This window comes from Rhinoderma darwinii, chromosome 5, assembly GCF_050947455.1.
Source record: "Rhinoderma darwinii isolate aRhiDar2 chromosome 5, aRhiDar2.hap1, whole genome shotgun sequence".
Classification (NCBI taxonomy): Eukaryota; Metazoa; Chordata; class Amphibia; order Anura; family Rhinodermatidae; genus Rhinoderma; species Rhinoderma darwinii.
In genome coordinates, this window is record NC_134691.1 from 158601070 (window position 1) to 158745248 (window position 144179).

Below are 144179 nucleotides of genomic sequence, written 5' to 3' on the forward strand. Positions count from 1 at the left end.
ATACAGTATAATGCCCCTATAGCTGCCCCCATACAGTATGAGGCCCCTATTGCTGCCACGATACAGTATAATGCCTCTTTTGCTGCCACCATACAATATAATGCCCCCTTAGCTGCCCCTATACAGTATAATTCCCCATAGCTGCCCCATACAGTTTAATGCCACCTTAGATGCCACCATAGAGTATAATGGCCCCCATATATATATTGTGCCAGTGCCCACATAGTGCCATAGTGCCCATGTAGATAGTGCCACACACAGTGCCAATGTAGATAGCCCCAGTGTCCCTATAGATAGTGACCATATAGTGCCACAGTGCCCATGAAGATAGTGCCAACCCCCTTTGAAAATAGCGCCACCCCACCCGGTAGATAGCGCTACCCCCTGTAGACATCGCCATTGGGGCTCCCTCTATGAGCAGAATCCTCAGCCGGAGCATCGGCCATGCTGTGGCCGGGGATTCCGCTCCAGGAGCAGCCCCTGACGTTACTGTCCATATATGGACAGTGACGTCAGGGGCTCCCTCTAGGAGCGGAATCCCCCGACATAGCGTCGGCAATGCTCTGTCCTTGGATTCCTCCCCTGGAGGGAGTCCCTGAAGTCACTAAAGTGATGTCAGGGCTCCCTCTAGGAGCGCCATTCCACCCTGTAGACAGTGCCATCAGGACTCCTTTTAGGAGTGGAATCCCCAGCCAGAGCATTGGCCACGCTGTGGCCAGGGATTCAACACCTGGAGTAGCTCCTGACATCACAGTCCATATATGGACAGTGACATCAGGGGCTCCCTCTAGGAGCGTAATCCCTGGACAGAGCATCAGCAATGCTCTGGCAGGGGATTCCGCTGCAGGAGGAGCCCCTGACATCACTGTCCATATATGGACAGTGATGCTAGGGGCTTTGAGATGCCGGAATTCCCGGCCAAAGCGTCGGCAAGGCTCTGGCCGGGGATTCTGCCCCAGGAGGAGCCCCTGATGTTACAGTCCATATATAGACAGTGACGTCAAAGCTTTCCCCAGACAGCAGTCCCCCACCAGAGAGCTTGCATTGCTCCGGCCAGAGACTCCATAGTTGAAAGCCCGACATCACTGTCCATATATACTGTATTCACGGGCTTTCCCGGGCTCAGCACTTAAAGTAGCTCAAAGAGTTCTCAACAAGTGGACAGTAAATGCTGAAGCATGGAGCTGAAGGTTCCTTGCTTCAGCATTGGATTCAACTGTATCTGAGTCCTGAGGACATACTATATACACGGGGGATTGCTGTGTAGCATTATATACAGGGGGGAGCTGTGTGGCACTATTTACAAAGGGGCTATGTGGCACTGTATACAAGTGGTATTGCTGTGTAGCACTATATACAAGGAAAGACTGCTGTGTAGCACTATATACAAGGAGGGGAGCTGGATGGCACTATATACAAGTGAGGGGGCTGTGTGGCACTATATACATGGGGGATTGCTGTGTAGCCCTATATACAAGGGGGAGCTGTGTGGCACTATATACAAGAGAGGGGACTGTGTGGCACTAAATACAAGGGGGTCTGTTTGGCACTATATACAAGAGGGGGGCTGTGTAGCACTGTATACTAGGGGGGCTGTGTGGCAGTATATACAAGGGGGACTGTGTGGCAGTATATACAAGGGGAGATGTGTGGCACTATTTACAGAAAGGGGAGGGCTGTGTGGCGCTATCTACAGAGGGTCTGTGTATGGCGCTATCTACAGAGGGTCTGTGTGACGCTATCTACAGGGGGTCTGTGTGACGTTATATACAGAGGCTGTGTAGTGCTATCTCCAAGGGGCTGTGTGTGATGCTATCTACAGCGGGGCTGTGTCTGGCGCTATCTACAGGGGGATTGTGTGTGGCGCTATCTACAGTGGGGGTGGCGCTATCCACAGGGGGATGGCACACTCTACAGTGGGGGTTGTGTGAGGCTATCTATAGGTAGGGCTGTGTGTGATGATGTCAACAGGGGTATGTGTGTGGCGCTATCTATAGGGGGTGTGTGATGCTATCTACAGAAGCTGTGTGTGACACTATCTACAGAGGCTGTGTGTAGCGCTATCTACAGGGGGTGTTGCGCTATCTATAGGTGCTGTGTGTATGTGGTGCTTTACTTTACAGTGTTTGACACAATTATATTTAGAGGCACAGTGTGTGGCACCATGATAATATTATCTTTGTTTATAGGTGTGGAAACGTTGAAAAAGTGAGGAGCTAAAGACATCTGAGTGCCAAATTCTGCAGAAATGGGTCTTGGCTGGGAGAAGTCGTCATGAAGTCTGGACCAAATGGAGAAGAAAAGAGAAAAAAAACTACTAGAATCTGAGAAGTTGTCACCTTTGAGACACTGGATTTATAGAGAACCTCTCCTGACATGTTTATTATAGGAAATCCTTGTAGTTCACAAAAAGTATTTGTGCAGTCCACGACTGATAGACAAATGGGTGTTACCATTCCCCTTATCAGGAGCATGTGTCCCTGCAGTGTGATACTGTCATTATGTAGGGACACAGCTCTTTGACAAGGGGAATCGTAACACCCATTTGTTAATGCTTGCATAAAAAGGTAGTGGTAACAATAGTTATGACGCGGCAGGGCGGCGGTGGAAAAGGGGGCCCAAGTTTGGGTAACAGCCCAGGGCCTATGGTCTACTTAATCCACCACTGGGTGGAGGTAGCATTTTAATTTAAATTTGCATCTCTCCTCTGCTCCAACGGTGCTTTGGTAAGTATATTAAGATAACAGGCTATAGCTTCTTTATTTATTTTTATTTTTTGGTGCTACTTGTTCTACAGAATTTTTTCTCATTTGTTCCATTCGGTTGTTTTACTTCTCTCCGCATCAGATAATGTTTTTTTGGTGTTGCATCCTTGTCTATTTGCAATGGAGAAAAAGATGATGATTGACTTCTAGAGGAATAAGATGGTTCACTTTTATAGTTTTCCCCACTCGGGGGACAGTGGTGTAAGAGAGGGATTCTTTCATTGCCTATAATTGGTGTTTGTAATGGTCTATTTTACTGGTGTAATTGTAATATCAAATTTAATAAATGTAAAAAATGTCAAATAAATAATTGGAAAAAAACAATGTCCCCCCCCCCCATTTTTCATAACCAGCCAAATACAACATAGCAGCAGCAGCCTAGCATTACCAGGGTGGGAAGGCCTGCTGTTTTTGGGCTTTCCCAGCCTAATAATGCCAGCCTGCGGCCACCCCAGTGCCCGTCCATCACTGCAAATGGTTGGGTACTGGATCGTACCCGGCTCTTGATGGCTGTGGGCACCGGAGTAAGGGTATGTTCACACGATTAGCAAAAAACGTCTGAAAATAGGGAGCTGTTTTCAAGGGAATTTTCGCAGCGGTTTTTTACAGCCGTTTTTGGAGCTGTTTTCTATAGTCTATGAAAAACGCCTCCAAAAACGTCCCAAGAAGTGACCTGCACCTCTTTTTCACAGCCAATTTTCAAAACGGCCGCGTAAAAAAATGGCCCGTCGGAACAGAACGCCGTTTTTCCCATTGAAATCAATGGGCAGATGTTTGGAGTCATTCTGCTTCCGATTTTTCGGCCATTTTTCGGCCATTTTTCGGCCGTTTACGGTATAGTGGTTTCCGCTACATGTAGAGAGTCCCTCAGGGATTTTGATAATCCCATCATCCATGGCCTCCTGTAAAATCTGAAGTATCTCCAACCTGAAAGACAACAAAGAATTGAAGGTGAGCTTTCTATAGCAAGAAGTATTCCTTAACTGGCGATTAACTTCGTTGATATACATGTGACGTGGCCATAATACCACGTTACCCCCTTTATGAGCAGGTTTTATTACTACATCATCCCATGATCTAATTTTTGCTAAACTCTCTCCCTCAGATATGGTTAAATTATAATTTTTGATCTTGTTTGGTATGGTGTTCCATTCATCGGAAACCAATTTCACAAAGAGGTCCACCGCAGGACATGTGGACAACGGAGGAAATTTGTATCTCACCTTTAGGTATGGATTCATCCTGATTGTATAATTCTTCCAAAATTCTCAATGTCTCTCTTTCCTCTGCTGTTGTAAAAACATTATCTTCCTCCTTGAAATACCATTTTTTGAAAATCAATGATCTCCCAAATAAATGCAAATGTTTCACTGCCGGAAAAAAGATCAAAGGGGGAAGCAGGAGAAAATGTTAGACCCTTCTCCAACAGAGAAATATCACTGCTGGTCAAAAGGTGTTTAGACAAATTAATCACCTTCATGTCTTATTGTCCCAGGCCAGATCCACTATCCTGATATCTGGAGTCATGTTCAATTCCCTTATTGGTTCTTTTCTTAGGATATATCGAGTTATTATAATTTGCCTTCCGCTTTTGTCTAGTGGTGGCATACCTTGAGCCAGTGCTACGTAGAGTCATTTCATGATGATCGCTACTTGATGACATGGATGAAATAGAGGAGGAACGACTTATGTTGGTATGAGTTGTTTTCCGATTCCAACGATACATGTTTATTTGGGCATAATCATCATTATATCGGATGAGTTTTTTAGTCTTAGCAGGCTGAATCTCTTTTTCCCATATGGTACATTGTTGATCCAATTGCATATTAAAATTCTCAAGACTTTCTTTTGACATTTCTGTCTTGAGTCGTGATTGAATTATCTCCAAGCCGCTATCCATATTGTCAAGCGATTTGTTGTTTAAATCAATCAAAAATTCCATCATACGACGGGAGCAAGAGCTACAGTTATCCTCCCACAGAGATGTGAAATTATCATCATCTATGGGGGATGATGGGAAAACCTGAATACGTAATCCCCTAGGGATAAGATTGCATTGGAGATCATTTTGTAAAAATGCACGATTCCACCAAACTTTCATTCTTTTATGGATGAGATTTCTGAAGGCATTTTGAGTTTCTCTAGAATTTCTCTTCTGATTGCCAGCACCTGTGGCTATGGATTCATCCTTAAAAACATTGGAAATCTGTGAAAGCCATGACTGTTCTCTGGCACGAAAATCCATAATGGAATTGCTGACACTGTCTGTACTGAAACAGAAACAGAACAAATAACCTAACCGAAAAAGCAGCATGAATCAATATGGCCCAAACATATAAAGTATAAGAACTAGAATTATTATAATCTATATGGGCTGATTCAAGGGTGTATACCGAAAAGCATCAAAACTGAGTATATGTAACCTAAAAGAAATAGATGCTCGCAAAACACAAGAGATGATGAAAATAGAAAAATACTTTATTGAAATACATAAGAAACAATAAACAATAGATTAAAAATGAGGAATCCATAAACCACAGTTAAAAACGGGACAAAAGACTGTGTAACTACTGAATGGATACAGAGCACAAGTTTGTACCTATAGCAGACAATCAAGAAAGTGCAAATGCAGCCCAAAAGAGGGCATAAAGGTAATATAATGACCCTATATAAGTGCAGCAAAGTGCTGTATAAACACAATAAGTATATATGATACTATTAACCGCTTACCGCACCAGGACGCACCGGTACGTCCTGCATTGAAGTGCTTTAAAGCACCAGAGCGTACCGATGCGTCCTGGCTAAAAACTGTTACCCTGTCAAAAGACAAGGTGACAGAACTGTGCCGTCAACTGTTTATGACAGTTGATCGGCACAGTAAGACGGCAGGGGACCATTCACAGCGGTCTCCTGCCGGCGATCGCTGTGATTGGTCAGTCAAAGCAGACTGACCAATCACAGCTCCATGACGTAGTGTATGTGATGGCGCTGGCTCAGAAGCTAAGCCAGCGCTATCACCGCCGGGTATCGGCTGTGCAACACCCCGCTGTAACGGTCAGGACTGGAGCTAGGCTCTGATCCGGCCGATTAACCCCTTGGATGCATCGATCAACGCAATCGATGCATCGAAGTGTCTTGTAGCCTGTCGGCAAACACGATGGTTGCCACGGGCACGGGTGTCAGCTGTTTGTCACAGCTGACATCGTTCCCTAACGGCCAGGACCGGAGCTAGGCTCCGATCCGGCCGATTAACCCCTTAGATGCAGCTTTGGCTGCATCTAAGTGATTAGATCGTACCCTATGGTTGCTAATGACAACCATCGGCACCCGCGGGTGTTCCGATGGTTGCTATGGCAACTGTAGCCTAACAATCTCTTCCCAGTACGGAAGCCTACTAGGCCCCGCCGGGAGGCGAAGCCTAATAGGCTTGCTGTCAGTGAATAGCTGACAGCTCTAATACACTGCACTATGTAGGTAGTGCAGTGTATTAGAATAGCGATCAGGGCTTCATGCCTTCAAGTTCCCTAGTGGGACAAAAAAAAAGTTAAAACAAGTTAATAAAAATGTTGTAAAAAAGTTAAAAAAAAGTAAGTTTCATGTTAAAAAGCACTATAACAGCCTTTTTTCCTATAATAAGTCTTTTATTATAGGAAGAACCCAAAAACATAAAAAAAAGTACACATATGTGGTATCCCCGCGTCCGTAACGACCCAAACTATAAAAATATCATGCTATTTTACCTGTACGGTAAACACCATAAAAAATTTAAATAAAAAACTATTCCAGAATCGCTGTTTGTTAGTCACTACCCCTCGCAAAACAGAATTAAAAAAAGGATCTAAAAGTTGCATGTACCCCAAAATTATACAATTAAAAACTGCAGCCCGTCCCTCAAAAAACAAGCTCGCCCACCGCTTTTTTGACGGAAAAATAAAAAAGTTATGGCTCTCAGAATATGGTGACACCAAAAATAAATTATTTGAAACAAAAGTGATTTTATCGTGCAGACTCTGCAAAACATAAGAAAAACTATATATATATGGTATCGCCGTAATCGTACCGACCCGCAGAATAAATTAAAATTGTCATTAATAGCGCATGGCGAACGCCGTAAAAAAAAAAAATAAAAAACTTCAGAATTGCAGGCTTTTGGTCACCTTGCTTGCCAAAAAAATTAAATACAAAGTGATCAAAAAAATTGCATGTACCCCAAAATGGTACCAATGAAATCTACAGATTGTCCCGCAACAAATAAGCCCTCACCCAGCTCCGGTGGGGAAAAAATAAAGAAGTTTTGGCTCGCAGAATATGGCGATGCAAAATGTGCAGAGTGTCCAAAAGCAGATAAGATTGGGCATCATTTATCAGTGCGACACCGGCCACATATCTGTGGATAATTATTATACCCTCTTATTATACCCTGATGTTCTCCGCACAGATTATATATACCCCCACATCATAAACTGAAATACCAGTAATACCCCAAACAGAACAACTAGCGAGCAAAATCCACGCTCCAAAAGCCAAATGGCGCTCCCTCCCTTCTGAGCCCTGCAGCGTGCCCAAGCAGCAGTGTACGTCCACATATATGGCATCGCCATACCCGGGAGAACCCGCTTAACAGTTTGAGGTATTTGTCTTCAGTGGCACGAACTGGGCACAAAATATTGTGCACTAAAATGGCACATACCTGTGGAAATTTGCAATTTTCACTTTGCACCATCCACTGTGCATTCATTTCTAATAGAAAAAAAAAACCTGTGTGGTCAAAATGCCTTCAGGCACTGGCGTAGCTATAGGGGTCGCAGCGGTCGCAATTGCGACCGGGCCCCGAAGCCAGGGGGGCCGACGGTCCCCCGCACCACATCAATAAAAAGTTACTATAGTAACTCGGGCCGCGGGCCCCTGTTACTATAGTAACATACTTTACTTACCTTCCTGGTTCTGGATGGCAGCGGAGGTCCTGACGTCAGGCGCTGTGCGCAGCGCATGACGTCACAGCGCTATGCGCCGCGCACAGCATCGAGACGACAGAACTCCCGCCGCGGCCGAAGAGGAAGGTAAGGTTAGCCCTGACTGGCGGGGTCCGACTCCCGGGACCCGCCAATCAGCTGTTTTGAAGGGGCCGCAGCACTCGTACGAGAGCTGCTCCCCTTCATTCCTGTCACTTCATTCCGGTCACACTGTGAATCCGTGTCGGCGATTCACAGTGTGAGCGAGTAGTGAAATGAAGGGGAAGCAGATCTCGTACGAGTGCTGCGGCCCCTTCAAAACAGCTGATTGGCGGGTCCCGGGAGACACATCAGCTATTGATGGCCTATCCTGTGGATAGGCCATCAATGTTTAGGGACTGCACAACCCCTAAGCCTACGATGTATCAGGCTTAGGGGGCCCATGAGACAGGATCACAGATTGTGTGATCCTGTCTGCTGGGCCCTGTATCTAAGCCAATCACATGGTAGGCTTAGATACATGGCCCATGTGTGATCCTGTCTGCTGGGCCCTGTATCTAAGGTAATCACATGGTAGGCTTAGATACATGGCCCATGTGTGATCCTGTCTGCTGGGCCCTGTATCTAAGCCAATCACATGGTAGGCTTAGATACATGGCCCATGGGTGATGCTGTCTGGTGGGCCCTGTATATAAGCCTACCACACTGTAGGCTTAGATACATGGCTCATGCGTGATCCTGTCTGCTGGGCCCTGTATCTAAGCCATTCACATGGTAGGCTTAGATACATGGCCCATGTGTGATCCTGTCTGCTGGGCCCTGTATCTAAGCCAATCACATGGTAGGCTTAGATACATGACCCATGTGTGATACTGTCTGTGGGACCCTGTATCTAAGCCTACCACACTGTAGGTTTAGATACAGGGCCCCAGCACACAGTAATCTTATACTGTATAAGATTACTGTCTGCTGGACCCTGTATCTAAGCCTACGTTGTGGTAGGCTTAGATACAGGGTCCCACAGACAGTATCACACATGGGCCCTGTATTTAAGCCTAACACACGTGTTACTAATGATTTTTTGTGTGTTTTCTTAAAGGTTCGGTCGTTGGACTACGTCGGATTCCAGGACTACTTCGATGACAGCTTTTTTTTTTATTATCAATAAAATGGTTAATGAGGGCTGTGTGTGGGTTTTTTTTAATTTCAATAAAATATTTTTTCTATGTCTTTGTGTTTTTTTTTAAACTATATTACTACCGCCTTAGTAATGGCCGCCGGCTGATTGACGACGTCCATTGCTAAGGCGGGGCTTAGTGTTAGCCGGTGCAGAGGCGAACACTAACCCCCTTTATTACCCCGGTACCCACCACCACCAGGGGTGCTGGGAAGAGCCGGGTACCATCCAGTACCTGACCATCTGTAGTGATGGTTGGCCACTGGGGTGGCCGCAGGCTGGTATTATCAGGAGGGGAAAGGCCAAAAACAGTGGCCCTTCCTACCCTGGTGATGCTAGGCTGCTGCTGCTTTATTGTATCTGGCTGGTTATGAAAAATGGGGGGACCCCACGTCATTTAAAAAAAATAAAATAAAAAATAATTGGAAAGAACGATGTGGGATCCCCCCCAATTTTCATAACCAGCCAGATGCAACACAGCAGCAGCAGCAGGCAGCATTACCAGGGTGGGAAGGGCCACTGTTTTTGGCCTTCCCCAGCCTAATACCAGCCTGCGACCACCCCGGTGCCTGCCCGTCACTACAGATGGTCGGGTACTGGTTCGTACCCGGCTCTTTCCAGTACCCCTGGTGGTGGTGGGTACCGGGGTAATAATGGGGGTTAGTGTTGGCCTCTGCATCGGCTAACATTAAGCCTCGCCTTAGTAATGGAGGTTGTCAATCAGCCGGCGGCCATTACTAAGGCGGTGATAATAAAGTTTAAAAAGATACAAGCACATAGAAAAAATATTTTATTGAAATAAAAAAACACAACCCTCATTAACCATTTTATTGAGAATAAAAAAAACTCCGTCATTGAAGTCCTCGAATCCGAAGTCCAACAACCGAACCTGTAAAAAAAACACAAACACACAAAAATAATCAGTAACACATAAAGAAGCAAAATTATTATTCTTACCTTTCCTGGGTCCAGCGCTGGAGCTGCAATGTCAGCGAGCTGGGCCCTGTATCTAATCTGATCATGTGTGATACTGTCTGCTGAGCTGTGTATCTAATCCAATCATGTGTGATACTGTCTGTGGGCCCTGTATCTAATCCAATCATGTGTGATACTGCCTGCTGAGCTGTGTATCTAATCCAATCATGTGTGATACTGTCTGCTGGGCCCTGTATCTAATCGTATCTTGTGTGATACTGTCTGCTGAGCTGTGTATCTAATCCTATCATGTGTGATACTGTCTGCTGAGCCACTGTATCTAATCGTATCATGTGTGATACTGCCTTCTGAGCCACTGTATCTAATCCTATCATGTGTGGTACTGTCTGCTGAGCCACTGTATCTAATCCTATCATGTGTGATACTGTCTGCTGAGCTGTGTATCTAATCCTATCATGTATGATACTGTCTGCTGAGCTGTGTATCTAATCCTATCATGTGTGATACTGTCTGCTGAACCACTGTATCTAATCCTATCATGTGTGATACGGTCTGCTCAGCCACTGTATCTAATCCTATCATGTGTGATACTGTCTGCTGGGCCACTGTATCTAATCCTATCATGTGTGATACTGCCTTCTGAGCCACTGTATCTAATCCTATCATGTGTGATACTGTCTGCTGAGCCACTGTATCTAATCCTAGCCATAGTTTATAGGGTCGTAGTGCTATAGATATGCTATGCTGTCTCCTATACACACACTTTTTTTTGGGCGGACACATATGTATTGGGGCTATTTCCCCTGACATTTTAAGCCCTGAGGGTATGTTCACACGGCAGCGTCTGTTACGGCTGAAATTACGGTGCTGTTTTCAGGAGAAAACAGCACCGTAATTTCAGCCGTAATGGCAAGAGCAGGCGTCTTTCGCTGCGTCCATTACGGACGTAATTGGAGCTGTTTTTCTATGGAGTCCATGGAAAACGGCTCCATTTACGTCTGAAGAAGTGACAGGCACTTCTTTGACGCGGGCGTCTTTTTTACGCGCCGCCTTTTGACAGCGGCGCGTAAAAAAAAATGACCGTCGGCACAGAACATCGTAAGACCCATTCAAATGAATGGGCAGATGTTTGCCAACGCTTTTGAGCCGCATTTTCGGACGTAATTCAATGCTAAAATGCCCGAATTACGGCCGTAAATAGTGTGTGTGAACCCAGCCTCAGTGACACCCCGGCTGCTAGTGCTGCATTGTTGGGTCACTTAGGAGACCCAGCGATGCAGCTGAAAGCTGCGGACCATCGGCCATGAGAAGTTTGCGGGGGGGGGGGGGGCCCAGTAAGAATTCTTGCATCGGGGCCCATGAGCCTTTAGCTACGCCCCTGCCTTCAGGGGTGCAGTTTCCAAAATGGGGGTCACTACTTGGGGGTTTGTTTTACTATTTGACCCCAGAGCTCTGCCATTGTGGGCTAATGCTGCGAAAATCACCAAAATAGGCCTCACATGCGCCTTTCACTCCTAAGCCCTGTCATATGTCCAGGCAAATGATCAATGCCTTGAGGGGTGTTGTTTACAAAATGCTGTCACTTCTCATGGTTTTACACTCTACTCTGGTACCTAAGAGCGCTCTGCAAATGCGACATGGCCAAACAACAGTTTATTACCACATATGGGGTATTGCTGTGCTCAGAAGAGTTTGCTTTCCAAATATTGTGGTGTTTTTTCTCCTTTATCTGTTGTAAAAATGAAAACATCTGAGCTAAAACGACATTTTATTAGAAAAAATTTAGATTTTCGGTACATTTCTTTTTGTTAAAGGTTTTTCACAGTTATACAAAAATAAACAAGACATTAACATTGGAAATATTGAAATGTTTTTTTACAAATTTATGAGATCGCAAAAAGCATAAAGATTTAAAGTTAATCTAATAGTCAGTATACACATACATGTATTAGAAACATACTGGGTACATAATAAGATAATCATAGTGTCATTAATTAATAATGTAACCAGAGTTGAACTTCCATAAGTTTAATTTTTTACTGTTTTACACCTTTCCAATGTAAAAATAAAACAAAAAACACAAAAAACATACAGACAAACATAAAGTCCCTGCTCTAGGATTTAGAATATACATAAGGACCCTAATACACTTTTATGAGGTCTTTCTATAAAGGAAGCTGTGAGCCATTAAAAGCAAGCCATTTAGACCATTTGTAAACAAATTCCTGTGTCTTATGTAGTCTTGTGGAAATTAAATGTTCCATAAAAAATTTAGATTTTCAATTTCACGGCATAATTCCCATAAATTCAGCAAAAACCGTGTAGGGCCAAAATGCTAACTATACCCCTAGAAAAATTCCTTGAGGGGTGTAGTTTCAAAAATGGGGTCACTTTTGGGGAGTTTCCACTGTTATGGTCCCTCCAGGGCTTTGCAAACACGACATGGCACCGAAAACCATTCCAGCAAAATCTGTGCTCCAAAATCCAAATAGCCCTCGTTCCCTTCTGAGCCCTGCCGTGGGTCCAAACAGCAGTTTATTACCACATATGGGGTATTGCCGTAATCGGGAGACATTGCTTTACAAATGTTGGGGTGCTTTTTCTCCTTTATTCCTTGTAAAAACTAAAACATCATATGTTTTTTCAGAAAAAAAGTAGATTTTCATTTTCACAGACCAGTTCCAATAAATTCATGTAAGTATAAGGGGATTGATTTGTTTAAGGGGTCTGTATTTAGGGGGTCTGGTGTGGGGTCTGTATTTAGGGGGCCTGGTTTGGAGACTGTATTTAGGAGGTTTGGTGTCTGTATTAGTTTAACGGGTCTGCATTTATAGGGTCTGGTATGGGGTCTGTATCAGTTTAAGGGGTTTAGGGTCTGTATAATTATGGGTCTGTATTAGTTTGAGGTCTGGGGTTGGTATTTAGGGGATCTGTATTAGTTTGAGGTCTGGGGTCTGTATTTAGGGGGTCTGGTCTGGGGTCTGTATTTAGGGGGTCTGGTCTGGGGTCTGTATTTAGGGGTCTGGTATGGGGTCTGTATTAGTTTATGTGGTCTGTATTTAGGGGTCTGTATTAGTTTAGGGGTCTTTATTTAGAGTTCTGTATTAGTTTAGGGGGTCTGGTCTGGGGTTTGTATTTAGGGGTCTGGTCTGAGGTCTGTATTTATTCAGGGTGCTTGTTTTGGGGTCTGTATTTGTTTAGGGGGCTCTGGTCTGGGGACTGCAATAGTTTAGAAGGTATGGGGTCTGTATGTATTCTATGATCTAGTCTGGGGTCCAAATGTATTAGTCTGAGCAAAAGGGGTTGTCCGGGCACATCGATAGGTCATTAGTATAAAAAAGGTCTGTGCCCAGACAATCCTTTTAATGTATGGTCCAGGGCCTTGGTGTCTAAATTTGTGTGTTTCTATAGAGGCTGGAAATGGCTCCAGAAGTGATGGGCAAAGATATCTCACCAGGAGAAGTCGCCATAACGGTCTGTGTCAGATGGAGAAGAAAAGAAAACTACTCCCATCAGAGAAGACATCACCTGTGAGTCACTGGATCTATAGGGGATCTGCCACCTCTCCTGACATGTCTGTTGCAGGTAATCCTTGTATTGTTCATATCTCTGTGTACCCAGGACTAATAGACAAATGTGTGTTACCATTCCCATTGTCAAGAGGAAGTGTCCCTACACAGTGTTATACTGTCAGCGATGGTTGGAGACTGTCAGTATGTAGGGCAGAGGCGTAGCTAAGTTCTCCAGCACCCGGGGCAAAGATTCAGTTTGGCGCCCCCCAACCTCTTTCCCGACATCTCCTTCCCCCTCGTCATGTTTGTTTTTTCTACCAATCAATGACGTGTAATTTTTTTTCCACATTTTTTTTAATGTAACTCGAGCATAAAAACATTTTTACATTTTACAAGCAATATAGTTCTATACACAACACCAGAACCAAGCTCATTACATATATACAGCACCAGAACAAAGCTCATTACATATATACAGCACCAGAACCAAGCTCAGTACACATATACAGCGCCAAAACAAAGCTCAGTACATATATACAACACCAGAACCAAGCTCATTACATATATACAGTGCCAGAACAAAGCTCATTATATATATACAGCACCAGAACCAAGCTCAGTACATGAATAAGATACAGCTGCTCTGTATACAGGATACAGAGCAGCTGTATGTTAAAAAGTAAAAAGACTTTTTAACAAAAACTAATTATAAAGTTGCACAAAACACACAGACTGACATTTAAAAAAAAATCCCTTTCAAAGGTGTACATAACCTTTAATGCAAACAATGAGATTGTAACAACCATTGTCCAGCAAAACACGCAGCACATGCAGTTTTACCAAAAGTCGGTGCAGTTTTTAAATGATTGTTAATGTCTGCAAAAAACTCCATGGACATTAACAATCATTTAAAAACTGCGCTGACTGGTGGGAATGCAGCATGTTGACGTGGTTTTCATCTGTATCGTTGTAAGACAGCAGCTACTATATGTATACACTGTACGGGTATGTTCACACAGGGCAGATACGCTGTGTAAAAGCACTGCCCTGTGGTGCAGTTTTTCGCCCAGGAATGGCCGCTGCGGAAAACTGAGCAGAAAAAAAAAATGGATACTTAGCGGAATCGCTGCATTTCCACCCCAAAAAAAACACAACATCTGCTATTTGTTGCGAGTTTTACTTCCCATTGAACTAAATGGGGAGAACCCGAAACAAATAAGCAGCATTTACGCAAATAAAATTAACATGCTGCGGATTAAAAAAACGGACCGCAGGTCAATTACTGAGCCTTTTTCCCGCTCGTCATGTGGGTGAGATTTGTTCAAATCTCACCCACTCTGTTGCTACTGCATTTGGCCTTGTCCACACGTAATGGAATTGCTGCGTATTTGAATATGCAGCAAAATACAGTAGCAGCAAAGGGGGTGATACTTATCAAATTCCATTCACACGCTGCGTAAAATTTCTGACCAGAAATTTGCCTGCGGTACGTATTTTTCGTACCACAGCAGGTCAATTCCTGCTGCGGAGAGTGGACTAAATTGCTGCATTTTTCAGAGATGTCACCATCCCCCAGCATTGTAAAAAACGCAGCAAAATCAGCAACATTTTATGCAGCAAAAAATGCAAGAAATGGTGCAGTTTTTCCACAGCAGAATTTCTGCTAGTTGCTGCAGAAATTTCGTTAGCAATTCCAATACGTGCGGAGAAGCCCTTATACTGCGGATTTAGGGTTTGAAAATTTCTGCAGCAATTCCGTTGAAAGTCATAGGCACACATGAACACGTACACATCACACACTATATATACACACACATGAACACATCACACACTATATATACACGCACACATGAACACATCACACACTATATATACACACACATGAACACATCACACACACTATATATACACACATGTACACATCACATACACTATATATACACATGTACACATCCCATACACACACACACACACACACACACACACACACACACACACACACACACGAGTACACATCACAAACATGCACATTACATGCACACATACACATATAAAGTACACATTGTAACCTCACATGCACTTACCTTTTATGTAGGATAATTGTAAAGGGAGTTCTGCAGCTTGATGGCCCGACACAGTGCCGCAGACAGTCTCCCCTCCCCCTCCCTCAAGTCCCAAATGATAACAGAAGCAGCCCAAGGAGAGGTGTAAAAGTAGGGAGGGGGCAGTTCTTAGCTGCTGTGCCCTGCGCCTGAGCCCAGAAACTCACCTAGAAGGCAGGCCGCCGACACTGATCGTTGGTGCCCCCCTCTAAGTTGTGCCCCGCCTGCCCCCTCTAGCTATGCCCCTGTGTAGAGACACAACCCTTTGACAAGGGGAATCGTAACAACCATTTGTCAATGCTCACACAGAATGGTGGTGTTCACTATAGACACGGAAGAGCGGCGGTGGGGAAAGGGGGCCCAAGATTGTGAAACAGCCCAGGGCCTATGGTCTATTTAATCCGCCACTGGTCACATGGCCTGCAACGTCATTCAGGGAGGCCGGGGCGGACGTCAGAGGAGGGGGTAAGTATGAACGTCTTCTTTCACAGTGGATATATCGTTTGAAAAACGGCACCACAATGTAGTGCGATTTTTTAGACAGAATGTACTGCGGGTTCCTGGTCGGACACGCTGCGTGATTTTTACGCAACGTATCCGCCCCGTGGGAACCTGGCCTAAATAAATCTGTTCCATCAATATGTATCACTGCGATCCGAAAGTAAATTACTTTTGCGGGATGTGCTGTAGTTTTTATTGATACCATTTTGGGGTGCATGCAATTTTTTTATTCACTTTTTAGTCCATTCTTTGGGAGGTGTGGAGACCTAGAAACAGCAATTCTAGCATTGTTTTTCAATAAAAAATTTATGGCGATCACCGCTTGGAATAAACGGCATGTTAATTTTATTCTGCGGGTCTATATGATTGCAGCAATAGCAAATTTATATCGTTTTTTCATGTTTTACTACTTTTACACAATGAAAACAGCCCGATATATATATATATATATATATATATATATATATATATATATATATATATATATATATATATATATTCAGATTTCTAACTATTCCTGGTGCTTTAAAAGAGAATGGGAAAATGAATGGACATGATGACTGAACAGGACATCTGTCTTTTCAAAGAAAATTGGCCTCCCCTTGTCTTAGAATCCTTGTAGGAAATGAGCTTGAGTACTTCCTCTGCACAAACAGATGCACGAGGAAGGAAATGTTTTCCTTTGTAAAGCCAAACAGGAAAAATATAAAACATTTCACAGACAACTGATTATCCTGATGTTATACATACATGCTATTAGTGAAAAAGACGTGCCATTGACCAACTGCTACAGATTAACTAAACAGCATGTGATCTGCAAATATTAATAATATCTGAACTTTTAAAAATGAGTCACTTGTGTTTAAAATAAGTTCTGAGGGTCCCATATGGACCCATTAAAAGTAAATCTTACCATATTGATTGTATCTGGAGGCAATAAAGCAGTTCTCATATAAAATGACAAGTGTAATATTATTTATTTTCTTCGGTTCAATCATTTTTATTGTTTTCCAAAATTATAGAACAAATGCGTAAGTTAACAATACAACTTTACAGCAACATTACACAAATAAAAAGAAAGAAAGAAAGAGAAACAGCAGCATAAAATAACATTTACACCAGATAATTTGTCATTGTAAAACATGCTTACCCCTTAGCAAATATTTCTCACAAAGCTATATTTTATTGCATAGAGAACTCTCCGACCACCCCTTCCATACTTCCGTGAATTTGTGGAAAGAGAAATTACCGTAAGCTATTATTTTTTCAAAAGCATAGGAGGTATTTACTAGTGCTATTAATTCGTCTAGGGTAGGTGATTCTACACTCTTCCAATGCCTGGTCAGTACTAGCTTTGCCATAGCTAAAATTTTACAGGCTAATGTTCTGAATTTGGAAGAGATAACCTCTATTTGAAGGAGAAGTAGAGCTAGCTGAGGGGAGGGAGGAATTCGGGTACCAATCAATGACTCCATCAAATCAAACACATTGTTCCAGTAGCTAGTAATCAAAGGGCAATGCCACAATATATGCATTAGTGTACCTTTCTGTCCACATCCTCTCCAACATTTATCCTGTACATTTGGAAACATTAGATGCAACCTATCAGGAGTATAATACCAGTGTAAATGCGTTTTAATTACTGCCTCTACCTGAGAGCAGCATTGTAAGGAACTGTGAATTAATTGATATGCTTTCTTCCATTCAGCTTCATGAAAGGTTGCGTCTAGGGATCTTTCCCATACTCGCATATTCCGAGTTTTATAAAATTCTGCGTTTATCGTTAATACATTAAGTATCCCTTTCAGAATTTTAGAAGATTTACCAAGCATGATAAACACTGTGAGGTTGCATATTGGCTGAACTTTTTGTAGAGTAGCAACATAATGTCTGATCTGTAGATATTTATAGAATTCTGACTGGGGGAGAGCAAAGGTATGCTTTAGATAGTCAAAGGAACTAAAGCCTGCGCTTCCATATAGTTGAGACAGCAGAGTAATTCCTCCCGACTTCCAAGTCATTAAATTTAAATCAGGTATAGCCAGCTCTAAAATGTCAATTGGAGTGTATGCGATTGGAAGAGGACGGCGTTCAGATACGTTTTTGTGAATATATGCCCAGCAATCCAAGGCCGCTTTAGTTAGGGGGGAGATATTAGATGGTAAGTTAATATCCCAAAGTTCTAAAAACAGAAGAGCTTTCAAACTTGAGGGGAGAACATAAGTCGATTCAATCTGAACCCAATGTGTAGAGAGTTCTTCTCTCCACCCCGGACTCATGAGTGCTACTAAAGTGGATGAATAGTAGTTATAAATGTCAGGGATCCCCAATCCTCCTAGCCTTTTATCCCTAATTAAGATATGAGAGGCGATACGTGGTTTACGATAGGACCAGACAAATTCTAGTATAGCCTTTTGAATACTTACGAAGAAAGTTTTAGGAACTGCAATTGGGACAGTTCGAAACAAGTATAAAAGCTTGGGCAGAAGGAGCATTTTAAAAGCCGCAATCCTGCCTATCCAAGACATTTCCGTTTTGTGTAATCTAGTCATTTCTGCTTGAACACTCTGTAGAAGGGGTTCATACTTAACTCGGTACAAAGATTTGTGTGATGGCGTCAAAGAGATGCCTAAATATTTAATATCTCTATCCTGCCAGTCAAGTGGGTATCTATTTTTAAGAAAGTGAAGCGTGGAAGTTGATAAGTTCAGTGGGAGTACTTGAGATTTCTGGGTATTGAGTTTGTATAAAGAGATTTGTCCAAAATTCCTAATACATTCCAAAGCCGCTTCTAGAGATTCTTCCGGGGAAGATAGCGAAAGAATGATATCGTCGGCGTATAAAGAAATGGTGTGGGTTCTATTACCTATGCGGATTCCCTGGACATTGGGCTTTGTTCTGAGGAGTTGAGCTAGAGGTTCCATTGATAAAATAAACACCAGAGGAGAGAGAGGACACCCTTGCCTCGTGCCATTTGTAATTTTAAAGCTATCCGAGAGAATCCCGTTAGTGAACACCTTAGCTGAAGGACTAGAATATAATGCTTTAATCGCCGCAAGGATACTTCCCCCAAATCCCATTTTCTCTAATGCGGAAAAGGCATATTCCCAGTGAATGCGGTCGAATGCTTTTTCAGCATCAAGCGCTAACATCACTGCAGGAATGTGTGTGTTCTCAATAGCATGCAACAAACCCAAGACTCTACGGGTATTGTCTGACCCCTGTCTTCCTTTTACAAATCCAACCTGATCTTCACCTATCAGCAATGGCAAAAGAGGGGATAATCTCATAGCCAGAATTTTGGCATAGATCTTTACATCTACATTCAGTAGAGAGATTGGGCGAAAATTTTTGGGCGTGTCTGTGGGTTTCCCCGGTTTTGGGATGGTAACTATTAATGCGGATTGATTCTCCGCTGGCATGGACCCAGAAATCATGGCTGCCTGATAAAATCTGCTCATAAACGGCAATAAAATGTCCTTCATTGATTTGTAATACATATTGGTCAGACCATCTGGTCCTGGAGACTTCCCCAGAGGCATCATCTGAATTTCAGCTATTATTTCCTTTTCCATTAACGGAGAATTTAAGGTATTCAGTTGGCTCTCAGATAGTTGTGGTAGGTGAATTTTACGGAGGAAGGACTGGATGTCCTCCTCCGACGGGTGGGGTGAGAAAGGGTCATTCTTTAAATTGTACAGAGACGAATAATACTCCTTAAATTGATTTGCTATGTCTGTAGGATGGATACTTTTGGCTTTGGTGTGAGGATCTATCAAGAATGGGATCCTTGCTTTTTGGTATTGCGCCTTAAGCCTACATGCTAAGAGCTTGCTTGCTTTATTATTCTGCGAGTAATATCTAGCCTGCGTTTTCTTAAGATTCTTTCCATACTCTGAGAGTAAGCTATGTCTAAGTTGTTGACGCAGAATAAAAAGCCTTTCTGCTTGTTGTGGGGTCTGAACTGTTTTATTTAGGGTTTCCAATTTATTAATTTCGGATTGGATAGAGGAAATGGCAGCCATCTTTTGTTTTTTAACTTTATGGCCTAACCGTATAAAAGTACCTCTGATGAACGCTTTATGGGCATTCCAAAGGGTAAAAGCATTTATTTGGGAGGTGTCGTTCTTTTGGAAGTATTCTCTCAGCTCGTTCGTTATAATTTGTTTGTGTTCAGAGTGAGATAATAGGAAGGGGTTGCACCTCCAAAGATATGTTGGGGTACTTGTGTTGTTGTCTTTAAAGATCAGTGTGATTGCCGCATGATCCGACCATTTAATGACCTCAATAGTTGAACTTCTAGCATTAAGGAGTAATTCTTTCTCTATAACTACCATATCTATACGGGAATAGCTGTTATGTACAGGGGAGTGATAGGAGTAATCTCTTTCCGCACTGTGTTGGGCGCACCAGACGTCATAGAATTCATGCTGCCATAGCAACGGACCCAGCTGTGAATGGCATTGGCAAACCGGATTTGTTGTATCTAAGGATGAATCAATTATAGAGTTGAAGTCTCCACATAGTATTACTTTACCCTTTCTTCATTTGTTTATAAGCCTAAAAATTTTGTGAAAGAAGCGATTTTGATGCCTATTGGGAGCATAGATATTAACCAAGGTATACGTTGCATTGTTAATAAGACATGTCAATATAAGAAATCTACCCTGTGGATCCGTGTGGGCTTGAATTAGCTGAAACGACACTGAATTTTTGACCGCAATCATAACCCCTCTTCATTTGCTAACATAATGTGACTGGAATATGTGTGGGAAAGCCTGATGATGAATACGCATCGCATCTTTGGACAGTAAGTGCGTTTCCTGTATACAGAAGATGTCACAAGCTAGGGTTTATGACTCCTGCCACATATGGGCCCGTTTATGTGGGCTGTTGAGGCCGTTAACATTTAATGATGCTAATTTTAAAGCCATCTTATTATTTCTGGAGTAGCTGTTGACAGCAACCCTACCCGGAGTACATGGTTACTTTCAATTAACCTTTTGTAAAAGTAAGCTACATTATACAAGCCTGTGTGAAGCATGGTATATCTGTTGTTACTGCTGCTGAAATATAAAGAAAAAGAAAAACAACACAGTAAACAAAAGTACTGCACAATACAAGAACAGATCAGACTGTTCAACTTATTGGGGGAGAAGAAAGTCTCAATCAGCTTGAAGTCAAACCGAGACACCACTACTGCACCAAAGTAGTTTTGCCTCCGTGTTTATCTTTTGGTGGGCCTGCATCTGTCGTGAAGGACGTGAAACAGGTGTACTGGAACGGAGAAAATAAGGAACAAAATACGGAACAGAAGGAAAGGACCTCTCATCTTCTTCTTTGTTTGCGCTGTTTGACCTGTTGCCAATCCTCCTGCATTCTTGCGGGATGATGAGTGGGAGGTTGCTCCTGGAAATGAACTTGAATGTTCCATTCTTTTAATAAAGCCACTCCATCATGAAGGTTTCGGATTATGTGAAGGGAATCGTTGCGATGGATGAGCAAGCGAACCGGGAAACCCCATCGATATAAGATCTTGTTGTCTCTTAATGCGCCAGTGATTGGGGCCAGTTGTCTTCTTAGTTGCAGCGTGATAGCTGATAGGTCCGCAAAAACAGAGATATTCTTGTATGAAGATGGAATTGCCTCCTTCTTCCTGAGGGAGATCATCAACTGCTCTTTAATATGATAAAAGTGAATTCGCGCTATCACATCACGCGGTATCTCATCTGCCAGATGTTTAGGCCGTGGGATTCTGTGCACCCTATCTATGATAATATCTCTTGGCGAACACTTCGGGATCATGGTCTTGATAAAATCTTGAACGTACGTGGGCAAATCTTTAGCGACAACGTCCTCAGGAATCCCTCTAAATTTTATGTTATTCCTGCGAGATCTGTCTTCAAGATCCGCCATCTTAGCCTTCATTTGTGAGACCTCATCTTCTAACTCATAATGGGCATCAATTAATTCATTATTTGATGCGACAAATTCACTTATTTTTTCCTCCGTATGATGTACTCTTTGCTCTACCTCTTGAACTGCTACAGATAAGGGGTGAAGTAGTTTAGCGAACCCACTCTGTAAGGAAGCACTGAGGGCTTGTAGCATTAACTTCATAGAAAGTTCTGTAACAGGGGAGTCTGAGGAGGGTAGAGTATTCAGCTCCATTCCTATTTCTAAAGCAGGGGATTCATGGGGTATAGTCTCCCCTACCTGGTCAGTTGTTGTGTCCCTGGAGGACCTTCGTCGTCTCTGCCGCTCCGGGCTCTTAGATCCCAGCGATGTCGGCGAGGGGGATGCAGTTTCTGGTCCTGTAGACCCCGAGGAGCGCCCACGTGTTCCTGCTCTTTGGCTCCGGCCGAGTACCTCACTCTCTTCTCGGGTGGCTGTGAGCAGAGGATCTAGCACCGGGACCGAGGCACTTCGTCGAGGGTTCGACGCTGCATATGAGGACTGAGTCGGTGAGTGCGCTGCAGGCTCTGATGACAGTGATCCCCTCTGCGATCTTGTCCATCCGCCATCTTGTCTTCCTCCTGCATGTCGCGGCGGGTAGAAGTCAGTGAGCCGGGCCGGCCTTGTTACCGTCTTTTTGCGTCTCGGCATCTTGAGTGTTTCCTTGTCACTTGGGCTAAGGGTCGGTGTGTGGCAGACCGATTTCGGAGGCTTACGATGCTTCTTTAGTGAGGATGGTGCCGGAGCTCAAGTCTCACGTGGCCATTCGGTTTCACAGCCAAGCCACGCCCCATTATTTATTTTCTTGATATTTCACCTATTAGTGTCATTATTTTACCATGGTGAACAAATTTTAGGTGTCTTGAAGGAAATCAGTCCGATTGTTGAAGGTCAGTATAAAAAGGTATGATTATAACACCTTAAAAAAAAAACATGTCCGGTATTTGAAATGTACATATTTGTGCCTTCTAACTTTAATGGCCCATATGTAACAATATAGAATATAATATTTAGAAAAAGAAAATTGAGATGTCGAAACATGTTAACACCATTTTCTGTAAACAGTATTTGTTTGCTAATACAAAATCAAAAAGTCCAAAATTGAATATGTCTAGTAATCATGAGTAAGTCCGGAGGACTATTAAAGAAAGCTTCTTTATCAGTAATAATAAGAACTATATATCAGTTCATTTTTGGAATGGGTTTTTATAGAAGATTAAAAGCTAATATAAGAATAAGAAACATATGTGATATAGTGTTCTTTAGCCCTCAGAACCATGTGCAGGAGGTTATACGAGGGTACATGGCGTCTATAGTTTCCATATATTACGACTCCATAGAATTTTGAGGTTATATGAAGCGTAATATGGCCATGTACATGGGACCTTAACTGAATGTAGATAATAAAATGTAGGGTTAAAGGGGTTTTCTGGGAATTTTATATTGCTGGCCTATCCTAAAGTTGGGTGTGCTGCCAACAACGATGATTTTATAGGTTGCATAAAAGATTTGATCAACCGACAAACGAACTGATCGCTGATACAGTTAGATAGGCCAATCATAGGGAACAAGCTCGTTTGTCGGATCATTGGCCTGCGTAAATGGACCTTTAGTATAAGCCAGTAATATGCGGGTCCGACTATCCCCATCGAACAGCTGACTGAAGGGACCCCTTAATTTTTTTACCAGGCACTTGGTAGTGGCTGGCCCTGGTATGCAGCTCAGTCCTATTCACTTGAATGGGAATGAGCTTTTGTGCCAGACATAGCTGCTACGAAATGTATGTCAATGTGCCTGGTAAACAATGAAAGGGATGCAATACTGACTGGAGTGCCCCTTCACTTAGCAGATCGGTGGGGTTGCTGGGAGTTGGACACCCACTGATCTGATATTGTAATATTCATCACCTAAATGTCAATGGCTGGAATACCCTTTTAACTGCTTTCTTTTACCGCAGATATCATAACTTTTTGTTATTTTTTAGTGATTACACATTGCTATTGTATGTAACGTTTTACAGCAGATATCAGGACCATTTTACCTTCCCACACACACTTTTTTCTTTTACACATATTGCTTTACCTTAATTTTGGTGCTTAGCCTTTGGGACTTTATCATGGGCTTAAAAAAAGCTCTATGGAAAAGCTGAAACGTTGCATTGGACTTATGGATATATAAATTACCCCACTTTTTTTCCTCATTTTTTTGGAGTGCTGCCTGAATTTTGATTATAATTTAGATATATGCTAATTGGACTGTGAATATTAAATTGTTTGTCTAATATGGACAACCTCTTATTAAAAAACAACCACCCTCCCCAGCAATCAGAAGCTGTGGCCTACCACACATTTCTGTATAGGACATCTATTAAACTGCAGACATTCTCTGCTCTGGCTAACCACGGGGGACAATTATGTCTTTATGCCCTAAAGGGGCGTAAGGAAAGAAGTTGTCAAGAACCCCTTTAAGACTAGTAGATTATTTTTCAAATACGCATGAAAAAATCTAATTACAATCTTCAAAAGCTCTCTTTCAGTTCATATACAAGGATTTGATGAATAAACTGAAAAGACTGGAGGACGTAGCACATTTAGTGTAACAGACTTGGGTTTTGTTGAGTAAAGAAACTGGCAGAGATCACAGTGACACATTCCACAGCTGTACGGAAGCAGTAAAAATAGGACCTTTCCTAAAGGGATTATCTTTTTTCGTAAAGCACCTCCAGCATTGTCCCTCAAAATAAACTCATTATTTCTTTGTGATAAAAAGAGCTAGAATATTTTCTTCTTCTTTGATAATTGCCATGAACTACTTAGACACAATGAAGTACTTGAGCAGAGTCTATTGAAACTACTATAAATAAATGTCACATAAGAGTTGTATGTGTTTTATTTGTGTATATGTGTTTGCAGGGTATGTTAAAAGGTATATATCATGAAATACTCCAAACATATACCTGGGATGGAAACCTCCGATGTATGCCACTATAAACGCCACAGTTTCCCAACATTTTCCAGCTCGAGACACCCCTGGAAAAAACAAAAATCCTCAGGGCACCCCTACCAAAATTGTTTACAAAAAGACAAAAAAAAAACAGCTAAAAACTAGCCCTACACTCTTAGGGTATGTTCACATGGTGTTTTTTGTTAAGTAGAAAAAAATCTGAAGAAATTTCGAGGCAGATTTTGAATTAACAACATTGTTTGACGCTTTTTTGCTGTGTTTTTTGCCCTTGTTTTTTTTAAGCTGTTGAAGCTAATGCAAAAACTGAAGGCAAAAAAGCACACCAAACGAGCGCCGCAGGTTTTTACTGCCTCCCATTAATTTCAATGGGAGGTCAGAGGCGGAAACCACTCAAAGACCATCAGCCCCCACTCACAGCAAAATGACCATCAGCCCCCACTCACAGTAAAATGACCATCAACCCCCTACTCACAGTAAAATGACCATCATCCCCCATTAACAGTAAAATGACCATCAGCCCCCATTCACAGTAAAATGACCATCAGCCCCTACTCACAGTAAAATGTCCATCAACCCCCTACTCACAGTAAAATGACCATTGGCCCCCATTAACAGTAAAATGACCATCAGCACCCATTCACAGTAAAATGACCATCAGCCCCCACTCACAGAAAAGTGACCATCAGCCACCACTCACAGTAAAATGTGACCATCAACCCCCACTAACAGAAAAATGATCATCAGCCACCCACTCACAGTAAAATGACGATCAGCCCCCCACTCACAGTAAAATTACCATCAGCCCCCACTCACAGTAAAATGACCATCATCCCCCACTCACAGTAAAATGACCATCAGCCCCCACTCACAGTAAAATGACCATCATCCCCCACTCACAGAAAAATAATCATCAGTCCCAACCACTAAAATGACCATCAGCCCCCACTCACAGAAAAATAATCATCAGTCCCCTCCAGTAAAATTACCATCATCCCCCACTCACAGAAAACTGACCATCAGCACCCCACTCACAGAAAAATGACGATCAGCCCCCACTCACAGAAAAATGACCATCACCCCCCCCCCACTCACAGAAAAATAACCATCAGCCCCCCACTCACAACAAAGTGACCATGAGCCACCCACTCACAGCAAAAGGACCATCAGCACCCCATTCACAGCAAAATGACCATCAGCCCCCCACTCACAGCAAAATGACCATCAGCCCCCCACTCACAGCAAAATGACCATCAGCCCCCACTCACAGAAAAATGACCATCAGCTCCCACTCACAGAAAAATGACCATCAGTCCCCCACTCAGAGACAGATGACCATCAGCCCCCCAGTAAAGTGACCATCACAGACATGAATGGCAGAATGAATGCTTACGCTGCCCCGGACCGCAGCATTAGGGCATGACCACACGTGGCGGATTTCCTCCGCAACTGTCCGCATCAATGCCGCACAGAATCTGCGTTGCAGATTCTGCTGCGGATCTGCACAAAATGTGCAGTAAATTGATGCGGACTAGCTGCTGCGGACTGCGGTAAAAGTACTTCCCTTCTCCCTATCAGTGCAGGATAGAGAGAAGGGACAGCACTTTCCCTTGTGAAAGTCAAAGAAATTCATACTTACCGCCCGTTGTCTTGGTGACGCGTCCCTCCTTCGGCATCCAGCCCGATCTCCCTGGATGACGCGGCAGTCCATGTGACCGCTGCAGCCTGTTATTAGCCTGTGATTGGCTGCAGCCGTCACTTAGACTGAAACGTCATCCTGGGAAGCCGGACTGGAGACAGAAGCAGGGAGTTCTCGGTAAGTATGAACTTCATTTTTTTTTACAGATACATGTATATTGGGATCGGTAGTCACTGTCCCGGGTGCAGAAACAGTTACTGCCGATCGCTCAACTCTTTCAGCACCCTGGACAGTGACTATTTACAGACGTCTCCTAGCAACGCTCCCGTCATTACGGGAGCCCCATTGACTTCCTCAGTCTGGCTGTAGACCTAGAAATACATAGGTCCAGCCAGAATGAAGAAATGTCAAGTTAAAAAAGCAAGACGGATCCGCAGCACACATAACATGTGCATGACAGCTGCGGACTTCATTGCGGAAATTAGAATCTCCATTGAAGTCAATGGAGAAATTCCGCCATGAGTCCGCCACTGCTCCGCAACAGACAGAGCATGCTGCGGACACCAAATTCCGCTCCGCAGCCTATGCTCCGCAGCGGAATTTTACGCATCGTCTAAACGAACACTGTTAAATTAAAGTGTAAGTCAATGGACAAACGGCTCCGCTGCGGATTAACGCTGCGGAGTGTCCGCAGCGGAATTTAAGTGAAATTCCGCCACGTGTGAACCCAGCCTTAATAGCTCGTCTCTGTCATGCTCTTCTGGCGGGAAGTGGTGGGTGATACATTTAGCAGACATGCGTGCGTCACGTTTGCTACGAGCATAGTTGCAGAAGTAAGTGTCGGGGGTGGAACTTGTTGCAGACGTGCGTGCCTCACGTCTGCTACAAGGAAAATGATTTTTTTGTTCAGGGCAGTGGATGAGCAGAGTTCACGACACCCCTGGACGGATCTCATGGCACCCCAGGATGCTGTGGCACCCCGATTGGGAACCACTGATATAAGCATACAGTTACCCATGGCTCCGATTATTTAAAAAAAAAACACAATATTTAGCGGGATGCTTCTGTATTTAATGCCATTCCATGCAGTAAAAAAAAGGTATGCTAACGCATACCACCCCACATGGTGTTTTTTGTTAAGCAGAAAAAAATCTGAAGGAATTTCGAGGCAGATTTTGAATTAACAACATTGTTTGACGCTTTTTTGCGGGTTTTTTTGCCCTTGTTTTTTTTAAGCTGTTGAAGCTAATGCAAAAACTGAAGGCAAAAAAGCACACCAAACGAGCGCCGCAGGTTTTTACTGCCTCCCATTAATTTCAATGGGAGGTCAGAGGCGGAAACCACTCAAAGACCATCAGCCCCCACTCACAGCAAAATGACCATCAGCCCCCACTCACAGCAAAATGACCATCAACCCCCTACTCACAGTAAAATGACCATCAGCCCCCATTCACAGTAAAATGACCATCAGCCCCCACTCACAGTAAAATGTCCATCAACCCCCTACTCACAGTAAAATGACCATCAGCCCCTTTAACAGTAAAATGACCATCAACCCCCTACTCACAGAAAAGTGACCATCAGCCACCACTCACAGTAAAATGACCATCAGCCCCCCACTCACAGTAAAATGACCATCATCCCCCACTCACAGTAAAATGACCATCAGCCCCCACTCATAATCATCAGTCCCAACCAGTAAAATGACCTTCAGACTCCCACTCACAGTAAAATGACCATCAGAACCCCACTCACAGAAAAATAATCATCAGTCCCCTCCAGTAAAATTACCATCATCCCCCACTCACAGAAAACTGACCATCAGCACCCCACTCACAGAAAAATGACGATCAGCCCCCACTCACAGAAAAATGACCATCAGCCCCCCACTCACAGCAAAATGACCATCAGCCCCCCACTCACAGAAAAATGACCATCAGCTCCCACTCACAGAAAAATGACCATCAGTCCCCCACTCAGAGAAAGATGACCATCAGCCCCCCCAGTAAAGTGACCATCACAGACATGAATGTCAGAATGAATGCTTACGCTGCCCAGGACCGCAGCATTAATAGCACCTCTCTGTCAGGCTCTTCTGGTGGGAAGTGGTGGATGGTACATTTAGCAGACATGCGTGCGTCACGTTTGCTATGAGCATAGTTGCAGAAGTAAGTGTCGGGGGTGGAACTTGTTGCAGACGTGCGTGCCTCACGTCTGCTACAAGTAAAATGATTTTTTTGTTCAGGGCAGTGGATGAGCAGAGTTCGCGACACCCCTGGACGGGTCTCATGGCACCCCAGGATGCTGTGGCACCCCGATTGGGAACCACTGATATAAGCATACAGTTACCCATGGGCTCCGATTATAAAAAAAAACAACACAATATTTAGCGGGATGCTTCTGTATTTAATGCTATTCCATGCAGTAAAAAAAAGGTATGCTAACGCATACCACCCCAATGTATGTAAACAGGATATTCATTTAGCATAGGCAGATCAATGGGGCCCTATGGATACATTCGGTGTATGCGCCAGGAGCTTTCCGGATGGATAAACAGAATGTAGAGGGAAAACGTTATGTGAACAGATCCTAAGAACAATTGATGTCAAGGTTTAACATTAATACAAACAAAAAGCGTTGTGCATTAATAGGAATGTGTTACGACAGAGCTCTTGTTAAAGAGGCTCTGTCACCAGATTTTGCAACCCCTTTCTCCTATTGCAGCAGATCGGCGCTGCAATGTAGATAAGAGTAACGTTTTTTTTTTTTTTTTAAACGAGCATTTTTGGCCAAGTTATGACCATTTTTATATTTATGCAAATGAGGCTTTCTAAAGTACAACTGGGCGTGTTTAAAGTTATGTACAACTGGGCGTGTATTGTGTATGTACATCTGGGCGTTTTTACTTCTTTTACTAGCTGGGCGTTCTGACGAGAAGTATCATCCACTTCTCTTCACAACGCCCAGCTTCTGGCAGTGCACAGACACACAGCGTGTTCTCGAGAGATCACGCTGTGACGTCACTTCCTGCCCCAGGTCCTGCATCGTGTCGGACGAGCGAGGACACATCGGCACCAGAGGCTACATTTGATTCTGCAGAAGCATCGGCGTTTGCAGGTAAGTCGATGTAGCTACTTACCTGCAAACGCTGATGCAGAATCAACAGTAGCCTCTGGTGCCGATGTGTCCTCGCTCGTCCGACACGATGCAGGACCTGGGGCAGGAAGTGAGTGACGTCACAGCGTGATCTCTCGAGAACACGCTGTGTCTGTGCACTGCCAAAAGCTGGGTGTTAACGAAGAGAAGTGGATGATGCTGATTCGTCAGCATCATCCACTTCTATTTACAACGCCCAGCTAGTAAAAGAAGTAAAAACGCCCAGATGTACGCACACAATACTCGCCCAGTTGTACATAACTTTAAACACGCCCAGTTGTACTTTAGAAAGCCTTATTTGCATAAATATAAAAATGGTCATAACTTGGCCAAAAATGCTCGTTTTAAAAAAAAACAAAAAACGTTACTCTTATCTACATTGCAGCGCCGATCTGCTGCAATAGGAGATAGGGGTTGCAAAATCTGGTGACAGAGCCTCTTTAAGTTGTCCTTAGAAGAGCAGAACTGTGGTTTATTCTATACCCATCATACAGCACCCTGATCTTGATTTCATTTAGTGTTAGATGGAAATTATCCATACCAAGGTAAAATAAAATTGACCATGAGGGCTTGTGTGGCACTAACTTCCATCTGAATAAACTTTGAAACTTTGAGAAATTTAATTTGTCCACACAGGTAGAAGTTTTCAGCACATGAATCCTCTAGGTGCCTATGAATGAATGACATTACAGTCCAGGGTAATTTATATACAGGGTGCAAAATATATGCCTCTACCAACACCCCCCTCTTCCAACACGAACTGTAGGATTGGGACTCTCGAAACGGATTTGCGTAGCACATATCTGTTGCCTTACAAGAATGGTTCTGACTGCTGAAGTGTGTCCATGATTATATTTATAATATTTACTTGAAATGTGCCCACCTTTGTTTTAATAGCTGCCCTGAATCTGATATATGCTATAATAGGTGGCATCAATATCGGCAAGTGAGTGACTATTTTAACTGTCCCCATCCCGAGGAACACAACATTAATGGGACCAATGTTATGTGCAGCAAATGCCCAATTCTGTGTTTCACAATCATGAGTGCTGGTATGTGGCACAGCTATTATTGGGCTATATGTGAACAGTATTCTATATGACACTTCAGTTTAGGTACTTTTGTGTCACTCTTATGTGGACATTACTATACATTACTGTGCGATAGTATGCTACTTGGTACTACAACAGGATGGAAACAAAATGTTATGTAAATTCTTGGTGTGTTGGGACATTTTGCTGCATGGGAACTATTGTGTGTTCTCAATTGCATAGTTTTGTATAGAAATCCATCTGTTGGTTTGGGCACATAGATGGAACAGGAAAATTTAAATAATAAAATAGTATTCTCACATTCTAGAGTAAAGTTTAATACTCTGCAAAAGTAAAAACCCATAATCTTTTCCTGGATCACATATGTATACAGGGCCAGCCTTAATGGTGTGCGACCTGTGCGAGTGCACTGCACCCTCCCAGCATGTAGGTGGCACCACTTGGCTCTGCCTCTGCTCTGTCGTGTGCTCTTAGTTACACACATGGAGGAAACAAGAGCCGAGGGAGAGGTTCGGAGGAAGCTCCACCCACAGAAACCTGTGAGCCTGTCAGCAAGGAGAGTACAGTATATATGTTCCAGTATGTCGGTGTCTATATATGTGGTTAATTTTTGGTTTGTAGAGGGCAGTAATAGAGAGTCCCGCACAGGGCGCCATCCAACCTATGGCCGGCCCTGTATGTATACTCATTGATACAAAGTCTTTCTACCTATGTAATACAGTGATTTACTTAAAACAGTTATTTTGTGAAACAAGATAATATTGTGTCTACAAAAAAGGAACTACGGGGATTTTGACTATGACATTTTCCATTTTCATAATTTGTTGATATTTGTGTATATTACAGGCCGGACCCGGCAGAAGGCCATAGGGGGAGGCCACTATGAGCAGGGATGTTGGCAGGGAAGGAGTTAAAGAGGTAGTGGGGGCGGAGGTAGTGGGGGCGGAGGTTAGGAGGTAGTGGGGACGGAGGTTAGTGGGGCAAGGTTAAGTGTACTTAAGGGTGGGGAGAGAGGAAAGACGCCATTACTGAGCAGAACAGTGAAGCATGTCCCGCCCTCCCTTCCTCCCTCCCTGAGAAAATGTTTGTTGGTTTTGTATATTGGCAAGTCTGTGATTTCGCTTTCTTGCTCGTTGCTTTTGTTTTTTTCGCAGGTCCCTGAGGATACTGAGGAGCGGTTTGCAATGTCGCAACAGTAGCGGGGCGGATTGGGGGTCCTTGGAGTTGGTGGTAAATTGCTGTGGGGGGGCATTCACCAGGGGTATGGTCCCTCCCTAATTTATTATGGTTCTGTGGTCTGCTCAATTTGGGCTCCTGCTTGGTGGTGTCCCGGGGAGTGGTTGCGGTTTAGGTCAGCCAACTGTAGGTATGACGGTGCCCCTGAGCCTATAGGGTGACGGCTCGGAGAAAAATACGATGCAGGTGGGCTGTTTTTGTTGACAGACTTTTGTGACTCCAAGGACTCCCTTTCCATTGTTATGTTTATATTTAACCCCTTAATGACCAGCCTGTTTTAGACCTTAATGACCAGGCTATTTTTTACGTTTTTCCATCGTCGCATTCCAAGAGCTATAACTTTTTTCTTTTTGCGTCGACAAGGTCTTGTTTTTTGCGGGACAAGTTGTATTTTTTAATAGCACCATTTTGAGGTACATATTATGTATTGATTAACTTTTCTTAACTTTTTTGGGGGGGGGATAGAAAAAAATCTGAAATTTCGCCACTCTTCTTTGCGTCCTAAATCTACGCCGTTTACCGTGTGGTATAAATAACACAATAAGTTTATTCAGCGGGTTGTTACGATTGCAACGATATCAAATTTGTATCGTTTTTGTATGTTTTACTACTTTTACACAGTAAAAACGCTTTTTTTTCAAAATTATTTGTTTTTGTGTCTCCAAATTTAACGTTTTTATTTTTTAGCCGAGGCAGTTGTATGGGGGCTTTTTTTTGCGGGAAGACTGGTAGTTTTTATTGGTACCATTTTGGAGTAGATGCGACTTTTTGATCACTTTTTAATCACATTTTTTTAAAGTCAGGATTCACAGAAAACAGCAACTACTATCTACTAATAATAAATACTGATATCGATCTCACCTGGCAGAGCAGGGACGCTCCCAGCCCTCAGCTGCCTCTGGCAGCTGAGAGCAGGGAGATTTGACGGCTCCCTGCTCTGTTTACTTATTCCGATGCAGCGACGTAAAAAGTCTATGGCAGCGGAATAAGGCCCGTTAGTGACCGACGTAAAAAGACTATGGGCCGGTCACTAATGTGTTAAATTGTTGTTTCAATTATGTATGTTTGTAAATAAAATGGCTGCTGTGGCCAAATTTATCCAACCCAAGTTGTCAGAGTTTTTCCTTATAGGCGAAGGGTGGTGGTAAGTGGTATGGCCACTAAAAGGGGGTGAGGTAGTAGACATAATAACCAGTGGCGTAGCAATAGGGGTCGCAGCGGTCGCAATTGCGACCGGGCCCAGAAGCCAGGGGGCCCGCAGCCCCCCGCACCACATCAATGAAAAGTTACTATAGTAACTGGGGCCTATGTGATAAACTATACGGGCCCCTGTTACTATAGTAACTGACAGTACTTACCCTCCTCTTCCTGGAGCGCATCAGAGGTTCTGACGTCACAGCGCTATGCGCAGCGCATAACGTCACGATGCTATGCGCTGCGCACAGCATCCCGACACTTGATGGAGTGAGGACCTGCGGCCGAAGAAGAGGTAAGTTTCATTTTAGTGTCTTGCTGATGGGTTGGGGTCAGACACCCGGGGCCCCGCCAATCAGCTGTTTTGAAGGGGTTGCAGCCGCTCGTACGAGCGCTACTTCCCCTTCATTCCGGTCACTTTCTCACACTGAATCGCCGACACGGACGTGTCAGCGATTCACAGTGTGAGCAAGTGAGGGAAATGAAGGGCAAGCAGCGCTTGTACGAGCGGCTGCAACCCTTCAAAATAGCTGGTTGGCCGGGGGTCCCGGGAGTCTTACCACGACACATCAGCTATTGATGGCCTATACTGAAGATAGGCCATCAATGTTTAGGGACTGGACAACCTTTAAAGCCTACCGTGTGTTAGGCTTAGATACAGGGCCCAAGCTTATACTGCATAAGATTACTGTCTGCTGGACCCTGTATCTAAGCCTACATTAGGCTTAGATACAGGGTCCAACAAACAGTGTCACACATGCACATGGGCCACGGTATCAAGGGCCCTTTATCTAAGGCCCTCTTCACATTACCGCTGCCCTTCCGTTGAGGGGTTTCATCTGGTTAACCCCTCAACGTAAAGGCAAACGGAAACCTTATCTTCTGTTTGCATCACTATTGATCTCAATGGTGATGGAAACTTTGCTAATGGTTTCCGTTTGTCACCGTTGTGAACGGGTTCAGTTGTTTTGGCGGAATCAGTAGCGCAGTCGACAATGCAAAACAACGGAACCCTGCCGCAACGGTGACAAACGGAAATCTTTAGCAACGTTTCCGTCACCATTGAGATCAATGGTGAGGGAAACTGAAGTGGAGGTTTCATTTTGCCTTTCTGTTGATGGGTTAACGGAAAGGCAGCGGTGATGTGAACAGGCCCTTACTAATGTTTTTTTTTTGTGTTATTTTATAGGTTCGGTTGTTGGACTACGTCGGGTTTGAGGACTACTTAGATGACGGCTTTTTTATTCTCAATAAAATGGTTAATGAGGGTTGTGTGGGGGTGTTTTATTTCAATAAATCTATTTTTTCTATGTCTTTGTATTTTTTTTTTAACTTTATCGCTGCCAACTTACTAATGGCCACTGACAGATTGACAGCATCCATTACTTATTGTTAGCTGGTGAAAAGGCTAACACTAACCCCCATTATTACCCCGGTACCCACCGCCACGAGGAGTGCCAAGAAGAGCCGGGTATGATCCAGTACCCGACCATCTGTAGTGATGGTCGGGCACTGGGGTGACTACGGGCTGGTATTATTAGGCTGGGAAAGGCCAAAAACAGCGGCCCTTCCCACCCTGGTAGTGCTAGCCTGCTGCTGCTGTGTTGTATCTGGCTGGTTATGAAAAATGGGGGGGACCCCACATCATTTTTTTAAAATAAATAATTGGACAGCACGATGTGGGGTTCCCCCATTTTTATAACCAGCCAGATACAACATAGCAGCAGCAGCCTAGCATTACCAGGGTGGGAAGGGTCACAGTTTTTGGCCTTTCCCAGTCTAATAATACCAGACTGCGGCCACCCCAGTGCCCCTCCGTCCCTACAGATGGTCGGGTACTAGATCATACCCGGCTCTTCCTGGTGGCGCTGGGTACCAGGGTAATAATGGGGATTAGTGTTAACCTCTTCATGTCTAACATTAAGTCGTCCCCCCCCTTAGTAATGGACGTTGTGAATCAGCCAGCGACAATTACTAGGGCGGTAATTACAAAGTTTAAACAAATACAAAGACAGAGATAAAATATTTTATTGAAATAAAAATTCCACACAACCCTCGTTATCCATTTTATTGAGAATAAAAAAAAAACGCAGTTATCGAAGTAGTCCTCGCAATCCAACAACCGAACTTGTAAAAAAACAAACACACAAAAATAATTAGTATCACGTCAAAAAGGAAAATAATTATTACTCTTACCTTTTCTGGGTCCAGCGCTGGAGCTGCAATGTCAGCGAGCTGAGCCCTATATCTAATCCAATCATGTATGATAATGTCTGCTGAGCCACTGTATCTAATCCTATCATGTGTGATACTGTCTGTTGAGTCACTGTATCTAATCCTATCATGTGTGATACTGTCTGCAGGGCCCTATATCTAATCCTATCATGTGTGATACTGTCTGCTGGGCCCTATATCTAATCCTATCATGTGTGATAGTGTCTGCTGAGCCACTGTATCTAATCCTATCATGTGTGATACTGTCTGCTGAGCCACTGTGTCTGATCCTATCATGTGTGATACTGTTTGTTGAGCCACTGTATCTAATCCTATAATGTGTGCTACTGTCTGCTAAGGCACTGCATCTAATCTTATCCATAGGTTTAGGGTCGTAGTGCTATAGATATGCTGTCTCATATATATATATATATATATATATATATATATATATATATATGCACATATTCATAAACGCACACATTTTTTTTGGGGGGGGGGGGGCACATATGTATTCGGGCTATTCCCCCTGATGTTTTAAGTCCTTAGTGACCCCCCTGGCTGCTAGTGCTGCATTGTTGGATCACTTAGGAGACCCAGCGATGCAGCTGAAAGCTGCGGGCCATCGGCCCTGAGAAGTTTGGGGGGGCCAAGAAGAATCTTTGCCTCGGGCCCATGTGCCTTTAGCTACGCCCATTATAATAACATTACTCTTATGAGAGTGAACGCACTCTACAGTCCCCTGATCATGGGAATCTAGAGAAATACCCATTTGCCCCCATATGTTTGTAAGTCATTGCAGGATTGCTAGTGTCATGTATGCATAACTATGTATTTTACAGAAGAAAAAACATCTAGAATTTCCATTAAAGCCATAATAATGTAATTGGAAGAACATTTCTAATTTACAATAATAGTCCCAGATTCTATTATAAATATAGAATTTTAATGATTGGAGTGTGAGAACTTCAACAAATATGATACAGATGGAATTAGTATTTAGACACAGGATGTCAGTGAGTCATGACACTGATATTAATAAAACTGTATTGTAGAGGAATCTGGAGTAATAGGCTATGATGATGACAAAAACAGATCTTTAAAGCGTAGCTAAACGTTCAACAAACTTCTGACATGTCATAGAGCCATGTCAGAAGTTTGGATTGGTGGGGGTCCGAGCACGGAGACCCCCAATAATCGCTAGAACGAAGCAGCTGAAGTGTTCGTGTGTTCGCTCAGCTGCTTCGTGTCTGTTCGGCTATTTCCGGAAATAAATGTATCGGTGTACGGACTTAATAGAAAGTCTATGAGCCCGTACTCCGATACATCGACTTTCCGGAAAAAGCCTAACAGACACGAGTGCTTCAGCTGCTTCGTTATAGCGATTGGTGGGGGTCTCCGTGCTCGGACCCCCATCAATCCAAACTTCTGACATGTCTCTATGACATGTCAGAAGTTTGTCGAACGTTTAGCTACACTTTAAGGGCAGATTTAAAAAAAATATTAAATATTAAAATAAGGACATTGGTATGACATCCTAATAGAGTAGATACAATTACACCCACTCAACCCAAAGTGCCGAACAGGGGTGCTAAAAATAAAGCACTTCGTGGTTTTGAGGAAAGCACATGGTGTATCACATGACCCTTCTCAGCTAAGGCCATGTTCACACGACATATTTTCAGGTGTTTTTTCAGGGAGTAAAAATCTCGTCTTACGCTCCAAAATACACTTGAAATACGCCTGCAAAAAGCTTCCTGTTGATTTCAATGGGAAATACGCTGTGTAGTTCATACTAAGCATATTTTTACACTGTCGAGTTGAAAAAACGCGTCGTAAAAATGCACTTTGTGATAAAGAAGTTAGGTCCCATTCACATCACATTATTGCCCTACGTTTACATGGTACATAGGGAAAGTTCCATTATCCCGACTGAGACCAAAAGAGTGTCCTTTTGATCTGCTATTCTACGCTATTCCATCCTAAGGGATCCCAGAAAAAAAAATTATACCACACATTATACGTTTTTTAAAATAGGAGACTATGTGTGACGGATGCCACTATATGACATCTGCTGGAATCCCGGGACAGAGCGCTGCCTGATGCTCTGCCCGGGACTCCAGCGCTAGGGGAACCCCTAAAATCACTATCCACATATGGATAGTGACGTCAGGAGCTTCCAGGACACTGGAGTCCCTGGACAGAGCACTAGTAGGTGCTCTGTTCCGGAATTCCGGGCCCTGGGAAAGCTCCAGACATCAGGAATTTTCTATCTCTGTAGTCCCAGAGCAGAGCATCAGGTAGCGCTCTGCCCGGGGACTCCAGGACTGCTCCTGAGGTCACTGTCCATATATGGACAGTGACTTCAGGAGTTTTCCCAAGGCCAGTCCCCGGGCGAAGTATCCCACTGTATTACATAAAATCATTAAAATTGTATATTTCTAATAGAATCTCGGACTATTATTGTAAATTAGAAATGTTCTTCCAATTACATTATTATGTATTTCACGTCCGTGTTACGCGTTAAAACAACGGACATCACATGGACCTATGCAATTCAATGGGGCCATTCAGACATTCAGTGTATTTCACGCAGCGTGTGTCTGCTGTGTGAAACTCACTGTATGTTCTATACTTGTGCGTTTTTTGTGCCATATAATGTACTAGAAAACGGGAAAAAATTATTTGTGGGGTAGAAAATGAAAAAAACAGCGATTCCTCCATGATTTTTTTGCGCTTCAATTTTACCGAATTCACTGTGCAATTAAAACAACATGTTAACTTTATTCTGTGGGTCAATACGATTACGGTGACACCAAATATATAATTTTTTCTATATTTTACTAGTGTAAAATGTTAAATTAATTTTGTGTCGCCAAATTCTGAGAGCCACAACTTTTTTATTTTTCCCTCGATGAAGTGGTATGAGGGCTTATTTTTTGCGGGATAATGATACCATTTTGGGGTACATGCAACGTTTTGATCACTTTTTATTTATTTTTTTGTAGGAGATGAGGTGACCAAAAAATAGAGATTCTGGCGTTTTGTATTTTTTTTTTATGGCGTTCACCGTGCGGGTTAAATAATGATATATTGTAATAGTTCAGACTTTTACGAATGTGGCGATACCAATTATGTATATTAATTTAGTTTTTTTTAATATGCTCTAGGGGGAAAATGGAAAAAGGTTTTTTTTTTAAACGTAATTTTTTTTTTATTATTTTTTTTTTTTACATAAATAACAACTTTATTTTACTAATTTTTACTTTTTTTATTAGTCCACTTAGGGGACTTCAACCAGCTATCGTTATATCGTTAGATCGCTTGCACTATATACTGCAATACTAATGTAGGGCTTAATAGGAGCACAAAGATGGCGGACCTGCGGGCCTTCATAGGCCCCCAGGCAGCCATAGAAACGATCGACACCCCGCGATTGCATTGCGGGGGCGTGATGAGTTGTTAGAGGGGGTCGCCCCCTCTTTCTAACGATTTAAATGCTGCGGTCGCTATTGACCACAGCATTTAACAAGCTAAACGAGCGGGCTCGTGCTTGTGCGCGATCCCGCTCGTTACTCTGAAGTGTCGGCTGTAACAAACAGCCGACCCCGGCATCATATGGAGCGGGTTCACTCCGTGAGCCTGTTCCATACTTCCCCTACCCGACTTTAGCGTATGGCTACGTCAAATGTCGGGAAGGGGTTAAACACTCTTTGGCTTCTGAGCCCAAGGAGGGATCCTCTGGAGGAGTGCGGCTGGAGCATATGTCAGACTCTACATCATCAGGTAAAAGCTATAGGGATTTAACACACTGTCTGTATCTGTGTAAAGGATCTGCCAGACACAGCTTCTGTGTCGACACCCGTGGTTAATCAGTCTGCATCTGCTCCTAGGTCTGATAGAGTGACTCGAGCTGCTACCACTCAGGCTGGTAAGCTGAGGAGTGGGAGAACCTATCACAGCCTGGCCAGATGGTTCTAGATGGTTCCAGATGGTTCTAGCTCCCGCCCTCGGTCTATGTATACCTTCATTTGCTTCTTGTCTTTGCCTGTGATTCTCTCTTGTTTCCTGGCTCTGCTGTTCCTGCTAATACTACTGACCTCTGCTTCTGACCTCTGCTTCATATCGACCCTGGCTTTGCTGACTACACTCCTGCTCTGCGTTTGGTACCTCGTACACTCCTGGTTTGACTCGGCTTGTTCACTACTCTTGTTGCTCACGGTGTTGCCATGGGCAACTGCCCCATTTCCCTTAGCTTCTGTGTACCCTTGTCTGTTTGTCTGCACATATTGAGCATAGGGACTGTCGCCCAGTTGTACGCCGTTGCCTAGGACGGGCCATGCAAGTAGGCAGGGACTGAGTGGCGGGTAGATTAGGGCTCACCTGTCTGTCTCCCTACCCCGACATTACATAATCACAGGCCCATATACCTTTTCTACCCTGGTTCCTACACTACTATGGACCCCCTTGAGACCCTGGCTCAGCAAATGCAGGGTCTTTCCCTACAGGTCCAAGCCCTGGCTCAGAGGTGCGACCAGCGTGATGCTAACCAGGTAGTGCACTCCACCTCACCTCTTGAACCCCACCACAAGTTGCCTGACCGGTTCTCAGGGGACAGGAAGACTTTTTTCTCCTTTCGGGAGAGTTGTAGGCTCTATTTTCGTCTAAGGCCCTACTCCTCAGGTTCTGAGAGCCAGCAAGTGGGTATAATTATGTCCCGGCTCCAGGATGGCCCTCAAGAATGGGCCTTCTCCTTGGCTTCTGACGCCCCTGAACTTTCCTCTGTTGACTTTTTTTTTTCTGCTCTCGGGCTCATCTATGACGAGACTGACAAGACTGCCTTTGCCGAGAGTCAGCTGGTGACCTTACGTCAGGGTAAGAGACCCGTTGAGGAGTACTGTTCTGACTTTAGGAAGTGGTGTGTAGCTTCTCGGTGGAATGACCCTGCCTTGAGGTGCCAGTTTAGATTGGGTCTGTCGAACGCCCTGAAAGACCTATTAGTTAGCTATCCCTCTTCTGACTCTCTAGATCAGGTTATGGCTTTAGCAGTACGTCTTGACCGACGTCTCAGGGAACGACAACTTGAACGTTTTTGTGCCTTGCTCCTCTGGCTCCCCCATGATGGCTCCCGAGGTTCCGTTGCTTCGTTATTCCACGGAAAACTCAGATGAACCAATGCAACTCGGGGCCTCCGTGTCTCCCCAACAACGTAGAGAGCTCCGCAGGAAGAATGGTCTCTGCTTCTACTGTGGGGATGATAAACATCAAGTGAACAACTGTCCTAGACGTAAGAATAAGCAGCCGGAAAACTTCCGCGCCTAAGTGACCATCGTTGAGGTCGCTTGGTCGCACAGGTATTTCCCGTAAATATGAAACCTAATAAGATCTTGCTTCCCTTTCAGGTCTCTTTTGAAGGTAGGTCTGCCACTGGCAGTGCCTTCGTGGATTCAGGGTCTTCTGCTAATATCATGTCTGTGGAATTTGCTATGTCTCTAGCTATGCCATTGATTGATTTGCCTAAACCTGTCCCGGTAGTGGGTATCGACTCCACTCCACTTCCTAATGGTTATTTTACGCAGCATACCCCTGTTTTTGAACTCATTGTTGGCTCCATTCATTTGGAGCAGTGCTCTGTACTGGTGATGCAGAGATTATCGTCCGATTTGGTTTTAGGCCTTCCCTGGTTGCAGATGCATAATCCCACTTTTAACTGGAATACTGGGGATCTTACTAAATGGGGTAATGAATGCATGACGTCCTGTTTTTCTGTTAATTTTATTTCTCTCCCTGAGGAGGTGAACACTCTACCTGAGTTTATTCAGGATTTCGCTGATGTTTTTTCTAAAAAGGCCTCCGAAAGTGTTACCTCCTCATAGAGAATACGATTGCGCAATCGATTTGGTACCAGGAGCTAAGCTCCCTAAGGGTAGGATATTTAATCTCTCTTGTCCCGAACGTGTTGCCATGAGAGAATATATCCAGGAAAGCCTGGCCAATGGTTATATTCGCCCCTCTACTTCTCCGGTAGGTGCTGGCTTCTTCTTCGTAGGGAAGATGGATGGTGGTCTTAGGCCGTGCATCGATTACCGAAACTTTAATAAGGTCACTGTAAGGAACCAGTATCCCCTTCCTTTTATTCCTGATCTCTTCAATCAGGTTCAGGGGGCCCAATGGTTCTCTAAGTTTGATCTTCGGGGGGCTTATAACCTTATACGAGTCAGAGAAGGGGATGAGTGGAAGACTGCGTTTAACACGCCCGAAGGTCATTTCGAATACCTAGTCATGCCCTTTGAGTTATGTAATGCTCCCGTGGTCTTCCAGAATTTCATAAATAAGACACTACTTGGGGGTATTTCTTGTAGTGTACTTTGATGACATACTTGTGTTTTCCAAGGACTGGACCTCCCACATTGAGCATGTCAGAAAGGTGCTCCAGGCCCTTCGGGAAAACAAACTCTTTGCTAAATCCGAAAAATGTGTGTTTGGGGTGCAGGAGATACCATTTTTGGGTCAAATCCTCACTCCTAATGAATTCCGCATGGACCCGGCCAAGGTTCAGGCTGTGACTGAATGGGTCCAACCTGCCTCCCTGAAGGCGTTACAGTGCTTCCTGGGGTTTGCTAATCATTACAGGAGATTTATTGCTAACTTCTCGGTCATCATTAAGCGTCTTACGGATCTTACTCGCAAAGATGCTGATCTCCTCCACTGGCCTCCGGAGGCGGTCCAGGCTTTTGAGATCCTTAAGAAGTGCTTTATCTCTGCCCCAGTGCTGACTAACCAAATGGAGTCATTCATCGTTAAGGTTGACGCCTCCGAGGTGGGAGTGGGTGCTGTCTTGTCCCAGGGTACCAGGTCCCTCACCCATCTCCGTCCCTGTGCCTACTTCTCCAGGAAGTTCTCGCCCACTGAGAGTAACTATGACGTGGGCAACCGCGAACTCTTAGCCATTAAATGGGCATTTGAAGAGTGGCGCCACTTCTTGGAGAGGGCTAGGCACCAGGTAATGGTCCTTACCGACCACAAGAATCTGGTTTTCCTAGAATCTGCCCGGAGGCTAAACCCGAGACAAGCTCGATGGGCGTTGTTTTTTACTAGATTCAACTTTGTGGTCACCTATAGGGCTGGGTCTAAAAATATTAAAGCTGATGCACTGTCGCGTAGCTTCATGGCCAGCCCTCCTCCAGAGGTGGATCCTGCTTGTGTTTTGCCCCCAGGTATAATCATATCCTCTGTTGATTCTGACCTAGTCTCCGAAATTGCGGCTGATCAAGGTTCAGCTCCCGAGAACCTTCCTGAGAACAAGCTGTTTGTTCCCCTGCAATTCCGGCTAAGGGTACTCAGGGAAAATCATGACTCTGCACTATCTGGCCATCCAGGCATCCTGGGTACCAAGCACCTCATTGCTAGAAACTATTGGTGGCCTGGGTTGCCTAAAGATGTTAAGGCCTACGTCGCCGCTTGTGAAATTTGTGCTAGGTCCAAGACTCCCAGGTCCCGACCAGCGGGCTTACTATGTTCTTTGCCCATTCCCCAGAGACCTTGGACCCATATATCCATGGATTTTATCACCGATCTGCCTCCATCTCAAGGCAAGTCGGTGGTGTGGGTGGTAGTAGACCGCTTCAGTAAGATGTGCCACTTTGTGCCCCTCAAGAAACTACCCAATGCCAAGACGTTAGCTACCTTGTTTGTCAAACACATCCTGCGTCTCCATGGGGTTCCTGTCAATATTGTTTCTAACAGAGGGGTACAATTTGTTTCATTGTTTTGTAGAGCTTTCTGTAAAAAGTTGGAGATTGATCTGTCCTTCTCCTCGGCCTTCCATCCTGAAACTAATGGCCAAACTGAGAGGTTTTATCTCTGACTGTCAATATGATTGGGTCTCCTTCATTCCCCTTGCCGAATTTTCCCTTAATAACCGGGTCAGTAACTCGTCAGGGGTCTCCAACTTTTTCTGTAATTTTGGGTTTAATCCACGGTTCTCCTCCGTTTCTCCTAATGGCTCCAACAATCCCGAGGTAGATGTTGTTCATCGGGAACTGTGCACAGTCTGGGCCCAGGTTCAGAAGAACCTAGAGGCATCCCAGAGCATACAAAAAACTCAGGCAGATAGAAGACGTTCTACTAACCCCTTGTTTGTGGTCGGGGATCTGGTGTGGCTCTCTTCAAAAAATTTGCGCCTTAAGGTTCCGTCCCAAAAATTTGCTCCCCGGTATATAGGGCCATACAAGGTCATTGATGTCCTTAACCCTGTCTCCTTCCGGTTGCAGTTACCCACGTCTTTTCAAATACACAACGTGTTTCATGCCTCCCTCCTTAAACGCTGCTCCCCGTCCTTGGTTACCTCGAGGAAACCTCCGGTCCCTGTTCTCACCCCTGAAGGGGTAGAATTCGAGGTGGCCAGGATTGTGGACAGCAGGATGGTCCAAGGCTACCTCCAGTACCTGGTCCATTGGAGAGGATACAGGCCTGAGGAGAGGACTTGGGTACCCGCCCCGGATGTTCACGCTGGGGTATTGCTCAGGAGGTTCCATCTTCGGTTCCCCAATAAGCCAGGTCCACCTAGGAAGGGTCCAGTGGCCCCTCATAAAAGGGGGTGTACTGTAAAGGATCTGCCAGACACAGCTTCTGTGTCGACGCCCGTGGTTAATCAGTCTGCATCTGCTCCTAGGTCTGATAGAGTGACTCGAGCTGCTACCACTCAGGCTGGTAAGCTGAGGAGTGGGAGAACCTATCACAGCCTGGCCAGACGGTTCTAGCTCCCGCCCTCGGTCTATGTATACCTTCATTTGCTTCTTGTCTTTGCCTGTGAGTCTCTCTTGTTTCCTGGCTCTGCTGTTCCTGCTAATACTACTGACCTCTGCTTCATATCGACCCTGGCTTTGCTGACTACGCTCCTGCTCTGCGTTTGGTACCTCGTACACTCCTGGTTTGACTCGGCTCGTTCACTACTCTTGTTGCTCACGGTGTTGCCGTGGGCAACTGCCCCATTTCCCTTAGCTTCTGTGTACCCTTGTCTGTTTGTCTGTCGTGCACATATTGAGCGTAGGGACCGTCGCCCAGTTGTACGCCGTCGCCTAGGATGAGCCGTGCAAGTAGGCAGGGACTGAGTGGCGGGTAGATTAGGGCTCATCTGTCTGTCTCCCTACCCCGCCATTACAGTCTGCTTTTACGTTTTATTTTACCACTAGAGAGGCTGGACAACTAAAAGAAACATATAGGAAATATTTAGGTATGCTATCATGGTTTACAAAAGCTCTACATATAAAAAGCGCATCAGTCAGAGGTCTAGGGTAGAAAACGCTTACCTTAACTGCTTTAAAGAGTGGCTGCCCGGCAATGTACTGCACTGACATCTCACACTGGTGCCCTTTTATCCAGGAAGGTAACGCGAAACTTCAAGAGGCTCTGTCACCAGATTTTGCAACCCCTATCTGCTATTGCAGCAGATAGGCGCTGCAATGTAGATTACAGTAACGTTTTTATTTTTTAAAAACGAGCATTTTTGGCCAAGTTATGACCATTTTTGTAGTTATGCAAATGAGGCTTGCAAAAGTCCAAGTGGGTGTGTTTAAAGTAAAAGTCCAAGTGGGCGTGTATTATGTGCGTACATCGGGGCGTTTTTAATACTTTTACTAGCTGGGCGCTCTGATGAGAAGTATCATCCACTTCTCTTCAGAACGCCCAGCTTCTGGCAGTGCAGACACAGCGTGTTCTCGAGAGATCACGCTGTGACGTCACTCACAGGTCCTGCATCGTGTCAGACGAGCGAGGACACCGGCACCAGAGGCTTCAGTTGATTCTGCAGCAGCATCGGCGTTAGCAGGTAAGTCGATGTAGCTACTTACCTGCAAACGCTGATGCTGCTGCAGAATCAACTGTAGCCTCTGGTGCCGGTGTCCTCGCTCGTCTGACACAATGCAGGACCTGTGAGTGACGTCACAGCGTGATCTCTCGAGAACACGCTGTGTCTGCACTGCCAGAAGCTGGGCGTTCAGAAGAGAAGTGGATGATACTTCTCATCAGAGCGCCCAGCTAGTAAAAGTATTAAAAACGCCCCGATGTACGCACTTAATACACGCCCACTTGGACTTTTACTTTTAAACACACCCACTTGGACTTTTGCAAGCCTCATTTGCATAACTACAAAAATGGTCATAACTTGGCCAAAAATGCTCGTTTTTTAAAAATAAAAACGTTACTGTAATCTACATTGCAGCGCCTATCTGCTGCAATAGCAGATAGGGGTTGCAAAATCTGGTGACAGAGCCTCTTTCACAAATATCGTGCATGCTCAGAACGGCCTTCATGTCATTGGATAGAGCTAGCTGCTCGTCATACCCGTATAGCAATAGAAGCGTAGGGAGACGAGACTCCACCCCCAAACGGGCAGACGCCTTGAACACACTTGGATAAATAAGATGAACACCCTCAGAGTATCCATAGGTGATAAACCTCGGCTTAAAAGCCAGGAAGCAGAAGGTATAATCCATGTAACGAATAAAACAGTGTCCTGTAGGACAGAAGAAAAAAACACAAGTGGTTAGTGGCTCAGCCTTTCCTATATACCCTAGTTATGCTGGTTAATTGTACTGATTAATTGATTAACCACTCATGTGTTTTTTTTTCTTCTGTCCTAGTAGCCTAGTGTCCTAGTAGCCAGGAGGCATGACTAACCCATTTGTATTGTGCTGCCGAGGATGATAAGGAATTTGTGTATATATATATATATATATATATATATATATAAAAGTATATCTATATATATATACACACACACTGTACCTGAATGTATTATATATAAATACATACAGGTATAATATACTGTATATCCATATATAGTGCACACAGGTACAGAATATACCTATAAATAAGACGCACAGGTACAGTACTGTGTGCATTATACATAGGTTTATACTATCTGTGCGCATTATATATAGTAATATACCGTCCCTGTTTTTATTATACATGGATATATATTGTACTTGTGTGTATTTATATATAATACACACAGGTACCAATTGTATATATATATATATATATATATATATATATATATATATATACACACATACAGTACTGTGCAAATTTTTAGGCAGCTTGGGAAAAATGTTGCAAAGTAAGAATGCTTTAAAAAATGGAGGTGTTAAAAGTTTTTTTATATCAATTAACAAAATACAATGTGAATGAACAGAAGAAAAATCTAAATAAAATCCATATTTGGGGTGACCACTCTTTGCCTTCAAAACAGCATAAATTCTCCTAGGCACACTTGCAATCTAAATAATGGATTTTGTTGGATTACAGTCAGGTGTATGATTAACTAATTATACCAAACAAGTGATAATCATCATTTGCAGGTTGAAACACAGTCATTAACTGGAAGGGTATGTTCACACGGGCAATTTTCAGCTGTTTTTCGGGCCGTAAACTTTGTGAAAAACGCGAGCTTGATTAAAAAACTGCATAAATTTAGGAGCTGTTTTCGCTTGAAAACAGCTCCGTATTTTCAGCCGTATTTTCTTAACCGTGTGAACATACCTTAACAGAAACAGTTGTGTAGGAGGCTTAAAACTGGATGAGGAACTGCCAATCTCTGCTACAAAGGTGAGGTTGTGGAAGACCGTTTCATGTCCCAGGTCCTCCAAGAGTGAGCACAGCAACAAGGCACAAGGTAGTTATACTGCATCAGCGAGGTCTCTCCCAGGCAAACATTTCAATGCAGACTGGGGTTTCAAGATGTGCTGTTCAAGCTCTTTTTAAGAAGCACAAAAGAAACGGGTAATGTTGAGGACCGTAGATGCAGTGGTCGGCTAAGAAAACTTTTTGCAGCAGATCAAAGACCCATCATGCTTACATCCCTTTGAAATCGATATATGTCTAGCAGTGCCATCATCTCAGAAATAGCAGAAACCAGTGGGACCCAGGTACTCCCATCTAACATTCGGAGAAGTCTGGCCAGAAGTGGTCTTCATGAAAGAATTGTGGCCAAAAAGCCATACCTTCAATCTAAAACCAAAGCCAAGCGACTCAACTAGGCACGAAAGAAAAAATAGGAACTGGGGTGCAGAAAAATGAGACATTTGAGAAATATCCACAGAAGATCTATGGTTAGTTCTCCGAGATGTTTGGAACAACCTCCCTGCCGAGTTAATTCAGAAACTGTGGGCAAGTGTACCTAGAGGATTGATGCTGTTTTGAAGGCAAAGGGTGGTCACACCAAATTGATTTGATTTAGATTTCTCTTCTGTTCATTCACTTTGCATTTTGTTAATTGATAAAAAAAAAATATTAACACTTCTATTTTTTTAAAGCATTCTTAATTTGAAGCATTTTTCCACAACTGCCTAAAACTTTTGCACAGTACTGTATATATAATACAGGTATATAATAGACAATAGAGTTTCACTTTAATAGCTAACATCACCTTTAACCAGGATGCAGTTGAATATCATAGTGGGGCAGGGAGCAGTCAGTTCCCTACTTCACCATTTACTCTCATAGGCAACAGGCCAGGATGAATGATGACAGTGAGGCACCTCTCCCGCTTACCCTCAGAGTACTGCAGCGCCCGGGAAACTTTCCCTAGTGTAACCACTACCACTAGAGTGGGAAAGTGGCTGGGGCGGGTCGTTAACATAGCCAGTGACACTGTCACTGCTCACCGCTATCCTCCTTCCCTGCACAACTCACTGCCCACTGATCAGCACTGAAGAACACTTCACTGCCTAAGGGGGCACCATTACTGAGTGGGGGCTCTATGAGGTCACTATTACTGAATAGGGGCATTAAAGAAACACCATTATTAGGTGGAGGGCACAATCCCTTTGTGGAGGGCACTAAGTTTGCACCAATACTGGGGGGCACTTTTACTGTGTGTGTGAGGGCACCGTTACTTTGTGCAGGAACTAAGGAGTTTTACTTTGTATGGGGCACACAAGGGCACCATTACTGTGTAGGGCACTATTACTGTGTGGGACACAAAAAGGGGCACTAAGGAGCCAGTAGTATTGTGTGGGGCACTAAGGGAGGCACTATTACCGTGTGGAGCACTAAAGCAAACTCTGCCAAGACGAAGATTGGCCGGTAGAAGTTGTCATGTCAGCCTGGGGCAGATAGAGAAGAAAAAGGAAAGTGAACGACTCCAATCAGAGAAGACGTGATGTCACTGGAATTATTTGTATTCACAGCATGATTATACTTTGCCCAGCACCAGTGTAGAACTGGTATGTGATTACTGTATTGGCACTGTATGGTGATATTATTAGTTGTATTAGTCTTTGTAGTAGATAAATGTAGTAATGGTGTAAAGGTATTATTTGGCCCTTGTATAGTAGTATTATTTGGTAGGTGAATAACTGTAGTATTTAGAGATATGCTATTTTATATACATTAGTGTTTATGAAGGGGCAAATTATTTGGGGGCATGGCTAATGTATGTATGGGTACAATTTTCTTTATAAAGTAATATCCAGGGACAGTGTACTGCTGTGGCTGTGTATGTAAGCCTATCATGTTCTAAAATTTATTTCATAGCTATGCTGTCTTCTATATATTTTTAGGGGGTGGTTGCAAACCATATACCTTGTGGCTCGTGCCTCTGATCTTTTTAGGTGCCCCTGCCTTTTACATTATTACATATTATTTCTGCCATCCACTGCAATTACACCGTTTTACTGCAAGCTGGTAGTAGAAAAAAAACCTACCAAACTGCATCTCGTCACCTTTTATTATGTTTCATAATTCAACCAAATTCAGTCGGTTTCCATTGACTTTACATAAACATGAAGACGTATAATATTTTCTCTTTACACATTGGTCCTTTTATCTAAGCATGCTGATATACAGTGAAGTCTGAAAGTCTTCAGACCCTTAAATTTTTTTCACATTTTGTTATATTGAGGCCTTGTGCTAAAATAAAATAAAAATTCAAGTTTGTCCCCATCATTCTGCACTCAATACCCCATAATGAGAAAGTGATAAAAAAATGTTTGAAATTTTTGCAAATTTATTAAGAATGAAAAACTCTCATTTTGCATGGACATAAATATTAAGACCCTTTGCTATGACATTTGAAATTTAGCTCTGGGGGCCTCTAATTTCTCTAGATCATCTTTGAAATGTTTCTACACCATGATTGGAGTCCAGCTTTGGTAAATTCATTAGATTTGGAAAGAAACACTCCTGTCCATATAAGGTCTTACAGCTGACAATGCATATCAGAGCAAAAACCAAGCCATGAGGATGTAAGAACTGCCTGTAGAGTGCAGAGACAGGATTGTGTGGAGGCACAGATATGGAGAAGGGTACAAAAAAAATTCTGCTGCACTGAAAGTTCCCAAGAGCACAGTAACCTCCATAATTCTTAAATGGAAGAAGTTTGGAACAACCAGGACTCTTCCTATAGTTGGCCACCCTACCAAACGAAGTAATCGGGGGAGAAGGGCCTTGGTAAGGCCAAGAACCCAATGGTCACTCTGGCTAAGCTCCAAAGATCCTGTGTGGGAGAAACTTCCAGAAGGTCAAACATCACTGTAGCACCCCACCAATCTGGGCTTTATGGCAGAGTGGCCAGAGAAAAGCCTCTCCTCAGTAAAAAACACATGGAACCCCACCTGGAGTTTGCAAAAAAAGCACCTAAAGGACTCTGACTGTGGTCTGATGAAAACAAGATTGAACTTTTTGGCGTCAATTCCAAGCGTCATGTCTGTAGGAAATCAGGCACAGCTCATCACCTGCCCAATATTTTCCCAAAAGTGAAGCATGGTGGTGGCAGCATCATGCTGTGGGGGTGTTTATCAGTGGCTGGGACAGGGAGACTGGTCAGGGTTGAGGGAAAGATGCATGAAGCACAGAGATATTCTTAATGAAACCCTGATCCAAAGTGCTCTGGACCAATGACTATGCCAAAGGTTCACCTTCAAACAAGACAATGACCCTAAGCACACAGCCAAGACAACACAGGAGTGGCTTAGGGACAACTCTGTGAATGTCCTTGAGAGGCCCAGACAGAGCCCTGACTTGAACCCATGACTTGAACATCTCTGGAGAAACCTGAAAATGGCTGTCCACCGACTGTCCCCATCCAACCTGACAGAGCTTGAGAGGATCTGCAGAGAAGAATGGCAGAAAATCCCCAAATCCAGGTGTATAAACCTTGTGGCATCATCCACAAAAAGACTGGAGGCTGTTATTGCTGCCAAAGGGGCTTCAACTAAGTACTGAGTAAGGGTATGTTCACACGGCAGCGTCTAATACGCCTGAAATTACAGAGCTGTTTTCAGGCGAAAACAGCTCCTGAATTTCAGACGTAATTGCTCGTACTCGCGTTTTTCGCGGCGTCAATTACGGACGTAATTGGAGCTGTTTTTCAATGGAATCAAAGAAAAACGGCTCCAATTACGTCTCAAGAAGTGACATGCACTTATTTGACGCGGGCAGATGTTTGCCGGCGGTTTGGAGCCGTATTTTCGGATGTAATAAGAGGCGTAAAACGCCCGAATTACGTCCGTAAATAGGGCGTGTGAACATACCCTAAATGGTCTGAATACTTACAGTGAAGGAAATAAGTATTTCATCCCTTGCTGATTTTGTAAGTTTGCCCACTGTCAAAGTCATGAACAGTCTAGATTTTTTAGGCTAGGTTAATTTTACCAGTGAGAGATAGATTATATTTAAAAAAAACAACAGAAAATCACATAGTCAAAATTATATATATTTATTTGCATTGTGCACAGAGAAATAAGTATTTGATCCCCTACTAACCATTAAGAGTTCAGCCTCCTCCAGACCAGTTACACGCTCCAAATCAACTTGGTGCCTGCATTAAAGACCGCTGTCTTAAATGGTCACCTGTATAAAAGACTCCTGTCCACAGACTCAATTAATCAGTCTGACTCTAACCTCTACAACATGGGCAAGACCAAAGAGCTTTCTAAGGATGTCAGGGACAAGATAATAGATCTGCACAAGGCTGGAATGGGCTACAAAACCATAAGTAAGACGCTGGGTGAGAAGGAGACAACTGTTGGTGCAATAGTAAGAAAATGGAAGACATACAAAATGACTGTCAATCGACATCGCTCTGGGGCTCCATGCAAAATCTCACCTCGTGGGGTATCCTTGATCCTGAGGAAGGTGAGAGCTCAGCCGAAAACTACACGGGGGGAACTTGTTAATGATCTCAAGGCAGCTGGGACCACAGTCACCAAGAAAACCATTGGTAACACATTACGCCGTAATGGATTAAAATCCTGCAGTGCCGGCAAGGTCCCCCTGCTCAAGAAGGCACATGTACAGGCCCGTCTGAAGTTTGCAAATGAACATCTGGATGATTCTGAGAGTGATTGGGAGAAGGTGCTGTGGTCAGATGAGACTAAAATTTAGCTCTTTGGCATTAACTCAACTCGCCGTCTTTGGAGGAAGAGAAATGCTGCCTATGACCCAAAGAACACCGTCCCCACTGTCAAGCATGGAGGTGGAAACATTATGTTTTGGGGGTGTTTCTCTGCTAAGGGCACAGGACTACTTCACCGCATCAATGGGAGAATGGATGGAGTCATCTACCATCAAATCCTGAGTGACAACCTCCTTCCCTCCACCAGGACATTAAAAATGGCTCGTGGCTGGGTCTTCCAGCACGACAATGACCCGAAACAAACAGCCCTAGGCAACAAAGGAGTGGCTCAAAAAGAAGCACATTAAGGTCATGGAGTGGCCTAGTCAGTCTCCAGACCTTAATCCCATCGAAAACTTATGGAGGGAGCTGAAGATCCGAGTTGCTAAGCGACAGCCTCGAAATCTTAATGATTTACAGATGATCTGCAAAGAGGAGTGGGCCAAAATTCCATCTAACATGTGTGCAAACCTCATCATCAACTACAAAAAACGTCTGACTGCTGTGCTTGCCAACAAGGGTTTTGCCACCAAGTATTAAGCCTTGTTTGCAAAAGGGATCAAATACTTATTTCTCTGTGCACAATGCAAATAAATATATATTATTTTGACTATGTGATTTTCTGTTGTTTTTTTTAAATATAATCTATCTCTCACTGGTAAAATTAACCTAGCCTAAAAATTCTAGACTGTTCATGACTTTGACAGTGGGCAAACTTACAAAATCAGCAAGGGATCAAATACTTATTTCGTTCACTGTATGTCAATGCAAGATTTTCGTTTTTCATTTTCAATAGATTAGCAAAGATTACTAACATTCTGTTTTCACTTTGTCATTATGGGGTATTGAGTGCAGAACGATGGGGAATAACTTGAATTTTTCAAAGGCCTCAACATAACAAAATTAAAAAAAATTGAAAGGGTCTGAAGACTTTCCGAATGCATTATATAACAAGGTGAGAGAACCCACAGGCTACAAAAAGAAGCTACAGTGTATTATCTGATCAGCATATTCATTAGAACATCTTGTTTCTGGAATTCAGGCTATCTGGAGGCTAGGCATCCTCCTTTAATCTAAACTAATCCCATTTTACTGTAAGAAAGCAACATTACCCTGGGCACAATATCTCTTCTTTTCTTAAGCAGAAGGAAATAATACCAGTTTATAAAATGTCATAACTGTCATAGATTACAGGATATTCAAAATGATAACACATATGAACTTGGATATTTAAAACATATCTAGGGATTACTCAACCAAGTGCCTTTTTTAGGAAACCAGAAAAGGAATAAAGACAAATTACAGCTCCATACAACAACCGAGTTGTACAAAGCCGTAATCCGTCACCCCTAGTAGTCTGTGGGGTCCTACTCTAATGCCACTGGATGCCGTATTACATTGCATATAGGGGAGAATAGCGCCATAATACTAAGATGTGCAGAGGCACCAGATAGTAGCAAATGCAAAGCCTATACAGATTACTGAAAATGGAGGTTTAATGGGCAATCATTAGATCACTGGTATCAGTGATCTGTACTGGGACATGCAGGGAAAAGTACCTGCAAGAACTGTTTAGTTAAATTTTAAAATAAAATAAATACAATAAAAATGAAAAATAGTTAGCCACTTTACTAAGTAGAGTAAATACTGTGGATTTTCTGCAACGGATTTTGTTGCGGAAAATTTGCAGCATAATACAGTAGCAGTGCTGAACAATCTGCTTTTTTTGTTGTGGGTTTTCCCCATTGAATTCAATGCGGAGGTGCAACAAATAGTGTCTCTTTTTTTGCGGTGGAAAAACTGTGATTCCACTGCAAAAAAACGCACCTCAGGAAAAAAAAAATCATGTACTTACCCAGAATTCTGTGCTTCTTAGTCCAGGCCAGCCTCCTGGAATGACGTTTCATCCCATGTGACCGCTGCAGCCAATCACAGGGGATAAAACGTTATACCAGGGAAGCAGAACGTCAGAACGTCGAAGGGACGCGTTGCCATGTTAATTATCCATTTTAATTTTTTTCAGTGCAGGATTTCCGCAGCGGACATTCTGGATCAAAAACTGCACCACAATTTTCCGGCCGGAACTCCCTGCGGTGACCAGGGCGGATACGCTGTGTGCTTTTACACAGCGTATCCGCCCTGTGGTAACATACCCTAAAAGTGCACACCACTCATACCAGCATTAGACATCCTGCTTGCCATAACTGCATTTTTCATAGGCATCACATGCTCATGTATCAATACGTTTATATCATGCAAATTGTATGTCAGCCCACACGTACTATAATATAAAGATCGTTGGACACTAATTTTCGTCTGTTCTACACTAGCCCTACTTGCTATTATTATAAGAGTATCTCTCACCAGCTTTATGCTGCCCTATCTGAGGCATTGTCACTTACAGCGCTGAAATACTTTGTGGTTTTGATATAATATCACGGTTTTCTCCTACAGCCCATATTCATGAGATTCAGCTAGCCCCTCCCTTCCACGGCTGATTAACAGTTTTCACTCCATACTGTATATAATGAGAAAGCTCTCAATCAATGGTGGGTGGGCGCTGCCACAACTCATGAATGTTGAAGACTACTCAGCGCACTATGTAGTTCTTGACATTCATGAGCTGCGGCTAAAAAACAGGGATGTTATGAAAACCATAAAGTACTTCAAAGTGCATCGTAATTACTTTGTCCATCACTAGAAGGGGATGGATCCTTGCCGATCTCAAAGTGATTGCCCATTCTAAGGATAGGCCATCATTATTGTATTCCCGGAAAACCACTTTAACTAGTTGCCGACACAGGATGAGAATGCTCGTCCTGAGCGGCGGGTACTTTGCGCATTAGCACGAGCAGTGTCGTCCTGTGTGACAGCCGATTCCGCACGCGATCGGGAGCGGGGTAATGGCTGTAATACACCGCAGCAGCCCCGCTCTAATGACAGAGAGAAGAGAAACCTCTTCTCTCCGCCGTTAACCTCTTAAATGCCACGATCAAATCTGATCGCGGAGTTCAAAGTGAATAAGAGGAGGGGAGACTGCCTTTTGATCGCGTCACAGAAAATCCCTGTGACGCGATCAAAGCCCATAACTTGTATGGCCAGACAGCCCAGGGTCCATTAAAGGACCGCATGGCTGTCTGACCATATTTCCTGTTGTTAGGGCATACTGAGGTATGCCCTAACAACTGCCTGTGTACAATCAGTACACAGGCTAATCTACTGGCATATAGATATATGCCAGTACATTACAGTTAAAAAATCTAAATGAAAAATCCCTTTATGGGATTAAAAAAAAAAGTTAAATTAATGTCAAAAAAAGTTCATGTTAAAGAGACTCTGTCACCACAAAATAATGTGATCGGCGCTGTAATATAGATAACAGCAGTGGTTTTTATTTAGAAAAACGATCAAGTTATGACCTATTTTAGATTTATGCTAATGACTTTCTTAATGCCCAACTGCGCGTTTTTTTAGCTTTTGACCAAGTGGGCATTGTAAAGAGAAGTGTATGACGCTGACCAATCAGTAACCAATCAGCGTCATACACTTCTCTCCATTTATGTACTCAGCACATAGTGATCTAGCGAGATCACGATGTGCTGTCACTTACTCACACATTAACTTTTCTGAAGTGTCTTGAGAGTGAATAGACATCACGTCCAGCCAGGACGCGTTGTCTATTAACACTCCCGACACTTTGGTAACGTTTGTGTGGGACTTAATGACAGCGTGATCTCGCGAGATCACGCAGTAAATGATAGCACAGCGTGACCTCGATGTGCTGTATGAGTAAGTGACACACAAACATTACCGAAGTGTCGGGATTTTGAATAGACATCGCGTCCTGACTTGAAGCGATATCTATTCACTCTCAAGGCACTTCAGTAAAGTTGTGTAAGTGACAGCACATCATGATCTTGCAAGATCACTATGTGCTGAGTACATGAATGGAGAGCGTCATATTCTTCTCTTTACAACGCCCACTTGGTCAAAAGCTAAAAAACGCCCAGTTGGGCATTAAGAAAGTCATTAGCATAAATCTAAAATAGGTCATAACTTGGCCAAAATTGATAGTTTTTCTAAATAAAAAACACTGTTGTTATCTACATTACAGCGCCAATCACATTATGTACAAGATAGAGCACTTATAATGTGGTGACAGAGCCTCTTTAAATAAAAAAAAAATAGTTAAAAAGTAAAAAATTTATATTTTTTACAATGAATAAACTTTTGAATATGTAAGTCCCAAAAAATGAAATAATATAGACATTTTTAGTATCGCCACGACCGCAACAACCTGAACAACAAATGTATAACATTATTTATGAAGATTAAAACTGCAGCGAAACTGCTTTTTTTTCTGCATTTTTGCCAAAATAAAAATGTATATAAATTAAACGATAATGTATTTATACCAAAAAATGGTACCTACATAAAGTACAACTCGTCCCGCAAAAAACAGTCTAATACAACTATGTTGTACAAAAATAAAAACGTTATGGGCGTCGGGATGCAAAGAGGGAAATATTAAAAAAAAAAATTTATTTTTTTTAAACATAATTTTTATTGACAAATTTTCACATTTTGTTTTAAGACAAAAAGATTACATAGATCACAAAGAATATGGGTCATAATTGAACAACACGGAATTTGTGAAACAAAATAAAATAAAATAAAATCATGGCATATAACCAGGTTCACATAGTAGATGAAAAACAATACTTCCCTCTACCCCTGAACACGACTTTGGTCAACAAAAGTAAGCAGCGCATAGAATAGAATTAACCAGAGCTAATGAGAGCTAAAGATCTCAATATCTCCCCCTGCCATCTTTTATCAAGACCGGAGTTGTAACCCCCCCAGAGTGCCTGTCAGAAGTTCCTTATGATACCAGGCAGTATGCCTGGCATCTGTGCATTGCGATTCAATAAAGATTCGCCACTTAGCAAATAGCTTCTTAGCTCCCACTTCTTTCCGCCTTTCCACCTCTACTCGTTCAAGAGCTAATAACCGTTTCAAATGTAACACGATCATGTCAAGACCCGGGGTGTCAGCGTCCAGCCATCTACAGAGAAGACACCTTAAGGCCACCAGTAAAATTGTGTGTATCAAGGGGGGAGGAGATCTCGTCTCCCGACTACCTTCCTCTTCTGGTGGTTGCGCCTGGTGGAACAACAGTGAATGGGGCGTCATAGAAAGTTTTGCCTTCCAATGATCTAAGATATATTTGTGCACCATCAACCAGTAACGTTTAGTATGAGCACAACTCCATACTCCATGCCAGAGATTCGTCAATGGAGTGGTGCACTTGGGGCAGGCCGTGATGTGATCGAGGAATGACCAAGAAGGTAAGATATCAAAACCATATATTGCTGAATGCATTAACTTAAAGTAGGTTTCCCTCCAGCTCTCACTCAAAATGACCTTCCGTACCGTCTCCCAACCTTCCAATATGGTCTCCCCTATATCCGGATCCTGAGTCCACCTTCCCTAAGCTTTGAACATAGATCTGGGACGTGGTCGGATAAAACAGTCCCCAAGTGCTCTATACAGCATCAAAATAGTCACCCTATGAGGCGCCGGACCGATGACCTCGTACAGAGTATGTGTGGTGGCTTCTTTATACAAATCCTTTAACCTGGATGTACAAAATGATCGCACTTGGAGAACTTGGAGAAAATTACATTCTGAGGGCCTTAGTTTGGCCATGATTTCAGACGCAGTAAGCCATCTCTTTTCTACGTGTATAAGGTCACCTGCGCATTTAATCCCTGCTGCCTCCCAATAGGTAAAAATACCACCTCTTTCTACTCCCGGCAAAAATTCCGGATGTCCCCATAAAGGCATATGTTTAGAAAGTAAGTGAGGCAGGTTAAAGAGTTTACGAACCGCTTTCCAAGCTAGGACTGTATCCCTCAAGACAATGGAGGCTTTGAGACGGCACGGAAGTGAAGCAACTTTACAATGTAATAAGGCTTTCAAATTCCAGGGTGAGGCATACGCCCCTTCCAGGTCTAAATTGGAATAATGACTAGATTCATGGAGCCAATCTACTACATGGCGAAAGAGACATATCACATTATAACCCCTGACATTAGGGAACTTCAGCCCACCATCATGTTTACCTAGCATAAGTTTAGTGAGTGCAATGCGAGGCCTCTTACCTGCCCATATGAATTTTGTAAATGCGGAATTCAATTTGGACACATCAACATGCTTAAGCAAAAGCGGGAGCGTTTGGAAGGGGTATAAAAGTCTAGGAAAACTGATCATCCTGATCAGGTGGCATCCCCCCAACAGGGACAACGGTAGCTGTCGCCATCTCGTGAGTTCCGCCTGTATTTTTTGAAGGAGCGGTGGATAGTTAAGGCCGTACAGTGTCTCAGGTACCTTCCCTATCTTAATGCCCAAATATGTAATACACTGCCTAGCCGGGTATATCCCACACCCCAAGGATTGGCAGAAGGTTCTAGGTAATGATCGTCCTAATTCCAAAAGTTCACTTTTAGCGACATTGACTCTGTACCCTGAGCATTGCCCAAATTCATGTAAAGAACGAAAAACAGGTAGTAGATGTTCCTGAGGATTTGACAGAAAAAGTATGACATCGTCAGCAAACAAGGATATCTTAACTGCCGAAGACCCCACCTGTATACCTGTAAAGAATGTGGACTCCTCTAAAAACCTAGCCATATGTTCCAAAGCTAAATCAAATAATAGTGGCGACAAGGGGCAGCCCTGACGGGTCCCTTTATATAGTTGAAAGGGGGCCAAAAGAAACTCTGGGGTATGGATTCGAGCTTGGGGATTAGCATAAACACAGTTCACCGCCTGGAAGAACGATTAAAAAGTAAGTTTATTGGTTAAATTCATAAAATTGTGGCTCTACTAGCCGTTGATGCCAGACCAGGCTAAAGCAAGAGATTGCGACACGATAGGTGGTGTGGAGTGATAAATGTCTCCTTCACCCCAAAGAAACCACCTATCTATTTATTGTATAATAACGCTATATCTTTGCCATTAATAATTGTCTATCTAAATCCTAAATCCTACGCGTTTCATCATCACATGTAAAGTGATGCTTCCTCAGGGATTGATAGATTTGGATTATTTCAAATATCGAGGTGATAACAATATAACAGCACTGGATAGCACTGTTTTTGTGCTGATTCATAGTCTCCAGACGCATGCACGGCACTGATGCATTGGCCGTACACGCGCCGGGAAAACTAAGGGCTTAAAAAGGCTAAGAGCCCGCCCTCCAAAGGTAGTCCCCTAGGTAAACCGCCAATCCGCGTATTACACGGCAACTAGTGACGTGCCGGAGGCGGGGTCCCGAGGGCCTAGCAACCGATGGAGGTTCCTGGACGACAAAAGCGTCCATGGTAACTGGGGGACGCTAGACGCGGCTCCTGAGTTGTCAAATGACAAGAATACATCGTGTGGATATAATGGTAACATACGGCCCTGTAGAAAAGGGCCGTGTTAATACATGGTGAGGAACTCAACCGTAGGGGGAATCGTCTCACTCCGAGACTGACTCCCCAAAGTACCATAATTAAACCCCATATCCGTCCAAGATCAAAAATGGGTAGTATCCCATCACACAATAAGCATGAGTAGAAGAGAGATTGCGGCCAACCCGTACTAAATAGACCTAGGGAGGGCGCAACGTAGATTCTTTTGCGGTTAGTGAAAAAATGTTCAATAGCGCACTATTGGCAACCAAGAAGAATACCCATGTCGTATTTAAGATGTATGTATCCAATAATGTCAGTGACCCATATGAAGCCCTGTATGAAAAACGTGACACAAAAAACCGCGGTAAAACCGCATGGTGTGCATAAGGACAAAGGTATAGATAGAGAGTAGCATGTTTAGGTATGTTATAATGAAGTCTATGGTACATTGTATACATGCCCAGACTGAACATAAGGTAAAATAGTGCAGCTAGAGGAAACACGAATAGGAGATTTGTTCATTAATGCCTTGCGGGCTAACAGTCTGCAATCTGAATATCCATTCAGCCTCTTTTTGGAGTATTTTCCTGTCCAGGTCCCCCCCTCTAGGGAGGGGTCTCACATGTTCTATACCCTGGAAAACCAAGGATGTAGCATCCCCGTCATGACAGGACCACACATGTCTTGCTACTGGGGTATCTACTTTCCTTCTGACATCACCAATGTGGTCCCGTATCCTTCTCCTGAATTCCCTTTTGGTCTTTCCCACGTATTGTAGGCCACATTTACATGTCATGAGATAGACAATACCCTTTGTTTTACAATTTATGAATGACCTGTTGTCAAAGGTTTTGCCAGTGTGAGTACTTGTAAAATTCTTACTGCATAATATGGATTCGCAGGCCCTGCATGTTCCACATCTATATGTCCCTCTAGCACTATTCTCCAGCCATGTGCCACATTGTGTGACAGGTTGTAAGTGGCTATGGACCAATCGGTCCCTGAGATTGCGTCCCCTCCTATAGGTAATAAGCGGGGCGTCCCCAACCAGGGTCCCCACATCAGGATCTGCCTTTAGGATACCCCAAAAGCGTTTGAGGACCTCCCTCACCTCTCTATTAGCTGAGTCAAAGGTACCAATAACTCTAATGGGTTCTTCATGCATATCTTTTGGTTTAGGGTTGAGCAGGTCGTCTCTATTACAACCCAACGCATTCTGATATGCACCTCTCAGCACCTCCTTAGGATAACCCCTTGTTCCAAGGGGCCTTAGGATTTCCCTTATCCCGGCAGTGAGGGTTCGCTCCCCGGAGCTTCTTAAAAAGTGGGAGAAAGAATCGGTCGAATCCTCGCTGAGGTTTATGGGAATCCTTTTAGAGGAAGAACAGAATAGCCTGGCACGGAGTAGTCAAGAACTAAAAGAGTGTATTACTGCAGCAAAAAAATTTAACAATAATTCAGAATTTGAAAGAAAAGAGGCGGTGTTACAACAAACAATAGAGAAGTTCACGTGTCACATTAAAGAAAGGAAGCATTTCCAATTTGTACGTGACACGGTGGACTTCAAAGAAGGAAGGATTTTTGACTACAGTGCCAGGTCTGGTGCATCTCATGAACCTGACACCGATCCCTCTTCATCTGAACAAGAGCAATCAGACTCTGAGTTTGGGAGGATTCCAACCAGAAGAGGTCAGGGAGGGAATGAGACTGGTAGATACCAGACTCGTCAAAACTTTAGAGGCAGAAGTAGAGGAAAGAATCAGCATCGGGGTGGTTTTTTAGCCAAGAACCACCCGATTTCAGACTACCTTCTGCGAGACAGAAGGGAGCTATAGGCACCTCATTGGGGAATAGTGACAGACTTCGGATAGTGAACCTTTCCACACGTAATTTGACAGCAGAAGAGGTGGAGGTGCTTAGTAGGGGTCTCTCATTTGTCCCGACCAACAAATTTAATCTTTTCACGTGGGTTAAGGACCTCAACCTCTTTGCCAGAAAACTTAAGTGGAAAAAGTTCTTTAAGATGCATAACAAGCGACAATGCCTGGAATTAGGTATTATGGAAGAGGATCTTCCACACTTCAGACTATTAGAGGATCTTTGGGAGGAGGGTCATAGGGAGGAGGGCAAGGGCCCATTTACGGAGCTAAGGGTCCCATCAACCAAATATGCACCCCTTAGTGACAATACCTCCATTGATGTTTTTGTGAAGGTAGTGGAGGATCAACTTAAACTGATCAATCATAAGGAGCACGGCTCCAACTTTTCCAGTAGAGAGATGGCAGCTTTGTTATCTTTAGAGAGGGACGATAATATCATTATTAAACCCTCGGATAAAGGGGGGAATATAGTGGTGTTAAATCGTTCACAATACAGTAAGATGTGCTACGACATTCTGGATGATCGAGACTGTTATGGGGTCCTGCCCAGCAACCCAATGACTATATTTAAGGAGAAATTAAAAAATATCCTTGGCCCAGCAAAATCGGATAACCTCATAAACGATAGGGAAATGAAGTTCATGTTGAAAGAGTTCCCATTAACGGCAACATTTTATAGCTTACCCAAGGTACATAAGGGCCTGTACCCTCTCAAGGGTCGTCCCATAGTGTCTGGGATTGACAGCCTCACTCAAAATGCGAGCGTATACCTTGATCAGGTCCTTAGACCATTTGTGGTGTCCCTGCCATCATACGTGAGGGACACCATGGATGTGCTGAGGAGGCTTGAGGGTATACGGTGTGATGGTCCTTATATAGCTCCATTCCACACAGTCAGGGATGTAGAGCTATTGAACATTTTTTGATGGATAAAGGGGTACAATACCAGGCCCACAATAAATTCGTGATTGAACTATTGAGGTTTGTCCTAGAACACAACTTCTTTTTATTTGATCAAAAGATCTACCACCAACTCAGAGGAGTGGCCATGGGTAGTCCATGTGCACCCACCTTTGCGAACCTATATCTGGGTTGGTGGGAAAAGGAAGTTGTGTTCAGTGAACTTATGGATGAATGGTCATCATGTATTCTGCTCTGGATGAGATTCATAGATGATGTTCTCATTCTATGGACAGGGACCAGGGAGAAATTTAAGGAATTTGTGGAGATCTTGAATGCTAATGAACTAGGTCTTTTTTTCACATCCGAAATTCAAGATACTAGAATTACCTTCCTGGATATCACGATATCCAAGACTGACACAGGGCTGTTAGAAACCAACATGTATCGCAAAGAAACGGCGACCAATAGCTTACTACAATGGAAAAGTTGTCATCCAATTAATCTTAAGAGAGGCATACCGAAGGGCCAATATCTCAGGGCACGGAGAAATTGTTCGACCATCACGGACTTTAGGATATCTGCACGTGACCTTGAAAATAGGTTCAGACATAGGGGTTATCCTAAGGAGGTGCTGAGAGGTGCATATCAGAATGCGTTGGGTTGTAATAGAGACGACCTGCTCAACCCTAAACCAAAAGATATGCATGAAGAACCCATTAGAGTTATTGGTACCTTTGACTCAGCTAATAGAGAGGTGAGGGAGGTCCTCAAACGCTTTTGGGGTATCCTAAAGGCAGATCCTGATGTGGGGACCCTGGTTGGGGACGCCCCGCTTATTACCTATAGGAGGGGACGCAATCTCAGGGACCGATTGGTCCATAGCCACTTACAACCTGTCACACAATGTGGCACATGGCTGGAGAATAGTGCTAGAGGGACATATAGATGTGGAACATGCAGGGCCTGCGAATCCATATTATGCAGTAAGAATTTTACAAGTACTCACACTGGCAAAACCTTTGACAACAGGTCATTCATAAATTGTAAAACAAAGGGTATTGTCTATCTCATGACATGTAAATGTGGCCTACAATACGTGGGAAAGACCAAAAGGGAATTCAGGAGAAGGATACGGGACCACATTGGTGATGTCAGAAGGAAAGTAGATACCCCAGTAGCAAGACATGTGTGGTCCTGTCATGACGGGGATGCTACATCCTTGGTTTTCCAGGGTATAGAACATGTGAGACCCCTCCCTAGAGGGGGGGACCTGGACAGGAAAATACTCCAAAAAGAGGCTGAATGGATATTCAGATTGCAGACTGTTAGCCCGCAAGGCATTAATGAACAAATCTCCTATTCGTGTTTCCTCTAGCTGCACTATTTTACCTTATGTTCAGTCTGGGCATGTATACAATGTACCATAGACTTCATTATAACATACCTAAACATGCTACTCTCTATCTATACCTTTGTCCTTATGCACACCATGCGGTTTTACCGCGGTTTTTTGTGTCACGTTTTTCATACAGGGCTTCATATGGGTCACTGACATTATTGGATACATACATCTTAAATACGACATGGGTATTCTTCTTGGTTGCCAATAGTGCGCTATTGAACATTTTTTCACTAACCGCAAAAGAATCTACGTTGCGCCCTCCCTAGGTCTATTTAGTACGGGTTGGCCGCAATCTCTCTTCTACTCATGCTTATTGTGTGATGGGATACTACCCATTTTTGATCTTGGACGGATATGGGGTTTAATTATGGTACTTTGGGGAGTCAGTCTCGGAGTGAGACGATTCCCCCTACGGTTGAGTTCCTCACCATGTATTAACACGGCCCTTTTCTACAGGGCCGTATGTTACCATTATATCCACACGATGTATTCTTGTCATTTGACAACTCAGGAGCCGCGTCTAGCGTCCCCCAGTTACCATGGACGCTTTTGTCGTCCAGGAACCTCCATCGGTTGCTAGGCCCTCGGGACCCCGCCTCCGGCACGTCACTAGTTGCCGTGTAATACGCGGATTGGCGGTTTACCTAGGGGACTACCTTTGGAGGGCGGGCTCTTAGCCTTTTTAAGCCCTTAGTTTTCCCGGCGCGTGTACGGCCAATGCATCAGTGCCGTGCATGCGTCTGGAGACTATGAATCAGCACAAAAACAGTGCTATCCAGTGCTGTTATATTGTTATCACCTCGATATTTGAAATAATCCAAATCTATCAATCCCTGAGGAAGCATCACTTTACATGTGATGATGAAACGCGTAGGATTTAGGATTTAGATAGACAATTATTAATGGCAAAGATATAGCGTTATTATACAATAAATAGATAGGTGGTTTCTTTGGGGTGAAGGAGACATTTATCACTCCACACCACCTATCGTGTCGCAATCTCTTGCTTTAGCCTGGTCTGGCATCAACGGCTAGTAGAGCCACAATTTTATGAATTTAACCAATAAACTTACTTTTTAATCGTTCTTCCAGGCGGTGAACTATATTGAACGACATACACTATCTAATTTCAGTGAATCTATTAGCATAAACACCCTTCAAAAAGATCCTAAAGGCTCCCTAGATGTGCATCCTCTCCAGCACCATCCCCAGCCATTCCCACTGTATGTTATCGAAAGCCTTCTCTGCGTACACAGGCCAAGAGCGTCGGTAGGATACCTGGCTGGGGATCATGCCTAACTGCCTCTAACACCGTCAACACCTTTTGCAAATTTGCCACTGCTGCTCTACCCCTAACAAAGCCCACTTGGGATCCACCAGTGTAGGCAAATATAAAGCCAAGCAATTTGCTAAAATTTTGGAGAGTAATTTCTTGTCTTAGTCTATCAATGATATAGGGCGGTAAGACCCCGGGTCAAGAGGATCCTTCCCTTTTTTGGGCAACACCTTTATATGCGCTATTTTGGCCTCAGCGGGGAATATGCCTGTGCTAAGTAAAGCGTTATAATAATCCACCAAGATGGGGCTAACTTCATCTCTTAAGGACTTAAAAAATTCTCCCGTAAACCCATCCGGTCCCGGGGCTTTCCCATTAGATAAGGTCCGTATGGTACCCGTAATTTCCTCCAATGTGACATCTGCGTTCAATAAATCGCATTGCTTCTGAGTGAGTCCAGGCAGGTTCACCCTCTCTAGGAATTCCCTACCTTTCTGTAAGTCAATGGGCGTGTCCGAATAAAGAGTTTGGTAATATGTGCGTAAAATGTTATTAATTGTTTTGGGATCCGATGTAGAAACTCCATTCTTATCTTTAAGGGTTAATATGTGTGACGGTGTATATCTTCCCCGTGCTAGGCATGCCAGCAATTTGCCCGCTTTATTGCCGAACCGATCAGCGTCAAATTGGGACCGGTAAATATTTTCTCTTTTATCCAGCCACTGATCATATTGCATCTTGGCTTCCCTCCACTTATCCCCCAGAGTCATGGTCGGTGATTGTAAAAATGCAGTATATGCACACCTCAATCGCTCACTTGCCGTCTTATACCCTTCAGTAGTCTTACATTTAAGGATAGACATAAATTGCATAATTGTCCTTCGAATCCCTGCTTTTGCAGTACGCCAATATAACGATGGGTCCGAACGATGCGCTTCATTATCCCCATCAAACTCTATCCACCAACCCCTTAGCTTCTGTAAGAAACCCTCATCCTTCGCCAGAAAGGAGGGGAATCTCCATATGAAATCTGTCCCCTTAGCAACAGTATCAGCCAGTGTAATTGTAATCGGGGAGTAATCAGAGATGACTAGGTCCTCAATTGTCGCGTCTCGTAACCGACGGGAGAATGTATCGCTCACCAGTAGGTAATCAATACGGGACCATGATTGATGGGTATGCGAGTAGTGTGTAAATTCTCTAGCATCAGGATCTAGACACCTCCAAGCGTCTGTAAGGGCAGTGTGTCCCAAAAATTCTGGCAGGAACAAATCCCTATGCTGATGTGAAATGGATATTGAGCTCCTATCCTCACTAGGCGACATTACAGTATTGAGGTCTCCCCATAGTACTAACAATCTGTTATGTTCCTGTTGGAGTTGAGTTTCCAACTGACGGAAAAAACGGGCATTGGCAGCATTAGGACCATAAACATTGTAGATACTGAGAGTTTCTCCTGCATGTTCCACCACTAAATGGATCCAACGGCCCTCATCGTCACGCTCCTGGGCCACTACAGTAAAGGCAAAATTTGTATGCATCAGAATCATGACTCCCGCCATTCTGTCTCTAGCAGCCGAGCCAAAAACTGGGCCCACCCATAATTTTTGCAAATATTTAAATTCTGGTTCAGCAAGGTGAGTCTCCTGTAATAGGACTACATCCGGATCTAATCTTTTCAAGTGTCTCAAGAGTTTGGTCCTTTTATGTGGGGATCTAAGCCCTTTGACATTCCATGAAACTATTTTCATGTAATTGGACTATGCATGTAGTGATCTAAGGTGCAAGAAAGCCGTGAGCGGTTCGGGAAGTTGGATCCATCTTTACAGAAAAGCCATGCATGAACATTAAATACATAACTAAAACCAGGCATAAAGAACAAAAACAAGCTGAAAATCAACAGATCTTGACAAAAAGAAAAAGAAAGAACGCCCTTGCTAAGGGTATACATGACCCTAGTACCCATTGGCGTAATGGACTTCACTTTTTTCTGGCGTGCAGAACATATCTCTCCCTCCCCCTCCCTCCCGGACCTGTAGAACAAAATATATATACATATATATATATATATATATATATATATATATATATACAGTCCAGCAAATAGATGAACACAGCACTCCACAATAGCAAAAAATCAGGCCATGTGCTCGTCACCAGGGGATGAATCAATTCCCCCTTTTTTTTTAAATAGCAGAAAGCATAGAACACAGTGACGGCACCAGGACTTCAAGTCAGATGAAAGCAAAGTGGATTTATTCACCTCAAAAAAACAGCAAAGTTTCGGTTCAACAGGAACCTTTCTCAAGCCATAACAAACTAACAATGGTGCCAAGTATATATAGGGAGTACGCACATCAATTAGCAATATAAAAATTGACTGTACAATTCTCATTCAATGTATCAAAGTGTGATTATAATGGTGTATTCCAGACATTATAAATGGAGTGCAGTAATGTATCTTCAAACAGACATACATAAATATCAAAATATTAAGAACATAGTGAACATACATCGTGAATAATGGATAATCAGTACATAATAGGATTAATTAAGAAACCAGCAGGGGCCAATTATAAATAAATTTAGATCCATAAACTTACAGTTTACGATCTCTCCATGTAGCCAGCGTGTAGTGTTCGCGCGTCTCCACTGCGCATGCTCCAAAATGGCGTCAAAACCGGATATTGGATCCGGTGGAACGCATCGTGCAGTCCCATTGCGCAGGCGCAAGTAGCAATAGAAGATGAAAGGTATATATACTATGCAGAATTTAACCCCATACGCACTCCTGAAGCTAAAATACCCCAATTAGAATATTTAGAATTTATTTATAGAGATAGGCATAGGTTCAAAGACATAAGAGTCGGTATACTATTAACAACCCATTACAAGAAAATGTGACTGTAGTCACTAATGGGATTAAATAAAGTAAGCCATATTTAGAAAAGAATAAATAATCTCGAACGGACATGTTGTCAAAAACATATGCCATAAACATATACAAATTTATATTTATTATTCAAGGGGTGCTGATCAATAAAAAGGTAACAAATACAAAATATAATAGAACCGTACATCAGACTGGATGAAATTATATATGAATATGTGGACATTAGATACACTACAATGCTGTAATCAATACTGTATATGAAAATATAAAGATAGAGATTTCCAACTGGGACTCAAATGGTCCCAATAAATCGGCCTCTGCTGCTTTATCAAAATCCTTCACGATGTTTGACAATTCCATGTGTTTCTAAAAAGTGTAAAAAAGAGACAAATTAACCATATAATATTCACAATCACAGTTTGTTATGGCTTGAGAAAGGTTCCTGTTGAACCGAAACGTTGCTGTTTTTTTGAGGTGAATAAATCCACTTTGCTTTCATCTGACTTGAAGTCCTGGTGCCGTCACTGTGTTCTATGCTTTCTTATATATATATATAAAATAGCTTTTCTTTAAAAAATAAGGACATTTCTAAGTGACCCTAAACTTTTGATCGGTAGTGTATATATATATATATACACTACCGATTAAAAGTTTAGGGTCACTTAGAAAAGTCCTTATTTTTTAAAGAAAAGCTATTTTTTTCAATGAAGATAACATTAGATTAATCAGAAATACACTCTATACATTGCTAATGTGGTAAATGACTATTCTAGCTGCAAACGTCTGGTTTTTAATGCAATATCTACATAGGTGTATAGAGGCCCATTTCCAGCAACCATCACTCCAGTGTTCTAATGGTACATTGTGTTTGCTAACTGTGTTAGAAGGCTAATGGATGATTAGAAAACACTTGAAAACCCTTGTGCAATTATGTTAGCACCGCTGTAAACAGTTTTGCTGTTTAGAGGAGCTATAAAACTGACCTTCCTTTGAGCTAGTTGAGGATCTGGAGCATTACATTTGTGGGTTCGATTAAACTCTCCAAATGGCTAGAAAAAGAGAGCTTTCATGTGAAACTCGAAAGTCTATTCTTGTTCTTAGAAATGAAGGCTATTCCATGCGAGAAAGTGCCAAGAAACTGAGGATTTCCTACAATGGTGTGTACTACTCCCTTCAGAGGACAGCACAAACAGGCTCTAACCAGAGTAGAAAGAGAAGTGGGAGGCCCCGCTGCACAACTGAGCAACAAGACAAGTACATTAGAGTCTCTAGTTTGAGCAATAGACGCCTCACAGGTCCTCAACTGGCAGCTTCATTAAATAGTACCCGCAAAACGCCAGTGTCAACGTCTACAGTGAAGAGGTGACTCCGGGATGCTGGCCTTCAGGGCAGACTGGCAAAGAAAAAGCCATATCTGAGACTGGCTAATAAAAGGAAGAGATTAATATGGGCAAAAGCACACAGACACTGGACAGAGGAAGATTGGAAAAAAGTGTTATGGACAGACGAATCGAAGTTTGAGGTGTTTGGATCACACAGAAGAACATTTGTGAGACGCAGAACAACTGAAAAGATGGTGGAAGAGTGCCTGACGCCATCTGTCAAGCATGGTGGAGGTAATGTGATGGTCTGGGGTTGCTTTGGTGCTGGTAAAGTGGGAGATTTGTACAAGGTAAAAGGGTTTTTAAATAAGGAAGGCTATCACTCCATTTTGCAACGCCATGCCATACCCTGTGGACAGCGCTTGATTGGAGCCAATTTCATCCTACAACAGGACAATGACCCAAAGCACACCTCCAAATTATGCAAAAACTATTTAAGGAAGAAGCAGGCAGCTGGTATTCTATCTGTAATGGAGTGGCCAGCGCAGTCACCAGATCTCAACCCCATAGAGCTGTTGTGGGAGCAGCTTGACCATATGGTACGCAAGAAGTGCCCATCAAGCCAATCCAACTTGTGGGAGGGGCTTCTGGAAGCATGGGGTGAAATTTCTCCCGATTACCTCAGCAAATTAACAGCTAGAATGCCAAAGGTCTGCAATGCTGTAATTGCTGCAAATGGAGCAATCTTTGATGAAAGCAAAGTTTGAAGGAGAAAATTATTATTTCAAATAAAAATCATTATTTCTAACCTTGTCAATGTCTTGACTATATTTTCTAGTCATTTTGCAACTCATTTGATAAATATAAGCGTGAGTTTTCATGGAAAACACAAAATTGTCTGGGTGACCCCAAACTTTTGAACGGTAGTGTATATATATATATATATATATATATATATATATATATATATATATATATAGCAGACACTTGGCCCCTTACAGTTGATATACGACATTGTATCATAAAGCAGACAGACAATATAGAATTTAAAAATAGAAAAAGTGCATCTCTACAAGGCAATCCTGTAAAAGAAAAAGTCGACCCAGTGATAACCTGTAAAAGAGCTACCAGTTAACTGGCTTACAGCGTCTGCAGAAACTATCCCATAGGATAAAATGACCCCGTAGATTCTTCAATCTGGAGACGGAGATCAAGTTTGATCTCTCGGCCGTCTCTGAGGTTTAGGAGAGTCCCCTCTGTTCCTTGACCCTTCTCTACGGACCCTTCCAGGTGTGGAATGGAGAGCCTCCGGCCATGTCCGATCCAAGTCCGACCGATTCTGTCTGGTATTACTTGACATGAGAGGTGGATTGTCCTCCGGTCTGCGTCGCGCGTCCTGTGGAGGGCGCCCCCTGCATAATTTAGTGAGTGCTTCCTCGGCTTCACTCGCTGAGGTAAACGCCTTTGTTTGGCCGTTCGCTTGAAACACCTGTAGGATGGCGGGATATTGTAGAGTTGTTTAGCCTGGAATAAGGCAGTGCAGATCTTGCTAAAAGAGCGGCGACGTTTCGCGACCTCCATGGAATAGTCCTCATAAAGCAGAACCCTCATTCCCATAATCTCAAAGGGTCGAGATCTACGGCGGTATGCCTTCATAAGAGCTACCTTGTCCTTATAATCAAGCAACTTCAATATGACTTGTCTGGGACGTGGTGATCTATTGGTATCAGATGACAGAAGATTTCTCGGGTCTGGTCCCAATCTGCGCGCCCTTTGCACCCGGTATGGGCGTTGTAAACCTAAGGCTACTGGTAATGCCCTCTCACATAGGCGCTGTAAATCGGAAGGGGCAACCTTCTCTTTCAGCCCCACAATTCTCAAATTACTCCTCCTGGATCGGTTTCTAGATCTTCCACCTTGTCCCCCAACTGAGTAGTAGTAGACAACACCACTTTAAGCGTGGTTTGCAAGCGCTCATTTTCATCCTCTGACAATGTTATGTTCTAATTCTCCTGTCCTGGAGGTGATTTTGTGCCAGGTCCGCATGCATGCAGTTAAGAGAAGATTGCACCGTTGTTTTCAGTGCTTTTTGGAGGTCAGGAGCTATCCTTTTGGCCACTTCATGTACCAGAGCCACATAGTCAACAGGTGCATGGGAAGATTTGAGCTCTGCACTTTATATAGATGGAGGTTGGGGCTGCTGCATATCATCCTCCTGCGAGTACAGCGGGGGAGAAGTGGCGGGAAGTGCCGTTATGTTACCTCCCTTCTCAGTGGCCGGTGCTGTATCCTCCAAGGCTGGCTTGTGTGCTCTACGGAGGAGATATCTTTCCATGCAGACAGCGCCGGAGACGTCCCTGTGAGCAGGGCCGTTGTCTGGGACACGATGTTCGCCGCTGGAGCGACTATTGCAGGCTGTCAGGTCAGGCGGGAGCTCAGTCACACGCGTCCTGCATCGCCAGTGCCGGAACCAGAAGTCGTGATAATTTTTTTTAATAACTTTTTAAGAACTTTTCATTATATTTAGGTTTGTTAATATAGTCAGAATGCGCCAAAATTTCTAGTGTATAAGAAATGAGCTCACATGAGATTGGATGTCAAGCCTTGAACAACTTGACATTGCCTGAAGCACTTCAACAGATTCTAATAAGGTAATATTTTTAAAAACTGCATGTAGTAAACTATATTATCTTCCTACAGCAAAACCAGATTATTAGAGATCTAATTAATGTTAGATATTGATCAACTTGTCTAAGTGTTATGATAGAAATAAGTAATTGATTTGTAAAACATAAGCACTTGTCTAGCCTGAATACAAGCCCCATGCACACGACCGTATATTTCATCTGTAATTACGGACCCATTCATTTCTATTGGCCACGGACACCTTTCAGTATTTTTACTGATGGGTGTCCATGCTGAAAATTTTATAGAACCCGTCCTATTCTTGTCCATAATTACTGCACGGATTCTCCCATAAAAGCCTATGGACCCTTCCATAATTTCGGACGGCTACGGATGTGCATCCGTAAACCATCCGTATTTACGGAAGCATTGCTATGCAACATGTTGGTGACATAATTTGCAGCCTCCCTCTTTTTTTTACAGATTCATATATACGGATCAAATACGGATGCAATACGGACCCTTCCGCATATACGGATGAATTACAGATGACTACAGATCTGTATTTACGGACAGCATTTATGAAGAGAGGAAAATACGGTCGTGTGCATGGGGCCTCTCAGGCACCATCCACACTGTAACGTCTATGGCCACGGTCCGTCGCTCGGTCGTCAATCTCGACGGCCGTGGCCATGGACATCTTACCTCGTTGCAGTGTTGTCCTCCTGTCAGGCGCCGGCACTCACTTCCAGACTCCGCATTTTTGCAAGAACTCTGCAATCTAGCCCAGGATGCCCTGGGCTATAAAAAGGGCTCTGCCCTCTTGCTCTTTGCCAGAGCGTTGTTCGTTACCCATTGTTTGTCGTGCTTATGGTCTCCCAGTGTCTTCCAGTTTCCCAGTGTACCTTGCTTCTGTATCCTGTATCCTGTTTCCGTGATACCTAGTGCTATTGCCGTGCTGTGCAATTGCCGTGCTGTGCTACAGTCTACACTTGATCTGCTACGCCTCACCTGACGACTTCCCGCCGCCTGGTCCTGGAAGTGCCTGCCTCGCTACTGCCTACGATTGCCTCAGGTACCCTCGATGAACTAATTGAACTCTGTACTTACCTGTTTGGCCAGCTGCCATCCCGCTACTCGGTACGGCCCAGTGGATCCGCACTCCGCATCGTGACACACGACTGTGCCTGTAATTATGACCTGTAATTACGGGCATGGCCGGACGCGGACGGCCACGGACAGCCGTCCGCATTTACGGGCCGTGCTCCCATTATAAAGTATGGGAGCACGGTCTGTAAAATAAAAAATAGGACATGTCCTATTTTTTCCGGAAAGTTTATAGGGCACGGACACCTTCCATAAATATACGGGAAGATGTCCGTCAGCCATAGAAATGAATGGGTCCGTAATTACGGGCGATTTTACGGTCGTGTGCATGGGGCCTCTAGCTGTATTTTAAGGCCTGATATGGGCTGATGTTTGAACAAACAAGTGTTCGTATGACCACCTGTTCCCATTCAATGCCCTGTGTAAATGGGGCAGCAATCAGCCGACAAACAAGCACTCATTTGTCCCATGTTCAGATCTTTTATGCGGCATGAAAAATGGTCAGCAATAGTCATCCGGGGAAGCTGCCACCAGACATACATAGATAGACTAGGTGCGCTCTCTTTCTTAGCAGCTCTCCAGAAACAGAGCAGCTCATGGAGCAGGGTGCCAAGTCTTAGGAATCCTTCTACTTTGACTATTATGATCTTACAACACAATAATTAATTGTATCCACAAGTGATGATTTGCACTAAAAAGAAGTTTTTCCTCCTCACTGCTCAAGTGTTCCATTCCTCTTATTCAGTTTACTGGATAATACTTTAGTGAAATCTTTTCATTTCCGTGTTTTACACGTGATAAAGACATATTTACAGGATTAGTAGAGCACAAAGGTCAATCTATACAGCATAACACCAGATTAACTGCTTACATGAGTCTGCCCATTTGCTATACACCATTTAAAATAATTATAATTTGTTGGTTAGTGTAAGTGTTGAGTTTGAAAACCGCATGCGGTCAACTGCATGCGTTTTTTGTCTCTGTTAGGGTATGTTCACAAGGTTTATTTTCAGACGTTTTTCAGACCGTAAACAGCCGAAAAATGTCCGAAACATCGGAAACAGAACACCTCCAAACATCTGCCCATTGTTTTCAATGGGAAAAAAGCGTTCTGTTCCGACGGGCCGTTTTTTACGTGGCCGTTTTGAAAAACGGCCACGTAAAAAAACGGCCGCGAAGAAGAAGTGCATGTCAATTCTTGGGTCGTTTTTGGAGCCGTTTTTCATTGACAGCTCCAAAAACAGCCGTAAAAAATGCTGCTAAAATCCCCTGAAAACAGCTCAGTATTTTGAGAAGTTTTTCATTTTGCGTGTGCACATACCCTTACAAGAAGTATTTCCTCATCAGAAGAGTCCCCTGGACCATCTGCCCCACGGTCTGAGGGACAATAATTATCTGAATAACTCAGACAAGCTGAGATATCTCCTCAGGAGAAGACTGCCATCTTTTTCATAAAGATAGGGTTAGTTCTCTGGTAAAGTTGGTGAAAAAGACCGTAGAAATGGATGATCTCAGGGAGTTCAATTCAAAGAAGGAGAGGCTCTTCTATTTTCCCAAAGAGAAATCATGGGTACTCCCTCACCACCCCATTCTTGATGATCTCTTAAAATCATACTGGAAGAAACCAGAGGAAAGTGCAGATCCAGGGGCTAGGTTTAAATCTGTCTATTTATTAGACCAGGGGCGTAGCTAAAGGCTCATGACCCCTACGCCCGCCTATGCCCAGACGCCTTGCCCAACAGCCCCCATTGTATAATTCTCCCTTAGCTGCCCCCACACAATATAATGCCCCATAACGTATAATGCCCCCATAACAGCCCCATACCGTATAATGCTCCCCATATCAGCCCCCACAGTATAATGCCCCACAAAGCTGCCCCCATACAGTATAATGCCCCCCATATGAGCTCTCCATACAGTATAATGCCCCTCCATATCAGCTCCCCATACAGTATAATGCCTCCCATATCAGTTCCCCATACAGTATAATGCCTCCCATATCAGCTCCCCATACAGTATAATGCCCCCCATATCAGCCCCCATACAGTATAATGCACCTCCATATCAGCTGCCATACAGTATAATGCCCCCCATATGAGATCCCCATACAGTATAATGCCCCCCATATGAGCTTCCCATTCAGTATAATGCCCCCATATGAGCTCCCCATACAGTATAATGCCCCCCATATCAGCCCCCCATACAGTATAATTCCCCCATATCAGCCCCCATGCAGTATAATGCCCCCCATACAATATAATTCCCCCATATCAGCCCCCATGCAGTGGAATACCCCCCACCTGCAATATTAGCCCCCCCCCATACAGTATAATGCCCCCATGTGTGCATAATAGAAAAATAGCATAATTACTTACCTGTCCCCGTTCCCACGTCGGGTGGAGGATCCTTCGCCTCCTCCGGTGTGTGCTATGAGTGACTCGGCGCAGACAGGCGCGATGATGTCGCTACATCCCGCCAGCCTGCGTCGAGCCCCTCAGGGCACAGTGAATGCTGGATCAAGGAGAAGTCAGCACCTTGCTCCAGCATTGAATGGAACTGGGACCTCGGTGAGTGACTCGCGACCCCCCGGAGGTCTTCACATGAATCCCCAGGGGGACGGGACCCACAGTGTGTAATGTATTGTGTTGTATTGTGCAGTTTGCGGTGGAGAGAGGAGGGGGGCTGTCATTTAACGGCCCCCCTCTCCACCGCAAACAGCACAATACAACACAATACATTACAAGGCAACACAATACATTAGAAGCCAACACAATACAACACAACACAATACATTACAATACAGACTCTGCAGCTCACCTGAAGTCCTCCGCACCGGCTCTTCCACTGCACTGGCTGGAAGACGTGTCACGTGACAACACGGTCACATGGTACACTAAGTGTACCATGTGACCGTAACCAGGAAGTGCCGGCTTCACGGCACAGAAAATTTATTTAACAAGCATGCTGTATGGCAACGGGGGCCCGTGGGCCCCCCAGGCTTAGGGGCCCGGTCAGAACTGCATAACCGCTGCGACCCCTATAGCTACGCCACTTTATTAGACCCAAGTATATCTCAGGAATGACAGGATCCTCCTAAAGTGGATTTAGTGGTTGGCCGGTTATCAATGAGATGTATTTTTCCTTCTGACCAGTCATCACTTTTGAAGGATCAAATAGATCGGAAAGCAGATGCTCTCCTTAAAAAGTCTTATATAGCCTCCTCCTCAGTCTGTAAAGCCTCTCTGGCTTCGGTCTCAGTTGCGGGAACCTTACGTGTTTTACTTAGCCAACTTACTAAAGACCTCAAAGAAAGGGTCCCTAGGGACGAAATTTTACAGTCTATTCCTGAGATGAAGTTAACCTCTGATTTCTTATGTGATTTCCCTATTGATACCCTTAAATTGGCATCTAAAAACCTAGCCCTCACCAACGCGACTAAGAGAACACTGGCTGAAACAATAGTCGGGGGACATACCATCCAAAAATAATTTTTGCTCTCTCCCATTTCAACCTGACGGATTGTTTGGGCCGCAACTAAATAACATTTTAGAATCTCTAACTGAAGATAAGGGTGTCTTTTTTTCCCTCAAGTTAAGAGAACCAAACAGCGTAATTTTCACCCCTAAAGGCGATATTCCCCTAAATTCAGAAGGAACTGTAGACCCTTTGACAGGCAAAGAAGATTCCAATCTAAACCAGGATATAGAGACCCTGGTTTCAGGAGGAAGAACGTCAATGATTCCTCAAAAACTCCACAATTATGACGCCATAATTCAACCTCCTCAAGTGGGCGCAAGGCTTTCAAGATTCTCCAAAGTCTGGGAGAAAATGACTTCAGACTCTTGGGTGCTTTCCTGTGTCCAAAGAGGATATTCTCTGGAATTAATTTACCCTCCTCCAGACAGGTTTCTACTGAATTCTCCAAAAGATCTAACGGTTCTCCACCTTTTGCAGGAATTCATCGTGAAAGGAGCTCTAGAAGAGGTTCCTATTCATCAAAGAGGCCTGGGGATATATTCAAGAGTGTTTACTGCTCCGAAGCCAGATCATCAGTGGAGGCTTATCATAGACCTTACCTATCTAAACAAATTTCTTCTAAAGAAAAAATTCAAGATGGACTCCATAAAGTCAGTCATCAATATTTTACAGTAAGGGGACTTTCTAGCATCAATCAACCTCAAGGATGCATACCTACACATTCCTATTTGTAGAACTCACAGGAAATTTCTGAGACTAGCAGTATAAAGAGGCAAGGATATAATTCACCTACAGTTCAAATATCTTCCAATCGGCATTTCAACTGCTCCCAGGGTCTTCGCCAAGATCATTATAGTCCTAGCAGCAGAATGCAGGGCATCTACCTGGTCCAATACCTAGATGATTGGCTACTAAGAGCTCCAACTGCACATCTTCCTTCTGTCCATTTAGCCACCACTCTCTCATGTTTAAATCAGCACAGGTTCCTGATCAACAGAAAGAAATCTCAGCTTCTTCCTTCTCAAAGGTTAACTTACCTAGGGTTTCTGATAGACACAAGGTCCTTTACCATCACTCTATCCAGAGAAAGAATCCTAAATATAAGACGAGGTGTCAACTTCCTTCTACATCATCAGGGGATATCTCTGAGATCTCCAATGAGAGTCCTGGGCTGCCTGACGTCATCGATAGAAGCAGTCCCCTGGGCCAGGATACACTTCAGAAGTCTCCAGTCCAATATTCTGTCCCAATGCAACAGAGATCATCAAGCTCTCGACAATACCCTAAAGATCCTTCCACAAACCAAAATAGACTTGAGGTGGTGGCTCTCTTCAGGCGGATCTCTGGTCCCCCTTGTCCAGTCAGTGGTAACCACAGAATCTTCAATTCTCGGCTGGGGAGCTCATTTCGGTGCCCTTTGGATACAGAACAATTGGTCTCCCATGGAGAGAGCACTCTCATCCAACTTGAGAGAACTCAGGGCGGTGAAATTAGCCCTTCATCATTTCCAACCTCTCCTCAAAGGGAAAACTGTTATTGTTCAGTCCGACAACTCTCCGACAGTATATTACATAAAGAAGCAAGGGGGGACCAGGAGTCAGCTTCTGTTGAAGGTATGCAGGGCCATCATGACATGGGCAGATAAAAATGTGACAGATCTCTCAGCCGTACATATCAGAGGCGTCCTCAACCAACGAGCAGACTAGTTGAGCAGGAATTCTCTCCTCCCAGGAGAATGGAATCTAAATCAAGAGGTTTACCACAGCATCATATCCCGGTGGGGGATTCCCTCCATAGACATACTGGCTACCAGGCACAACAGGAAGACTTCGAGTTTTGCATCACTGAACAGTCTGGACTTTCCAACGTTTTTAGACGGCCTCTCAGTCCCCTTGGAAAGCAGAGTTCATTTATGCCTTTCCTCCCATTCCTCTGATTCTGAAAGCCCTCAAAAAGATCTGGGAGGAACAAATAGAAGCCATTCTAATAGTCCCATTTTGGCCCAGGAGGGTTTGGTTCCCTCTCTTATTAGAGCTTTCGAGGGGAGAATATTGGAGACTATCAGGCCTCATTTACACGAGCGTATTATACGCGCGTGCGACGCGCGTGCTTTTCACGCGTGTCGTACGCACCTATAATAGTCTATGGGGCTGTTTCGACGATGCGTGAATTTTGCGCTGCGTGAGTGCGTTGCGTAAAACTCACGACATGTTCTATATTCTTGCGTTTTTCACGCAACACGCACCCATTGACTTCAATGGGTGCGTGAAAACAACGCATGCCACACGGACGGTCCTGCGTTGCATGCGCAAAAAACACGCAAGAGCTGTTATGTCCATTCTAATTAGTCTATAAAGCTACACAAAGCTACTCCAAACCAGGAAGTGCCTGCCTTTCAAGTGCGAGGGGGCAAGTCTAGCCAGTGCCAGGAGAGTTGTGTGCGGATAGTTTTGAGCGTTTCACAGCCATACTACAGCCATGCCGCGCGGGATGGATGTGGAGTGCCTCATCCTTTTTGTCCAGGAGCATCCAGCGATATGGGATACCAGATGTGAGGAGTATCATAACAGGACGGTGAAGGAGGACGCATGGGAGTTGGTGGCCAAAAACCTCTTTGGGCAAGAGTGGGAGACTGGCCGAACCCGGGACCGCACTCGGTTGGGTGAGTACCTGGCATTTTCTGTCAATGCCTGTCATGCCTATCGAAAACCTGGGCCCTGTATGTGTATTGCGCTCATTAGCACGAGAAACTTTGGTGGAGCAGGTGCTTCCCCACGTCCCACCGCATTGCCATTGCAGGGCCCTTCATTTTGAAGTGAGAGGTGATAGTTCTGATGGAGTGTTATGTTTTTGTTACATCCAACAGTCCAAGATATCAAGACACGGTGGCGGAGCTGCCGTGATCAATTCAGGCGAGAGATGGGTGACAAGGGACGCAGCGGAGATGGGGCATCTCGCAAACGGCCCTACATATATACTAAACAGCTGATGTTCCTGAAGGACATCATGGATATGCGCACGTAAGCGTTTATGCCGTTGCATGAGTGTAATGTGTGTTTGCCAAGGTCCTGTCTGCCAACGTGTTGTTGTGGGCAATGTTAGATATTGTAGTCATACTTTTTTTGCTCCTTGTAGAACCACCGACAATTTGGAGGACACAGCAGAGGAGACTGACGTGGGGGAGTCTGTGGCCGAACCCCCTGCTCCCAATATCCTGCCACCCAGCCCCGAGCCGACACCCCAGGAGCCCGCACCAGGCCAGTCAGAATGGCCGGTTGCCTCTCCAGCCCAGGAGCGGCCCGTGCGAGCCCGCAGTCGGCGTGTTCGTGCCCCACAGCCCTCCACAGCTGCCCAGGTGGATACGTGGGTACTGGACTATCTCAGGCGAGCCGCAGAGGAGGATGGGAATGATGCCTTCGGCCGCAGCATTGTCCCCCTCCTACGCCTGGTGCCGATGGACCTTATGGGCCGTCTGCAGGCATCGATCGTCACATTGATCGACGCTTGCAGACCGCCACACAATCCCCATATGTGTTTCACGGCAATAGAGCAGTGGCAAAATAATTACATGCCGCCACCCACGGCCCAGGTGCCTGGGCAATTCCACCCTGTTCCCCAGATGGTACGGCAGTATCCCTACATGCACCCTATGGCTCACCAGCTGTCAGGGCACACATTCCACCCACCACATCAGCACCACTATGCTGGATAGGGACAACCTACCCAGCTCCAGGTCCAGCATAGTGGTGCTGATATGCAGGAATATGCCTCCCCAGGACAAAGATACCAACACCTGTGAGTGTGTTGGTGGGAATATCTTTGGACGGCAATGTTGTGTGTGGTGCAAGGCTGCCCACGTTTGTTGTGTGCACACGCTGTTGTTTTTTTGTTCGTTACACCATGTTCTTCGTGTGTATGTTCAGGTGCAAAACGTTTTAGTTGGCTCCAAAGCCATCAAGAAAAATAATCATGGTTAATGGTTTGCTTTCATGTTATTATTCATTTAGACCACACAACACAAGGTTTGCCACAATGTTCCTTTGCCTACACTCTCACACACCTCTGGCCTTTTGGACCAATGTATGGCCATGTGATATAAGGTTTTAGTTCATCTGTCGGGGTTTGACATAGCTTGAAAGCGATTGCAAAGTTTAGGTCCTGCCATGGGCCCCGAGGCAAACGAACTACACTTGCACTTGGACGGTCCTAAAGTGTAGTCGGCACAACAGGATATATGGGGAAAGTAACTCAGCAACTGTATAAAGTCCTGCTGAACCCCTGAGAGATGTAAGCTCGCAACGCGAGTCAAGGGTCCTCTGGTTTTGCGCGTCCCTAACCCAACCCCAAACCCACAAATACACACAATAGTTACATGGTCACATGACACGTGGGTAGTGAAGCCGCCAAAGAACATACACCCCTTCAAAGGTCTTCTGGCCCCCACGGTGCTGGTCCAGATGGGCATGCAAAATATGCTGCCAACGTATCACGCACGCGAAGGCCAGAAGAGACAGAACGCCCTTGAGGATTCACCGGGACATTGTCAGTGGTGCCTGCATGTGTCAGGATATATTCTGCATCAAAGTTAGCATCATTAATGCGGCAGAAGTTATGCAGAACTACACCCGCTTGTATAACACGTGTGACATTCGGCATGGACAATTGCATGGTTGAGAGAAATACACGCCACCTGTTTGACATAATGCCAAAGGCACATTCCACACAGCGCCGAGCTCGTCCCAGGCGGAGATTGAACATGCGCCGACGGTCATCCAAGCCCCTTCTTGCAAAGGGACGCATGACTTGCATAGTGAGTGCAAAGCCCTCATCCGCAACGATAACATACGGGATAGGGGGGCCACTGGAGCCCGGGAGGATGGAAGGTTCCGGCACCGCCAGTCGCCTATTGAGGAGTCGTTTTCCCATTCTTGAAGAACGGAATATGCGTGCATCAGCGGAGCTTCCATACGAGCCAATGTCAACAATAGTGAAACTATAATTGGTGTCCGCCAAAGCTAACAAGACCATAGAAAAAAACTGCTTGTAGTTAAAGTATTGGGAGCCACTGCGTGGGGGCTTTCTCACACGAATGTGTTTGCCGTCTAAGGCACCAATGCAATTCGGAAATTCTGTCGCTCTAAGAAATCCCTCCGAAATACTTAGCCACTGTTCTGTCGTGGGCTGCGGCATGACCGTGCTCTTTAACCTCTGCCACAACACGACACAGGTGGATGTGATAATGAACGAAATGGTGGTCACTCCCAAAAGAAATTCAAAATGCAACGAATGATAGCTATTGCCTGTGGCCAGAAATCTAAGAAAAAACGAGAAAGAAATACAAAGGCAGAACATATGTTAGTGGAGGGCTGGATAAGCAGACAGCGGCATGGTCTAAGTGCAATCCGTTTCACACATACCTCAAGGTCACAAGCAGCCGTTCTTCGGCCGAAATGCAGCGTCTCATGTTGGTATTCTGGTAGGTGAGACCAGAGCGAGTTTGCGCAAGAAGAAGGTCAAACGCGGCCACAGACATGCGGCAGAAGGCACGAAATTTTTCGGGATGCCGCCTTTACTCCTCATACAGGGTATGGAAATGGCCTTTTATAGTACGTTGCGCCACAAGTGGATGAACCCAAATGCGAGTTCTTACAGACGTCCGGTGATGCAGCATGTGTCGCCGCTCGCCAAACCGACGTGAGATCATCCAGAGAAGAAGCACACGTGCCAGCGATGGCGAAGCCATAATAGTTGGATGTCAAGGCAATTGCAACGTAAAGGGAAAAACACACGCTTGTTTCTGCAGAGGCGGAAAGAAGGTTCAAAACTGGGTTCTACCAGCAAGCAGGGGTTGGGCCAGCTGGCCTATTTGTAGGCAGGCGTCCCAATAATCCCCTCTGCGTTTTTTATGCGCGATGCAAACGCTAGTCCTGCGCGCGTAAAAAACGCAACAAGCCTGCGTATACGCAGACCATACGCAATACAAACGCGCGAAAAACGCAGCGTTTTTTGCGCGCGCAAAACGCACACGCTCGTGTAAATGAGGTCTCAGTCCAACAAGACCTTCTCACTCAGAATGGGTTTCACCATAAAGACATAAAGTTCATTTATCTTACGGCCTGGAGACTGAGAGGTTACTACTAGCAGATAAAGGGCTGTCAGAATAGGTAATCCAGACCCTATTGTCATCCAGGAGACCTTCAACCATTAAAGCTTATGGCAGAATTTGGAAGGTTTTTAATGAATGGTGCCACAAAAGATCTATAGCCTCCATCTCTTTTCCCGTGATTTTACAGTTTCTCCAAGAGGGGTTCTCCAAAGGTTTAAAGCTTAACATCTTAAAATCTCATTTTTTAGCCATTAACGCACTATCTGAAGGTCTATTCTCCAATTAGTCCCTAGTCCGTAGATTTTTCTGTGCAGTTAAGAATTTGAGGCCTCCAGTTACATCTCCTTTTACTTCCTGGGATTTATCTATGGTCCTTAACCACATTACAGGTCCACCCTTTGAACCTCTACTCGAGGTCCATTTCAAATTCATTCAGTTGTTTCATTCCCCCCCCCCCCCCCGCCCTCAATATTGCTACTCAAGTCCCATTTGTATTGTGCTGCCGAGGATGATAAGGAAACCTAATATTGTCTTACCCGTAATTTTCCTTTCCTTGAATCCGAAGGTAGCACAGCTATCCCACCCTTAAGATTATTGCTACATATTTACACAAGTGGTTAGTGGCTCAGCCCATCCTATATACCCTAGCTATGCTGGTTAAGTGTACTGATTAATTAATTAACCACTCATGTTTTTTTTTTTTTCTGTCCTAGAAGCCAGGAGGCATGACTAACGCTTTTGTATTGTGCTGCCTTCGGATTCAAGGAAAGGAAAATTACGGGTAAGACAATTTTAGCTGCCCTCAGACCCTTTGACTTTTTTCACATTTTGTTATGTTGAGGCCCTGTGCTAAAATAAAAAAAACAATCAAGTTTTTCCCCATTCCGAACTCAATACCCCATAATGACAAAGTAAAAACGGAATTTTAGAAATTATTGCTAATTTATTTGGACACACTCCATTAGGTTGGCAGTTTTTAAAATATTGGCCCTGGCTAGTTGTCACGTTGAGTATGTGGACCCACTGGGCCGTACCACCTTAACGGCAGCTGGCCAACAGGACACAGGTAAAAGTTTATAGTTCGTATAGGTGTATCTGTGGTTGCTTCAGACAGTAGCGAGGCAGGCTCGGAAGGGACTTTGGCAGCAGGCAGACACCAGGCATGGTGTTACAGGACAGGCATGGAACACAGCACAGCATGACTCCAACTCTATACGGTACTTGACCAGGATAGCACGGGATACAGGTTACAGGTAGCAGGAAACACTGGGAACTGGAAGGCACTAGGAGACCATTTGCAGAGACAAACTAGGGTAACGACAACAAGGCTCAGGCAATGCAGGGAGGGGCAGAGCTTTTCTTATAGTTCAGAGTGCTCTGGGAGCAATCAGCTCAATCTCACACCTTTCTCCTTAAGGCTGGGCTGAGCTCGTGAGCGCACCCTGGTGGTCACTGTGGAATAGGACGGCCACATGTGTTGACATCTCTGGAGAGAAGGGCGTCGACCAGATGGAAGAAGTTCGTGGTCAGCTACCACGGACGTTACACTAGTCTAGCACCTATGAACCTTCCCCATTCAAAGTAGCTCAGATCGCTCAATCTGTGTAACGCCCATGACCACGGATTGTCATGATTACTCACCCCCCGACGGCCGCAGCCATGGATCTGTGAGCGCTGGCCCTCATCTTCTCCTCAGGAGACTCTAGTGCTCACTTCCGCTTCGGTGGGCTGCGTCCCGTAGGGTGCGAGCGCACACTCGTCCCTGGCCTTGAAGGGCCAGCGTGCACACATGAAGAAAATCAGTAATTAGCCCATACTCACCCTGGACTATAAGAAGTGCCCTGCCCCTTCCTTCATTGCCTGAGCATAGTTGTGTTTACCCGTGTTAGTCTTTGCAAATGGTACATACACTGCAGACACTTAATTTCCATACACCCTGGACAGCTTTGTTTCATGGCCAATTGAAAATGTGAATAAAATATGATTAAAAATTAATCATGGCTACATGTTATTGCTGTCAAAGTATCTAGGTATAAATGAATCATGGCTACATGTTATTGCTGTCAAAGTATCTAGGTATAATTTCTGAAAGTTTGTTAATTGATCTTGTTCCAGTTTCTTTTTATTCTTGTTGCATGGCATCCTAGAAATGGTTTGTGCTTGTAACTTACTTAGAAATCCAGTTCATTCTGTAGGAATCCTATGAAATGTAAATAAGGACTTTTTGGTGGCCATTCCATGTTGCAGAGATTTTTCTGCTTTCCCTTGTACATTGTATACAGTGCACCCAGAACAAACTCCAAACCTTTGCAAGAGTCTGTGGTATCACTTTTTTTTACCATTGTCCTTTCAGTTCTAACTAGATTTCCCATTATTTGTATCTGACCCCAGATCATAAGGCTGTGTTCACACTGTGCGTTTTTAGCATGCACTTCGATTGATGAACTCTCATTGAGAGACATGGGAGTTTATCTACCAAAACAAAAAAAAAAAGCATGCTAAAAATGCAACAAAAACGCAGTGTGAACAAAGCCTTAGGCCTCATGCACACGACCGTATTTTTTCCCACCCGTAAATACTGGCGTAAATACGGGTCCGGTGTCACACGTATTCGATCCGTTTTGCACCAGTATTTACGGACCCGTGCCCGTAAATATGGGTCCGGTGTCACCCGTATTCCACCCGTATTTACGGGCACGTTTTTGGCGGCAAAATAGCACTGCACTAATCGGCAGCCCCTTCTCTCTATCAGTGCAGGATAGAGAGAAGGGACAGCCCTTTCTGTAATAAAAGTTAAAGAAATTCATACTTACCCGGCCGTTGTCTTGGTGACGCGTCCCTCTCTTCACATCCAGCCCCACATCCCTGGATGATGCGGCAGTCCATGTGACCGCTGCAGCCTGTGATTGACCTGTGATTGGCTGCAGCGGTCACATGGGCTGAAACGTCATCCAGGGAAGGCCAGGACGTCGGGCCGGATGTCGAGAGGGACGCGTCACCAAGGCAACGGCCGGGAGACCGGACTGGAGGAAGCAGGAAGTTCTCGGTAAGTATGAACGTCTTTTGTTTTTATTTTTTACAGGTTGCTCTTTATTCTGATCGGTAGTCACTGTCCAGGGTGCTGAAAGAGTTACTGCCGATCAGTTAACTCTTTCAGCTCCCTGGACAGTGACTATTTACTGACGTCGCTTAGCAACGCTGCCGTAATGACGGGTGCACACATGTAGCCACCCGTCATTACGGGAGCTCCATAGACTTCTATGGACTGTCCATGCCGTTATTACGGCCTGAAATAGGACATGTTCTATCTTTTTCAACGGCACGGGCACCTTCCCGTAAGAAAACGGGAAGGTACCCGTGGCCAATAGAAGTCTATGAGCCCGTTATTACGGGTCGTAATTACGACCCGTACTAACGGGAGTTTTTACGGTCGTGTGCATGAGGCCTTAGAGTAATGTTACTGCATCCTCCTCGATGAACCATATAGCATTTCATTATGAATATTTATAGTGTTTAATTGACTTCAGAATAGCTAAACAACATAGTATGGGCAACTATAAATGGGTTGTGGGTCCTAGGCATACAGCAGGAAAAAAGCTACCGTTCTACTCGTTTCATGATACAAAGCTTCAAATTAGTATTACAAATGGTCTAAAAAACAAACATCCAGTGTCAGTATGTGTGGGAGGAAAATGACCTATTTAAAAGGAGGGCCTCAGGAGACAGTCAAGAATTCTCAACACTTTTCCTTGGGCTACACGCCAGCAATAACAGCTAAACACAGTAGTAGTGTACTGAGTGCCATATAAACACACACAGGCATTTAGTCACACTTTGTTCCTTCTGTTGGATTGGATATAAAGACAGACAATCATGTTTTGCACCTTTGTTGTTAAGCATAAACTACAGAATAAAGTGGTGATGTGCGTGCGAAACTAAACTAAAGAAGATGAGAAAAAGATAGCCAGGCCTGATAAACAATGGATCCCTCTGAACTATGCTGATGGAAAAGCAGCCATGTCCATGGCTTAACGGAAAGTGAGCAAACATGGGATGACATTTACACTAGACAGGGGGTTTTGATATGGTAAATATGTATTTGTAGGTTTTATGTTTGCCAACACAACATCACTTATAAATATCAGGCATGAAATGCTCTCACATTATTAAACACTAGTGCAAAAATTATAAGAGATTATATAGAGTTTTTACCAAAAATAAAAAAAACTTTAATTTGGCTATAGACCACCTTAACATTTGGCCTATATGAACATGATTTATGCTAATCTGTATGCCTATGGTAACAAGGTAATAGTTTCTATCAGTAGAGAAATTGACCTCACATGTTGAATTTCACTCAATAGATATTCGCCATAACTAAATAACCATTACCAGTAGCATTTTTCTCTATAGAGGAAACTTAAAGGGGTTGTCCGGACATTTTTGCCGCAGCATTTTCCCAGTTACAGGCACAGTGCCGTATACGTCTTATTGAAATGGGTGGGACTGAGCTGCAATCCCAGGCAAAGCCGCTACCGATATGTACAGTGCAGTGCTGTGGTAAAAACTGAATAAAAAAACGCCCTGGCCCCTTCAGTCACCTGATCGGCGGAGGTCCCGGGTGTCGGACCGCCACCGATTTCATATTGACGACATATCCAAAGTATAGGCCATCAAGAAACCCTTTAAGCGTTATAAATAATAGTTCACATGAGTGAGCCGTATATATAGTGCCAAAACAAGATTGGATCCTGTCAGAGCAATTTCAATAAAACCTTTTTCATGACGCAAACCAATCCTGTTTTTGGTGCTAAGTATACAGCTTGCAGAAGGAGCTGTAATAATGATGATAAGCTATCTTGTGTAACTAAGAAGCAACCAATAGTAAAATGTGTGGAGCATGAACAAGAGAAAAAAAATAGGTCCGCTCACCACAATGAGATTTGTCCTCCACGTCCCGTATTGATCAGTGCTATCAGACAAGAAGATCTACGTCGGAGGTAGGTGGATATCCATAAGAAGATGGAAAAGGCTTACGCGTTTTGAACCTGTAGGTTCTTACTCTTAGTTGCAAACTGCTATGAGTAGGAACCAACAGGTTCGAAACATGTAAACATGTAAGCCTTCTTATGCATATTTTTTTACGTTACTAAAGTGTATTCCACCATGTGTATTTTTCAAAATTGTATAAATAATAGAGTCCTCCATGATAAATTCTGGTCAGTGTTACATGCCCTGTGGGTGATGGGGTATGCTAGAGTTGTAGCTTGGCAACAGCTGGAGCCACAGCTTGAAGACTGCTGGTTTACACTATAGACAACTCAATTGTTGTCCTGAACTGTATTATTAAGTCTTAAAGTGTTTGTAGGAATTAAAAGGAATTTCTTTCACATAATCACTCCACAGTAGAATGAAGTGTTTGGATCTCCATCAGCGTACAATTTCAATATAGCCGGCCAATAATCTTCTATCCCTTGCGGCAGAATTATACATGAATAATACATTAAACTAGTGTTGTGAAGAAGATTAAATCATCCATCTGATAATTGAGAGTTTACAACATAAGTTTACATAGCATAGTGTACTTGGTTTTAGAAAAGTAACAGGAATTTCAGCGTGATTATCATAACATTCTGCAATAATGTGCAGAAGAACTTGGCCAGAGTTTGGCTAAAACTAATAGGGGACAACATCCCCACCTCTGTGGCAGTCACAGATTCATTATACCCATTGAGAGGTGTAAACAATAGAGGGTTGCACTTAACTTAGACCCCAGTGTCTGCGGGGCCAAAATGCCACTCTATCTCGTAGGAAGACAGTAGGACTATAAATGGCATGTGATCATTGGAGGTCATGTTACAAGATGTTGTATCTGGGCCGAAGAGCTCAAAATTGTGCCTACCCTCACTCTGTTTTCAGTTTGATTGGACTATATTGGGAGTTGTTGTAATAGAACATACAATCTCTTACTACAAAGAAACGGTACAACCAGGAATTATCAGTGGAAAATTAAGAAGACCGTCAACCTTTGCAAACTTAATAAAAAAAACTCTCAAGTCCAAATTGTTCAATTAGTTAACATTAAAAAAAAAATTGAGTTAGAATGTTTTGTGGGAAATGAGTAGACAACAGCTATATTACAAAGAAGACATGAAAGAGAACCTTTCCAATCATATTGCATACATGTTTAAAAAAAAACAGTCATGTCAGATGTCAGCCACTGTGTCCACGGTAGACATGTAGATGCTGTTTATTTAGATGACATCCACTGTAGGGAAAGGTAGAGAATTTTACCTGCTCATATTCTCAGTTAGAAATATAGCTTCATTAACTCCTCAGATGCCAAAGGTAATTTGGCTGTTATTTTGGTTTTCTGGCTTGGAAGTTCAGGCTGTTAAAGGGTTTTTCCAGACCCTAAAAATTGATGGCCTATCCTTATGATAGGCCATCAATAGTTGATCGCTCGGGGACCGACTGCCAGGACCCCTGCCGATCAGCTGTTTTGAAGGGGCCACAGCGCTCGTACGAGCACTGCTTTCCATTCATTCCAGTCACAGCTCGTATTGTGAATCGCCGACACAGCAGTAGCAGCGATTCACAGTATTACAAACTTCTCCCATTGAAGTGAATGGGAGAAGGTTGTAATACTGTGAACCGCCGCTACTGCCGTGTCGACGATTCACAGTAAGAGCAGTGACTGGAATGAAGGTGAAGCGCATTGCGGCCTCTTCAAATCAGGTGATTGGCGGGGGTCCCGGCAGTCGGACCCCGAGCGATTAGCTATTGCTGGCCTATACTGAGGATAGGCCATCAAGTTTCAGGGACTGGAAAACCGCATTAAAAGCAGAGTACTCCTATAACAGCAGAGTTCCCCAGCCAGAGTATCCCATAACAGTCCCTAAAAATTTTAAAAAATAATGTACAATAAGTACATTTATAAGTGTCTCAACTTTACACCCCAAAATGCACCAAAAAATTAATAAAACATCGAAATATATCTGTATTATACACACATATTACATATAGGCCCACATTTACTAACGCCGTCTAATAGTTAGACAGTGTAAACTTAGTTTATCTCAGTGGTGCATGCTGTATAATAATTTTGGCGCATCTTGCATGACCTGTTAGACACTTTTCCTTTGATTTGGTTTATTAACAGAATTTTGTGCCAGTTTTTTGGCGCACTTTGTCACATTTAAGCCAAACCCCTTTTTGAGGCACTTTACTAGTCTCTAATGAGGTGCAAACATTGTGCCAAAATGCAGCGTTTTAGACCCAGACACAAGTAAATCTGCCTCACAGTATACAAATATACATTATAAATGGCAGTCATTTATGCCTAAGTAAATCACATATATTGATGGGTAACCCCAGCTATTGAGACAACTTAAAAAAATAATAGTATATCCTAAGTAAAAACACATGGGTAAGAGTAATTAAATATCACCTCAAAATGCTAACGTTACCCCCAACGCAGATATGAACATACCCTATAGGAAGTAAGCATAACAAAAAATATAAATACAAAGTTAGAAGGAGCAAATATACATACTGTATGTGGACATGGTTGCAAGAGCGGGTAACCACATCAACAACCCAACGTTCATTTTGTAAAATTTTAACCGTAGCAACCGATAAAATAAATTTACTAAATGTACTCATGGTGTTTGGTGAACAGTAGAAAAATGACAAAAAATACACTGTTTGATGTTTCCCGAAAGATATATAAATAATAGAGAAATGCCTAATAGGAAAAGCAGTGGAGCAATCTAGGCAGAACCAAAAGTTCAATCCCATAGCAAAGCTGTAGAATGACCCAAAGACCTAAGTCTAGGTATTCAAAGTTGATAGAGGCATATTTAAAGAAACATTCTTCTGTAATACAGACAATGTTATACAATGTATTGATGTGTGAGCATGGTCTACGTTAGGGGTCTCAAACATGCGGCCTCTGAGGCTGTCATCTGTCGCCCTTGGGAGAGGAGAGAGCAGGCCGAAGGAGGTGCGCGCCAACGTTCCTTCATGACTTCATTTAGGAGCGCAGTCCCTTTCCGCGTTGCTGGTTCATTGGTGGTAAGTGAGCAATGGCCACACAGCCCCCTGTAGATAGTACAACCCCCCCTATAGATAGCGCCCCACACACCCTCCCCTGTTAACAGCGTTAGACCCTACCTTCCTGTCGATAACTCCATTTGGACTCCCTCTAGGAATACCCAGCCACAGCGTTGCCACCACTCTGACTGGGTATTCCTCTGCTGGAATAGCCCCTGAAGTCACTGTCTATATATGGACAGTGACTTCAGGGGCTCCTCCATCTGAGGAATCCCTGGCCAGAGAGTCGGCAACGCTATGGCCGGGTAGTCCGATCCGGAAAAATCCCCTGACGTCACTGTCCACATATGGACAGTGACTTCAGGGGCTTCTTCAGCAGCGCTCTGGCAGGGGATTTGTTTCTTAGAGGTAGCCCCAATGGAGCTATCTGTAGGGGGGTGTGGCACTATCTATATATCTATTTCGACCGTAAGTCCCGGACCGAACACACTGCAGGGAGCCGGGCTCCTAGCATCATAGTTATGTACGATGCTAGGAGTCCCTGCCTCTCCGTGGAACTACTGTCCCGTACTGAAAACATGATTACAGTATGGGACAGTTGTTCTGCAGTAAGCCAGGGACTCCTAGCGTCGTACATAAGTATGATGCTACGAGCCCGGCTCCCTGCAGTGTGTTCGGTCCGGGACTTGCGGCCGAAATACGTTCCGTCCTTTACGGACCGAACATGCTCGTGTGAATCCAGCCTTATAGTAATGTATTATTATAGTAATATATTATTATTATAGTAATGTAGTATTATTATAGTAATGTAGTATTGTTCAAATTACTAGTTGATTAACGATAATTTTGTGTTGTATCAAATTTAAAAGTAATGCGGCCCGTCAACTTCAAACTTTTTCTATGTGCGGCCCATTTACCTGGCTGAGTTTGCGACCCCTGGTCTACGTGCATATGTAATAAACTTCAAAATTAAAATAGGATGTAAGCAGGGGCGTAGCTAAAGGCTCATGGGCCCCAATGCAAAAATTCTTACTCCCCCCCCCCCCCCCCCGCAAACTTCTCATGGCCGACGGTCCGCAGCTTTCAGCTGCATCGCCGGGTCTCCTAAGTGACCCAACAATGCAGCACTAGCAGCCGGGGGCGTCACTAAGGCTGGGTTCACACACCCTATTTACGGACGTAATTCGGGCGTTTTAGCATTGAATTACGTCCGAAAATGCGTCTCAAAAGCGTCGGCAAACATCTGCCCATTCATTTGAATGGGTCTTACGATATTCTGTGCCGACGGTCATTTTTTTTTACTCGCCGCTGTCAAAAGGCGGCGCGTAAAAAAGACGCCCGCGTCAAAGAAGTGCCTGTCACTTCTTTAGACGTAAATGGAGCCGTTTTCCATGGACTCCATAGAAAAACAGCTCCAATTACGTCCGTAATGGACGCAGCGAAAGACGCCTGCACATGCCATTACGCCTGAAATTACAGTGCTGTTTTCTCCTGAAAACAGCACCGTAATTTCAGCCGTAACAGACGCTGCCGTGTGAGCATACCCTCAGGGCTTAAAATGTCAGGGAAATAGCCCCAATACATATGTGTCCCCCCAAAAAAAAGTGTGTATAGGAGACAGCATAGCATATCTATAGCACTACGACCCTATAAACTATGGATAGGATTAGATACAGTGGCTCAGCAGACAGTATCACACGATAGGATTAGATACAGTGGCCCAGCAGACAGTATCACACATGATAGGATTAGATACAGTGGCTCAGCAGACAGTACCACACATGATAGGATTAGATACAGTGGCTCAGCAGACAGTACCACACATGATAGGATTAGATACAGTGGCTCAGAAGGCAGTATCACACATGATAGGATTAGATACAGTGGCTCAGCAGACAGTATCACACATGATCGGATTAGATATAGGGCCCAGCAGACAGTATCACACAAGATACGATTAGATACAGGGCCCAGCAGACAGTATCACACATGATTGGATTAGATACACAGCTCAGCAGACAGTATCACACATGATTGGATTAGATATAGGGCGCAGCTCGCTGACATTGCGGCTCCAGCGCTGGACCCCGGATAGGTAAGAATAATAATTTTGCTTCTTTATGTGTTACTGATTATTTTTGCGTGTTTGTGGTTTTTTACAGGTTCGGTTGTTGGACTTCGGATTCGAGGACTTCAATGACAGCGTTTTTTTTATTCTCAATAAAATGGTTAATGAGGGTTGTGTTTTTTTATTTCAATAAAATATTTTTTCTATGTGCTTGTATCTTTTTAAACTTTATTATCACCGCCTTAGTAATGGCCGCTGGCTGATTGACAACCTCCATTACTAAGGCGAGGCTTAATGTTAGCCGGTGCAGAGGCTAACACTAACCCCCATTATTACCCCGGTACCCACCGCCACCAGGGATGCTGGGAAGAGCCGGGTACGAACCAGTACCCGACCATCTGTAGTGACGGGCAGGCACCGGGGCGGCCGCAGGCTGTTAGTATTAGGCTGGGGAAGGCCAAAAACAGTGGCCCTTCCCACTCTGGTAATGCTGCCTGCTGCTGTGTTGTATCTGGCTGGTTATGAAAATTGGGGGGGACCCCACATCGTTCTTTCCAATTATTTTTTATTTTTTTTAAATGACGTGGGGTCCCCCCCATTTTTCATAACCAGCCAGATACAATAAAGCAGCAGCAGCCTAGCATTACCAGGGTGGGAAGGGCCACTGTTTTTGGCCTTTCCCCTCCTGATAATACCAGCCTGCGGCCACCCCAGTGGTCGACCATCACTACAGATGGTCAGGTACTGGATCGTATCCGGCTCTTCCCAGCACCCCTGGTGGCGGTGGGTACCGGGGTAATAATGGGGGTTAGTGTTAGCCTCTGCATCGGCTAACACTAAGCCCCGCCTTAGCAATGGATGCTGTCAATCAGCCGGCGGCCAATACTAAGGCGGTAGTAATATAGTTTAAAAAAAACACAAAGACATAGAGAAAATATTTTATTGAAATTAAAAAAAAAACCCACACAGCCCTCATTAACCATTTTATTGATAATAAAAAAAAAAGCTGTCATCGAAGTAGTCCTGGAATCCGCCGTAGTCCAACGACCGAAACTGTAAGAAAACACACAAAAAATTATTAGTAACACATGTGTTAGGCTTAAATACAGGGCCCATGTGTGATACTGTCTGTGGGACCCTGTATCTAAGCCTACCACAACGTAGGCTTAGATACAGGGTCCAGCAGACAGTAATCTTATACAGTATAAGATTACTGTGTGCTGGGGCCCTGTATCTAAACCTACAGTGTGGTAGGCTTATATACAGGGCCCAGCAGACAGTATCACGCATGGGCCATGTATCTAAGCCTACCATGTGATTGGCTTAGATACAGGGCCCAGCAGACAGGATCACACAATCTGTGATCCTGTCTCATGGGCCCCCTAAGTCTGATACATCGTAGGCTTAGGGGTTGTGCAGTCCCTAAACATTGATGGCCTATCCATAGGATAGGCCATCAATAGCTGATGTGTCGCCCGGGACCCGCAAATCAGCTGTTTTGAAGGGGCTGCAGCACTCGTACGAGAGCTGCTTCCCCTTCATTTCACTACTTGCTCACACTGTGAATCGCCGACACGGATTCACAGTGTGACCGGAATGAAGTGACAGGAATGAAGGGGAGCAGCTCTCGTACGAGTGCTGCGGCCCCTTCAAAACAGCTGATTGGCGGGTCCCGAGAGTCGGACCCCGCCAGTCAGGGCTAACCTTACCTTCCTCTTCGGCCGCGGCGGGAGTTCTGTCGTCTCGATGCTGTGCGCGGCGCATAGCGCTGTGACGTCATGCGCTGCGCACAGCGCTTTACGTCAGGACCTCGGCTGCGATCCGGAACCAGGAAGGTAAGTAAAGTATGTTACTATAGTAGCAGGGGCCCGCGGCCCGAGTTACTATAGTAACTTTTTATTGATGTGGTGCGGGGGGGCCGTGGGCCCCCCTGGCTTCAGGGCCCGGTCGCAATTGCGACCGCTGCGACCCCTATAGCTACGCCAGTGGGTGTAAGGGTATATTTACACTCAGCAGATTTGTAGAAATCTCAGTGACGGTTCCATACATGTGCACACATACAAAAATTCATGCACATGCTGCAGAAAGAACCCTATTCGGATATATAGAAAATTTTTCGTTTCTGCAACAAATCTGTCATGTGTGAACTGCCAATGGTGATCTACATTCAGTTCAGCAAAACCTCAGGTCTGTGTGTTGTGCCCATAATACAGACACTGAAAAGCGGGTGCATTGCGGCCATCTGAAATTGGTTTTAATATTTTTCCAGCAAATTAGTAAGAAACTTTTGTCTATTTTACAGAACATTATATTTTCTGGCTCAGGGATTTGGCATTGCAATTAAACTATTACATTATTTTGGAAATACCTAACATATGATATATGTCTTTTAAAAACCAAAAACAAATCTCTACTATCCCTCCATACCTGATATCAGCTAAGAGCTCTATGTTCACACGGGGTCTTTTGCCGAGTTTTTTGACGCGGAAACCGCGTCGCAAAACTCGGCAGAAACGGCCCGAGAACGCCTCTCATTGATTTCAATGGGAGGCGTCGGCGTCTTTTTCCCGCGAGCAGTAAAACTGCCTCGCGGGAAAAAGAAGCGACATGCCCTATCTTCGGGCGCTTCCGCCTCCGACCTCCCATTGACTTCAATGGGAGGCAGGAGAAAGCGTGTTTTATGCCCGCGGCGCTCAATGGCCGCGGGCGAAAAATGGCGCGATAATTGCTGTTCACACGGAGTATTTTGGGGGAGGAATATCTGCCTCAAAATTCCGTTTGGAACTTTGAGGCAGATATTCCTCCCCCAAAATACTCCGTGTGAACAAAAATGCATAGAAATAACTGAGAAACATCAGACAATAATAATAAAAACAACATGTCTTAAAATATGTAATTATTTCATTCTTGTTACAGAAAAGAATGCACTGCTGGAGTTTTCTTTTGATTTTTGTCATATATTACACATTAGCCATTTCTCGATAAGCTCGCCACCATGCTGCGTTATTGTTACCAAGGTTTTAGTATTGTGTTCATACTAATGGGATATTTTACAGGTCTTTTTGTATATGTATATGCTTTGGATGGAAATATTTTATTGTTTCTTTTATTAGGGAAGTAAAAATGACAATAAAGCTTTGATTTTCAGAACATATGTTGCTTGTATGTTTCTTTGATTCAAGTAAAGTTTTATCATGAATTATGCAAAGCGGGGCCAGTGTGCAGTGTTAAGCTAAGTCCACATATGTGTAAGGCCTCCCACACACGAGCGTGTTTGGTCCGTGATATACGGTCCGAATGTCGGCCGCATTTCCCGGACCGAACACACTGCAGGGATCCGGGCTCCTAGCATCATAGTTATCTAAGACGCTAGGTGTCGCTGCAGGAAAACTGTCCCGTACTGTAATCATGTTTTCAGTACGGGACAGTAGATCCGCGGAGAGGCAGGGACACCTAGCATCACGGACCGAACAAGCTCGTGTGAATCCGGCCTAAGGGGGAATTGTCACATGTATGGGATGGATTTTTAGTCACAGAAATTTCTGCAACATATCTGCCACGTGTGAATACACCCTAACGCTGATTTATGCAAAGTTTACCTGCATAAACTTTATGGAAAACTACACGCCAGCACGTTTTCTGGTTAAGCCGCGGCAACTGCATTAGGCCTTACCCTTAAATGGGTTTCCACTTTCTGAAAACTACACCGGATAAGTCATCAGTATATGATCGGTACATGTCAGACACTCGGACCCCGCTCCGAACTGGCACTCTGGCTGGTCCCCCCTATTTTTCATAACCAGCCAGATACAACACAGCAGCAGCCTAGTATTACCAGGGTGGGAAGGGCCACTGTGTTTGGCCTTTCCCAGCCTAATAATACTGGCTTTAAGCCGCCCCAGTGCCCGATCATCACTACAGATGGTCGGGTACTGGATCGTACCTGGCTCTACCCAGCACCCCTGGTGGCGGTGGGTACCGGGGTAATAATGGGGGTTAGTGTTAGCCTCTGCACCGGCTAACATTAAGCCCCGCCTTAGTAATGGACGCTGTCAATCAGCCAGCAGCTATTAATAAGGCAGTAGTAACAAAATGTAAAAAAAACACAAGGACATAGAAAAAATATTTTATTGAAATAAAAAAAAACACACAAACCTCATTAACCATTTTATTGATAATAAAAGTAGTCCTCGAATCCGACGTAGTCCAACAACCGAACCTTTAAAAAACACACAAACACGAAAAAAAGATTAGTAAGGGCCCCTTCACATCAGCACTGCCCTTCCATCTGAGGTTTCCGTCGGGTAACCCTTGGTTTTTCCTCACCAATGATCTCCATGGTAACACATATGGTAGGCTTAGATACAGGGCCCAAGTGCATGTGTGATACTGTTTGTTGGACCCTCTATCTAAGCCTAAGGTAGGCTTAGCTACAGGGTCCAGCAGACAGTAATCTTATACAGTATAAGATTACTGTCTGCTGGGGCCCTGTATCTAAGCCTACCACATGCTAGGCTTAAAAGGGGTTGTCCAGTCCCTCAGCATTGATGGCCTATCCTCAGGATAAGCCATCAATTGCTGATGGGTTGGGGTCCGACACCCAGGACCCACGCCAATCAGCTGTTTTGAAGAGGGTGCAGAGCTCGTACGAGCGCTGCTTTCCATTCATTTTCCTTACTTGCTCACATTGTGAATCGCTGACACGTCCGTGTCGACAATTCAGTGTGAGAAAGTGACCGTAATTAAGGGGAACTAGCGGTCGTACGAGCTCTGAACCCTTCAAAACAGCTGATTGGCGGGGGTCCCGGGAGTCGGAACACGACCAATCAGTTCCAGCAGTGTAGTATTAATCTTACCCTCCTCTTCGTCCGCAGCGGAGGTCCTGACTCCATCCAGGTTCGGGTTGCTGTGCGCAGTGCATAGCGGTGTGACGCCACGCGCTGCGCACAGCGCTGTGATGTCAGGACCGCCGCTGCGCTCCAAAAGGAAGAATGTAAGTACTGTCAGTTACTATAGTAACGGGGGCCCATATAGTATATTACATAGGCCCCAATTACTATAGTAACTTTTCATTGATGTGGTGCGGCGGCCGCGGAGCCCCCTGGCTTCGGGGCCCGGTCGCAATTGCAACCCCCATAGTTACGCCACTGCTCCCGAGTGCAAAGACTCAATGTGTCCGTAGGGCCCCATTTAGCCAGCGTATGTCAAAAGTGTGGCCCACATTGGGCTGGTATGCGTCAGCATACCATTTTACGCTGTATGACAAAGCCTAGTAAATGACGCTTTTCCATGCAGAGGCATACAAGTCTTCACATCTGCGTCAGGGTCCTGTTCTGACGTTCTGTCGGTGCTTCCCGTCAGAACGGGACCCTGACAGAAACAAACATAAACCATACGTCAGTTGTGCAAGGTTCCTTCGTTTTAACAGAATCAATAGCGCAGTCCAATTCAAAAATGTTTATGTCTTGTAACATTTACCTGTTGGACAACCGCTTTAACTAAGTCAGGTTAGAGTATGCAAATAGAGCATGGTAACCTTTATTATGATTAGGATGTATTTTCCCAAATTCTAGTTAAAGTAGGTTATATCAGTGTAAGCTGGAGGAAATGCTTGGGACAAAGTTAAAGCATGACTTCATAAGGTCATATATAAGATTTGTATTGTGTCTATCTTAGTTCAGATCTGTATCCTTGTGATTATGCAACTGCGGTCATGTGTAGTACCTGCATGTAACTGCAAAGTTGAAACCAGTGTGGTATGTGTAATGATCCCTGTTCACAGTCTGTACTGATGACTCACAGTCATGTGAAAAGTACTTTTACAGCAAGGATATCTCCATTAGCTGCCTGTATTTCTTTGCTGTTGGCTAGAAAATGTGCTTGCAGTGACAGATTAAAGAAAATGCCTTAAGAGAATACACTGTATGCTAAGACTTTTTATGTAATAAATGTAACTACAGTAACCATTTATTTTATCTAGATTTGTCTGTTGACTGAGAAACACATTCGAAAAAGGGTACCCGTGGTAATTTCAGACAGTAGCGATGGCAGGCTCGAATGGGACCTTGGCAGCAGGCAGACATCAGACGCGGTGTAACACAGAAGACGTAGTATACGGTACCACACGACTCCAACTCTCAATGGCATAGGAACAAGATAGCACGGTTTACAGGATACAGGTAGCAGGTACGGGAACACTGGGAATTGGAAAACACGAAGGCCCCATGCACACGACCGTATTTTCATTTGTCCCGAAATACTGTCCGTAAACATGGATCCGTAGGCATCCATATATCATCCGTATATACGGAAGTGTGTCCGTAAATATGGTCCGTATTGCATCCGTATAAACGGATTCGTAAAAAAGATGGAGGATGCAAATGATGTTATTGGCATGTTGCATGCAACGCTTCCATAAATACGGACGATATACAGATGCACATCCATAGCCGTCTGTATTTACGGAAGGTCCCATAGACTTCTATGGGAGGGTCCTTGCCGTAATTACTGACAAGAATAGGACAGGCTCTATAATTTTTTCAGTAAAAATACTGAAATGTGTCCGTGGCCAATAGAAATGAATGGGTCCGTAATTACTTTCAGTAGTTACTGTCCGTATTTACTGATGAAAAATACGGTCGTGTGCATGGAGCCTAAGGGACCATTTGCAAAGACTAAGGCCTCATGCACACAGCTGTGCCCGTAATCACGGGCCGCAATTGCGGGCAGGCCGGCTACCGACACCCTCGCAACGCATTTTCGTGCCATGCTTCCATACAAAGTATGGGAGCATGGCCTGCAAAATCCGAAAAGTAGGACATGCTCCATATTTCCCAGCATGGTTCTATGGCACGGATACCTTTCTGTAGCGCTAAGGAAAGGTGTCCGCGGCCAACAGAACCGGGCGGGTCCGTAATTGCGGACCGTATTGCGGTCCGCAATTACAGAGTTTTTTTATGGTTGTGTGCATGGGGCCTTACATGGGTAAACACAACCACGCTCAGGCAATGAAGGAAGGGGCAGGGCAATTCTTATAGTCCAAGGTGAGCATGGGCTAACTTGACATACAATTCAAGTGTGCACACTGGCCCTGGATATATCACTTAATAAATGTATCTGATATATTCGTTATTGTTCAACAATCTGAACAATATTAGATAGTTTCTATAAATAAATATAAATGTACGAATAGTAGGATTGCCAAATCAACGACCTAGTAAAGCTGTTGCCCCAAGTGAACTGCCGTGCCATCAGTAACAGTCTGCTTTCACTAACTTAAATGCTCACTTTATGCTCAAGAAACAAGTCCTACAACTTTGCTGACTTCATAAATATATTGTTTCACTTCTCTTACTACTCTTGTCATTTATTTCAGCTTATTTATCTTAAATGGATGTGTATCCCCTACACTTTTGCTCCAATTACTCTATTTGTGAACATTGATAAATTATCCATATGCGTTACATATGGCACTATATATTCTGTCTTGTTATTGCCAACCGGCAATCTATGAAACCTGAGAGGCTTCACCAGCTTTGGAAAAAAGTGAATCTCTAGCAGGTGCAAACTCAGATAAAACTGAGCTGTATTGTGTATATAATCACCCCACTATTCAATTTTACCTAAATCTTTCCATCTGAAACTGGTACAAGTATCAATGACCTTATCTAATGGATTGGCAAGACGGGCAGATAAATACTAAGCAGATGTTAGATAATAACCGACAGCATTATTCATTCTCATTTATGGTAATCCCCCTGTAATAATTACAGTGCGAAGAAAAAGCCAAGTTTCAACACATTTCTTATCATATTTTTACAACATACAATACACAGCATTTTTCCTACAGATATATTAGACATAATGTACTACCAAACAAAAAGTATTCAGCTATGTACCAAGGCAGCGGATTTTGGAAAAGCTTGAAATCTGCAGCAAAATCCACGTGTTACACTTCAATACTGATTTGCAGAGCAATTATTGAAATTTGTGGCAAATCCGGAATGAATCTGCAAGAGAGCATACTGCTGATTTAAAAACCTGCAGTGAGTGGAGTATAATATCTTTTATGCACACAGAGAAGAAGAGGAGAATTCCGCTGTCCTATCTCTATTACATATATAGAAGCAGCAGCAACATGAAGGGCATCATACAGCTGTAAATGGCAGTGTAGCTGTGTATCAAGCACTGGGGTGAGATAAAACACTTACTAGAAGGCTGGAGCAGCGTCTGTGTCTTTCTTATTGCTCCTGCACCCTTCTCCCCCTCCCCTCTTCATAGACTTCTATTGGCAGCTGTAACCTGATACCTCAGTGAGCTGATGGTGAGTTCCTCTTGAGGAGATGGATTTAGCAGTAAATTCAGAGTGAGTCAATAGTTAGGAGGATTGGAGCCAGATAAGTGAAGAAAGAGGCATTTTTCTCTAATAAGATATATTACAAAGTTTCTTATATTCACTTGTACTATTGATTTAGGCAAAGTTTGTTGAAAAGTTAGTGACCATTTAAGACCACTCTCACACCGGTGTTTTGGTCAGTATTTTGCATCAGTCAGGGGCGTTGCTAGGGTATTTGGATGCATTGCCTCAGCAGACCATATCACACATAATAGGCTTAGATACATGGACACAGCAGAGAGTATCACGCATGATAGCCTTAGACACATGGCCCCAGCAGACAGTATCACACATGATAGGCTTAGGGCTCATTCAGACGAGCGTGATTCTCGTCCGTATGTTGTGCGTTGAAACAATGGGGCTATTCACACATGCGTGAGTTTTCATGCAGCGAGTGTCCGTTGCGTGAAACTCACTGCATGTCCTATATTTGTGTATTTCACACCATTGAAGTCAATAGGTGTGTGAAAACAACGGACAGCACACGGACGACATCCGTTTGCTGTCTGTGTTTCACGCATCAATTACACTGGAAAAAAATGTGCTTGCGAGTGCGTGAAAAACACATGCTACACGCGAAGCACACTGATGCAAAAACGCAACGCACACGACCGGATTTACCCACGTTTTTTACGCACATAAATCTGTCACGCACGTGTGAATGTAGCATTAGATACAGGGCCCCAGCAGTAAGTATCCTTGTATTAACCCTCAGGGGCAAATTTGCCATTTCTGGGGCCCCAAGAAAAGTTATGTCTCGTGGCTCTAATCAAAGACATCTGTAGAGCGTTCCCCACACAATGACCCCTGTATATAGAGTCACAACCCCCTTGTATAGTGTCACAACCCACCTGTATGGTTCCTTACTCAGTCCAGCTGCCATAAATCCCCCTTGTAGACAGTGCCATGCAGTCCCCTGTAGGTAGTCCCACATACCCACCTTGTCTCAGCAGACACTATCATACATGATAGGCGTAGATATATGGCCCCAGCAGGGTTCCCTATAAGGTGCGCCGGCCGCGCACCTTCTCACTAAACTTTAAAGCACGTGCACTGTCACGGGCGGCGGGCGGATGCAGTGGCGTCGCTAGCACCGGAGGAGTGCTAGCGACAGCTACATTCACTTGTATGTGCATCCTCAGGACGCACATACAAATGAATACTATAGGCTGCAGGTCACGTTAGGCCTGCAACCTATAAGGCGCTGGGAGTTGCCCAGGCCGGGGTGATGACGCTATATACAGGGGGAGGGGAGCTGTGTAGCGCTATATACAAGGGGAGGAGGGGGGCTGTGTATTGCTATATACAAGGGGAGGGGGACTGTGTAGCGCTATATACAAGGGGAGGAGGGGGGCTGTGTAGTGCTATATACAGGGGGAGGGGGGCAGTGTAGAACTATATACAAGGGGAGGAGGGGGGCTGTGTAGCGCTATATACAAGGGGAGAGGGGGCTGTGTAGCGCTATATACAAGGGGAGGCGGGGGTCTGTGTAGCGCTATATACAAGAGGAGAGGGGTCTTTGTAGCGCTAGATACAAGTGGAGGAGGGGGGATGTGTAGCACTATATAAAGGGGGTCTGTGTGGCAGTATCTACAGGGGTCTGTGTGGCACTATCTACAAGGGTCTGTGTGGCAATATCTTCAGGGGTCTGTGTGGCACTATATACAGAGGGGTCTGTGTGGCACTATCTACAGGGGGGTCTGTGTGGCACTATCTACAGGGGTCTGTGTGGCACTATCTATAGGGGGCTGTGTGGCAGTATCTACAGGGGGGTCTGCATGTGGCGCTATCTGCAGGGGGCTGCGTGTGGCGCTATCTGCAGGGGGTGATGCTATCTACAGGGTGGCTGTGTGTGTCGCTATCTACAGCGGGGGGGTGAAGCTGTCTACAGGGGGATGTGTGTGGCGCTATCTACAGGGGCTGTGTGGCACTATCTACAGGGGCTGTGTGTCGCACTCTACAGGGGATCTGTGTGGCGCTATCTACAGGGTGTGGGTGTGCATTGCTATCTAGAGGCAGTCTGTGTGGCTATCTATAGGGACAGTGGCGTAATGAAGGATTCTTTCATTGATGCCTATAATTGGTGTTTATAAATGTCTATTTTACTGCTGTACTTGTAATATTTTAGTATTTAAAAAAGTAATTTAAAACTAATTTAAAATAAGTTTTCTTATTCTCTTATTTAGTCGCTATATTAGCGTTTACTGGGGGTATTACTTTTGGTCATCAGATCGCCCACCATTGATGGGGACTTGCCCTGGTCCATAACTGCCCTGCTCAGGAGATGCCAAGACTTAGAGGGAACATTGGGCCCCAGCAGACAGCATAACACATGATAGGCTTAGATATATGGCCCAGCAGACAGTATTACACATGATAGACTTAGATACAGTGCCCAGCATACAGTATCACACATGGTAGGCTTAGATTAATGGCCCAGCAGACAGTTTCACACATGATACTTAGATACATGGCCCCAGCAGTAAGTATCCTTGTACTAACATATGTTCACCCCCCCAAAAAAATGTGTGTGTGCGTCTATGTACTGTATGTGTGTGTGTGTATATATATACATATATATATATATATATATATATATATATATATATATGAGACAGCATATCTATAGCACTACGACTCTATGGATAGGATTAAATACAGTGGCTGAGCGGACAGTATCACACACGATTAGATGAGATACTGTGGCGCAGCAGACAGTATCACACATGATAGGATTAGATATAGGGCCCAGCTCACTGACATTGTGGCTCCAGCTGTAATGATAGGGGTAGGGAAACGGACAAGTGAGCCCTAATCTACCCGCCACTCTGTCCCTGCCTACTTGCAACGACCCGCCCTAGGCGACGGGGTACAACTGGGCGGCGGTCCCTATGCTCAGTAAGTGCACGAGACAAACAGACAAGGGTACACAAAGCTAAGGGAAATGGGGCAGTTGCCCATGGAAACACTGTGAGCAACAAGAGAGGTGAACGAGCCGAGTCAAACCAGGAGTGTACGAGGTACCAAACGCAGAGCAGGAGAGTAGTCAGTAAGCCAGGGTCAGTATGGAGCAGGATCAAATAGTCAGAAGCTGTAGCAAGGCCAGGAAACCACACGAGAAGAATCACAAGCAAAGGAGGAACAGGAAAGGCAGGTAAAAATGGACCGAGGGCGGGAGCTAGCTGAGTCTGGCCAGCCTGCGATAGGCTCTCCCACTCCTAAGCCTGCCAGCCTGAGTGGTGGAAGATGGAGTCAGTCTCAGAGACATAGACTCAGGTGCCGACTGATTACCTATGGGCGTTAACCCCGAAGCTGTGCCTGGCAGATCCTTTACAGTACCCCCCCTTTTATGAGGGGCCACCGGACCCTTTCTAAGTGGACCTGGTTTATTGGGGAAACGAAGGTGGAACTTCCTGACCAATACCCTAGCGTGAACATCCCGGGCGGGTACCCAAGTCCTCTCCTCAGGCCCGTATCCTCTCCAATGGACCAGGTACTGGAGGGAGCCTTGGACCATCTTGCTGTCCACAATCTTGGCCACCTCGAATTCCACCCCCTCAGGGGTGAGAACGGGACCAGGAGGTCTCCTCGAGGGAGCCAAGGACGGGGTGCAGCGTTTAAGGAGGGAGGCATGAAACACGTCGTGTATTCGAAAAGATGGGGGCAACTCCAGTCGGAAGGAGACAGGATTGAGGACTTCAATGACCTTATACGGCCCAATAAACCGGGGAGCAAATTTCTTGGACGGGACCTTACGACGCAAGTTCCTAGACGATAACCACACCAGATCCCCGACCATAAACAAGGGGTTAGCAGAACGTCTTCTATCAGCCTGAGTTTTTTGTACGCTCTGGGACGCCTCTAGGTTCTTCTGAACCTGGGCCCAGACTGTGCACAGTTCCCGATGAACGACCTCTACCTCGGGATTGTTGGAACTACCAGGTGAAACGGAGGAGAACCGTGGATTAAACCCAAAATTACAGAAAAAGGGGGAGACCCCTGACGAGTTACTGACCCGGTTATTAAGGGAAAATTCGGCGAGGGGAATGAATGAGACCCAATCAAATTGACAGTCAGAGATAAAACACCTTAAATATTGTTCTAAAGATTGATTAGTCCTCTCGGTTTGGCCATTAGTTTCAGGATGGAAGGCAGAGGAGAAGGACAGATCAATCTCCAAAACAATGAAACAAATTGTACCCCTCTGTCCGAAACAATATTGACAGGGACCCCATGGAGACGCAGGATGTGTTTGACAAACAAGGTAGCCAACGTCTTGGCGTTGGGTAGTTTCTTGAGGGGCACAAAGTGGCACATCTTACTGAAGCGGTCTACTACAACCCACACCACCGACTTGCCTTGAGATGGAGGTGATAACATCCATGGAGATATGGATCCAAGGTCTCTGGGGAATGGGCAAAGAACGTGGTAAGCCCGCTGGTCGGGACCTGGGAGTCTTGAACCTAGCACAAACCTCACAAGTGGTGACGTAGGCCTTAACGTCTTAAGGCAACGCAGGCCACCAATAGTTTCTGGCAATGAGGTGTTTGGTACCCAGGACGCCTGGATGACCAGATAGTGCGGAGTCATGATTTTCCCTAAGTACCCTTAGCCGGAATTGCAGGGGAACAAACAGCTTGTCCTCAGGAAGGTTCCGGGAGCTGAACCTTGATCAGCCGCAATTTCTGAGACTAAATCAGAATCAATAGAAGAAATGATTATACCAGGAGGCAGAATACAAGCAGGATCTTCCTCCGAAGGAGGGCTGGCCATGAAGCTACGCGACAGTGCATCAGCCTTAATATTTTTAGGCCCAGCCTTATAGGTAACCAAAAAGTTGAATCTGGTAAAAAATAGCGCCCATCGAGCTTGTCTCGGGTTTAGCCTCCGGGCAGATTCTAGGAAAACCAGATTCTTGTGGTCGGTAAGGACCGTTACCTGGTGCCTAGCCCCCTCCAGGAAGTGGCGGCACTCTTCAAATGCCCATTTAATGGCTAAGAGTTCGCGGTTGCCAATATCATAGTTACTCTCAGTGGGCGAAAACTTCCTGGAGAAGTAGGCACAGGGACGGAGATGGGTGAGGGACCTGGTACCCTGGGACAAGACAGCCCCCACTCCCACCTCGGATGCATCAACTTCCACGATAAATGGCTCCATTTGGTTGGGCTGAACCAGCACCGGGGCCGAGATAAAGCACTTCTTAAGGACCTCAAAAGCCTGGACAGCCTCAGGAGGCCAGTGGAGGAGATCAGCACCTTTGCGAGTGAGGTCCGTAAGAGGCTTAGCGATGACCGAGAAGTTAGCAATAAATCTCCTGTAATAATTAGCGAACCCCAAGAAACACTGTAACGCCTTCAGGGAGACAGGTTGGACCCATTCCGCCACAGCCTGGACCTTGGCGGGGTCCATGCGGAATTCATGAGGAGTGAGGATTTGACCCAAAAATGGTATCACCTGTACCCCAAACACACATTTTTCAGTTTTCGCAAACAGTTTGTTTTCCCGAAGGACCTGGAGCACCTTCCTGACATGCTCAATGTGGGAGGACAAGTCCTTGGAAAATACCAGTATGTCATCAAGGTACACTACAAGAAATACCCCCAGGTAATCCCTTAAAATTTCATTTATGAAATTCTGGAAGACCGCAGGAGCATTACACAACCCAAAGGGCATGACGAGGTATTCGAAATGACCTTCGGGCGTGTTAAACGCAGTCTTCCACTCATCCCCCTCTTTGATGCGGATAAGGTTATACGCCCCCCGTAGATCAAACTTAGAGAACCATTGGGCCCCCTGAACCTGATTAAAGAGATCAGGAATCAAAGGAAGGGGATACTGGTTCCTTACAGTGACCTTATTCAAGTTACGGTAGTCAATGCATGGCCTAAGACCACCATCCTTCTTCCCTACGAAGAAGAAGCCAGCACCTACCGGAGAAGTAGAGGGGCGAATATAACCCTTGGCCAGGCATTCCTGGATATACTCTTTCATGGCTTCACGTTCGGGACAAGAAAGATTAAATATCCTACCCTTAGGGAGCTTAGCTCCTGGTACCAATTCGATAGCGCAGTCGTATTCTCTATGAGGAGGTAACACTTCGGAGGCCTCCTTAGAGAAAACATCAGCGAAGTCCTGCACAAACTCAGGTAGCATGTTCACCTCCTCAGGGGGAGAAATGGAATTAACAGCAAAACATGACGTCAAGCATTCATTACCCCATTTGGTAAGCTCCCCAGTATTTCAGTCAAAAGTGGGATTATGCAACTGCAACCAGGGAAGGCCTAAAACCAAATCGGACGATAATCCCTGCATCAACAGTACAGAGCACTGCTCCAAATGCATGGAGCCAACAACGAGTTCAAAAACAGGGGTATGCTGTGTAAAATAACCATTAGCAAGAGGAGTGGAGTCGATACCCACTACCGGGACAGGTTTAGGCAAATCAATCAAAGGCATAGCTAGAGACATAGCAAATTCCACAGACATGATATTAGCAGAAGACCCTGAATCCACAAAGGCACTGCCGGTAGCAGACCTACCACCAAAAGAGACCTGAAAGGGAAGCAAGATTTTATTACGTTTTATATTTACGGGAAATACCTGTGCGCCCAAGTGACCTCCCCGATGATCACTTACGCCTAGGACAGGTGTTCACTTGATGCTTGTCATCCCCACAATAGAAGCAGAGACCATTCTTCCTGCGGAACTCTCTACGTTGTCGGGGGGACACGGAGGCCCCGAGTTGCATAGGTACCTCCGAGTCTTCCGTGGAAGAGCGAAGCCACGGGACCTCGGGAGGCATCATGGGGGAGTCAGAGGGGAAAACACAAAAACGTTCAAGTTGTCGTTCCCTGAGACGTCGGTCAAGTCGTATCCGCTAAAGCCATAACCTGGTCTAGGGAGTCAGAAGAGGGATAGATAACTAGCAGGTCTTTCAGGGCGTTCGACAGACCCAACCTAAACTGGCACCTTAAGGCAGGGTCATTCCACCGAGAAGCTACGCACCACTTCCTAAAGTCAGAACAATACTGTTTTATCCTGTTTTTTGTAACAAGAAATTAGTTTTGAGCCATGCATGTTTTTGCTTCGCTCATGTTCAGACAGTGCAGATATTAAATCGCATCAGATTTTGATGTTGGTTTTAAAATATTTACTTATCTTCCACTACTCACTCAAATATTTACAAATTGCTTTTTGCCATCGATATATATCAAGTACGTTTCTGGGATGGTGGGTTTTGGGTATATTTTCCAATTAAATCAATTATATATACATCTATACCCTATCTATCCAGATTCCTTCCAGAACTGGGAGGGTTAAATCTCATCCACTGACTCCCATTTCAGCAAACAGCTGGAGTCACTTTCTGCCCTGATTGCCAGTTGTATATTTGGATGAAGCAAACATGCATGGCCACTTCATTTCTTGCCATGACTAAGAGCACGGTCGGTGCTTGAAACGCGTAGGCTCGGGCACACGCCCGCACCATCAACCATCCGGGGACTGCGTCTCGTTCTACATTTTATATCTTCTATTGCCAATAAAAGTGGGATCCACGTATCCTTTTTATCCCGACACAGCGCTGACGTAAGGTCACCAGCTGACTCTCGGCAAAGGCAGTCCTGTCAGTCTCGTCATAAATGAGTCCGAGAGCAGAAAAGAAACGATCAACGGAGGAAAGTTCAGGGGCGTCAGGAGCCAAGGAGAAGGCCCACTCTTGGGGCCCTTCCTGGAGCCGGGACATGATTATACCCACCCGCTGACTCTCAGAACCTGAGGAGTGAGGCTTTAAGCGAAAGTAGAACCTACAACTCTCCCGAAAGGAGAGAAAAGTCCTCCGGTCCCCTGAGAACCGGTCAGGCAACTTGAGGTGGGGTTCAAGAGGTGAGGTGAGGGGCACTACCATGGTAGCGTCAGGCTGGTTGACCCTCTGAGCCAGGGCCTGGATCTGTAGGGAGAGACCCTGCATTTGCTGGGCCAGGGTCTCAAGGGGGTCCATAGTAGAGACAGGGACCAGGGTAGACTAGGTAATAGGCTTGTGATTATGTAATGATAGGGGTAGGGAAACGGACAAGTGAGCCCTAATCTACCCGCCACTCTGTCCCTGCCTACTTGCAACGACCCGCAGTAGGCGACGGGGTACAACTGGGCGGCGGTCCCTATGCTCAGTAAGTGCACGAGACAAACAGGCTAACACTGAGCCCCGCCTTAGTAATGGACGCTGTCAATCAGCTAGCGGCCATTACTAAGGCGGTAGTAATGATGTTTAAAAGAAAATACAAAGAAATAGAAAAAATATATTTTATTGAAATAAAAACCTCCCACACAACCCTCATTAACCATTTTATTGAAAACAAAAAAAGCTGTCATCGAAGTAGTCCTCGAATCCAACGTAACCCAACGACCAAGCATGTAAAAAAACACACACACAACAAAAAAAAACATTAGTAACATATGTGGTAGGGCCCATGTGTGATACGGTCTGTTAGACCCTGTATCTAAGCCTACCACATGTATAGCCTGATTCACACGAGCGCTGCGCATCTCGGACGTGAAAAACTGCAGTTTTTCACGTTCGAGGTGCATCCGTGCTCAGCGTTGCAGGACGCGATGTCACGCATCCCCCATAGTTGAGGGTCTATGGAGGGATGCGTGAAAAGATAGGACATGTCCTATTTTCGCACGGACCCTTAACACGGTCCGTTGAAACAACGGCTGTGTGAACGGCCACATTGAATTACATAGGTCCATGGGACAGCCGCTGTTTCAACGGCCGTCCCACGGACGTTTAACACGTGAGTGTGAATCAGGCCTTAGGCTTAGATACGGGGCCCAGCAGACAGTAATCTTATATACTGCGATATATCAATAAAAATTATTATTGTGTGCCAAAAATGGATTATGTTGCAGATGGGTATATTCACATGGGGCAGATTTGTTGCTGTAATTTATGTGACTGTACTATACATTTGAATGGGTTTTGTAGAAATCAATGCACATGCTGCAGAAACAAACCCATTCATATGTATGGAACACATTGTAAGTCACAAAAATGTATGCAAAAAATTATTATTAATTATAAGGCGCAATTAACCTCCAGGGCGCTGTACCTATAAAAACCAGAAAGGTTTAATTACATAACATGAATAAGCAATAAAAACCAGCAAGTACAATAAACAGGCGCTTACAGAGTGACACACTGGTGCATAGGGAAAGGGGGCCCTGCGTGCAAGGATTTACAATCTACAAGGGAAAGTGGAAGGAGACAGTTGGTGAGGGTAGAAGCTGCTGATACAGTAGTGTAGGGGAGTCAGGCTCAGTGCAGGTTTGAGTGTATAGGAATTGCACGGGAGAAATATTGGAAGCGATTATGTGAATATTAGACGAGAGGGCAGAAAGAAGAAGGATTTTAGATTATATGTGGGATGGTATTGGAAGATTAGGGAAAGAGGCAAAGCTATAGGGGTGCAGAGGTAGCAGTCAGACCCGGGCATCTGGTACCTGAAGGGGCCCAAAGATCCCTCTGCAACAACGGAAGACCCCAGTATTATAAATGGTACAAAGTAGATTAGGGGGCCCAGTTATAGATTTTGCAGTGGGACCCAGGAGCTTCAAGTTACACTTGTGATTAGAGCAGAAATGTATGGAGGGTTCTGGTTGTGGGCTGAGGTTGAGAATACACAAGACAGGTGAAACATGGGAGGATTAGATTGTCAGATTGTACTATTTGAAAGGACCAAATTTAGGGAGTCCAACTGTTGTGACATATTTATTTACATGTGTTGTCCAGGTTGGGGGCTGTTTTTTATACTGATGACCTATCCATAGTATAGCAGCCTTGCTAGGTTACTGCAGCTCTGCTCCTATTCACTTGAATAGGAGGAGAGCTGCAGTACTGCAGCGCAGCCGCTATGCATTGGTCGGAGCCTTCGGCTTCCAGCATTGACCCCTGCATAACTTCCAGCCTAGGAAAGCAGGCATTGAATTCAGCTGTTTCATTCAGTCCCATTGCCACAGGTGTATAAAAGCCACCACCTAGCCATGCAGTCTGTCTTTGCAAACATTTGTGAAAGAATGGGTTGTTCTAAAGAGCACTGAATTCCAGCGTGCTACTGTAGTAGTATGCCACTATTGTAACAAGTCAGTTTGTGAAATTTCTTCCCTCCTAGATATTCCACGATCAACTGTGAGTAGTATTTTTTGCAAAGTGGAAACGTTTAGGAACCACAGCAACTTAGCTACGAAGTGGCAGACCACATAAAGTTACAGAGCGGGGTGCCGAGGCCAGGGCAGCACCGTACATGATGGGATGAGCTTCTCGCCTGAGGCGGCGGCCATCTGCCTGAGGGGTTGGCTGCGCTAGGGAAACCAGCCGCCGCCACCTCCTCCTGCACTATAATTGTACCTGCGTCTATAGGATGCACATACAATTCCATGCTTAAGAGCTGAATGGCCGGGCACCTTCTGTGCCTGGCTATTCAGCGCCTTTTAATGACGCAAGTGGTGATTTGTTGAAAGGCGCTGATTGGCAGGGCAGAAAGACTTGCCTTGTCAATCAGCGCCTTTCAATGACACAAGCGGCACGATGACGACATGGCGTTTAGCCCCAGCAGACCTGCTCAGAAGAGAGCAGGCCTGCATTGCCTGAGGACGGAGAGGTAATGGGATCAGGTGAGTATGTAAAGGTTTTTTTTTTCTAATAAAAGTGTGAGAGGCATTATCTACAAAGGGTCTCTATCTACAGTGGGGCTATATGTTGTGCACTATCTACAGGGGGCTATATGTAGTGCACTATTTACAGGGTATATATGTAGTGCACTATTTACAGGGGGCTATATGTGAGGCACTATCTACCGGGGGGCTATATGTAGTGCACTATCTACAGGGGGAGCTATATGTGAGGCACCATCTACAGGGGGAGCTATATGTGAGGCACTATATACAGGGGGCACTATATGTGAGCCACTATCTACAGGGGTGGGCTATATGTGGGCCACTATCTACAGGGATGGACTATATGTGGACCACTATCTACAGGGGTGGGCTATATGAGGCACTATCCACAGGGGGAGCAATATGTGAGGCAATAGCTACAGGGGGTTCTATGGGGGTCACTAGCTACAGGGGGCTCTATGGGAGTCACTAACTACAGAAGGATCTATGTAGGGCACTATCTACACGGGGTGCTGTGTGTTTGGGACACAGTGTATGGTGCTATTATATTTAGGGCATAGTGTGTGGCGCCATGAGAATTTTATCTTCGTTTATAGGTGCAGAAATGTTTTGAGAAGTGAGAAGCTGAAGACATCTGAGCGGCAAACTGCAGAAATGGGCTGTGGCCAGGAGAAGTCATCACAGAGGTCTGGACCGGATGGAGAAGAAAAGAGAAAAAGAACTAGAATCTGATACGTCAGCTGTGAGTCACTTAATGTAAATGTATATTCTGCCTCTAATCAGTACTGTAGTCACTGTATGATCTGCAGCGAGATGATGGGTGGTATGATTTTTTTTTGGGTGAAACAGCAACTCCCAGCATATCCTTACCCTTGTTCAGGCCATGCTTGGAGCTGTAGTTTTACGCCATACAAACCTATACGGCAGGGGTTTCACTAAATTGAGCTGTATTTGTGCTGGTGCTATATTTATGTACTGAGCTTCATTCTGGTGCTGTATTTATGTACTGAGCTTTGTTCTGGTGATGTATACATGTACAGAGCTTTGTTCTGGTGATGTATATATGTACAGAGCTTGGTTCTGGTGTTGTATATATGTACTGAGCTTGGTTCTGATGATGTATATAAGTACTGAGCTTTGTGCTGGGGCTGTATTTATGTACTGAGCTTGTTATGGTGCTGTATATATGTACTGAGCTTTGTTCTGGTGTTGTATTTATGTACTGAGCTTTGCTCTGGTGCTGTATTTATGTACAGAGCTTAGATCTGGTGCTGTATATAGTGCCGAGCTTGGTTCTCGAGTTGTATATATGTAATGAGCTTTGTTCTGGTGTTGTATACATGTACTGAGTTTGGTTCTGGTATTGTATATATGTATGAGCTTGGTTCTTGTACTGTATATATTTCTGAGCTTGGTTCTAGAGCTGTAATTATATAGGATATATTTATAATAACAAAATTGCAGGGTAGATGGAATTTTTTTCAGTTCATTGTATATTTAATGGTAATCTGTCAGGTAGTTTTAACCCCTTGACCCACCACCATGCAGTAATACATGACCTGACAATATTTCCAAACATTTCCTTGTATGTTTGTTTCAGATGCAGCAAAATCTATAAAATCAACTTTTAAAACAGCGCACACTATATGCTAATTACTCATTAAAGGGTCGTAGGGCGGTGCCGCTATACTTAGGAGTCACATAGTCCTGCCTCCAAACCCACCTTTCCATGCTTGATTGACATTCCCCTGGTTGTTATACATCACTAGCAGCCTCCTCCCACTTTTGAATAAGCCATTGCCGTGTACTACTTGGGAACGCACTGTGCAGGCAGGTGTACTCTGCCCGGCTTCATCGCTGCACCGCACATGCCAGGGGAGTACAAGGCAACAGCGCATTCGCAAGAGTTGGAGGACACTGGAAGTGATATAGAACAGCCAGGGGTATGTCAATCAAAATCTGGGGGGCGCCATTTAAATTTTCGACTCAGGCAGCAGAAAAGCTAGAATCAGGCCTGGCCGAGGCGCAAAGAGCAAAAAAGTCACTAACATTCTGCTGACTAAATAACTGGTATTAAAATCTACATGAAAACTGTGCGCCGGGAGCTTCATGGCATAGGCTTTCATGGCCGAGCAGCCGCATGCAAGCCCGATATCACTAACAACAATGCTAAGCTTTGGATGGAGTGGTGTAAAGCCACCACCACTGGACTCTGGAGTAGTTGAAATGCTTTCTGTGGAGTGATGAATAACACTTCTAAATCTAACAGTATGATGGACGAGTCTGGGTTTGGCGAATGCCAGGAGAACGTTAAGTGCCTGACTGCATTGTGCCAACTGTAGCATTTGGTGGAGGATGGATGATGCTATGAGGTTGTTCTTCAGGGGTTGACCTGGCCCCTTAGTTCCAGTGAATGGAAATGTTAATGCTTCAGCATACCAAGACATTTTGGATAAATGTATGCTTAGAAATTTGTTGGAATAGTTTGTGGAAGGCCCTTTTCTGTTCCAGCATGACCATGCCCCAGTTCACAAAACAAAGTCCATAAAGACATGGTTGGGCGAGTTTGGTGTAGAGGAACTTGACTGGCCCGCACAGAGCCCTAACCACTACCCCATCGAACAATTTGGGTTGAACTAGAACGGAGATTGTGAGCCAGGGCCTCTCATCCAACATCAGTGTCTGCCCTCACAAATGCTCTTCTGGATGAAAAGGCAAAAATTCCCACATACACACTCCAAAATCCTGTAGAAAGCTGCTGTAGGTGTTCCAATACTTTGTCCATATAGTGTATGCTCCGTTGCATTGTGACTTCTGCCCCTAGTGTTGAAGGCCACATAGAAGCATTATAGGATTCATGGGATCCCCTCGTTGTGCATGTTTATTCTAAAACTATAAGACAATTTCTGGACCAAAACAAGAAAATACATCTAAAATGTCAGGCACAATCCAACAAAAAAAGACATAATAAGGAAATGACACAATATTCCTCAAACATACACACACATTAAATACTAATGGTTTCAGTTAAAATAAATACTTTGTTCATTTGATAGCAATGGATGTGTAATTGACAAACAGAGGCTTTGGCTGACTGTGGCCAACCCTATTCACACTGCATTTCCTCTCTATTGTCTTGTGGATTCATTGGTGTCAGTGCACAGTGAAACAATTCTCCACTTTCATCTTCTATAACAATGAGGGATTTATAATGGAAATACACTTGTTAGCATACTGACCTGGAATGGATATCAGACTCCCCCGGCTGAAAAGAGAGCTGCTTTGTCAGTCTATATGTATTACGGATTCATAGTAAAGTGCAAAGTGCCAAAGATTCTGAACATTATAAATGTTTTATAATTACATTATTGCTTCTACCATGAACCATTTAACCTGTCAATAATGGTCTGTATAGGTTGTGGTTGGCAGCACCAACACTAAATTAAAAATAAATTCTATATATTTTTCTAATGCCACTCAAATAGCACAAAGAATATAGAATTTCTGCACATTTATTAGAAGTCAACTTTGTAAGGTGACTCATGCATAATGCACACGACCGTGTGTGCCGGCCGGGTCCTATCTGTGATTTGTGGATAGATAGGACATGTTCTATCTTTCCATGGATTGAAGAGTCGGGTCAGTTTTCATGGAAACGATTCACCCGCTAAAGTGAATGGGTTCGTGAAAACTATCGGGTGCCACTCGGATGCCGTGAAAAATGGCCCAAGTGGCACTCGGTTGGGTGCAACTGGCATTATAAGAATAAAAATTATAGGTTGCTCATACATCAGAAAGACAGGACAGCCAAGGAGAGATTAGACCTTTTTGCCTTGGGACAAGTAGTACCATCTCCATAAAAACCAATTATAATAAGAATGGAAGGGGTTAACAGATCAGATCTCCAGCTAGGCAAGGCATTCATGACTATGTCTAATCAATCTTTGTGGGAGCGTTTATGTGCCATTTTCGGTGTCGTTTTTGTTTGATTTCTAACCTCTTCCACATCAGCAGTATACAGGCAGTGAATTGCTGCTCAGCATAAGGGCGGATTTACATGAGCGTGTGCGTTTTGCACATGCAAAAAATGCGGTGTTTTGCGTGCGCAAAAGGCACTTAACAGCTCCGTGTGTCATCACATAGGATGTGCGGCTGCGTGATTTTCGCGTAGCGGCCATCATTATGACACTCTGTTTGGATGTTTGTAAACAGAAAAGCACGTGGTGCTTTTCTGTTTGCAAACATACTTTTGACTGCTGTTGTGCGAATCACGCTCATCCCACGGAAGTGCTTCCGTGTGGTGCGTGTGATTTTCACGCACCCATTGACTTCAATGGGTGCATGATGCGTGAAAAACGCAGAAATATAGGACCTGTCGTGGGTTTTACGCAGCGGACTCACGCTGCGCAAAAATCACTGACAGTCTGCACTGCCCCATAGACTAACATAGGTCCGTGCGACACGCGTGAAAAACACGCGCGTTGCGTGGATGTATTACACGTTCGTGTAAATCTGCCCTTAGAGGTTACACTGGATGAGACACCTACACAACACTTAGGCCAAGCAGCCAGATGTCTTTTGTATTGGGCTAGTAGTTACGTGTGTTTGACTGTGTGTATTGTGTAAAGTACACAAGTTCTTTCAAGTAACTGTGTACTGACATCAAAATGCAAAGCAGCAGCTAATGCCTGGAGAATGCAATTACGGGGTGCTTACATTTGGCAGCTTTGGCTTTTTTTTTGGCTACTGTGTTTTTCTACCCCAGTGACCAGATGTTCTATTACAGTGAATTACACTTTAAACATCCTCTTTACGATACATATCGACACATGCGGTTTCTAGGGCATGCTAAGTTTTTGTTTTTTTTAACTGGAGCCTGTATCGCAGTCACAGTACCTGTGCCACTCTGTACTCAGGTGCCATACAGGCTCCTTTCACTGCTGTACAAGCCCCGTGCATTGGGCTCTGCCATACACTTCAGTCCTTAGGGTGCAGTCACAAGCGGCAGATTTTATTGCAGAAATTTCTGAAAAAACTTCCACCTGCCAACAGTGAGGATTTTATGATAGAAAAGTCCATTAGATCACTTAATGCGATTTTTCAAACCATCAATGGTTCATCGGTGGTTTAAAGTATCGCATGTAAAGTGGCCTTAAGAAGTTTAACCCCTTCCCGACATTTGACGTATCCATACGCTAAAGTCGGGTAGGGGAAGTATGGAACAGGCTCACGGAGTGAACACGCTCCATACGATGCCAGTGTCGGCTGTTTGTTACAGCCGACACCTCAGAGTAACGAGCGGGATCGCGTTCGAGCGCGATCCTGCTCGTTTAACTCGTTAAATGCTGTGGTCAATCGCGACCGCGGCGTTTAAATCGTTAGAAAGAGGGGGGCGCTCCCAGCAATGCAATCGCAGAGTGGCGATGGTTGCTATGGCTGCCTGGGGGCCTAATGAAGGCCCCCAGGTTCGCCATCTTTGTGCTCCTATTAAGCGCTGCCTCCGGCAGGGCTTGAAGAGGCTCTGTCACCACATTATAAGTGCCCTCTCTCCTACATAATCTGATCGGCACTGTAATGTAGATAACAGCAGTGGTTTTTATTTTGAAAAACGATCATTTTTGAGCAAGTTATAAACAATTTTAGATTTATGCTAATTAGTTTCTTAATCACCAACTGGGCGTGTTTTTACTTTTTACCAACTGGGCGTTGTACAGAGGAGTGTATGACGCTGACCAATCAGTGACCTGCACTTCTCATTGTTCTCGCCCAGCTTCTTTCACTGAACAATCACACTGTAACAATGGGCTGGAACAATGGGAAGTGTATGATGCTGATTGGTCGCTGATTGGTCAGCGTCATACACTCCTCTGTACAACGCCCAGTTAGTAAAAAGTAAAAACACGCCCAGTTGGTCATTAAGAAACTAATTAGAATAAATCTAAAATTGTTTATAACTTGCTCAAAAATGATTTTTTTTCAAAATAAAAACCACTGTTATCTACATTACAGCGCCGATCAGATTATAGGAGATAGGGCACTTTTAATCCGGTGACAGAGCCTCTTTATTAATAGAAGCCTGTCAGAATCACACAATACTGCAATACATTAGTATTGTAGTATATAGTGCAAGCGATCAAACGATCGCTGGTTGAAGTCCCCTAGGGGGACTAATAAAAAAAGTAAAAATTAGCTAAATAAAGGGGGTTTTTTTTATGTAAAAAAAATATATATATTAAAAGTTCAAAAAAAAACCTTTTCCCATTTTCCCCCTAGAGCATAGTAAAAAAATTTAATAAATAAGCATAATTGGTATCGCCGCATCCGTAAAATTCTGAACTATTACAATATATAATTATTTAACCCGCACGTTGTACGCCATAAAAAAACCAAATGTAAACGCCAGAATCGCTCTTTTTTGGTTACCTCATCTCCCACGAAAAATGAAATAAAAAGTGATCAAAACGTTGCATGTACCCCAAAATGGTATTATTAAAAACTACAGCTTATCCCACAAAAAATAAGCCCTCATACCACTTAATCGATGGAAAAATAAAAAAGTTATGGCTCCCAGAATTTGGCGACACAGAATAAATTTTATTTTTTACACTTAGGTTTTTTCTTGTAAAAGTAGTAAAATATAGAAAAAACTATATATATTTGGTATCGCCATAATCATATTGACCCAGAATAAAGTTAACATGTTGTTTTAATTGTACAGTGAATTCCGTAAAAACGAAATGCAAAAAACAATGGAGGCATCACTGTTTTTTTCATTTTCTACCCCACAACTAATTTTTCCCCCGTTTCCTAGTACATTATATGGCACAATAAATGGTGCTACGAAAAATTACAACTCGTCCCGCAAAAATCAAGCCCTCATAGGACTATATCGACGGAAAAATAAAAAAAAGTTATTGCCTTTGGAATGTGGGGAGGAAAAAACGAAAATGAAAATCTGAAAAATGGCTGTGGCGGGAAGGGGTTAACTACAAACAACTTATTGCAAGTAGGAAACATTTGGTTGTTTACTGTGAATGTTTGCACATTTGCACTGGGTAGGCACTCAAAAAAGTGCAGTCAAACACAAAGGGTAAACAACAAACTGTACACATTTCAAGGACAGGATACACTATAATTTAGATAAGTAGACTTAAAAGGAGTAACCAATGTATGGGCCATGAATTCCCATGGCTGTAGGATTTATTTATCTTAGAAGTAGTAGATATTGATTTCTGGATAAAGTGATCAGATGTTATTATCACATTGATGTAGTTATTTTCTACTTTGTTTTACAGGTTTTCAATATGTCTGTCCTGGTTCCTGGACAGACATATAAAACACTCTTAGGCTTCATGCACACGACCGTAGTCCTGTGCACGGCCGTGATTTCTGGGTCGGCCGGCCATGGAATGAGCCTGGACCGCAGAACACAGCCGTAATAAGGCTTGCCCGCTCTTTCTGCGGTCCAGGCTCCTGGGCCATGCACGGACCATGAAATCCACGGTCGTGTGCATGGCCCCATAGGAATGAATGGGGCCACAATTCTCCCGTGAATTTTTTGAGGAATTTCGGCCGCAAAAGCACGTTCGTGTGCATGGAGCCTTGAAGAGTTTTTTCTATTCCTAAGAATTTGGACAATAAGCCTATTACATTTTTTATTATTATTCATTTAGTCGGTTTACCCATATTGTTAGGGATTGGAAAACCCCTTTACAACTGGATTTATGATAAGAAAAGGTATAACGTAAACCTCTTGGACTGCAGGAGCTTTATATAGTCCCAACACTAAACTAAATGTAATGACATCACTCTGAACAGGATTTATATACATGTGGTATAACAATAAACTATTCTTTTGTATGGTGAGATAGTTCTGTATTCCATAAATACATCAGTATGCAATAATCATAAGTCACTGTTCCTACATGCCAACTAAGTACAATGCTGCTGTTCTAATGTAGCATTTGGGGCCTATGGGCTCCCCAGGAGTAGAGGTCCAGTTGTGACTACTACCTCTGCACCCACTATGTCAACACCACTGGAGTAAAGAGCATCTTCTATCGCCATATTGTAGAATAATGATAATTGGAGCCTTTTAGGAATCCTATAATCAGAACATTTCTGAACTCTTCTGTTACTTTTACATTAAAGAAGCTCTGTCACCACATTATAAGTTCCCTATTTTGTACATGATGTGATCGGCGCTGTAATGTAGATAACAGCAGTGTTTTTTATTTAGAAAAACGATCATTTTTGACGGAGTTATGACCTATATTAGCTTTATGCTAATGGCTTTCTCAATGGACAACTGGGCGTGTTTTTACTTTAGACCAAGTGGGCGTTGTGGAGAGGAGTGTATGACGCTGACCAATCAGTGACCAATCAGCATCATACACTTCTCTCCATTCATTTACACTGCAGATAGCGATATAGCTATATCGCTATGTGCAGCCACATAAACACACTATAACGCTACTCATGTGTCCTGACAATGAATATACATTACCTCCAGCCAGGACGTGATGTGTATTCAGAATCCTGACCACTTCTGTAGCGTCTCTGTTAGTTACAGCATAGCAGGCGTAGTCACGCAAGATTACGCTGTAAGCTGTCATTCACAGCGAGATCTCGCTGTGCTGTAACTCTCAGAGACGCTACAGAAGTGGTCAGGATTCTGAATAGACATCACGTCCTGGCTGGATGTAATGTATATTCATTGTCATGACACTGCAGTAACGTTATAGTATGTTTATGTGCCTGCACATAGCGATATAGCTATATCGCTATGTGCTGTGTAAATGAATGGGGAGAAGTGTATGACGCTGATTGGTCACTGATTGGTCAGTGTCATACACTCCTCTGTACAACGCCCACTTGGTTATATAGTAATACACGCCCAGTTGTCTTTTGAGAAACTCATTAGCATAAAGCTAATATAGGTCATAACTCCGTCAAAAATGATCGTTTTTCTAAATAAGAAACACTGCTATAATCTACATTACAGCGCCGATCATGTACAAGATACGCCACTTATAATGTGGTGACAGAGCTTCTTTAACACGGAACAGATCAAGTTACAATCTCAACCAACATCTGCACGTGATTATGGGCAGTTACAGGACACATTTTTATGGGTTTACATGTGAACTAACTGTCATGAATAAACAATGTGTATCTAGCGGTTACCAGAAAGAACAAGATTACAGATAAGAATAACTCAATTTACGAAAAGATCCATGTATAAATGAATATAATATATTCAGAGTATTATCTACTGTTTGGGATATCCCTCCATTAAGTGATACTTGGTGATACCAGGGATAACATCCAGTGGGACTCTAAACCCCGCAGGACTGCAGCGATGCCTAATGTAAAGAATGAATGCGATGCATTTTGGTGTGTATTAAATACGTGTAGCATATTGAGCACTCAGATTTATATTGTTATTTAACCAATCCCACATTCTCTGGTGTCTTGAGAGCAGATGTGCATTGAATTTAAAGGGGTTGTCCGAGATAAATTTTTATTTAAAAGTTAAACACACAATACACACATTAAATATTCCCTAATATACTTACCTGTGCAATCTTGCTTCTGTTCTCCGTTCTGGCAGCTCTTTTCTTCAGATCACCTGTCTTCTGACGTCACGTTTTCTTCCTCCTCCACTGTCGTGTCGTGTCCCGATCACATGGTCTCGCCCCAGCGAGACCTCGGATGGGACACGACACGTCACTGGAGATGTGTCGTTTCTGCGGGTGCCCGCCCAGCCTATGCAGCTTTTTTTCACTGTGAGCGCGCCTATGCGTGTTCACAGTGAAAAAAGTGAAGAGGGACGGCACCCGCGGACTAGAGAGGTACAGTGACCTCTGTACTTTTAGTTCTTCCCCTATCAAAGCCTACACATAGTAGGCTTTGATAGGGGATCAGACAACTCGATGCAGCACACGGGTCGCATGCAGCCCTTGAGGCTGTTATCTGCGGCCCGCGGGACACCGTTGCGCCGTAGCACCGAGCAGGCCCAAGGAGGAGCCGCACTACGCTATTATAGGCTCTGCTACGATGTCAGGAGTCCCGGAGCAGAGCGTATAATATTAAACTGTAAAAGATCTTCTGGGGTCCTGTATCTAAGCCTACATTGTTAGGCTTAGATACAGTGGCTAAAAAAAATTGTCACACATGGAGCCTGTATCTAAGCCTAACACAATGTATGCTTAGATACAGGACCCCAGATGACATTCTTTTTATTCCTGTATAAGATTTGTGTTTTGGGGCCCTGTATCTAAGCCTAACATGTATTCTTAGATACATGGCCCATGTGTGACACTGTCTGCTTGGGTAATGTATCTAAGGCTACCTTGTGGTAGGCTTAGATACATGGTCAAACAGACAGTATCACACATGAGCAGTGTATCTAAGCATCACTTTTTTTTTCTTAGTTATGTGTTTTTTACAGGTCAAGGACTACTTCAATGTCACCCTTTTTTATTTTTAATAAAATCGTTAACCAGTGTTGTGTGTGTTATTTCATTACAATATTTTTTCTATGTCCTCATTTATTTTAAAATGTATTACTGGTTCATTACTGTCTAACAGCGTCCATTAGTAAGGCTTCATGCACACGAGCGTGTGTATTTTACACGCGTGAAAAACTTGCGTCAATCATGTCTGTGTGTGTGCGTTACGGCGGATTTACACGAACGTGCTATACGTCCGTGCAACCCGCGTGGTTTTCACGCGGGTCGCACGGACCTATGCAAGTCTATGGGGGCATGCAGACTGTCCGTGAGTTTTACCCAGCGTAAGTACGCTGCGTAAAACTCGCGACATGTTCTATATTTCTGCGTTTTTCGAGCATCACGCACCCATTGAAGTCAATGGGTGCGTAAAAATCACGCGCACCACACAGAAGCACTTCCGTGGGACGTGAGTGATTCGCGCAACAGCAGTAAAAAGTATGAATGTAAACAGGAAAGCACCACATGCTTTTCTGTTTACAAACATCCAAACGTAGTGTCATAATGATGGCGGCTGCGCGAAAAGCACGCAGCCGCGCATCCATGTGAACATGACACGGAGCTGTCAAGTGCATTTTGTGCACGCAAAACGCCACTGTATTTGCATGCGCAAAACGCACACGCTCGTGTAAATCCGCCCTTATGCATCAGTGTGCTTTTCGATTGTCATGTGTTATTCACGCACTCACAAAGCCAGCACATTTTTTTCATCTAACAAATTGTGTAAATCACGCACCAAACACGTGTGTGCGGTGCGTGGTTTTCACGCAGGCATTGACTTCAATGTGAGTGTAGGTGCAGGATAACGCACCAATAGAGGACATGCAGTATGTTTCACGCAGCGGACTCTCGCTGCGTGAAAAGTCACGCATGTGTCAACGGCCCCATTGAAATAAATGGGTCGCGTGTGTTGTGCGTTTTTTCAAAGCACAGCACACGGACGTGATTCACGCTTGTGTAAATCGTGCCTAAGGCCCCATTCTCAACAGGGTGAATCTCGCCCGTGTGCTGATCGTGAAAACCACGCACAGCACACGCGACCCATTATTTTAAATTGGCCTGTTTTCATATGCGTTTCTCACGGGCGTCAATCTTACACGCAAGTGTGCATGAGGCATAAGACGGGGCTGGACGAACGCAAAAAAAGCCGCAAACAACGCCGCAAAAAACAATAAAAAAACAACGCCAAAAAGGCTACGATAAACGCGGGGAAAAACATTTAAAAAAAAACGTGAAAAAAACAGCAAACAAAGAGGCAAAGAACGCCACGAAAAACGACAGGGAAAACGCCACGAAAGACGCAATGAAAAATGCAGAAAAAAAAAACCCCAAAAAAATACGCGAAAAGCGTTGAAAAAAAGGCTATGATAAACGACACGCAAAACGACGAAAAAAATATAGTGGAAAATGACGCGAAAAAGGCCGCAAACAAAGAGGCAAAGAAGGCTGCGAAAAAAAACGGGGAAAACCACACGAAAGACGCAATGATAAACGACGCGAAAAAAAGGATACGATAAACGAAACGAAAAACACATTCAAAAACATCGCAAAAAAAGACGCAAACAAACAAGCAAAAAACGCCAAGATAAAGTAAGGGAAAAACGCCCCGGAAAAAATCGGCAAAGAAAAACGCAAACAGCGCACAAAAAACGCCGGGAAAAACGACGCAAAAAACAACGTGCAGGGAGAGGTAAATCTGCCGCAAACTTCAAGACGGAATTTTGAGGCAGATATTGTTCCTGCCAAAAAACTCTGTGTGAACAAAGCCTTAGTGGAGAGAGACATGAGATAGAGGAGGGCGGACAAGGGTTAGGGTATGTTCACACGAGGGCGTCCGTAACGGCTGAAATTACGGGGATGTTTCAGCCTGAAAACATCACCGTAATTTCAGCCGTACCGGCATGTGCAGGCGCTTGAACGCCGCGTCCATTAGGGGCGTAATTGGCGCTGCTATTCATTGGAGTCAATGAGTAACGGCTCCAATTACGGCCAAAGAAGTGACAGGTCACTTCTTTGACGCGGGCGTCTATTTACGCGCCGTCATTTGACAGCGGCGCGTAAATTACGCCTCGTGTGAACAGACAAACGTCTGCCCATTGCTTTCAATGGGCAGATGTTTGTCAACGCTATTGAGGCGCTATTTTCGGACGTAATTCGGGGCAAAAACGCCCGAATTATGTCCGTAATTAGTGCGTGTGAACATACCCTTAGGGTAGACACGAAGAGGTGAAAAGAGAAATAAAACATAAATGTGAAAAACATAATGGGGGGGGGTAACATTTGCTCATCATCCTTCAAGAATGTCAGCAAGAAGACAAGTCCAGTGAAGGAGGTCAGCGGGGAGGAGCAAGGACAGCTCACATGAACTCTTGGAAGGTACGTGCACGCTCATTGCAGCCTGCAATGAGCGTGCACGTGAAAAAAGTTTCATCACAAGGAAAGATCAACAAACCAGAGCTGAACTGCATGTAAACAAACTGCTGAATTCAAAGAAGAAATGTGTTAAGTAGAATTTTTTTTAAAAATAATGCTTTATTTAGGTTGTCTGTATAAGGGGTAATGTATGACAGAGTTTTTGAAAAAATGTTGGGATCTCGGACAACCCCTTTAATGCAAAGAATGGATGACAACTTCTGCCAAAGAGATCTGCTATTTCAAACAAGGACAACCCATTGAATTGTAAATTGATATAGGTAGATCGACCGACAGACAGACAGACAGATAGGCAGATAGATATGAGATAGATGATAGATAGATAGATAGATAGATAGATAGATAGATAGATAGATAGATAGATAGATAGATAGATAGATAGATAGATAGATAGATAGATAGATAGATAGATAGAATGACTCTTCTGTCCAATTACTAGATGTCCAAAAAGGGTTAAAAAATGTAGACAGAAACTTACACAGTCACCAATGGTATGACATCAATGAATTTGAAGATCTCATACTGTGAACTTTTCTCTACTAAATACTTTTTGATTCATCACAGGGAGTGCCAGCAACAGTCACTGGGAGAAAACCCCTGGGGGTAGTAAAGAGGCTCACGGAGCCCAGGTAATATTCAGGAAGATAGAAAGTACAGATCTTGCTATGAACAATAACATAGAAACACACTAGTCATATTAGACACACAGGGTGTCATCAGTTCTGTTTTACTCATGCTCTTATTTAACTCTTTATATACAGAATTAAAAAATTAAAAAAAAGAGAAGGCCAGTTAAAAAAAACCAACGTGATTTACTTGTCTAACGGATTCCTGCGACGGATGCCATACAGTGGCATCTGTTACTCATAGGCTACCATGATTAAAAAATGGATACATTTAACATTTACATTCTTTTACTGGACTCTGAGCGAGGAACTAGTGTAGTTGGACATAAACTGGCCAGATGGAGGCCAAAGGGACACTCTTTTAGCCTGTCTGACCATGGAGCCCTATGGACACATTTAGCGCATACACCAGGAGTTTTCCATAACTACACACTAAACATACCAGGGGCGGACATACCGCATGTGCAGCCGGTGCAGCTGCACAAGGGCCCCGCGTGGGAAGGGGGCCCGTTCCTCTGCTGGCCGACTCAGTTCTCAGCTGCGCGATGCTGAGGACTGAGACAGAGGCCCGTGGACCACTGGCGTAGCTATAGGGGTCGCAGCGGTCGCAATTGCGACCGGGCCCCGAAGCCAGGGGGGCCCACGGCCCCCCGCACCACATCAATAAAAAGTTACTATAGTAACTCGGGCCGCGGGCCCCTGTTACTATAGTAACATACTTTACTTACCTTCCTGGTTCCGGATCGCAGCGGAGGTCCTGACGTCAGGCGCTGTGCGCAGCGCATGACGTCACAGCGCTATGCCGCCGCGCACAGCATCGAGACTACAGAACTCCCGCCGCGGCCGAAGAGGAAGGTAAGATAGCCCTGACTGGCGGGGTCCGACTCCTGGGACCCGCCAATCAGCTGTTTTGAAGGGGCCGCAGCACTCGTACGAGAGCTGCTCCCCTTCATTCCTGTCACTTCATTCCGGTCACACTGTGAATCGGTTTCGGCGATTCACAGTGTGGGCGAGTAGTGAAATGAAGGGGAAGCAGCTCTCGTACGAGTGCTGCGGCCCCTTCAAAACAGCTGATTTGCGGGTCCCGGGCGACACATCAGCTATTGATGGCCTATCCTGAGGATAGGCCATCAATGTTTAGGGACTGCACAACCCCTAAGCCTACGATGTAGCAGGCTTAGGGGGCCCATGAGACAGGATCACAGATTGTGTGATGCTGTCTGCTGGGCCCTGTATCTAAGCCAATCACATGGTAGGCTTAGATACATGGCCCATGCGTGATCCTGTCTGCTGGGCCCTGTATCTAAGCCTACCACACTGTAGGTTTAGATACAGGGCCCCAGCACACAGTAATCTTATACTGTATAAGATTACTGTCTGCTGGACCCTGTATCTAAGCCTACCTTGTGGTAGGCTTAGATACAGGGTCCCACAGACAGTATCACACATGGGCCCTGTATCTAAGCCTTAGGGTATGTGCACAGACACTAATTACGTCCGTAAGTGACGGATGTATTTCGGCCGCAAGTACCGGACCGAACACACTGCAGGGAGCCGGGCTCCTAGCGTCGTACTTATGTACGACGCTAGGAGTCCCTGCCTCGCTGTGGGACAACTGTCCTGTACTGTAATCATGTTTTCAGTACCGGACAGTTGTCCGGCAGCGAGGCAGGGACTCCTAGCGTCGTACATAACTATGATGCTAGGAGCCCGGCTCCCTGCAGTGTGTTCGGTCCGGTACTTGCGGCCGAAATACGTCCGTCAATTCCGGACGTAATTAGTGTGTGTGCACATACCCTAACACATGTGTTACTAATCATTTTTTGTGTGTTTTCTTACAGGTTCGGTCGTTGGACTACGGCGGATTCCAGGACTACTTCGATGACAGCTTTTTTTTTTATTAATAAAATGGTTAATGAGGGTTGTGTTTTTTTTTTTAATTTCAATAAAATATTTTTTCTATGTCTTTGTGGTTTTTTTTAAACTATATTACTACCGCCTTAGTAATGGCCGCCGGCTGATTGACAGCATCCATTGCTAAGGCAGGGCTTAGTGTTAGCCGGTGCAGAGGCTAACACTAACCCCCTTTATTACCCCGGTACCCACCGCCACCAGGGGTGCTGGGAAGAGCCGGGTACGATCCAGTACCTGACCATCTGTAGTGATGGTCGGCCACTGGGGTGGCCGCAGGCTGGTATTATCAGGAGGGGAAAGGCCAGATACAGTGGCCCTTCCTACCCTGGTGATGCTAGGCTGCTGCTGCTTTATTGTATCTGGCTGGTTATGAAAATGGGGGGGACGCCACGTCATTTAAAAAATAATTGGAAAGAACGATGTCGGGTCCCCCCCAATTTTCATAACCAGCCAGATACAACACAGCAGCAGCAGGCAGCATTACAAGGGTGGGAAGGGCCACTGTTTTTGGCCTTCCCCAGCCTAATACTACCAGCCTGCGGCCACCCCGGTGCCTGCCCGTCACTACAGCTGGTCGGGTACTGGTTTGTACCCGGCTCTTCCCAGTACCCCTGGTGGCGGTGGGTACCGGGGTAATAATGGGGGTTAGTGTAGACTCTGCACCGGCTAACATTAAGCCTCGCCTTAGTAATGGAGGTTGTCAATCAGCCAGCGGCCATTACTAAGGCGGTGATAATAAAGTTTAAAAAGATACAAGCACATAGAAATTTTTTTTATTGAAATAAAAACACAACCCTCATTAACCATTTTATTGAGAATAAAAAAAACGCCGTCATTGAAGTCCTCGTATCCGAAGTCCAACAACCGAACCTGTAAAAAAAACACAAACACACAAAAATAATCAGTAACACATAAAGAAGCAAAATTATTATTCTTACCTTTCCTGGGTCCAGCGCTGGAGCCGCAATGTCAGCGAGCTGGGCCCTGTATCTAATCCTATCATGTGTGATACAGTCTGCTGAGCTGTGTATCTAATCCAATCATGTATGATACTGTGCTGGGCCCTATATCTAATCCGATCATGTGTGATACTGTCTGCTGAGCCACTGTATCTAATCCTATCATGTGTGATACTGTCTGCTGAGCCACTGTATCTAATCCTATAATGTGTGGTACTGTCTGCTGAGCCACTGTATCTAATCCTATCATGTGTGATACTGTCTGCTGAGCCACTGTATCTAATCCTATCATGTGTGGTACTGTCTGCTGAGCCACTGTATCTAATCCTATCATGTGTGGTACTGTCTGCTGAGCCACTGTATCTAATCCTATCATGTGTGATACTGTCTGCTGGGCCACTGTATCTAATCCTATCATGTGTGATACTGTCTGCTGAGCTGTGTATCTAATCCTATCATGTGTGATACTGCCTTCTGAGCCACTGTATCTAATCCTATCATGTGTGATACTGTCTGCTCAGCCACTGTATCTAATCCTATCCATAGTTTATAGGGTCGTAGTGCTATAGATATGCTATGCTGTCTCCTATACACACACTTTTTTTTGGGGCGGACACATATGTATTGGGGCTATTTCCCGGACATTTTAAGCCCTGAGGGTATGTTCACACGGCAGCGTCTGTTACGGCTGAAATTACTGTGCTGTTTTCAGGAGAAAACAGCACCGTAATTTCAGCCGTAATGGCATGTGCAGGCGTCTTTTGCTGCGTCCACTACGGAAGTAATTGAAGCTGGTTTTCCATGGAGTCCATGGAAAACGGCTCCATTTACATCTGAAGAAGTGACAGGCAGTTTTTTACGCGCCGCCTTTCGACAGCGGCGCGTAAAAAAAAATGACCATCGGCACAGAACATCGTAAGACCCATTCAAATGAATGGGCAGATGTTTTCCGACGCTTTTGAGCCGCATTTTCGGATGTAATTCAATGCTAAAACGCCCAAATTACGTCCGTAAATAGTGTGTGTGTGAACCCAGCCTTAGTGACGCCCCGGCTGCTAGTGCTGCATTGTTGGGTCACTTAGGAGACCCAGCGATGCAGCTGAAAGCGGACCGTCGGCCATGAGAAGTTTGCGGGGTGGGGGGGGGGGGCCCTGGCACATTATCTGCACAGGGGCCTTTTGCAGTCTGTGTCCGCCACTGAAACATACACAAAAATATTTTGTGAACAGGGCCTTAAAATGTTATATATAGTAAAGTCTTGTTAATCTTAGCTTTAAGGGGTTGTCTAGAATTAGAAAACATGGCCGTTTTCTTTCAAAAACAGTATCACACCTGTTTACAGGTTGGGTTTGTATTGCAGCTCAGCCCCATTCCCATCAATGGAGCCGGATTGTACTGCCATACACGATCCATGTAAAAAGTGTGCTGCTGTTTCTGGTAGAAAGCAGCCATGTTTTTCTAATCCTGGACAACCCCTCTAATGCTTCACAATTCCTGATAATTCAGCATTTTATAAAAACAGTCCTAATGTTATTCGGACAAAGGAAAAAGTGTTGAGTTTCAAGGAAAATCATGAATTGTGATATGTTGGTATCTTCCCATTATAACCCACAAACAATCCACATAGATTCTATATAAGGCTATGTTCAAACAGAGTTTTTTGACAAATTTTTTGACGTGGAAACCGCGACGCAAAACTCGTCAAAAACGGCCAGAAAATGCCTCTTTCAATGGGAGATAAGGGACATGCCTTATCTTTGGGCGTTTACACCTCTGACCTCCCATTGACTTCAATGGGAGGCAGAGAAAGCATATTTCGCTGCGTTTTATGCCCGCGGCGCTCAATGGCCGCGGGCGAAAAATGCTGCAAAAAACGCAGCGAAAATCGGCAGGGAGATAAAAATCTGCCTCAAACTTCCAAACGGAAGTTTGAGGCAGAAATTCCGCCTGTAAAAAACTCCATGTGAACATGTAAAGGATCTGCCAGGCACTACGTCTGGGTATACTCCCAGGATTAATCAGTCGACACCTGAGGCCAGACCTCTGAGACTGACACCTGCTCCCACCAATCAGGGTGGCAGGCTCAGGAGTGGGAGAGCCTATCGCGGCCTGGTCAGTCAGAGTTAGCTCCGCCCCCTGTCCATTTATACCTGCCGTTTTCTCTTCCTCCTTGCTTGTTATTCTTCTTGGATTCCTGGCCCCACTGCTGCCTTGCTCCAGCCTGCTTCTGCCGTGCTTCTGCCTTGCTTCAGTTCCGTTTATCCTGCGTTGCTCTGCCCCTGGCTTGCTTCTGCTCCGTGCTCCCGTTTGTATACTCGACTACTTCCTGATCCTGACTGGCTCATTCACCTCTCCGTTTCCTCGCGGCGTTCCGTGGGCTACTGTATTCCCTTGCGTGTTCCCTGTTTGTACTCCCTTGCACTTAGACAGCGTAGGGACCGCCGCCAAGTTGTACCCCGTCACCTAGGGCGGGTCATTGCAAGTAGGCAGGGACAGGGCAGTGGGTAGATTAGGGCTCACTTGTTCCCTTCACCTCCTTCCTGCCATTACATAATAACAAGCCCTTACCTAGTCTACCATTTCTTCCACGCTGACGCTATCATGGACCCCCTTGAGACCCTGACCCAGCAGATGCAGGGCCTCTCCCTACAGGTCCAGGCCCTGGCTCAGAGGGTCAATCAGTCTGACGCTGCCTTTGTAGTACCCCTCACCTCACCTTTAGAACCCAACCTCAAGTTACCTGACCGGTTCTCAGGGGACCGTAAGACTTTTCTCTCCTTCCGGGAGAGTTGCAGACTTTATTTCCGCCTAAGACCTCACTCCTCAGGTTCCGAGAACCAGCGGGTGGGTATCATTATATCCCGACTCCAGGAAGGGCCCCAAGAGTGGGCCTTCTCCTTGGCTCCTGACGCCCCTGAACTTTCCTCCGTTGATCGGTTTTTCTCTGCCCTCGGTCTCATTTACGACGAGACTGACAGGACTGCTTTAGCCGAGAGTCAGCTGGTGACCTTACGTCAGGGTAGGAGACCTGTTGAGGAATACTGTTCTGATTTTAGAAAGTGGTGCATAGCTTCTCGGTGGAACGACCCGGCCCTAAAGTGCCAGTTTAGGTTAGGATTATCTGACGCCCTGAAGGATCTGCTGGTTAGCTACCCCTCTTCTGACTCCCTAGACCAGGTTATGGCCCTAGCAGTACGACTTGACCAACGTCTCAGGGAACGTCAGCTTGAACGTTTCAATGTTTTCCCCTCTGACTGCCCTGCGATTCCCCCCGAGGTCCCGTCTCCTCGCTCTTCCACGGAGGACTCGGAGGTACCTATGCAACTCGGGGCCTCCATGTCCCCTCGACAACGTAGAGAGTTTCGCAGGAAGAATGGTCTCTGCTTCTATTGTGGGGATGACAAGCATCTACTGAACACCTGTCCCAGGCGCAAGAATAAGCAGCCGGAAAACTTCCGCGCCTAAGTGATCATCGGGGAGGTCACTTGGGCGCACAGGTATTTCCCGTTAATACTAAACGCAATAAGATTTTGCTTCCCTTTCAGGTCTCGTTTGCTGGCCGGTCTGCCACTGGCAGTGCCTTCGTGGATTCGGGCTCATCTGCTAATATCATGTCTGTGGAATTTGCTATGTCTCTAAAAATGCCTTTTATTGATTTACCTTATCCTATCCCGGTAGTGGGTATCGACTCCACTCCTCTTGCTAATGGTTATTTTACTCAGCATACTCCTGTTTTTGAACTCCTGGTTGGCTCCATGCATTTGGAGCAGTGCTCTGTACTGTTGATGCAGGGATTATCGTCCGATCTGGTATTAGGTCTTCCCTGGTTGCAGCTGCATAATCCCACGTTTGATTGGAATACTGGGGATCTCACCAAATGGGGTAGTGATTGCCTGATGTCATGTCTTTCGGTTAACTCTATTTCTCCCCGGGAGGAGGTAAACACGCTTCCTGAGTTTGTTCAGGACTTCGCTGATGTGTTTTCTAAGGAGGCCTCCGAGGTGTTGCCCCCTCATAGAGATTACGATTGCGCCATCGATTTGGTGCCTGGTGCCAAGCTTCCTAAGGGTAGGATATTTAATCTTTCATGTCCTGAAAGTGAAGCTATGAGGGTGTATATCCAAGAATGCCTGGCCAAGAGTTTCATTCGCCCCTCGACTTCTCCTGTAGGTGCTGGCTTCTTCTTCGTGGGGAAGAAGGATGGTGGTCTTAGGCCGTGCATTGATTATCGGAACTTGAATAAGGTCACAGTAAGGAACCAGTATCCCCTTCCTTTGATTTCGGATCTTTTTAATCAGGTTCAGGGGGCCCAATGGTTCTCTAAGTTCGATCTACGGGGGGCATATAACCTTATCCGCATCAAAGAGGGGGATGAGTGGAAAACTGCGTTCAACACGCCCGAAGGTCATTTCGAACACCTCGTCATGCCCTTTGGGTTGTGTAATGCCCCTGCTGTCTTCCAGAATTTTATTAATGAAATTCTGAGAGATTACCTGGGTAATTTTCTTGTAGTGTACCTTGATGACATACTGGTGTTTTCCAAGGACTGGTCCTCGCACGTGGAGCATGTCAGGAAGGTCCTCCAGGTCCTTCGGGAAAATAATCTGTTTGCGAAGACCGAAAAATGTGTGTTTGGGGTACAGGAGATACCATTTTTAGGTCAAATCCTCACTCCTCATGAATTCCGCATGGACCCTGCCAAGGTTCAGGCTGTGGCGGAATGGGTCCAACCTGCCTCCCTGAAGGCGCTACAGTGTTTTTTGGGGTTCGCTAACTATTACAGGAGATTTATTGCCAACTTCTCGGTCGTCGCTAAGCCTCTTACGGACCTCACTCGCAAGGGTGCTGATGTCCTCTATTGGCCCCCTGAGGCCGTCCAGGCTTTTGAGACCCTCAAGAAGTGCTTTATCTCGGCCCCCGTGCTGGTTCAGCCCAACCAAAGGGAGCCATTTATTGTGGAGGTTGACGCGTCCGAGGTGGGAGTGGGGGCCGTCTTGTCCCAGGGTACCAGCTCCCTCACCCATCTCCGCCCCTGTGCTTACTTCTCTAGGAAGTTTTCGCCCACGGAGACCAACTATGATATTGGCAACCGCGAACTTTTAGCCATTAAATGGGCTTTTGAAGAGTGGCGTCACTTCTTGGAGGGGGCCAGACACCAGGTAACGGTCCTTACTGACCACAAGAATCTGGTTTTCCTAGAATCTGCCCGGAGGCTTAATCCTAGACAAGCTCGTTGGGCACTATTCTTTACCAGATTTAATTTCTTGGTTACCTATAGGGCTGGTGTAAAGGATCTGCCAGGCACTGCGGGGTTAACTCCCAGAACTAATCAGTCAGCACCTGAGAATACATCCCTGAGACTGACTCCTGCTTCCACCATTCAGGCTGGCAGGCTTAGGAGTGGGAGAGCCTATCGTAACCTGGCCAGACTCAGCTAGCTCCCGCCCTCGGTCTATTTAAGCCTGCACTTCCTGTCCCTCGGTGCTTGTTATTGCTTTTGTTTCCTTCCTTGTGGTTCCTGGCCCAGCTACAGCTCCTGCTATTTTTGATCCTGCTCCATACCGACCCTGGCTTACCGACTACTCTTCTGCTTTTCGTTTTGTACCTCGCACACTCCTGGCTTGACTCGGCTCGTTCACCACTCTGGTTGCTCACGGTGTTGCCGTGGGCAACGGCCCCTTTTCCTTGCTTGTGTTCCTTGTATGTTTGTCGTGTTTGTCGTGCACTTACTGAGCGCAGGGACCGCCGCCCAGTTGTACCCCGTCGCCTAGGGCGGGTCGTTGCAAGTAGGCAGGGACAGAGTGGCGGGTAGATTAGGGCTCACTTGTCCGTCTCCCTACCCCCTGCCGTTACATAATAACAAGCCCATACCTAGTCTACCCCTGGTCCCTGACACCACTATGGATCCCCGTGAGACCCTGGCTCAGCAAATGCAGGGTCTCTCCCTACAGGTCCAGGCCCTGGCTCAGAGGGTCAACCAGCCTGATGCTACCCTGGTAGTTCCCCGCACCGCACCTCTTGAACCCCACCTCAAGTTGCCCGACCGGTTCTCAGGGGACCGGAGGACTTTTCTCTCCTTTCGGGAGAGTTGTAGGCTTTACTTTCGTTTAAAGCCTCATTCCTCAGGTTCTGAGAGCCAGCGGGTGGGTATAATTATGTCCCGGCTCCAGGAAGGGCCCCAAGAGTGGGCCTTCTCCTTGGCTCCTGACGCCCCTGAACTTTCCTCCGTTGATTGTTTCTTTTCTGCTCTCGGACTTATTTATGACGAGACTGACAGGACTGCCTTTGCCGAGAGTCAGCTGGTGACCTTAAGTCAGGGTAAGAGACCTGTTGAGGAGTATTGCTCTGACTTTCGGAAGTGGTGCGTAGCTTCTCGGTGGAATGACCCTGCCTTAAGGTGCCAGTTTAGGTTGGGTCTGTCGAATGCCCTGAAAGACCTGCTAGTTAGCTATCCCTCTTCTGACTCCCTAGACCAGGTTATGGCTTTAGCGATACGACTTGACCGACGTCTCAGGGAACGACAACGTGAACGTTTATGTGTTTTCTCCTCCGACTCCCCCATGATGCCTACCGAAGCTCCGTTGCTTCGTTCCTCCCCGAAAGATTCAGAGATACCTATGCAACTCGGGGCCTCCGTGTCCCCCCAACAACGTAGAGAATTCCGCAGGAAGAATGGTCTCTGCTTCTACTGTGGGGACGACAAGCATCAAGTGAACAACTGTCCTAAGCGTAAGGTTGCAGCCAGAGAACTTCCGCGTCTAAGTGATCATCGGGGAGGTCACTTGGGCGCACAGGTATTTCCCGTAAATATGAAACGTACTAAGATCTTGCTTCCCTTTCAGGTCTCTTTTGGTGGTAGGTCTGCTACCGGCAGTGCTTTCGTGGATTCAGGGTCCTCTACTAATATCATGTCTGTGGAATTTGCTATGTCCCTTGCTATGCCTCTTATTGATTTGCCTAAACCTGTCCCGGTAGTGGGTATCGACGCCACTCCTCTTGCTAATGGTTATTTTACACAGCATACCCCTGTTTTTGAACTCCTTGTTGGCTCCATGCATTTGGAGCAATGCTCTGTACTGTTGATGCAGGGATTATCGTACGATTTGGTGCTAGGTCTTCCCTGGTTGCAGTTGCATAATCCTACGTTTGACTGGAATACTGGGGAGCTAACCAAATGGGGTAATGAATGTTGTACGTCATGTTTTTCTGTTAATTCTATTTCTCCCCCTAAGGAGGCGAATACGCTACCCGAGTTTGTTCAGGACTTCGCTGATGTTTTCTCTAGGGAGGCCTCCGAAGTGTTACCTCCTCATAGAGAATACGATTGCGCCATCGAATTGGTACCAGGAGCTAAGCTTCCTAAGGGTAGGATATTTAATCTTTCTTGTCCCGAACGTGAAGCTATGAGAGTGTATATCCAGGAATCCCTGGCCAAGGGTTACATTCGTCCCTCTTCTTCTCCGGTAGGTGCTGGCTTCTTCTTCGTGGGGAAGAAGGATGGTGGTCTTAGGCCATGCATTGACTACCGTAGCCTGAATAAGGTCACGGTAAGGAACCAGTATCCCCTTCCTTTGATTCCTGATCTCTTTAATCAGGTTCAGGGGGCCCAATGGTTTTCTAAATTGGATCTACGGGGGGCGTATAACCTTATTCGCATCAAAGAGGGGGATGAGTGGAAGACTGCGTTTAACACGCCCGAAGGCCATTTCGAATACCTCGTCATGCCCTTTGGGTTGTGTAATGCCCCTGCGGTCTTCCAGAATTTCATAAATGAGATTTTGAGAAATTACCTGGGGATTTTTCTGGTAGTGTACCTTGATGACATACTGGTGTTTTCCAAGGACTGGTCCTCCCACGTGGAGCATGTCAGGAAGGTGCTCCAGGTCCTTCGGGAAAATAAACTGTTTGCCAAAACCGAAAAATGTGTGTTTGGGGTACAGGAGATTCCATTTTTGGGTCAAATCCTCACTCCTCATGAATTCCGCATGGACCCAGCCAAGGTTCAGGCTGTGGCGGAATGGGTCCAACCTGCCTCCCTGAAGGCGTTACAGTGTTTTTTGGGGTTTGCTAATTATTACAGGAGATTTATTGCTAACTTCTCGGTCATCGCTAAGCCCCTTACGGACCTCACTCGCAAAGGTGCAGATCTCCTCCACTGGCCTCCTGAGGCTGTCCAGGCTTTTGAGGTCCTTAAGAAGTGCTTTGTCTCGGCCCCGGTGCTGGTTCAGCCCAACCAAATGGAGCCATTTATCGTGGAAGTTGACGCATCTGAGGTGGGAGTGGGGGCTGTCTTGTCCCAGGGTACCAGGTCCCTCACCCATCTCCGCCCCTGTGCCTACTTCTCCCGGAAGTTTTCGCCAACTGAAAGTAACTATGATATTGGCAACCGCGAACTCTTAGCCATTAAATGGGCATTTGAAGAGTGGCGCCACTTCCTGGAGGGGGCTAGGCACCAGGTAACGGTCCTTACCGACCACAAGAATCTGGTGTTCCTAGAATCTGCCCGGAGGCTAAACCCGAGACAAGCTCGATGGGCGTTATTTTTTACCAGATTCAATTTTTTGGTTACCTATAGGGCTGGGTCTAAAAATATTAAGGCTGATGCACTGTCGCGTAGCTTCATGGCCAGCCCTCCTTCGGAGGAAGATCCTGCTTGTATTTTGCCTCCAGGTATAATCATTTCCTCGATCGATTCTGATTTAGTCTCTGAAATTGCTGCTGATCAAGGTGCAGCTCCCGGGAACCTTCCTGAGAACAAGCTGTTTGTTCCCCTGCAATTCCGGCTAAGGGTACTTAGGGAAAATCATGACTCCGCACTATCTGGCCATCCAGGCATCCTGGGTACCAAACACCTCATTACCAGAAATTATTGGTGGCCTGGGTTGCCTAAAGACGTTAAGGCCTACGTCGCCGCTTGTGAGGTTTGTGCTAGGTCCAAGACTCCCAGGTCCCGACCAGCGGGCTTACTGCGTTCGTTGCCCATTCCCCAGAGACCTTGGACACATATCTCCATGGATTTTATCACCGATTTGCCTCCATCCCAAGGCAAGTCGGTGGTGTGGGTGGTGGTGGACCGCTTCAGTAAGATGTGCCACTTTGTGCCCCTCAAGAAACTACCCAACGCCAAAACGTTGGCTACCTTGTTTGTCAAACACATCCTGCGTCTCCATGGGGTCCCTGTCAATATTGTTTCGGACAGAGGGGTACAATTTGTTTCATTGTTTTGGAGAGCCTTCTGTATGAAGTTGGGGATTGATCTGTCCTTCTCCTCTGCCTTCCATCCTGAAACCAATGGCCAAACGGAGAGGACTAATCAGTCTCTAGAACAATACTTAAGGTGTTTTGTCTCTGACTGTCAATTTGATTGGGTCTCTTTCATTCCCCTCGCCGAATTTTCCCTTAATAACCGGGTCAGTAACTCGTCTGGGGTCTCTCCTTTTTTTTGTAATTTTGGGTTTAATCCACGGTTCTCCTCCGTTTCACCTGGTAGTTCCAACAATCCTGAGGTAGAGGTCGTTCATCGGGAACTGTGCACAGTCTGGGCCCAGGTTCAGAAAAACCTAGAGGTGTCCCAGAGCGTACAAAAAACTCAGGCTGATAAAAAACGTTCTGCTAACCCCCTGTTTATGGTCGGGGATCTGGTGTGGTTGTCGTCTAGGAACTTGCGTCTCAAGGTTCCGTCCAAGAAGTTTGCTCCCCGGTTTATTGGGCCGTATAAGGTCATTGAGGTCCTCAATCCTGTCTCCTTCCGGCTGGAGTTACCCCCGTCTTTTCGGATACACGACGTGTTTCATGCCTCCCTCCTCAAACGCTGCTCCCCGTCCTTGGCTCCCTCGAGGAGACCTCCTGTTCCCATCCTCACCCCGGAGGGGGTGGAATTCGAGGTGGCCAGGATTGTGGACAGCAAGATGGTCCAAGGCTCCCTCCAGTACCTGGTCCATTGGAGAGGATACGGGCCCGAGGAGAGGACTTGGGTACCCGCCCGGGATGTTCACGCTGGGGTATTGGTCAGGAGGTTCCACCTGCGTTTCCCCAGTAAGCCAGGTCCACTTAGAAAGGGTCCGGTGGCCCCTCATAAAAGGGGGGGTACTGTAAAGGATCTGCCAGGCACTGCGGGGTTAACTCCCAGAACTAATCAGTCAGCACCTGAGAATACATCCCTGAGACTGACTCCTGCTTCCACCATTCAGGCTGGCAGGCTTAGGAGTGGGAGAGCCTATCGTAACCTGGCCAGACTCAGCTAGCTCCCGCCCTCGGTCTATTTAAGCCTGCACTTCCTGTCCCTCGGTGCTTGTTATTGCTTTTGTTTCCTTCCTTGTGGTTCCTGGCCCAGCTACAGCTCCTGCTATTTTTGATCCTGCTCCATACCGACCCTGGCTTACCGACTACTCTTCTGCTTTTCGTTTTGTACCTCGCACACTCCTGGCTTGACTCGGCTCGTTCACCACTCTGGTTGCTCACGGTGTTGCCGTGGGCAACGGCCCCTTTTCCTTGCTTGTGTTCCTTGTATGTTTGTCGTGCACTTACTGAGCGCAGGGACCGCCGCCCAGTTGTACCCCGTCGCCTAGGGCGGGTCGTTGCAAGTAGGCAGGGACAGAGTGGCGGGTAGATTAGGGCTCACTTGTCCGTCTCCCTACCCCCTGCCGTTACAGCTGGGTCCAAAAATATTAAGGCTGATGCACTGTCACGTAGTTTCATGGCTAATCCTCCTTCTGAGAAGGATCCTGCTTGTATTTTACCCCCTGGTATAATTGTTTCTGCCACTGATTCTGACTTAGCCTCTGACATCGCGGCTGATCAAGGTTCAGCTCCCGGGAACCTCCCTGGGGACAAACTGTTTGTCCCCCTGCAATACCGGCTAAGGGTACTCAGGGAAAACCATGACTCCGCTCTATCTGGTCATCCTGGCATCTTGGGTACCAAACTCCTCATTACCAGAAACTATTGGTGGCCTGGGTTGCCTAAAGATGTTAGGGCTTACGTCGCCGCTTGTGAGGTCTGTGCTAGGTCCAAGACCCCTAGGTCCCGACCTGCGGGCTTACTACGTTCCTTGCCCATTCCCCAGAGACCTTGGACCCATATCTCCACGGATTTTATCACCGATTTGCCTCCATCTCAGGGCAAGTCGGTGGTGTGGGTGGTAGTAGACCGCTTCAGCAAGATGTGCCACTTTGTGCCCCTTAAGAAACTACCTAAAGCCAAGACGTTAGCTTTTTTGTTTGTGAAACACATTCTGCGTCTCTATGGGGCCCCAGTCAATATAGTTTCGGACAGAGGGGTACAATTTGTTTCCTTATTTTGGAGAGCTTTTTGTAAAAAGTTGGAGATTGATCTGTCCTTCTCCTCCGCCTTCCATCCCGAAACTAATGGCCAAACGGAAAGGACTAACCAATCCCTGGAACAATATTTAAGGTGTTTCATTTCTGACTGTCAATTTGATTGGGTCTCATTCCTTCCCCTCGCCGAATTTTCCCTGAATAACCGGGTCAGTAACTCGTCAGGGGTCTCCCCGTTTTTCTGTAATTTCGGGTTTAATCCTAGGTTCTCCTCCGTTACCCCTGGTTGTTCCAATAATCCCGAGGTAGAGGACGTTCATCGGGAACTGTGCACAGTCTGGGCCCAGGTTCAGAAGAACCTAGAGGCGTCCCAGAGCGTACAAAAGATTCAGGCTGATTGTAGACGTTCTGCTAACCCCCGGTTTGTCGTCGGTGATCTGGTGTGGTTGTCGTCGAGGAACTTGCGCCTTAAGGTCCCGTCCAGGAAGTTTGCTCCCCGATTTATTGGACCTTATAAGGTCATTGAAGTCCTCAACCCTGTATCCTTCCGTCTGGAGCTGCCCCCATCCTTTCGCATACACGACGTCTTCCATGCCTCCCTCCTGAAACGCTGCTCCCCGTCGTGGTCCCCCTCGAGGAAACCTCCTGTTCCCGTTCTCACCCCTGAGGGGGTGGAATTCGAGGTGGCCAAGATTGTGGACAGTAGGATGATCCAGGGCTCCCTCCAGTACCTGGTCCATTGGAGAGGATACGGGCCGGAGGAGAGGACTTGGGTACCTGCTCGAGATGTTCACGCTGGGGTATTGATCAGGAGGTTCCACCTTCTCTTCCCCACTAAACCGGGTCCTCTTAGTAAGGGTCCGGTGGCCCCTCATAAAAGGGGGAGTACTGTAAAGGATCTGCCAGGCACTACGTCTGGGTATACTCCCAGGATTAATCAGTCGACACCTGAGGCCAGACCTCTGAGACTGACACCTGCTCCCACCAATCAGGGTGGCAGGCTCAGGAGTGGGAGAGCCTATCGCGGCCTGGTCAGTCAGAGTTAGCTCCGCCCCCTGTCCATTTATACCTGCCGTTTTCTCTTCCTCCTTGCTTGTTATTCTTCTTGGATTCCTGGCCCCACTGCTGCCTTGCTCCAGCCTGCTTCTGCCGTGCTTCTGCCTTGCTTCAGTTCCGTTTATCCTGCGTTGCTCTGCCCCTGGCTTGCTTCTGCTCCGTGCTCCCGTTTGTATACTCGACTACTTCCTGATCCTGACTGGCTCATTCACCGCTCCGTTTCCTCGCGGCGTTCCGTGGGCTACTGTATTCCCTTGCGTGTTCCCTGTTTGTACTCCCTTGCACTTAGACAGCGTAGGGACCGCCGCCAAGTTGTACCCCGTCGCCTAGGGCGGGTCGTTGCAAGTAGGCAGGGACAGGGCGGTGGGTAGATTAGGGCTCACTTGTTCCCTTCACCTCCTTCCTGCCATTACAGAACATAGCCTAAATCTCCTACTCTCTATTTGTGTTTCCTACATCCACATTTACCATTGTCACAGGTAAAGCACCAACAAAAGACACCCATCAAGGATTTTCACTCCATGTTTAATTTTTAGGGCTTGTCCACACAGGAATTGACATGCTGTGGTACGAAAAATATGCACCGTAGGTCAATTTCTGGTGAGAATTTTTACGACGGAAAATACGTAGCAATTCCGCTACGTGTGGACAAGCCCTTATTGTAATGAAAAAGAGTTAAGGAAACGAAAGTACTGTTGTAAAGGATCTGCCAGACACAGCTTCTGTGTCGACGCCCGTGATTAATCAGTCTGCATCTGCTCCTAGATCTGTTAGAGTGACTCGATCTGCTACCACTCAGGCTGGTAGGCTGAGGAGTGGGAGAACCTATCACAGCCTGGCCAGACGGAGCTAGCTCCCGCCCTCGACATATTTATTCCTTCATTTCCTGCTCTTCCTTGCCTGTGATTCTGCCTGGTTTCCTGGCTCTGCTGCTCCTGCTAGTACTATTGACCTCAGCTTCATTTTGACCCTGGCTTTACTGACTACTCTCCTGCTCTGCGTTTGGTACCTCGTACACTCCTGGTTTGACTCGGCTCGTTCACTACTCTTGTTGCTCACGGTGTTGCCGTGGGCAACTGCCCCATTTCCCTTAGCTTCTGTGTACCTTTGTCTGTCGTGCACTTATTGAGCGTAGGGACCGTCGCCCAGTTGTACGCCGTCGCCTAGGACGGGCCGTGCAAGTAGGCAGGGACTGAGTGGCGGGTAGATTAGGGCTCACCTGTCTGTCTCCCTACCCCGACATTACAACTGTACCTTCACTCAGTGGTTTCATTTAATTTTAGGGGGTTGTATATTATACCTGGTATTTAAAAGGACATTTGGAATGAGCATTGTAAGGAGTCCTAAGCCAAACAGCATTGCCGAGAACAATTCTGCTGATGCTGATTGGCTGAGGGGAGTTGACTGACATACAGCAGTTTGCAATACTGTATGTCCTTTCAAGATGTCTGCCACCCCCACCCTAAACACTTTCTTTAATCTGAAAATAGGTTGTGTGCACATACCTTATTCTTCATGCACATTTTATACTGGCTCTTGCATGAATCCCTTTAATATGTATAGTAACCAATATCAACAACATCTCAGTCTCATAGACATTCGGCTCTGGTAAGCTTGTGAAATGTTAAAACATTCTTTACATTACTGTTCACTTGTAATAAGCGCTGAACAATTGTGTTTGTGTTCAAATGAATAAACAAACTGATCTAATTAGAAAATGATCACTGGGGTCCCGAGTTCGAATCTGAACGAAGACAACATCTGCATGGAGTTTGTATGTTCTCCCCGTGTTTGATTTCTCCGGATACGACGGTTTCCTTAAGCATTACAAAATGATACAGATAGGTTACATGGCTTCCTATGAAGTCGGCCCTGGAATGTATGTGTATCTGAGATAGGGAAGTTAGATTGGGAGCCCCATTGGAGACCGGTATTGATGTAAATGGTGATAATCTCTGTATAGTGCTGAGGAATATATGGAAGCCATAAAAAATAGATAAACTAATAAATATGGCTTCATCATGCTAAGTATGGAATTCTGAAATGTGGTTTCTACTGGGTTTTCCCTCTGGATAACCTTCCTGTTTTGCGCACACTTTTGACATGCCTCTCATTTACGGGTTTGCCAAGCAGGTGCAGTTACGTCATTGATGACAGATATATGTGTTACATATGAGTCAATAACAACTTGTGGGAAATAGAGATTGTCATACTCCTAATTCCTAATGTGTCTGATGACTGTAGGAACACGTCTCCGGGATTCCATATTAAATCCCCTAAGGGATGTAGCCAATCTGGTCTTGGCCCCCAATCTCCAGCCGCAAGGTCTGCCACTATGGTATGCATGCCCCTGCTTAGAAGTTGTCTTCTTTGTATGGAACAATATCTACATAAGCTATACCATGCAAATATCAAAGACTATGACAAAGTGCTGACAATGTACATAAGCAAAACAAAGTAAACTACACTAGGCATGAGATTTTCAAAATATCATCAATTTTGCTGCTACTGTAAATGCTGTAGAATTTCCGCACAGAATTCCGTTGCGGAAATTACGCAGCGTTTACGCTACGTGGGAACCCGACCTAAGTCGTCCTCTTGTGTGAATATTTTACTTAGCCAGTACTTTGGTCTAACAGCTGCCATTACAATGTCTATAGAAGTTTTTAAGGATGAGGCCAGGCATGACAGATAATTTCTGCCGCGAATCTGCTGCAAATCCGCCATGAATGCACAGTAAAATCCACATGTTACATGCAGATTTTGTGTAGCGGTATTGGTCATGGATTTCACCCTTTGCATTGCAAAGGGTGAAATCTATTATGAAAATTTGTGGCTATTCTTTACAAGAATGAGAATGCTGCAGATCTGAAAATCCGCAGCATGTTCTGAATTCTATGCAGATTTTTTCCACTACATGTTGATAGGGTTTTGCTGCATTGCAAAAGATGAAATCCACTGCACTCAACGGCAAATCTGCATCTGAATCCACGTGTAAAACGTGGATTTTGCGGCAGATTCACTGCAGCAATTTCCATGGCTTAATAATTTGCCACTTTTTAATCCACTCTTAGGGCCTGTTCACATCACCTTTGCCCTTTTGTTGAGGGGTTCTGTCTGAGGTTTCCATTGGGTCAATTCCTCAACGGAAAGGCAAACGGAAACCTAAGTTTCCGTTTCCCTTAAAATTGATATCAATGGTGACGGAAACGTTGCTAAAGGTTTCCGTTTGTCACCGTTGTGACAGGGTTGTCTTGACGGAATCAGTAGTGCAGTCGAAAACGCCTGTTACAACGGTGACAAACGGAAACCTTTAGCAATGTTTCCGTCACCATTGATATCAATGGTGATGCAAATAGAAGCTTAGGTTTCCGTTTGCCTTTCTGTTGAGGGGTTAACCCGACGGAAACCTCAGACGGAACCCTTCAGCAGAATGTGAACACAGCCTAATTCATCCTAGAAATAAATGAATAAATTGGCAACTGGGTTTTCCCATTCTCCTTGTCAATAAATTGTGTTCCTACACAGCCTGACATTGTCAGCACTGGCTGGACACAATCCGCTGGTATAATGCAGAGTTCTAAGTGCAGTTGCACACGACTAAGTGCCACTCGGGCCATTTTTCGCGGCATCGGAGTAGCATTCGATAGTTTTCACGGACCCATTCACTTTAGGCCAGACATGTCCTATCTTTCCACGGATCACTGACGGGACCCGGCCGGCACACCATGGTTGTGGGCATTAGGCGTTAGAAAGCTGCTTAACAATAGTTATTTTACTGAGAAGACAAGTATTTCCTAAAAGACATGTCAGAAGAGCAGCCAGGTCTTCTTTAAATGGTATGAATATATTTTTCTACAGTGAAGGTTTGCCTTATTCACACGATTAATTATTTTTTTTACGTGATTTTCACAAAAATGCGACAAAAATCACCATTTGAAAACGGTGTGTGAAAACAGCCATAATACACTGCGTGACATGTATTTGAGACATGTTAGAAGATGATA